At 38.3% G+C, this 144179-nt stretch overlaps 3 protein-coding genes and 1 pseudogene across 5 annotated transcripts; 2 read left to right on the plus strand and 2 right to left on the minus strand.

The window, feature by feature from the left end:
* Positions 1 to 1698: 1698 nt before the first annotated feature.
* On the minus strand, positions 1699 to 25422 carry GBP5 (guanylate binding protein 5). Its single transcript, XM_003943256.4, has 11 exons — positions 25193 to 25422; positions 12202 to 12410; positions 11569 to 11696; positions 10255 to 10364; positions 9797 to 9993; positions 9199 to 9441; positions 7877 to 8157; positions 6930 to 7142; positions 5991 to 6093; positions 5525 to 5706; positions 1699 to 4131 (listed from the first exon to the last, which is right to left on the minus strand). The coding sequence occupies exons 2-11, from the start codon at positions 12389 to 12391 to the stop codon at positions 4018 to 4020; spliced, it is 1761 nt and encodes a 586-aa protein (XP_003943305.2). The 5' UTR covers positions 12392 to 12410; positions 25193 to 25422; the 3' UTR covers positions 1699 to 4017.
* A 26986-nt stretch (positions 25423 to 52408) lies between these two features.
* Positions 52409 to 77182, minus strand: LOC101030093 (guanylate-binding protein 6-like). Of its 2 annotated transcripts, XM_074381151.1 has the most exons (12): positions 77040 to 77182; positions 74898 to 74983; positions 73015 to 73230; positions 65362 to 65489; positions 60237 to 60346; positions 59840 to 60036; positions 57266 to 57511; positions 56210 to 56490; positions 55295 to 55507; positions 54133 to 54235; positions 53596 to 53789; positions 52409 to 52665 (listed from the first exon to the last, which is right to left on the minus strand). In XM_074381151.1, the coding sequence occupies exons 3-12, from the start codon at positions 73202 to 73204 to the stop codon at positions 52429 to 52431; spliced, it is 1899 nt and encodes a 632-aa protein (XP_074237252.1). In that variant the 5' UTR covers positions 73205 to 73230; positions 74898 to 74983; positions 77040 to 77182; the 3' UTR covers positions 52409 to 52428. The 2 variants fall into 2 exon arrangements, with proteins under 2 accessions (XP_074237252.1, XP_010329418.1); XM_010331116.3 differs by lacking the exon at positions 74898 to 74983.
* Positions 77183 to 121647: 44465 nt separating this feature from the next.
* Positions 121648 to 133387, plus strand: LOC101047776 (guanylate-binding protein 6). Of its 2 annotated transcripts, XM_039474159.1 has the most exons (11): positions 121648 to 121837; positions 122632 to 122651; positions 122739 to 122759; positions 125622 to 125731; positions 125937 to 126133; positions 128181 to 128426; positions 129464 to 129744; positions 130462 to 130674; positions 131570 to 131672; positions 132039 to 132232; positions 133148 to 133387. In XM_039474159.1, exons 1-11 carry the CDS (start codon positions 121648 to 121650, stop codon positions 133385 to 133387), a joined length of 1815 nt encoding a protein of 604 aa, XP_039330093.1. The 2 variants fall into 2 exon arrangements, with proteins under 2 accessions (XP_039330093.1, XP_003943302.2); XM_003943253.3 differs by having other exon boundaries at positions 122632 to 122759.
* Positions 133388 to 140771: 7384 nt separating this feature from the next.
* On the plus strand, positions 140772 to 141400 carry LOC101029762 (calpain small subunit 1 pseudogene; annotated as a pseudogene).
* The last annotated feature ends 2779 nt before the right edge of the window (positions 141401 to 144179 follow it).

Consider the following 144179-nt stretch of genomic DNA (forward strand, 5'->3'; position numbering starts at 1 on the left):
CATGTGCAGGGGAATTGCCCTTTATAAAACCATTAGATCTCATAAGACTTATTCACTATCATGAAACAACACAGGAAAACCCACCCTTATGATTCAATTACCTCTCACCAGGTCTCTCCCACATGTGGGGATTATGGGAGCTATAACTCAAGATGAGATTTGTGTGGGGACACAGCCAAATCATATTATTAAGCAAGATAAGAAAGTACCACAAGATGATTATTGATGTGGGTCTAAATTCAAAACACCTTCTGTGGTATTGTCCTTAATGTATTTAATTTCCATGCCTTAACAATAATAATTTTAATAATGATAACACTAACATATATTGATAATATTACTTAAAATGATAATTGCCATAAAACAATACTATATGTTTAATATTTGTAGGGTTTTTATGAGCAACAGATGAATCACTACAGTGACCATAATAAAGTGACACATAATAAATTCTAAATATCTCTTAGCTGGTATAAATAACTATTCATATTGTTAATTAATAAAGACTTACATTAGTTTTCTATTGCTGCTATAACAAATTATTACCAATTTGGTGGCTTAAAATAACAGAAGCTTATTATCTTACGATCGTGGAATTCAGAAGCCTGTGAAGCTTAAATTAAGATGTTAACAAGGTTGCATTCCATCTGCAGGGTCTAGGGGAGAATCTATTGCCTTGCTTTTCATTACATTTAAAACTAAATCGGTTGATTTCACAACAGTAAGACAAAGAAAGTCAGAAAATGTAAACTATTTATTAGTAGCTTCAAGAAACCATCAACGTTTACCTTACAGTGTCTTTTCTTGTTCTTTTGCACCCAATGACACATCTCTATCCTATGAGACAAAATATCTGAGGATAAGTGGAAGCCAGGGAAGCTGGGGGGGATAGAAATGGGAACCACTAGTGAAAGCAGCATGCATGCTTCTCTGGTATTTGGTGTGGGAGATATAATAGAAAGAGTATTGGACTAAAAATCAACTACTTTGTAACATGGTCTAGGTTAACAGTAACAAGGCATGAAACTTTAGATAAATGACTTAATTTTGCTGAATCTCAGGATTTTAAAAAATTTGTTTCAGGTGTTTAATAGAGATACAAATATTTAATTTGAAGATAGAGCTATTCTTTTTACCCAAAACATTTCCTTGGTTGATAAAATGCATTTTTTCTTTATAAATTGCACAGCTTGAAAAGGTAATTATAGGGTATTGCTAGGCAAATGCTCAGTTGAATATGCTGGTACCTTCTGAACTTCAGTACAAATCTAGAAATACTGCCAAGTAATACCACATCCTACCTGATATTAAAAATTTTTCACATTAAAACTTTTCAAAGAACAGTAAAAGGGGCAGATACTAAAATTTTTCTTTTTTCTGTGTATAAGTAAATCACATTTTGATGACTAAAAAAATTCAAGCTCCTATCATATTAACTACATGGGAAATTCCTTAGATAAGTAAGTACTTTTAAGGGAGAAAAACAGAGCTTTGTGTAATGTTTGGTAATGTTTTTATAATGTCAACAAAAAAAGTTTTACTGGAGATACACAAAACAAAGTATCAAAAAGTACATAAGAAGATGTAATATAATGTGTTTTAATTCTAGTCTTAAAGCAATTCTTAATCTCCTTAAGGAAATTCAGTCTTTCTCTATATACTTTTAACTATTGAGAAAAACAAAAACAAAGGAACTAATTTATGGTTTTCCCAAAATGTTTTTAATGGTTAAAATCTGTACAAATAGATATATAAGATAGATACTTTAACAAAAATCGTCTTTCATCTTTCCTATATGATTGCAAAGAATTAAGATCATTTAATTTTAGGACTGTAAGTAAGCATTAAATTAAATGCACTCAGATTTTTGGCATATTATGTAACATTCCTTATACCACATATTTATAAGCTCTAAAGGATTATAAGCATATTATACATAATTATTAAGTCCAATATAAATTGTTTCAGGTTATAAAATGTCCTATTTATGTTCTTGGTGAGGGTGAACAAAAAAGAAAAGGCTTCTTCTTTAGCCCTTAAGTCTATGACACAATTTCCATGCTGGTAATTCCTTTCAGCTTCTGAAGGAATCTTTATTTGATGATAACATTATTGGCTTTCAGCTCGGAATTTCTCTACAGAGATTGTCTGTTGACAGTGCCAAAGAATTATCTCACTGTCCAAAGAATAGCAGCCTCCACCCAGTTGAAAGCTGCACATCACTTCCACTTTACCATTGATACTTTCCTCTGATGGCACCCAGCACATGACCATTAGCAGGAGTGATACCCAACTGCACCCAGACTTTGATCAAGTTAATAGGGTTCCCACTCCTGTGAGGATCTAATGCCACTGCTGATCTGACAGGAGGCAGGAGCTCAGGTGGTATGTAGGGCTGTGGAGACCCCACAGTGTCGTGGGGTGTCCCTTATGCTGTGCTGAGGTGCAGGATCCAAGAGGTAAAGAGACAGGACACTGAAGAACAGATGAAGAGCATCTGGACCCAAGGGGCCACACCACCTGTGAGCGAGGATCAGCGTCAGCCCCCAAATGCCCCAGAGCATCTGTATTTATTAGGTACAAGCAGGGGGCAGGGTCATGAGTGAGGTCATCATCTATAGGCTTAGTAACAGGGCATACATAATCACGTCACTTACAAGCAAGGGAACCACCCCATTATGTCACCTGGGCAGAGAGGTGGGCCATGCACAGGGGCTGTGCCGTGTGCAGTAGTAGAGGGTCGTGTACAGAAAAGGGGTCCACCCCCATTAGGTCACCAAGGCAAGGAGGGTGCTGTGTGCAACAGGTGTCATGTGCAACACTTCTTATCTGGGGGCTAGAGACTTCAAAGGATTTCTCATAGAAGAATACTGTAAGCTTAATGCAGTGAGAGCTGACAGACTTGTGTTCTTAAGATATTTATGGGAGGATTCTTTGAGCTAGCACAGAAGCGAGAAAAGACTGACAGGGTGTACAGCCCCTGTGACTGGTCACACCAGAGGGGTTCTTCTCCCTCTGTTACTTCCAGGATCTCAGGCCCGAGGCCTACTTTGCACAGGAACTGGATGCAAGGTACTACAACTCCTTTGTCAGGAGGAGAGGCTCTTGCTCCAAGCCTGCCATACAACGTATCCCTTTCAGGCAGGGATGCCACCACCTGGATCTTTGGTTCTCGTCCTGGTCTGGCTGTTTTCCCATGTACTGCTTCTGTTCTGTGACCGCTGTAGGCATTCTTCCTGCTACAAACTACTATATGGTTACATAGAAGGATTCTATAAATCAGCACTACATGTGTCAGTACAGCTCTGACTACAATACCTATATGATTATATAGAAAAATTATATAGGACTAAGTATGCTAGATATATGCAAGCAGTAAGTTACACTTCAAGCACTAATTCTATAAACTAATAAATGATTATGTATGAAGGATTATATAAAGGAAACAGCTGAACAGTAACACTATAAACTAAGATATACTTCAGGGACTAATTGTGCCTGGAGTCTGGACAGTTCTCCTTCCTCAGTGCCCATGGGAGGTGTTACCCACAGTGGCAATGCTCTGTTACCTGCTGCTCACCTCCTGCTGTGCGGCAGGGTTCCCAAAAGGCCACAGACCTATGGCCTGTCTATGGCCCGAGGGTTGGAAACTGCTGCTCTAGGGAATAAAATACCCTGAGACAAATATGAGAAATTAGACAGATGGCATTGAGATGCAAGAGAAAGCATCTCCTGCTGAAACCATCCCAATATCATGTATAAATGAATGCAGGGATTCGTTGCCTCTTATATAACTTATTATCTCTTAAAGGAAGCAATAATCATTTAAACTATGGAATTATTAAGATGTGCATTTTACCAGATATCAGCATCATAATCTTATAAGCCTATGTGAAAGTTTGAAAAAATAATTATAAAGTTTATTTAAATGTTGATTATCCCAAGTTCTGTAGTTTCTTGTTCTGTTGTGTCATCAGGGATAAAGAGTCAAAAAAGGAAGCTCCCACATTTAGCACTTTAGAGTAAGACACATGGATCGTCGTTATTAGCATTCCTCTGGACATACTGGAGCTCATGGTGAAGTCTTCTGTTTTCAGCTTCAAATGTTGCTCTGAGCTGTGCGGCTTGTTCCTAAAGTGTGATAAATAGAAAGTAAGATGAAACATCTTCTGATTGCCTAAATCACTCACTTGTCTTTACTTCTTTTCTTCTACAGTAGCAATAAACAGTTCCTGAATATCTCTCTTCCATTCAAGTACATCTAATCTATTTCTGTAATTATTCACCCCCCTTGTCTTTCTCTAGTTCCAAAACTGTCATTTCTCACCCCTGGAATATTGGTATTCCTAGGATTGCCTACCAAAGCTCCTTCTCCCTTAAACCACACAATTGCCTTGGGCAATCTTAGTCACATCTTGACTTCAATTCTCATTCACACGTAGGAGAATGTTAGACATATTTCTAAGAGAAGAGGTTGAAACAAAAACATTGTATCTAAATGACATGGAATCAGGTGGGCTTTCTAATCCTTATTTGAGATAATTTGTTCAGATCACCACAGTTTTGGCAGCAGAAGTAGGAGAAAAGAGTGAAGACACAAATAACCACGTGTTGCTCATACCGCTCTTTTGGAAGGAGCTATAATCAGAAATATTTTAGAGTAACTTCTGAAGAACTAGTACCTACAGACTGGCAAGCCAAGGAGAATTAGGATGTCCTTTGTCTCACTGGGGTGCTGACACAGGAATTTCACACTAGGTGTGCAGAAGCAAAAACATTGCACATTCTACTCATTTGGAAGGCAGTTTTGTTAATGTATGAGGCTTGTGTGATGTTGGTAGTTATTATCTCTTTGAAACCCCATTTATCCCATCAGAAAAATGAGGATGCAGTACTTCTGCATTACAGTGAGTGAATTAGATGAGATCATGCATGAAAAGTGCTATGACAATAATTGATAAATAAGAACTACTGGGGAGTGTTTGGTAACTACTGACAGCGATTGGTAAATAACTAAAGGACTAGATGAAACAAACTGGCAAATTAAAGGCCTTCAGAACAGAAATGATCCAGGCAAGAACAGGGACATAGACACTATAACATGAAATCAAATTAACAAAGCATCTATGACCAAAGCAAAAGATTGTCCAGGGCAATTAACAAGTTAACAGGAGAGACCAGTCACTGCAGCCTAGAAATGCCTTGGTTTTTATTTAACAACATAAGTGCTTACTCTGTACCAGGCACAATTTAAACACAAAGACTAACTCGTTTCATTATCAAAATAACCCTACATAGATATCATCACTGTCTCATTTTACATAAGAGGGAAATGAGACAGAGAGAGGATAGATAACTTGCCTAAACCATATACTTACTAAGAGGTGGAGCTTGGGTTCATACGCAGACATTCTGGCTCCAGACTCCTTGCTGAAAGCCACAATAGCATGCTGCCTCTCCCTCTCCCACTGCTTCATACTCTCATGATTACAGGGAGGGGAGAGATGAAACAGTTGATGAATACCTGCATTCGTTGTTCCTGTGTCCTCTTTAGCTTTGCCAACCAATTTTGTTTGTCTCTCTCCATTTGTCTCACTTGTTCCTGATGGACTCTCTCTCGCTTCTGCATCATGTGCTGGTTCTGCTTTTGAATCTCCTCCAACCTTCTTGCGTTAGCCCTTGCAGCCTCTGCTTTCACTTGTTCCTCTGAGGAGAAAAAGATAAACTTCTCTAGGATTAATGTGCCCCTTCCTTCTGCCTCCCACTTTTATTTGTGATCGTTCCAGCTTCCTGGAGAAAATTCCCAGGGGTTGTTTTTCCTTTCCAGGTAACCACAATGCAGGGTCATGCCAGTCAGATATGGCTTGAGGAGCTAAGAAGTATCTTTGCATTCTTGCACTAGTTTAAGATCCTATGAAGGCCAGGCTAAATTAATTTAAAATTTGTAGAGGTTTTTTTTCTACCTTGCATCATTTCCACTTTCTTCTCACCTTTCATCTTTTTTTCCTTCTCCGTGAGAGCCTGATCGGCTTGTAGTATTGCATCACTCACAGACTTCTTGGACTTTAAATAATTCTGTAGAACTTCTTCAGCCTAGTAACCCCCAAAACATGCAGTTAGAAGCAGGAAATGATGATCAGGAACGTTGTAAACATCTTTAAGTCTTGTTCTTTCCAGGGGCTTGTGGAACACCCTCTCCTGTCACAAGTTTGGGCATGACCCCATGGTCAGAGCATATAAGTCCACTAGACGCAAAGGACTTGTTCACAGGCGGAAAAACACTGCAAGCAGTACGAAAATTGCTGATGCATGTGTGCTTGAAAGACTGATTTACGCTGGGAAAAAGACACTCTTTTTCCCCTGAGACTGAGGGCAGTAAGGACTAGCTAATCTTGGACCTGCTGGTGTCTTTATTGTCATGTGGGGTGAGCCTGCCTGGAAATGAAGCCAATTAAGTCAGGAAAAGGAAACAAAAATGATAGAAAGAAGGAAGGAGGAAAAGAGTATTATTATTTAAACTCCTGAATGTATTTATACTTGAAACTAAACTAAAATATTTAAATATTTTGCTTTTAGTTTGTGTAAGCCAATGGTGCTTCTTAAGTTCGTTTCAAGTATTGGGATTCTGCCCAATATGAACATAAAGGCCTCTTTGCTGCAATGAATGTTGATGCTCACAAAACAAGTCTGGTGATTATGGTGATGGTTCAATTTAATCCCACTGCTACAATTAGAGTATAAATTCTGTGCTAGGAACACCAACACCAGGCACATTGTTTTTCCATGAATGCTTATTCAATAAAATGGTTACTGCTAGGGAGGGACCTCATCTGTGTGCCTGTATACATGGCATGTTTCCTGTTCTCACTGTTTTTATCTAAGAAGTCCCTCAGGAATTCTCCACAATTAATAGGTAGAACCAGGGATACCTGTATTCCTTTCCTAGGCTCCTGATAGTACTTTGTCTTCAGCTCTTCCATTTTCTGAATGAAGAGATTATGGCCCCCTGGTTTAGAATAAATTCCCTGCTTCACTGCTTCTTCTAGAGGACCAAAAATATCCTTAAGTAAAGCAGAGCAGCGATCCGAGGATGCTTCCGAGTTCTGTTTACAAATGTCATTCCGCTTTGCATCTAGTAGAGTCTTCAAAGAGATTAAAACCCATGAAAAAGACGTTAGCAATACTTCAGTATTTCTGGAAATAATTCTCAAAAAGAATCTTTATTTTTTTCTAGAAACTTAGAGCAAGACACATACAAGCAAGACTGTATCCTTCCCACTAAACCTGGAAAAATTCCAAGGATGATACTCTATAGAAAAATAACATTTACTTGTAGTTTTGAATCTCTTGTTATTTCTGCTTTAGGTGTAATCTTAATGCCACAGACCTCTAGCTTCATGCTTTAATTTTAAATTCAGCCTACAACATTTCTTTTATTATTTCAGTGTTTTACTTGGGATTTCCAATGATAAAGTAGAATAGAATAGTTGGCTGGAAGGATAACAACTTATTCTCTTAATCCTGGATGCATCATATTTTAGTGGATTCAATTGGTAATTCTGTATGCTTAATTAATAAAGGAAATTTAATACTTTATAAATGCAATTGTTTAAAGGCAGAAAATTAATTAAAATTTAGTCCATTGGTATAACATGGTAAATGTGTGCATATGTGAAAACTTCAGAATCTACAAAGACCAGAGTAGTTACATGTTCATTTGGTTTCAGAATAAAAGTGGTATCATGGCTATATATTGATTATTGTTTTCCAATCTAGTATGAATTTCTTTTCTTAACTAAGTTCTATTTTATCATTCATAGCAACACTTTGTCTTCTATTGACCATAATCCTCATGAACTAAAAACAAAAATATCACCTCCAATTCTTTCTGGAAACTTTGGTCTACATCCTTGAAAGAGTTTTTGATGAAGACTTCAATGGCCTCCCTCTCACTGTCCTTGTGCAGGTCCAGCAGCTCCTGGAGGGTTTCCGTGGGCAGCTGCACCTTCTGGCCCATCTGCTGGTCATAGTGAGCAACGGCCTTTTGCACTGCGGCTGAGTTCTCTATTTGGGCCAAGGCCAGGACTGTGTTCTCTATGCAAGGCAGATCCCCACTGCTGATGCCATTGACATAAGTCAGCACCAAGTTCTTTAGACCTCCATGGAAGAAAGAAATGTTTATATGATTTTCAAAGAAAGAAAATATGATCGATATAGTAATTTCTGAGAATGTCCATTTAATAGTTACATTGCCTGAACATTTTTAGCATCACGGACAGTAGTGAAGTTGACCAAATAAGTTTATTTGGGAAATTGTGTGATCAGAAAGCCAAGTTTTTCATTCTTTGGGAAAGAAAACTGTGTTCAAATAAGAAAATTGGAAATTTTAAGATGTTTGTGATTGTCCACATTTCATCCTTCTCTGATGGAGAAATGAGAAGATGATCATAAAAAAGTCAAGCATATTCATTTGAATACAATGCTATAGACTTCTGTCCCTTCAATATTGCCCTTTTCTTTCCTCAACTTTCTGTTCTCTTCAGAATTCCTTTTTCTATTTTACTTTAGTATAATTAAGCTAGGATGAGAGCTACCCTTCTCTGAAAAAGCGCAAAGTAAGCAATTTAAACTAGGTTTCTCTTAATGTTTGAACTTCCCTGTTTTATGTCTTTGTCATTTGCACACTTTTGTTTCCATTCAATTTCCTCCTATAATGGAGCAATTATTTACAGAGTTCTGGACATAGAGTTCTTAAGAAAAACTAGACTCAGAAGTCTGCTTAGATTTCTTTTAGGGTTCTAGACAATTTGGGCCTTTGTTTAAAGTTTATAACAATGAAGTTTCGCTTATACAGTAAACATGTATGTCTTGCTCATCTTGTGCCTATCAGAGACTGTGACACATAATAAAAATCCAATATAGTTGTTGAACAATTGCTGCCAGCCTATGTGGATTAATCCAGTTCAGTAGATCTTTACTTTTATCTTATCTTCAGGTTTTGTTCCTATTTATGTAACTTTAAAGGTATTACTACAAAAAACATGCACTAGTAATATGTGATGCCCACAGAAACTTAATAAATATGATACATTTGATTTTCACAGCAGCAATTCTTATCGACACTGCAAGTATGATCTTATTACAAGTGTCCATTATCGTTTACTTATATTCCAGGAAAATCCTAAAAATTATACTCACGAGATCCATTGACTTTGATGCCACCTGGAAGAGTTTTGGTCATAGAATGGCTGAAGATGTAGGAACAGAATTCTGCCACTTGTTGCACAAATTCAGGCTCTAGCTCATCATCAGGCAGTGTTTCAAGTTGGGCAAGCTTCTTTTGGTGAGCAGGTAAGTCAAAGATAAAGCATTTCTTTTTTGGAAAGAACTTCTGTATACACAGACGGGGCAAATTGAAGTTTTGAACTCTTTGATCACTACCTGGAGAATAAAAAATAGGATTTATTTAGCATAGAATTTACTTTCATTTTCACTAATTTACCTCACTTAAATGTCCTTTTGCCTGATGTCACCCAGATTAATATATCTTCATGAATCTTAAGAAAAAGAAAAAAGGTAACTAATCAGGGAAAGTTACAATGAAAAGAAATTTGTTCTAAGAATTGGGCAGTAATGCAAGTAATATTGAACCTATTTGTTCATTATAAATTAATAATATTCATTATTTACTCTGTAGGAGAGCTAGGGGAACATATATAGAAATCCATAAATTTAACCACCTAAACAAAAGAGATAATTTTTTAATAAATCTTTCCAAAACTGAAGTCCCTGTTACCTTGCTTTGGCCTCAGTGAATTCTCCAGATATGCATCTGCTGTGATGAGTTGCCCATCTATTTCCAGGCCTAAGCAGAAATCTCTCAGAGTCCACACTAAGTCTGGAAAGAAGCTCTCAGAGTCAGCAGCATCTTCAACCCCGTCAAGGTCAAGTGAGGTTCTTGCCTTGAGCAGATCTGTCAATTCTGTCACATTGCTGAGATGCAATTAAAGAAAAATGGCAGAAATAGGACTGTATCCAAATCCATACTTAATTCCATGTCTCCCCAAGCCTTTATTTTTCCCTATGAGTCTTAACCAAATTATCATTTTGTCAGTAAATATAAGGACTCCTTTCTTTGTACTTTCAATGTTTATCATGTTTCAATTTTTGTGATTCACAAGGTCTCACAGACACGCCTGGTAAAGAGAAGAGTTTTCTCGGACTTTGATGCCACCGTGTACCACAGAAGGATACTGCAGTAGGTCTATAGCTCCTTGATCGATTTTGTGCATGGTGTTGTACACAAAAGTGCTGCTCAGTAAGAGTGCCAGTGCAAAGATCTGGATATCATTCTTGTTGTCAGCCTAGAAGTTAGACCAAATTTAAGTCATGTCTCATGGGCTTCCCAGAAGAGCAATATTTAAAAATAGGCTCTTGGTGTATAAAGCCTTTTTTTTTTTTGGAACAAGACAAATAAAGATTGTTAGAAATATTAACTTTGAATAGTTCTCTTGTTAACATTGATAATTTTATACTGATTAATGTCTTATTAACTCACCAGTTCCTCTTATAGCTGCTGTTAAATATTTGCAAAAGGGATACTTAAAGTTAGTGGGGTGATCAGAGTACTTAAAACCGAGGTTTTCCAACACATAAAACAAAATTGGCCTATATACACAGTACATATGCCTATTTTATTGAATAACTAGTATCAATAATGCAGTTCACATGAATGATCTTATCAAATTCTAACAAAATGCTGTGAGATAGGTTTATAGTTACTATCTCCATTTTGTAGTTAAGGAAACTGAGGCTCAAATTGTGGCTTATCATCTTTGAGTCTTGACAAATCAAAAACAAAGAAAAAAAAAACACACACAAGAAAACAATGGAAGTTCAAGAGAAAGATCCAGGTGTGTGCTAGAGCCACCTCATACCAACTCATAACAGCCAGTTGTGTACATGTCTTCCCAAGTCTGAGTTTCGTGAATTCACTTTGGCAGCTTGAAATCAATTATGATGGGAGTATTCCGAAAATAGTCAAGTGCTACAGATCATGGTTGTTTTTGTTTTTTTGTCAGTGAGCTGGTTGTTAAGTACTTACCAGCATAAAACTAGGAAAGGCCCATTTTCCTACTATTTTGAAGTAATGAGTTGAATAAGAAAGACCAAAGAGAAAATAGGACATTTGGAGAGAGTTACTTCTCTTATTTAAGTCAGAAAGCTACAAGTGCTAGAGCTTTGACTGGAACACAAGGTCATTTAAGAATAGCACCCACTATTAACTGGTATAATCGCAGGATCAGGTTTGTAACAGTGATTTTATCTGCATCATCTTTCTGAATTTGAGTTAACTGTCTAGCTCAACATCAACACAGTTCTTAATCTGGCTTATAAATGTATTTTCTTACTTCAGGCTTCCAAACTCTATTAAAAATACAAAGGAAAATAATGGAGGATATACATTGGTCAAGCGGAACTACACATTTACAAAAATAAACCCAAAATCTCCCCGTGGAAAGACTGTTCCGAGATTAGGAGGTTTAAAAAGGAATCCTTCTTCCTTACCTTTTCTACATCTCCCAGGCCCTCAGTGTCAAGCAGAACTAATGTGTGATTTGGCCTGTTGGGATGAGGCACACACCATATCCAGATTCCCTTGGTGTGAGACTGCACCGTAGATGCGACAGAGAATCCTGCCAGGGAGAGTAAGAGGTTGTAATAGAGGAGAAACTGGAAATTGGGGATTCGCTTAATCATTCAGCTAGGGTTCAAGGAAAGCAAGATGAGATAGCAGAAAGTACAACCAGTATTGATTTGAATGATGATATAGAAATGGAAAAATAATAAATACCATAGGTTGGAACTTTGATATTTAAATAAAAAATATTACACTATAGAATGCTGCTAGTTTATAATTATGCATATGGAAATTATTCATTGATGTCTTACTCCTTACAAGGAGAACACATTATACATTTTACAGAAAGAAATTAAGACAAGGAAAAAAAAAAGAGGTGATTTGTCAGGAACAGAGAACTGCCCTTCATCTTTCAGAAGATAAAAAGACCAGCTGTGGCCTAAATATTGGTTTTTAATATTCATCCTCATATCTTACTTTCTCTCCTCACTTCTCTGTACTGGATGGTGACTGTGTGTACGGACAGAAGGATTTGGCAGAGCGTTTCTGGTGCCACTCACCCTTGTTCTTCCCAGACAGCTTGTTCAACAGGTAGGATTTGCCTGTGCGGTAGAGGCCCACAATCGCCACAACCACTACAGGCTGCGTAATGGCAGACAGGATCTCCAAAGCTTCCTCATTAACCTTCAGATGCTCATTAAAGTTCTCAATGAGGCACACAGGGTCTGACATGTGGATCTCTGGAGCCATGTCTAGGATGTTACTTTTCCTGCACAGAATAGATGGGATGGGCTGGAATTTCTAGTGTTTGTTTAATAAGCAAAGAAATCATTTTACTTACTGAACCTGGGAACATACTACTCCCCAGCATTGCCTACGTTTCTGAAAGAAATTGTTTAAAAATAGAGATTGCAAAGAGAGCCACAGTAACATAAGTCCTAGGCCTTTTATAGGTCTACTATGGCTACCCTACTGGTTCTTAAGTATTTCATAGGCATGCAAAAATCCATTCCTGTATCTAACCAACTAGTTTGAATCTAACTCCTATTCCACTGGTTTTTGGCTTATGTTTTTTAGTTTTTACCACCCTGGGTCCCTATGTTAATTCTTTATGACATTATTTATGTATTACACTCCTCCTTTTACTTTATGTCAACATCGTTTTTTTCTTAGGTCTATGTCCAGTCAAACTGCATTACATTAAATAATACCAAGTTATTATGCAGCATTATCTAAGAAATCACAGTTGTTTGCTTCTTAGAGATATGCTTAATTTTTTACATAGTTATTAATCTGCTTCATTAAACCAAAACTTCAATGAATTATTATTTTATGATTGATTGAACGAATAAAACAACTTCCTTTAACAATATCTAATCTGTTTTTTTTTCTAACTTCTGAGCATCAATCCCTATAACCTGAAGAATCTGGTTAAAAAAAAAATTTAAGCTATATGAGAACAAGCACATGCCATAAAAGTGTGCTTTTCTACTTTGCCTTTGCCGAGACCAGCTCTGTCACAGAGACCCCAAACTAGGTGGCGCTGAAGGAATTAAGAAACAGACACAGAGGTAGAGAGTAAAAAGGTATGGGACAGATGGGGGGCCTCAGCATTCCCAGCTGAGAGCCTCAGAACAGAGTCTGACCCACACATTTATTGACAGCAAGCAAGTGATAATCATCATTTAACCAAAAACATTCTTCGAAGGGAACAAAGCATTTTTGAGTGGCAAGAAACAGGCTCTGGCTCACTTATCTACTGCAGATGGAATTTATCGTTAAGGCACCTGTCACTCATGCTATTATTGATGGTTCAGAAGCCCCCCAGCTGTCTTCCGCCAAAGAGTGGGTCAGGTCTTTCTTCCCCCGGCTCCAGTAAACCCACACCCTCTAGCAATGTGTGGCACTGCCATCAAGAGTACGTCACAGTGCTGTACATATTCTGTTTATGGCCAGTTTCTTTAAGGCCTGTTACACCAGGCTTAAGGCCTGCTCTCAAATGCTCCCAACAGCCTTACCATAGTTTCCTTCCATTTTAAAGGTATTTATTTACTAAAGAAGCTAAAAACTTAAGCATCTCTTTGATCCATTCTTTCACCAAAATCTTACAGTGAAAAGGTCTAGATTCTCCATATCTTTACTGGCAGATTGTAAAAACTGTCATTGTTCAATTATAAGGACCCATTCTCCCTGCTTCTTCAGAGCAAATGCCCTGGAAATCATTATGTTGACACATACATTAAAACAGAGACTGCCTGGCAGCAGGTAACAGGAGATCCATTTGCAAATAGTGCAGCACTAGGACACGGGAGTCAGAAAATGCCTAGTGCTAGCCTGATCCAGAAAGAGGCAATTCTGCAATGAATTTAGACTCAAATGCCAACTCTTTTCTCATTCTGATCCACTTTCAATGCACTATTAGTAACTTATATTTGCAGAATTCTGGTTGCCTGATTTGCGTGCAGCAGTGGCCGGAATAATTTTTACACTAGAAAGATATGGGCACCTTGCAGTGATGATCTACAGCAATTAGCTAGAAAAACAGAAGCTACATAAGCCAGATCTGTAAGCAGACACTGAGAACTTACAAGATCTTATGCTTTGGGATGATGTCACTAGTGGGAAAGGGAATAAATTTGAGTGTTCAGACTTCCGTACGAATGACAATAGCACTGTATATCTATATTAATAATAGTATTTTACATGTTGTACCCTAATGTTTTCTGGATAGCATCTTTAATGCTTTTAGTAAAGCCAAATTTCCAAAACATTATTGCAGATTTAATGTGTTCAAGCCACAAACATAACTGTTGCTCTGTTATTCAGAACTCAGCCTGCAATGAGTGCTCTGGGATTCATTCTCCCTTTTGAGTCCCATAACCTTTTGCAAATAAAAACAATTCAAGAATGGTTCAGAATACATGCACAAAATGCACATTTTGCCCTTTCAGTAAGCAGGACTTGATTTCCAACCCCAGCCCTACAATTGGCTATCTGTATCTCCTAGCTTGTTTTCTAAAACAGTATAAGTAAATAAACAACTATTTATTAACATCAGTAATAACTGCTGGCTTACGAGAGAGAGAGGTAGAGCTGCAGGAGATTTTTAAAAGTGCAAAGAAGGAAACCTCCAAAAAATAATAAGAGAAAATGCTCAGAAGTGGTGGTGGATTTCTGAAAGATTTCTGAAAGGATTTCTGAAAGAAAACATCTGTTTCAACCATACAATTATAGTTTGGGTTCTGTGCCTGCATATGCACATGTAGTTGTTGTTGCTGGCTTTTGCTTATTTTGCATAGTTTTGGGTTTGAATTTGGATGAAAGGGAAAAGGCTCTTACTAAGGATATAAATGGAAATCAAACAAGTACAAAGTGCTTGAAGTATGTGTCATGGCAAAAAATTCAAAAGAGAGAATTTCAAGGAGTGAACGAAGTTGCCAGACAGTATTGAGGGGTCCAGTTGGGCAACTGTTAAGTTAGGTGATTTATAGTTGTAAAGCCAAGAGAGTAGTAGAAACAGAACCCAACACAAATGGGGTTAGTTAAGTGAGTAGATGCCAAGAAGCCAACATGAATTAAGTTGGGGCTATTTCTTTCCTCTTTTTTTCTTTTTTTTTTTTTTTTTACTAAAGTATTTTATTTTACTTATATTTATTATTATACTCCAGGTTCTGGGGTACATGTGCAGAACCAGTAGGTTTGTTATGTAAGTATACACGTGCCATGATGGTTTGCTGCATTCATCAACCTGTCATCTACATTAAGTATTTCTCCTAATGCTATCCCTCCCCAAATCCCCACCCACTGACAGGCCCTGGGTATGATGTTCCCCTCCCTGTGTCCATGTTTTCTCATTGTTCAACTCCCACTTATGAGTGAGAACATGTGGTGTTTGGTTTTCTATTTCTGTGTTAGTTTGCTGAAAATGATGATTTCCAGCTTTATCCATGTCCCTGCAAAGGACATGCACTCATTTTTTTTATGACTACATAGTATTCCATGTGGTATATGTGCCACATTTTCTTTACCCAATCTATCATTGATGGGCATTTGGGTTGGTTCCAAATCTTTGCTACTGTGAACAGTGCTGCAATAAACATAAGTGTGCTGTGTCTTCAAGGTAGAATGATTTATAATCCTTTGGATATATATCCAATAAGAGGATTGCTGGGTCAAATGATATTTCTATTTCTATTTCCTTGAGGAATAGCCACACTATCTTCTACAGTGGTTGAACTAATTTACACTCCCATCAACAGTGTAAAAGCTTTCCTATTTCTCCACATCCTTTCTGGTATCTGTGTCTCCTGACTTTTTAATGATTGCCATTCTAACTGGTGTGAGATGGCATCTCATTGTGGTTTTGATTTGCATTTCTCTAATGACTAGTGATGATGAGCATTTTTTCATGTTTGCTGGCTGCATAAATGTCTTCTTTTGAGAAGTGTCTTTTCATATCCTTTGCTTACTTTTGATGGAGATGTTTGTTTTTTTCTTGTAAATTAGTTTAAGTTCCTTGTAGATTCTGGATATTAGCCCTTTGTCAGATGGACAAATGTTGGGTACCAGCCCCACATCTGCACATGGGTGCCCTTAGTCCCTGCAGTGATGAGGGACTGAGAAAAGGAAATAAAGACAGAGACACAAGAGTATCATTTACAGCATGGGTCCAGGGGACCAATACAAGTATGGGAAATGCATTGGCCCCAAGCTCTGAGCTCCAAACACTTTCATTACATGAATAATCTCATTGATCTTATGGGTGTGAAAGGGGAGGGTGAAGGGGTATGTAAGATGCGAGGGTGGGGAGGAGAGCACTTGAGATCCTTCTAAGACATGCTAAACTAGTACTCTGAGTTTATCACCTTATCATGGTGCGGCAGCATCAGAAGTGTATTGGATGAGTAGCCACTAGGTCTGACTACATCCAATGCATCAAGGGGCTTTTATCTCCTGAGAATTAAGGACATAGAGCAATTAAAATCACTCCACATTCTGAGAACCTAGGCAGAACCTGAGGTGTTTGTGAGCTCTGCCCTGCAAGGCTTTTCTCCTCCTTGCCAGCTCGTATCTGCAAAGATCCTCCCAGATCTTATGAGTTGAGGTCGCCTCCCTTCTCAGAGATCTTTGCATACGCCCTCTTTATGAGACCCTCACGCAGTCTCCATGTTGAGAAGGTATCGTGGGACCACAGCAGTAACGCCTGCTCTGCAGCCGCCCCGAGGTGTTCCTTGGTGTTACTGCACTCTCGGATGGTCTTTACCTTAGGCCTCCTGTTGCCACTTGATTTCTAATTAACTGCACCAATAACATAGTTTAGTTTGGTGTATAAACTTCAGTGTACTCTGAGCCAAGCAAGCTTATAATTATTTAGCTAGAATTAACATAGGTCTCCTGGCCATCTTGACCCAGAGATAAATAGCAAAATTTTTCTCCCATTCTATAGGATGCCCGTTCACTCTGATAATAGTTCCTTTTGTTGTGCAGAAGCTCTTTAATCAGATCCCATTTGTCAATTTTGGCTTTTGTTGCCGTTGCTTTTGGTGTTTTAGTCATTAAGCCTTTGCCATCCCTATGTCCTGAATGATATTGCCTAGGTTTTCTTCCAGGGTTTTTTTTTTTTTTTTTTTTTTTTTTTTTTTTTGGTTTTAGGTCTTATGTTTAAGTCTTTAATTCATCTTGAGTTAATTTTGTATAAGGTGTAAGGAAGGGGTTCGGTTTTAGTTTTCTGTATATGGCTAGCTAGTTTTGTCAAAGATCAGATGGTTGTAGATGTGTGGCATTATTTCTGAGGTCTCTGTTCTGTTCCATTGGTTTATATATCTATTTTGGTATAGTACCATGCTGTTTTGGTTACTGTAGCCTTGCAGTGTAGTTTGAAGTCAGGTAGTGTGTTGTCTCCAGCTTTTTTCTTTTTTCTTAGGATTATATTGGCTATATGAGCTCCTTTTTGGTTCCATATGAAATTTAAAGTAGTTTTTTCTAATTATGTGAAAAAAATCAATGGTAGTTTGATGAGGATGCACTGAATCTATAAATTAGTTTGGGCAGTATTGCCATATTCACAATACTGATTCTTCCTATCTGTAAGCATGGAATGTTTTTCCATTTCTTTGTGTCTTCTCTGATTTCCTTGAGCAGTAGTTTGTAGTTCTCCTTGAAGAGGTCCTTCACATCCCTTGTAAGTTGTATTCTTATGTATCTTATTCTCTTGGTAGCAATTGTGAATGGGCGTTCACTCATAATTTGACTCTGTTGGTGTATAGGAATGCTTGTAATTTTTGCACATTGATTTTGTATCCTGAGACTTTGCTGCAGTTGCTTATCAGCTTAAAGAGATTTTGGGCTGAGACAATGGGGTTTTTTAAATATATAATCATGTCATCTACAAACAGACAATTTGACTTCCTCTCTTCATATTTGAATACTCTTTATTTCTTTCTCTTGCCTGATTGTCTCTCAGACAACAATGCAATCAAATTGGACCTTAGGATGAAGAAACTCACTCAAAACCACACACCTATATGGAAAATGAGCAACCTGCTCCCGAATGATCACTGGGTAAATAACAAAAGTAAGGTAGAGATAAATAAGTTCTTTGAAAGCAATAAGAACAAAGATACAATGTACCAGAATCTCTGGGACATAGCAAAAGCAGTGTTTAGAAGGGAATTTATAGCACTAAATGCCCACAGGAGAAAGCAGAAAAGATCTAAAATTGACACCCTAACATCACAATTAAAAGAACTAGAGAAGTAAGAGAAAACAAATTCAAAAGCTATCAAAAGACAAGAAATAACTAAAATCAGAGCAGAACGGAAGGAGATAAAGAGATGAAAAACCCTTCAAAAAATGAATGACTCCAGGAGGTGTTTTTTTTTTTTTTTTAAGGATTAACAAAATAGATAGACTGCTAACCAGACTAATAAAGAAAAGAGAGAAGAATCAAACAGACCCAGTAAAAAGTGATAAAGGGGATATTTGTATTTCTATAGGATCAGTGGTGACACTGATCCTATAGAAATACAAACTACCATTAGAGAATACTATAAGCACCTCTACACAAATAAACTAGAAAATCTGGAAGAAATGAATAAATTTCTGGACACATACACTCTCCCAAGACTAAACTAGGAAGAAGTTGAATTCCTGAATAGACTACTAACAAGTTCTGGAAAAAAGAGATCAGCCAGAGGAAAGGAACTAACAGAACATTCTTCCTCCCTACCTTACAGAGGGTAGTGGTCATCTACACTAAAGCAAAGGTTCCTTATCAAAGAAATAAGTTTTCCTTGACCTTTAGGTGCTTTTATGGTCATCTCAAAAACAAAATTCTGAACTCAGGACTTGGCAAATTCAACACAGAGGAGTTCCTAGGATTCCTGCCAACTTCTCCAGGAAGAAAGAAGCAACTGTCATTGGTCTTTTGTGTTTGCTTAATTATAAAGATATCATTTTGCAAGCTGAAAGCTGAGTTTCTTTTGAAATAGTCTCAGTCTGTCACCCAGCCTGGAGCGCAGCAACATGATCTTGGCTCACTGCAACCTCCACCTCCCAAGTAGCTGGGATTACAGATATGCACCACTACCCCCAGCTAATTCTTGCATTTTTAGTAGAGATGGATTTTGCCATGTGGGCCAGGCTGGTCTCTAACTCCCAGCCTTATCTTATCTGCCCTCTTAGCTTCCCAATGTGCTGAGTGAGCCACTGCACCCAGCCTATAGCAGCTCAAAATTTTCCTTGAGAAAATTTCTGTCTTTGAAAATAATTCTTATATAAGTACAAATGATTATGACAAATAATGTACAAATGGCATTCATGATGTCTCAAAGAAGCCTAAATGGAACTCAAGATTAGACTAAATGATTTTCACTAGGCATATTCAAGTTTGCATGATTTAAAAAAATTTTTTTTGAAAACTGTTTTTATTTCACATTCTTTCCTGTAGGATTTTGCTACAAATAACTTTGGGAATGAATAAAATGGAATAATAATAGACTTCCTGTCATTGTGATGTTTGGTTTCCATTCAAATATACAAAGCAAGATGTCATATCCCAAATATAGTTTCTGTTCCCCAATTACTGATAGCATGTCTGTTGGCCAGTAAAGATTATCTTAATAATCTTTAAAGAGTTTCTTTAAATTATTCTGATTATTCCACTAAGACAAATTAACATACTTAATTTTGGAAAACCAAACATCACAGATTTCTCTGTGAACTCCTAAACCTTCTTTAAAGTCAGAATAGGTATCTCAGTTACTAACAGTTTTCAGTTTTGTTTCTCCCTTGGTGGTGATATATCATTCCATGAGTGAAAAAAAATTTTCTCCTAGGGGTAAGAAAGGTATTCTGGCAATGCATTATCATCAATCCTTAAAAAGTAACAGTCTTGGCACTTATTTTATAACTACCCATCTCTTATAACCAGAAAGATTATCTTAGACTGTCCTTCATATTATACTTTACTTACTGCCTTGTAGGAATAAGAGTTGCTCACCGTGTTTACTTGATGTCTTGCATATTCTTCATTGTACCATTGGTGTATAATGTTAAAAAGAATTTCATTGAATATTATTTGAAGTATTTCAAAAGGCAGCTTGCTTTTTAATTTATGCATTTTTTTTTCAGAAGAAGTGTAATTCTTTGATGTAAAAAGGAACTGTTAAAAGAGTTGGAAACTCTGCTCTTGTGTGTATATATTTTTTTGGCAGTAAAGCAGCCAGGGCTGAGAATACACCGAATAAAAGAAAAAAGAAATTGAGGCAGTAATTAATGGCCCACCAACCAAAAAAAAGCCCAGGACCAGACGGACTCACTGCTGAATTCTACCAGAGATACAAAGAGGAGCTGGTATCATTCCTTCTGAAATTATTCCAAACAATAGAAAAAGAGGGGATCCTCCCTAACTCATTTTATCGGGCCAGCATCATCCTGATACCAAAACTTGGCAGAGACACAACAACAACGTTTCAGGCTAATATCTCCAATGAACATCGGTGAGAAAATGCTTAATAAAATACTGGCAAACTGAATCCAGCCGCACATCAGAAAGCTTATCCACCAAGATCAAGTTGGCTTCATTCCTGGGATGCATCCGTAGGATGTGTCAGTATACACAAATCAGTAAACATAACCCATCATGTAAACAGAACCAATGACAAAACCCACATGATTATCTCAATAGATGCAGAAAAGGCCTTTGACAAAATTCAACACCCCTTCAGGCTAATAAATCTCAATAAACTAGGTACTGATGGAACATATCTCAAAATAATAAGCGCTAATTATGACAAACTCATATCATACAGAATAGTCAGGCCTATTTCTTTCCTTTTTTTCTTCTCCTGCCTCAGCCTCCTGAGTAGCTGGGATTATAGGTGCCCATCACCATGCTTGGCTAATTTGTATTTTTAGTAGAGACAGGGTTTCACCATGTTAGCCAGGATGGTGTCGATCTCTTGACTTTGTGATCCACCCACCTTGGCCTCCCAAAGTGCTGGGATTACAGGTGTGAGCCACCTTGCCTGGCCCTGTTCATCTATTCTGGTGCCACTATCATACTTCATTATGGGCATAAGAATATTTGACACGTTATCTTTCTTTATTACTAAGTCTAGAGTGCAGTGGTGTGATCACAGCTCACTGCATCCTTAGCCTCCTGGGCTCAAGGAATCCTCTCACTTCAGCCTCCCAAGTAGCTAGGACCACAGGTGTGTGCCAAACGCCTGGCTAATTTTTTATTTTCAGAGATGAGGTCTCCTTATGTTGCCAGTTTTTTAAAAAATATATATTTTATTGCATTTTAGGTTCTGAGGTACATGTAAAGAACATGCAGGATTTTGCATAGGTAAACACATGGCAATGTGGTTTGCTGCCTCCATCCCCATCACCTATATCTGACATTTCTCCCCATGTTATCCCTCCCCAACTCCTTACCCCCCACTGTCCCTCTCCTAGTCCCCCACACACACCTCCATGTGTGATGCTCCCCACTGTGTCCATGTGTTTTCATTGTTCAACACCCATCAGTGAGAACATGTGTTCTGCTTGATTCTCTGTTCCTGTGTCTGTTTGCTGAGAATGATGGTTTCCAGATTCATCCATGTTCCCTACAAAGGACATGAACTCATCATTTTTTATGGCTGCATAGTATTCCATGGAGTATATGTGCCACATTTTCCCTGTCCAGTTTATCATCAATGGGCATTTGGGTTGGTTCCAAGTCTTTTAAACAGTGCTGCAATGAACATACATGTGCATGTTTCCTTATAACAGAACAACTTATAATCCTTTGGATATATACCCAGTAATGGGATTGCTGAGTCAAATGGAATTTCTATGTCTAGGTCCTTGAGGAATCACCACATTGTCTTCTGCAATGGTTGAACTAATTTACACTCCCACCAACAGTGACTTGGCTAAGCAGGCTCTCTTTTGGTTCCATATGAACTTTAAAGTGGTTTTTTCCAGTTCTGTGAAGAAGGTCGTTGGTAGTTTGATGAGGATAACATTGAATCTATAAATTACTTTGGGCAGTATGGCCATTTTCACAATATTGATTCTTCCTAACCATGAGCATGGAATGTTCTTCCATCTGTTTATGTCCTCTCTTATTTTGCTGAGCAGTGGTTTGTAGTTCTCCTTGAAGAGGTCCTTTTCAGCCTTTGTTAGTTGTATTCTTAGGTATTTTATTCTCTTTGTAGCAATTGTGAATGGCAGTTTGTTCTTGATTTGGCTCTCTTTAAGTCTTTTATTGGTTTATAGGAATGCATGTGATTTTTGTATATTGATTTTATGGTAAAGAGCATTGACACAATGAAGAAACTGCATCAACTAATGGGCAAAACAACCAGCTAGCATCAAAGTGGCAGGATCAGATTCACACATAAAAATATTAACCTTAAGTGTAAATGGGCTAAATGCCCCAGTCAAAAGACACAGACTGGCAAATTGGGTAAAATGTCAAAATCCATCAGTGTGCTGTATCCAGGAAACCCATCTCACATGGAAGGATACAACAGGCTCAAAATAAAGGGATGGAGGAAGATTTACCAAGCAAATGGAGAGCAAAAAAACAGCAGGAGTTGCAAACGTAGTCTCTGATAAAATAAACTCTAAACCAACAAAGATCAAAAGAGACAAAGCAGGGCACTACATAGTGGTAAAAGGATCAATGCAACAAGAAGAGCTAACTATCCAAAATATATACGCACCCAATACAGGAGCACCCAGATGCATAAAGCAAGTTCTTAATGACCTACAAAGAGACTTAGATTCCCACACAATAATAGTGGGAGACTTTAACACTCCACTGTCAATATTAGACAGATCAACAAGACAGAAAATTAACAGGGATATCCAGGACTTGAACTCAGACCTGGACCAAGAAAACCTAATAGACGTTTACAGAACTTTCCATCCCAAATCCACAGAATATACATTCTTATCAGCACCACATCACATCTACTCTAAAATTGACCACATAATTGGAAGCAAATCACTCCTCGGAAAATGCAATAGAATGGAAATCATAACAAACAGTCTCTCAGACCACAGTGCAATCAAATTACAACTCGGGATTAAGAAACTAACTCAGAACCACACAACTTCACGGAAACTGAACAACTGGCTCTTGAATGTTGACTGGATAAACAATGAAATGAAGGCAGAAATAAAGATGTTCTTCGAAACCAACAAGAACAAAGACATAACATACCAGAATCTCTGGGACACATTTAAAACAGTGTCTAGAGGAAAATTTATAGCAATAAATGCCCACATGAGAAGCAAGGAAATATACAAAATCAACACACTATCGTCAAAATTGAAAGAGCTGGAGGAGCAAGATAAAAAAAAAAAAAAAAAAAAAAAAAAACTCAAAAGCTAGCAGAAGACAAGAAATAACTAAGATCAGAGCAGAACTGAAGGAGATAGAGACACAAAAAAGCCTTCAAAAACTCAATAAATCCAGGAGCTGGTTTTTTGAAAATATCAACAAAATAGACAACTAGCCAGACTAATAAAAAAGAAAAGAGAGAATAATCAAATAGAAGCAATAAAAAATGATAAAGGGGATATCACCACAGATTCCACAGAAATACAAACCACTATCAGAGATTACTACAAGCAATTCTATGCATACAAACCACTAAACCTGGAGGAAATGGATAAATTCCTGGAAACTTGCACCCTCCCAAGCCTAAACCAGGAAGAAGTTGAAAACCTGTATAGACCATTAACAAGGGCTGAAGTTGAGGCAGCAATTAATAGCCCACCAACCAAAAAAAGCCAAGGTCCATACGGGTTCACAGCCGAATTCTACCAGACATACAAAGAGGAGCTGGTACCACTCCTTCTGAAACTATTCCAAACAATCCAAAAAGAGGGAATCTTCCCCAAATCATTTTATGAGACCAATATCATTCTGATATCAAATCCCAGCAGAGACTCAATAAGAAAAGAAAACTTCAGGCCAATATCTATGATGAACATAGATGCAAAAATAAAATACTGGCAAACTGATTGCAACAGCACATCAAAAACTTATCCATCATGATCAAGTAGGTTTCATCTTCGGGATGCAAGGCTGGTTCAACATACACAAGTCTATAAATGTAATTCACCACATAAACAGAACCAAAGACAAAAAACACATGATTATCTCAATAGATGTAGAGAAGGCCTTCAACAAATTCAACAGCGCTTTATGCTAAAAACTCTCAATAAACTAGGTATGGAAGGAATGTATCTCAAAATAATAAAAAGTATTATGACAAACCCACAGCCAATATCATACTGAATGGGCAAAAACTGGAATCATTCCCTTTGAAATCGGCACTAGACAAGGATGCCCTCTCTCACCACTCCTATTCAATATAGTATTGGAAGTTCTAGCCAGAGCAATCAGGCAAGAAAAAGAAATAAAGGGTATTCAATTAGGAAAGGAGGAAGTCGAATTGTCTCTACAGATGACATGATTGTATATTTAGAAGACCCTGTCGTCTCAGCCCCAAATCTCCTTAAACTGATAAGCAACCTCAGTCAGGGCTATTTCTAAAGGGAGAACAAAGTAAAAGACTATGACTAAAAATATATTGCTGTTTTCATGAAACTTCTTTCTGGGATTCAATGCTTTTTTTTTTTGTCCTTAACAACGTTAGTAAGCTATTTACATTTGCATCTTATTCATTGTTCTTTTTCATGAATATAATAACAATCATAGTTCTCAACACTTTCATGCTGCCATTCAAACCAGCTGAATCGGATTTTATGAAGGACAAAGGTAACTTAAGTGGAAATTATAATCTTCAATACGTCATAAAATTGCAAAGGAAGAATAAATATTTTTAAGGCATTTCAAACTCTTAGTTTAATCATCACTCACATTGGTGTCTAATTTAGAAGGAGGCAAGCAAAGCTGGTAATTAATTTTGCTTAGTTTTTACTGAGGTGTGATATACCACATCAGCTTAAGCTGCACCTAGCCTTTGTCGAATGTTTTTAAAACCAATCGAATGCAAATCTCTTCCACCCTTGCCCCAATCTTACCTTGACTGTAAAATTGGAAGAAGAGGTCTTTTAGAGCTAGTAAGAAAGCTGCTTCTATGAGAATTTGCTAAGAGTTCGAACTCTCGTCCTTTGCTTTAGCTTTGGTGATTTCTCATGTACTTTTTCCTCACTCAGTCCTGGGGACTTCTTTTTTTCGCCACCCCTTTTTTCCTGCTCTACAAAGCAGGTGATCTGAATACAAAATACGAACTAACAGACAGGGGGATTTTTAAAAATTCTCTACAGGAAACAGAAACCAAAAATGAAATTAAGTGACTAAGCTAGATAACAATGGGAATTTTCCAACTGTTGCCTAGTGTGGATAGGCTGGATGTATTTGACCTGACTTTCTAGAAACTGCATGTTGTTACTAAACAGAACTTTGAAATCTTTCACAATTGTTCAAAGTATGTGGTATTTCAAAGCTAGCTTGAAATATGTTGACATTAATTGCCAGTTTGGCAGTAGGTCAGGGATAAAGCTCTTAGGATTTTTGAAGTCTAATGTTGTGAAATGTTACATCCACTCACACAGGACTAAGTTTATTACTTGCACAGTAGGCTCAATACCTGAGAACTTTAACTCACAGGCAAGGACAAAGTTTTTGGCACTTAGTACACAGTGAATGATAACAAGGATATTATTTATTAGACATTTGTAATGTCCCCTGCACAGCTTTCACTACTTTGTGTGGATTCCCCTATTTTAATTTTTCCAACAAATGTTTCCTCCCAATTTTACAAGAGCTGGAGCACAGAAACATTTAGTAACTTCCCCAAAATCACAGAGCTACTAATAAATGGATCTTAAGGTTGAAACCTGAGCACTTTATTATAGACTTTTGTATTTGCTGAGTGAATAATCATAATCATAATCATAATCATTGTTCCTTTTTAATAAATAGATTCTAAGATCTGGACCCTAAATATCTCATAGTATCCTGATTTCAATCCTACAAGACAGTTTTCTCTATCTTACAATGAACAGAGTGGCTGTTTGGCTGTATTTTTGGTGGTTTAGTGCCTAGACAAGGATTTGTGAGCAAGGGATATTTATTTGGAAGGTGCTCATAAGAAGCCAGATAGGAGAGCAGGAAAGTGAAAACTGGAATGGAACAAAACCAGTGACTGGGAACATATCTAGCAGGTTTTGCTGTGAGAACAGGAGCTCAGATCTCCTCAGGTGACTCTAGGAAACAATGTAAAACCTGTCTCCAATTTCCCTCTTGGATGGCTTAGAAACCTAGGGTACATTTCTTCCAACTTCCTTTCACTTCTGAGTAGGAACTGGTCCTGAAAGCATAACTCCCTTGCACTCCTGACTTGGCCCATGTGTGGGCTGAGAGAAAATCCTTAGATGAAGGATCTCTGATGTTTGCAGTGAGATGCCATTGGAATGTGCAAGGGTGAGTGACGAGGGGAGATGGCCTTCACAGATGCTATGGGAGTCCCATCCATATTGCCTCTATTTTATGCAAAGTTCAAGCTTTCCTTAATGGCTTTTTCAGTTTTGTGGCTGGTCATTAGGTTTTTTTTTTTAATTATTTTTATTTTAATATATACACAATTGGAAAGTTTAAGCTGTGGTCCTCTCTGCTACACCTAATTTTATGATCATAATTGATATTCAAGATCTTTCCCTCTATTATCCATTCTAGGTTTGGCTTATTTGGCAGTTCTGCTTGTCTAGGTTGCCTTCTCAGTGGAGAGACACGATACTTCATTCTTGAGAAACAAGAAAACCTATTTCTGTGCTTCAATAAGGCCTTGGTTACTGTCAATACATCTTAACAGGCCATGGGAGCACCAAGAGTATCCCAGAGAATCCTTTGAGTGCCAGCCATACTCTTCCCTGCGTCCATTACATACTATTTCCTCACAGAAACCATAATCATTTAAGCTTGCCAGTAGATCAATCCTTTTCACTGACTGCCGGTTTGTCTACAAACATGAAATTCATAAAATGACCAGGTGGCAGTTGTAGTTTCAGATTTAGTAGAACTTTATTATGATCACTGGTAGAAAAACTGCTTAACATCACCCTGAAAACTGACCCTCAAGTCCAGCAGACTAGACAACGGATCACAAATTCACAAGTGATTCAATGGAGAATACTCCTACTTTAACTCAGCTTTGGCTCCCAGGCTCATATATTCTAGCTAGCATAAAATACCCTTTAGTTACACAATTACATGCTGCCTACTGAGTGGCAATCCCCAACCCCACAGTGTATCTTAGCTTCATCTCTACTGGCCATTCCAATGTCTGTTAGGCTGGCAGCTTTTCAATAATGTATAAGGACTAGTGGATTCCATGGTTACATTTGCACTGTTGTGCCTCTTTAGTATAAAGTCAAAACTTTCAAAACTTTCTCTAAGCTGATGTTTAGTAGGATTTTATGACATTTCAACAGACAGCACAAGTCCTTCAATAGATGCTGGGCAAACCACTCTAAACAAGGAATATCCATACCCAGAATTTATATCAACTTCTGTTAAAACAAACAAACAAACAAACAAAAAACGGCCTCCTCCAGGGTGCAAAAAGACTGATGTGATTACCTTGACATCTAGTGGTCTGGTTGATCTTCTTGAAGGGTGGTGACATACTGAAGGCTCAATGTCAATTTTTGTTGTCTTTGGGCCAATATAATATTTAATGTGTACTGAGACTGCCTTGGTGAAAGGGAGCCCAGGTTGATGAGTCCATGCAAAGTTTTCATTCCTGCCGCCGTATCTATTCTGTGCAAACACTGGGTAACTGAGGATAAAGGCTGGCTCAGATCTACTGGATGAGTATTTTTAGCCACCTGGTTGTTCAGTGTCTCTCTAAAACCTATATTCTCTGGTTGACATTGATTTAAGACATAAAGATCCGCACACTTTAAACACCCACGCCCAGAGATTTACCTATAAACTTCTTAATATCTGATCCTACAGTTGTGCTCCTTCTAAGCCAAGGCCAACTACATAAATCAGTCTCCACTGCTCAGGATTCTGTATATAGCCTTACTTCAGGCCACTTTTTCCTTTGCACAAATTTTCTTACCTGTTAACGATTTAAAATCTGTCCACAGAGAACATTTCACAGTGATATATTTGGGGGCCATCCCTAGCTGCAGTGGCAATATATTTCAATTTGGTTTCCATAAATAATAGACATTGGAAACTATAGAAGATAGGTGGGTAGAAGTGGGGCGAGGGTGGAAAAATTACCTATTGGGCACAATGTTCACTATATAGGTGATGGATAAAGTAAGAGCCAAGATTCCATCACTACACAATATAGGCATATAAGAAACCTGCATTTGTACTCCCTAACTCTATACAAATAGCATTTTATAAATAAAAAAAAAACTAAAATTCTAACTATTGTAAAAATTAATTAATATTAAAACTAAAAATAAAGATATTTTCAGACAAAAAAAAATAGGAAAACCCAAACACTGAAATTAGAACAGTCAGATAATTTTATGCCCGGTGTTAGGTTCTCAGGTGTATTAAAAACCTCTTGTAAAAATTTGAAAATTCCACTGGCCTCATATCTTCTTATATCCTCTGTTGATATCACCATTTCAGCAGCTTTGCACAGGCATCACTGGCTTTATATTTTTGATGCTTCTGCAATTAGCATGCCAGCAAGAACTTGTTCAACACCTTTTCACATACAACACAGAATTGTGAGAAAGTTATTATGCAAAACAGGAGCCAATGAGGAAAGGCTTTTCCTTTTTGTTTTCTGTGTGTTCCATTCTGATGTGCCTCTCATAACATGTTTTAGAAACCTGTGGTGAAATGGAATAGCAGTCACCCACAGTGGTGACCAAATCAACAGCATTATTTTGTTGGTCTGTCCTCCTTCCTTGTTTTAATTTCATGATCCTCTATCCTGTTCCTTTATATTTTCTCTTAGAATCATTTTTCTAATGAGAACTCTTTTTAGTCAGGCCTTTCTCTCAGGCTCTGAATTTGGGAGAACACAGAAAAAGAAAGGTGGTAATGGAGATCCTGGCAAGCAACTCCACACCCCTTTGTTTTCTGCTCTGGAAAGTAGACTATCTGAATACAAAATATGAACTAACAGACAGGGGGATTTTTAAAAATTCTCTATAGGAAACAGAAACTGAAAATGAAATTAAGTGACTAAGCTAGATAACAATGGAAATTTCCCAACTGTTGCCTAGTGTGGATAGGCTGGATGTATTTGACCTGACTTCCTAGAAACTGCATGTTGGCATTTTAGAGTGGATCACTAATTGGCCAAAGATCCGTAGTCTATACTGGCAGCAATAAGTGGAAAGGTGGTAACTTCCTACATGTAGGTGAACTGGAATGAGATGAAGTGGAAAATGACGCATGGGTTATGCTGTGGGACTTGAACAGCATGGGTCTTTGGTAATTATAAGGATGTTAGAGTCAGCTGACATTTGTTAATTGCCTGAAAAGCCATGGTAAAAGATAATAATAAGCTAAGAATGTTCCTTGGGGGTCCCTAATCTGCCATGTAAGAAGTCCAACTACCCTAAGACTATCATGCTGCAGAGACAAGACCAAATGTCTGCACTTTAGTTGACATTCACAAATGGGCTCAAGCCCCTAACCATTGTCAAGGCCACAGACACATAAGTGAGGCAATCCTGACCCCTCCAGATCAGTGCATCTGTTAACTAAATACCACAGTGTCTGCAGCTGGAACCATTGGGAGCTAAAGCATCACCCAGTCAAGCCTAACCCGAGTTTCTGACTGACACAGTAGTGAAATCACTGTATGCATAACACCGTATTATATAACTACAATAAAATAATTTTTGTTTCAAGCCACTAAATTTTGATGTATTTATAAGTAGCAATATGTAACCAGAGCACAGGCAAGTATAATTTACCTTGACCACAATAAGAAACTAGAGCTGATTTTAACCTTTTAGAGCACAGGGCATCGCTTGTTTTTTCAAGTGATTAAACCGCAGTAGCAGCAACCACCAGGCAACCTAACCTCTTCTGCACCTCCCCTCCTGCTCCATGTTGCGGCCTTCTTGCTATTCCTTCACAGGACAAAGATGATCTCAGTCCAAGATGTTGCACATGCTATTTGTAGTACTTACGAAGCTCTTCCTTCAGATATATACTGCTACTCACTCTCTTCTTTCAAACTTTTCCCCAAACATCAATGGTGTGTAGTATTGTGTATGAACACTCAAATTCATAAACTTCTGTCTTCCTCTGACCCAAATTTTTATTTCTTCCTTCTTCTTTCCATAGCACTTATTATCATCTGATGTATTTTACTGATTTATTTATTTATTTATGTCCTCTGCAGCTCCTTTAGAAAGTTTCATGTGATGGGTCTTTGTATCTGCTTTGTTCATTACTATTATCTCTAGTACTTCAAATGATACACAGCATAAAACAGATACTTAATAAATACTGTTTAAATGAATTAACAAGCAGGTGAGTGAACAAATAACCTATGGTCTATTCAATATTTGTAAAATACAACACAAAGTCAAGATGGAGACTTGATTCAAAAACTAACTCTAACAGATCATCTCCCTACTGACCACAGTTCACTAGTACAGTGTTGTGCACCTAAACCAAGCTGCTCAAAACTGATTAATGTTAAGAAAATTAGATCAAGAAATTCTCCTCAAAAGCATAGCAAATGAATATAGGCACACCACGCAAGAAAACACACAGAGAATAAATTCAGGAGGTGCATTATCTGCCTTATAGGAGTTCCAGATGGAGGAATAGAAGCAAAATGATTCTAAAAAGTAATTAGAGAATATCATAAGAACATTATCTTAAAAGATGAATATTTATATCTATCCTGGTGCAGTTTTCAAAGTCCAAAAATAATTAATAGTTTTTCAGTGGACTGCTATTTACTTATAGTGTAAGGAGTATCAAACTTCTCATCCCTAACACTATAGAAAAAATGTTATAGAAGTGATCTGGTGATGTAGAAAGTTATTGTATTTTATTATTATTATTTTGAGATGGAGTCTTGCTCTGTCACCCAAGCTGGAGTGTAGTGGTGCTATCTCAGCTCACCGCAGCCTCTGCCTCCCAGGTTCAAGCAATTCTCCTGCCTCAGCCTCCCTAGTAGCTGGGATTACAGGTACACACCACCATGCCTGGATAATTTTTGTATTTTTAGTAGAGACAAGGTTTTGCCATGTTGACCAGGCTGGTCTCAAACTCCCGAGCTCAGGTGATCCTCCCACTCAGCCTCCCAAAGTGCTGTAATTACAAGCATGAGCCACCACACCTGGCTGAATTTTACATTAAAAAAAAATTGCCATTTGTAGATACATGCAAAATAAAGACTTTTCCTAATAATGAAGAACTCACAAAGCTTATGATGTATGACATTTTGACAGAGAAATACAAAAACATATGATCACTATTGATGGCAGTAAATGTATGATAAAACCTAAGTAACTCCTGATAATGTATTTGGAAATATGTTACATATGCTAAAAATATTTTTTTCTTAGAAAATGTCTATTTAGTGTTTAAGTTTCCTTGTCTGCAAAAGGGGATATTGAAGTAGGTGGTCTCACTGAGAAGCCCTGTTCTGCTGATTCACTGTGTTCCCTTCCACAACTGAACTTTCTCTAGTGGGATCAGTTGGCCCCAGTCTCTTTCTCAGGCCACCATTTGTTCTCAAAGTATACTGTGACTTGTAGACAACACTTCAGCCTCTGAAGGCCAACACACTATAGTTCTGCAAGATCAACAAGTTGACTCCTACCTCATTCCTGAACTCCTATAACCCAGTGAGTAGCCACATCTTATGACTTGGCTTCCGTGTTCCCCATTTCTGAATCCATATACTGGCAAAGGCATCTCAGCTTCTCACCACATCTTTGTACTTGGCCCTAGCTTGGCTAGTTTCATGCTGGCCCACCTCCGAAGGACTGGAGCCCTGGCCCTGAATTCTTCTCTGAACACAATGTTATGATTGCTGTACCAAGTTTGGAACTTCATAGCAACTTGTTGAATGGCTTTGCTCAAAATGCTGATGGCAATATGGACAATGAAATCCAGGCTCAGGTGGTCTCAGATGGAGATGAGGAGCCTGTTGGGAACTGGAGCAAAGGTGATTCTTGTTATGTTTTAGCAAAGAGATGGGTGGTATTTTGCTCCTGCCCTAGAGATTTGTGGAACTTTGGACTTGAGAGAGAAGATTTAGGGTACCTGGTGGAAGAAATTTCTAAGCAGCAAAGTATTCAAGAGGTGACTTGGGTGCCACTAAAGACATTCAGTTTTACAGGGGATGAAGAGCATAAAAGTTCAGAAAAAAATTGCAGCCTGACAATATGATAGAAAAGAAAATCCCATATTCTGAGGAGAAATTCAGGCCAGATGCATAAATTTGCATAAATAATGTGGAGCTGAATGTTAATCCCTAAGACAGTGGGGAAAATATCTCCAGGGCATGCCAGAGGTCTTCACGGAAGCCCCTCCCATCACAGACCTTGAAGCCTAGGAGGAAAAAGTGTGTTCCTGGGCCAGGCCTGGGGTCCCCATGCTGTGTGTAGCCTAAGGACTTGGTGCCCTGAATCCCAGCTGCTCCAGCCATAGCTGAAAGGGGCCAATATGGAGCTCAGGCTGTGGCTTCAGAGGATGTAAGCCTCAAGCCTTGGCAGCTTCTGTGTACTGTTGAGCCTGTCAGTGCACAGAAGTCAAGAATTGGGTTTTGGGAACCTCTGCCTAGATTTCAGAGGATGTAAGGAAATGCCTGTATGTCCAGGCAGAAGTTTGCTGCAAGGTTGGGGCTCTCATGGAGAACCTCTGCTAGGGCAATGTGGAAGGGAAATGTGGGGTTGGAGCCCCCACACAGAGTCCCTACTAGGGTACTACCTAGTGGAGCTGTAAGAAGAGGGCCACCATCCTCCAGCCCCCAGAATGGTAGATACACTGACAGCTTGCATCATATGCCTGGAAAAGTTTCAGATACTCAATGTCAGCCCATGAAGGTAGCTGGTAGGGAGGCTGTACCCTGCAAAGCCACAGGGGTAGAGTTGCCCAAGACCATGGGAACCCACTTCTTCCATCAGCATGACCTGGATGTGAGACATGAAGTCAAAGGTTACCATTTTGGAACTTTAAGATTTGACTGCCCTGGAGAGAGATCCAAGATGGCTGATCACTAGCAGCTCAGGATTGTAGCTCCCAGAGAAAACGCAAAGAATGAGAGGACGCCACACCTTCACATGAATTCTTGTTGCTCACGCACCAGGAGATTCCCAGCGGAGGAGCCCCACGGGTTGCCAGCGCGACTCTTGTGACCGGCGAGGCGGTTTTGCCGGCGCCTCTGAGTGTCGGTTCTTGGTGCAGAGTCAGAAAAGCACCATCAATCTTAATGCCGCTGATTTAGTCGGCGCAGTGGGTTGCTCAGATTTCGGCGCTGAGAATCAATAAGTTGGACGTCCACTCAGAAACCCAATTACAAAGACGGTAATTATAAAGACCACAGATGGATAAATCTACAACGAAGGGAAGAAAACAGTCAAAAAAGACTGAGAATACCCAAGATCAAAACGCCTCTTCCTCAGCAGGGGATCCCAGTTCCTCATCAGCAACGAAACAAGGCTTGATGGAGAACGAGTGTGTTCCAATTACAGAAGCAGGCTTCAAAACGTGGATAATGAGAAACTCCTGTGAATTAAAAGAACTTGTTCTAACACAATCTAAAGAAACTAAGAACTTTGAAAAACGGTTTGACGAAATGTCAACAAGAATACAAAATTTAGAGAGGAAAATAAGTGAATTGATGGAGCTGAAAAACACAATACAAGAACTACGTGAAGTATGCACAAGTTTTAACAGCTAAATTGATCAAGCAGAAGAAAGGATATCAGAGGTCGAAGACCAACTCAATGAAATAAAACTAGAAGACAAGATTAGAGAAAAAAGGATAAAAAGGAATGAGCAAAGTCTCCAAGAAATATGGGACTATGTGAAAAGACCTGATCTACGCTTGATAGGTGTACCTGAATGTGACGAAGAGAATGAATCCAAGCTGGAAAATATGCTTCAGGATATTATTCAGGAAAATTTTCCCAACTTAGTAAGGCAGGATAATATTCAACTCCAGGTAATACAGAGAACACCACAAAGATATTCCTCAAGAAGAGCAACTCCAAGGCACATAATCGTCAGATTCACCAGGGTTGAAATGAAGGAGAAAATACTAAGGGCAGCCAGAGAGAAAGGTCGGGTTGCCCACGGGGGGAAGCCTATCAGACTTACAGCAGATCTCTCAGTGGAGACCCTGCAGGGCAGAGGAGAGTGGGGACCAATATTCAACATCCTTAAAGAAAAGAATTTTCAACCAAGAATTTCACATCCAGCCAAACTAAGCTTCATAAGTGAAGGAAAAATAAAGTTTTTTGTGAACAAGCAAGCACTCAGAGAATTCATCACCACCAGGCCTGCTTTACAAGAGCTTCTGAAAGAACCACTACACATAGAAAGGAACAAACAGTATCAGCCTTTCTAAAAAATACCAAAAAGTAATATAGCATTATTAATTCTAAATTTACATCCAGACCCATCTCACATTCAAGGATACACAAAGACTCAAAACAAGGGATGGAGAGAGACTTACCAACCAACCAGAGAGCAAAAATAAATAAATAAAAAGCAGAAGTTACAATTTTTGCCTCTGATAAAATAGTATTTAAAGCAACAAAGATCAAAAGAAGCAAAGAAGGACATTATATAATGATAAAAGAATCAATGCAACAACAAGAAGAGTTAAAGGTCCTAAATATATACGCACCCGATACAGGAATACCCAGACATACAAGACTTATAAAGAGACTTAGACTCCCACACAATAATAGTGGGAGACTTCAACATTAATATTAGACAGATCAATGAGACAGAAAATTAACAACGATGTCCAGGACTTGAACTCAGACCTGGAATAAGTGGATGTAATTAACATTTATAGAGCTCTCCACTTTACACAAAATGTACACTCATATCAGTACCACATCATATCAACTTAGAAGTTTAAACGAAATGTTAGTTGGCTCCTTGTTTGTTACTCTCTTCCCTCATTTTCTTTCATGTCTCCATTATTAAGGACAATTATAGGCATACCCATATTTAGACTGCATTCTAGCCCGGGCAACAAAGCAATACCCCCATTCTCTCTCCCTCTTCCTCTTTCTCTTTCTTCCTCTTCTTTATTCTTTTTCTTATTATTCTTTTTCTCAAAAAAAAAAAAGAAAAAAAAAAAAGATTTGACTGCCCTGCTAGATTTTGGACTTGTATGGGGCCTGTAGCCCCTTGTTTTGTCCAATTTCTCCCATTTGGTATGGTTGTATTTACCCAATGCCTGCACCCCCATGTTATCTAGGAAGTAACTAATTTGCTTTAGATTTTACAGGGTCATAGGTGGAAGGGACTTGCTTTGTCTTAGATGAGACTTTGGACTATGGGTTTTGAGTTAATGCTGAAATGAGTTAAGACTTTGTGGGGATTATTGAGGAGGCATAACTGGTGTTGAATGTGAGGACATGAAATTTGGGAGGGGCCAGAGGTGGAATTATACGGTTTGGCTGTGTCCCCCACCCAAATCTCATCTTGAATTCCCACATGTTGTGGGAGGGACCCTGGTGGGAGATAACTGAATCATAGCGGCAGGTCTTTTGCGTGCTGTTCTCATGATAGTTGAATGGGTCTCACAAGATCTGAGGGGTTTAAAAATGGGAGTTTCTTTGCACAAGCTCTCTCTTTGCCTGCTGCCATCCACATAAGATGTGGCTTGCTCCTCCTTGCCTTCTGCCATGATTGTGAGGCTTTCACAGCCTTAGTGAATAAGATGTTGCTACTGTCTTAGTCTGTTTGTGTTGCTATAGCAAAATACCTGTTTTATTAACAAACAATAGAGAGATGTTTATTTGGCTAAGGATTCTGGTGTCTGGAAAGGCCAAGATTGAAAAGATGTATCTGGTGAGAGCCTCATGTTACTTCCATTCATGGAAGAAAGAAGAAGCAGGGGTGAGTATGTGCAAAGAGATCACAGAGGGAGGGAGAAAGCAAGAGAGAAGCATCAAGGAAGCTAGACTCTTTTTAACAACCTGCATCCTTGGGAACTAATCCACTCCTTCAAGAATGAAAATCTACTGGCCCCAATGGGAGGTCACTAATCTATTTATGAAGGATCTGCCCCCACGACCTAAATACCTCCCCCTAGCCTCACTTCCAAACACTACCAAAATGGTGATCAAATTTTAACATGAGTTTTGATGGAGAGAAACCACATCCAAACCATAGCAGTCACCTACTGAAATAAAACATATTTTCTGCCTCAAGCATACCATCTCAAATTGCATACCCTCCCAAAAGAAATAAAGCAAACTGAGGATTGTTTCTCTTTATTTTCTTGTAATATTTGGGTGCTCTCAAGGGCAGGCTGAGAACACGCTGGGCCATTGCTGATCCTTGCTGTATGACTTCTGCAGTAATGATGAAGGTGACCTCATCTTATGATGGTTGGGGTAATTATTTAATCTGAGAAAGCAAGATATAGCACCGTTTGTAGCCCCACTCCCAAATAGAAGACAATCAAAAAAGCACATATGGATATGGGAAGTCATGTTTTTTCCTATCATTTCTTTGCCCATCACAATTTGAGGGAACCCTCAAGCTCTCACTATACTGAAGAATATTCTTGTTTCACCTTCCTTCCTTCACTCTCTCCTCTTCCTCATTCTATCTTCTTTCCTCCTACTCACTACTTTGCTTTTAGGAGGAAATAAACATTCTCTGACAAAGCAATCTGGCATAATTTGTTATTATGTTTATTCTAGTACTTCCATCCTTATATTCTGTCTGTCTGCTCCAATGGATATGTCATGAGATTTTACAAACATGAGCATTTCCCACTCTAAGAATGTTGGAGTCAAATGCTCAAATAATAAAACTCAGCTTTGCCTTTTATAGTATGTTATCTCAGTAGCTATTTTGCTACAGGAGAGGAGGATACTGCGTGCCAGATGTTATGACAGCTGCAAATAGTGCAGACACTGGGCTTTGGAAACTCTGCGGAAAACTGTACCACATGAGGACAGAAGCATAGGGTTTAAATTGAATAGACATTTTGAAGACTCTAAGAAAGTTCCCATCTAAGCAGCAGCTGTACATGATATAAAATTTTTCTGGACCTTGAAACACAGGTGGCCCCAGTGGAAGAATGTGATATATAAAGATCACCTAAAACAGCTCTTTTAGCAGAAGCACCTAACAGAACAGTGATTTAGTTATCCTTGCATGATTTTTTGTGGCGTGTGCTGCAAGTTTAGATTTTTTTTTAAATCATGTTTTTGTTTCTCTAGAACAGAAAAGCAATTGATTTCCTAGAACTGAGCCTAGTATGTAAGTAGTTCTTCGTTGCTTTCAGTTTCCATCTGAATCATATTCCAAGAAATGTTGTTTAAAGTCGACTTGAAATGGCCCAAGAGGCTCCATTTCTCGCTGCAAAACCTTTACATGAGGTCATTTTAAAACATTAAGTCTGAAAGCACATACAGTTTGGAGGAAATAAGGGAGAAACATCATTATTTTAGACTTCCAGCATCTCCTTGTTTGTTGTTGTTGTTGCCAGGCACTCAGCTGTTAAAAAATTATTTGTACGAACAGGTGTATCATTGTAAGAAGCTGAAGACAGGCCTTTTCCCAAGGCTGATGTAATCACTTTGTCAACATTTTTGGCAGTCTTCATGCATTCTCCATGCACTAGACTCAGGATTTAAAACACACACACATAAATTGGATTATGTCATTTTTTTGGCACAAAAGTCTAAAAATATTCCTATGGAGCTTAGGCTGAAGTCCTGTCTCCACACTGTGGCCTGCAAGATTCTATGCAATCAGGTTCCTTCCTGCCTGTCAGTCTCTAAACCCAGTCTAACTTAGCTTCACCTCATGAACCTTCACTCTGGATCAAACATGCCAAGATATTCCCCAATCAGGAATTTTGCAGAAAATTCTTCTGACTAGCACTCATTTTCCTTTCCTGACTAAACCATACTCACTAAAAACTCAACTCTGGTTTCCTCAGGGAAATATTTCTGACCTGCTTAGAATCTAAATTAGGTCACTTTTCTGCATGTACTTGTAACGCTCTGTACTATTCCTTTACAATGCTTATCAGAAATTAAAATATTATATTTGTTGACCCAACAACTTGTTAATGTCTGTCTTCTGGACTAAAAACATGTAAGAACTGTGGCTGTTTCGCTGATGACATTAATGTTCCCTAGTGTCCTGAACATGGTCGGTGGTCAATGTACATTTATTGAATGACTGAATGTGATCCATGTTTAAAAGTGCTTACTCTGTTGTCATTCAGCACATGTGAGTTTGGCTCTTTGTATCCTGGCCTTTTGATGTTATAGATGAACTATGGAAATCCCAACCCCAAAATGCTCAAAACATGATTTAGTGAATATGAGCCCATGTTACTCTCGTATTTGTCACTGTGTCATCATCATCATCATCGCCATTCTATCATGTTAGGTTTCACTTTGATGGTTCTGTGACTTGAAAGAAATCCTTGTCTCTATAAGATGAATGTGTTGTTTAAAGAGGCAGTAAGCTTAAGGGTTTCACTTGGGCTTGTTTTATAATTTTAGCGATGGTGCTGGATTTTATTCTAATATCAATTATTTACTTATTATTATTCTGAATAGAAAATAAAAATAATTACAAGAGACTTCTGATTCTGGCAGCATTTTGAACTAGATTACATTAAAATTTATAAAACAATGAAAAATTAATAAAACATCCTTGCCCATTGTTTTCCAGGGTTGCCATAAGTAAATACCAAATTCCTTCCTCAGGCCCCTCAAAGTTCATGTCCTTCTCATGTAAGAAATACATTCATCCCAACCCAACATCCTCAAAAGTATTAACCCATTCTAGCATCAACTTGAAATCCAAATCTCATGTCAATCAGGAATGGGTAAGACTATAGGTATGAATCATGTTGGAGAGATGTTCCTCTCCAGCTGTAGACCTGGGAAACCAGACAAGTTATCTCCTTCCAAGATACAGGTAAAGGACAGACATTCTCATTCCCGAAGAGAGAAATTAGAAAGAAGAAGGGGATCTTGTGTTCCAAGCTAAACAGAAACATAGCATGACAAATTCCATTAGATTTTAAAGCTTGAGAATTATCTTCTTTGGCACCATGCTCTGTTCTCTGAGCCCACTGGAGTGGCGAACTTATCCTACAGGCCCACCCAGGCAGCAGCCCCACCTCCTCAGGCCTGGGTGGTACCTCCTCTTTCTAGAGCCAAGGAGAAGAGGAGAAGATAGCTCTACCCCTTGGGCCTGTGTTCTTTGGGCCCATGTTGGCAGTGGCTGCCTAACTGGCTTCTACATTCTTGGCTCTACAAAGTTATTCTTTCTTCATTTCATCCTGTCTCTGTCTCTTTCTCTCAATTAGCCTAAAGACTAGCAGTGCTTCTACTTGGATAAAATTCTCAAAAATCTTGTTGACCTCCAGTGCAATTTACAGGGGTTTGCACCAATCTGAGAAAGTCTTCTATGGATTATTTCTGAGTAACTACATCTCTATTCCTAACTTCTATTGAGAATGGTTGATTGGATTCATGAGTCACATGCCTAATATCTTTAGCAAATGATTGTCCAGCCACCCCCTCTTCACTGTATCGACAGCATTCTACCTGGATAGGCTGAGAATCATCTAAATAATTAAGTGCTACTTTTAAAAATTTGCTTAGTTGTTTCTTCTTCCATTTATCTGTCTCCTTTCATTTTACAATAGCAAGGAGAAACTGGCTTTACCTTCAACACATTGCTTAGAAATTCCCTCCGCTAAATATCCAAGTTCATCACAAGTTCTAATTTCCACAAAGCACTAGAACACAATTTGGCCAAGTTCTCTACCACTTTTGTTTATTTATTTTTAAAAGTTTTTATTTTTATTTGAAATGGGGGGACTATGTTGCCCAGGCTGGTTTCAAACTCCTGACATCAAGCTATCCTCCCTCCTCAGCCTCCCAAAGTGCTGGGATTACAGGCATACACCCCATGATCAGCCTCTATCACTTTATAGTAAGAATTGCCTTCCCTCAAGTTTCCAAATTACAGATTTCCAACTAATTCCTGGAGATATTTCAGGTTTATCTTTTATTTTCATCAGCATAGAGAATGCTCAAAATCCTTGCCTTTTCTATGACACAGTTGCCCAAATTATTTCTATGATACAATTATCTTTGATAATTACAGTCTATTAGTCAGTGTTCTCCAGAGGCATATGTGTGTGTGCAGGCATGTGTGTATGTGTGTGTGTGAGAGTGTGTGTGAGTGAGGAGGTACAGACAGAAAAAAAAGAGAAAGAGACAGAGACAGAGTTTTGTTTTAAGGAATTGGATCAGCTGTGGGGCTGGCAAGTCTGACATCCAGAGGGCAGTCCTGCAGGCTGGACGTTCAGGTAAGAGTTGATGTTGCAGCTTTCAGTTCAAAATTCACAAAGCAGTGGGCTAAAAACTCAGGCAGGATTTTTATGTTGCAGTCTTGAAAGGAACACCTTTTTCTTTAGAAAACTTTTGTCTTTTTAAAGATCATTAACTGATGAATTGAGCCCCACTCACATTATCGAAGGTAACTTGCCTTACTCAATGTCTGCTTTGAGTTTAAATATTAATTACATCTAAAAACTACTTATATAGTGAAATCTAGATGGTGTTTTACCAAATAAATGAGTACATTAGGCTAGCCAAGTTGGCACATAAAATTAGTGTCAAGAAAGTGACACCTGTTACCACTTCCAGGGGAGGAGTCCCACTAAGTGAAAGATAGAAAAGAGTGTAACAGTGCCCACCACCAAGAGCAGAAGTCCCCAGATATCTACCCACTGCATGGTTTGCCAAGAGACACACTACTAACATAGGTATTAGATGGAACAACTCTTTACTCACATAGAAATAGAGCAAGATCAGTTTTAACAGTGCCTATGGGCAGTGGGAGATGGGGTCTGCACAGAGTCCTCTTGTGCTACAGGTAAAGCACCCCATTCTATCCCTATTGGGAATAGATGTAGCAGTGAGAGTGGCCAGGTGTTATATGGCATGTACCCTTTAAGTAGAACAAAGGAGTATCCATCAAGACCAGAATATAGAGAGACACCCCCAAACATGGTAAAATGCCCATCAAAAGACTATTAGGGCTGCTTACCACTCTATAGGGAAGTTTCCCAGGCCCAAAGCCACTCTTATGTGGTCATGCAGGGGTTGAAAGACTGTGCACATAAGACCACCTTTCTCAATAGTCCACCCCTCGCCTGACCTCTGCTGGGACACTGAAATCACAGATAAAACCTGTAAGTCTTTGCTATCATAAACAACACCACAATGAACATACGCATGCATGTGTATTTATAATAGAATGATTTATAATTCTTTGGGTATATACCCAGTAATGGGTTACAGGGACAAATGGTATTTCTATTTCTAGATCTTTGAGGAATCGCCACACTGTCTTCCACAATGGTTGAACTAATTTACACTCCCACCAACAGTGTAAAAGTGTTCCTATTTCTCCACATCCTCTCCAGCATCTGTTGTCTCCAGATTTTTTAATGATCACCATTCTAACTGGTGTGAGATGATATCTCAATGTGGTTTTGATTTGCATTTCTCTAATGACCAGTGATGAGCTTTTTTTCATATATTTGTTGACTCCATAAATGTCTTCTTTTGAAAAGTGTCTGTTCATATCCTTCGGCCACTTTTTGATGGGGTTGTTTGTTTTTTTCTTTTAAATTTGTTTAAGTTCTTTGTAGATTCTGCATATTAGCCCTTTGTCAGATGGGTAGATTGCAAAAGGATTTTCCCATTCTGCTGGTTGGTGGTGCACTCTAATGACAGTTTCTTTTGCTATGCAGGAGCTCTTCAGTTTAATTAGATCCCGTCTGTCTATTTTGGTTTTTGCTGCCATTGTTTTTGCTTGGAACCAACCCAAATGCCCATCAATGATAGAATGGATAAAGAAAATGTGGCACATATGCACCATGGAATACTATGCAGCCATAAAAAAGGATGAATTCATGTCCTTTGCAGGGACACGGATGAACCTGGAAACCATCATTCTCATCAAACTGACACAAGAACAGAAAACCAACCACCACATGTTCTCACTCATAAGCGATTGTTGAACAATGAGAACATATGGACACAGGGAGAAGAACATCAAATACCAGGGCCTGTTGGGGGGTGTGAGAACTAGGGGAGGGATACCAGGGGATGAGGGGATTAGAGAGGGATAACATTAGGAGAAATATCTAATGTAGATGACGGGATGCATGGAGCAAACCACCATGGCATGTGTATACCTATGTAACAATCCTGCACGATCTGCACATGTACCCCAGAACTTAAAGTGTGATTTAAAAAACCCATTAAATCTGACAAGACCATTGTCTGCCTCAAATTTAAAGATGGAGCTGGGTTTGAGTCCACTGTCACTCCTGAACAAACTGTAGGGATGCAGTGTGCTTTCAGATCCTCTTTGGCATTTTGAGACAGCACTTCACCAGGGTCACTGGAAGAACCAGACCCAAGAGGATAATCAGGCCTTCCTGGAAAACGGTCCCCAACCAGCAACCTAAGTGCTTGCATTAAGCCAACTAAAGAGGTTAAAAAAAAAAGAGTTTAGAGGGAGAATGCAGGTGTACAGCTAATATTCATCCCACTTGAGCAGCCCACCTTCTCCAACTCAGATTCTACATTCCCTAAATTATTAAGAGCAACAGATGTTGGCACCACTCACCTGTTTGGCCAGCACATAATTGAAGGTTATTCTGTTATCTATCACTATGGTGGCTAATGAGTTCAGTGAGACTTACTGGTCTTGAAGCATGAAGAATGTCCAAGTTGCTGTGTACAAGTCATTCTCTTACAACAAGATAGTAGGACAAGAGGATCTTCAGTCTGAGATGACAAGTTGTTAGTTTATTATTTTATTTCCTCTCTCCGTAGCTGTACTGATTCTCTTCAGAGTGTTGTTATGCCAGGCAGGGCAGAGACTTCTGCAGAAATGAGAGGAGGAAAGATTAGTGCTTCCTCACTCTCCTGTTGATCCACAAACCTTCAAAGGCTGCAGATGTTCTTATCCAATGACCCGGGTGAGGATTGCCTGGAATAGCACTCAAGCTGTCTGTCTGAGTCCTAAGTTTACAACTTCTACAAGGACATGCTGCCCTTATTGCTTCACCCAAATCTTTTGGCCTTGGTTGTCCAATTCATGAAGAGACATCACATTTTGAACACACTTGTTATATTCTATAATATCACCCACCTGTATTAAGGGGTCAGGAGTCCCAGGTGTGATCAGAGGAATGTTGGTTCCTCAACATTCTGTTGCTCCTTTCTCCATCCACATTGAGAGGCACCAGAAGGTATCATTGCCTCCAGGTTTGAATTGGGAGGCCCTATTATGGTGCCATTGTAGCCCAGATCGCAAACCACCTTTGGGGAGTATGTTCCCGTGGGGAAAAAAAGATAAAGAATGATTGGATATACTGAGACTGGGATTTTGCAGGTGCAGCCCAGTTAAGAAACTACCTGGTCCCCACTTCCTTCAAGTTCAGTATTTCCTAGAATAAATTTCAGTGCCACATTTAATGTCCAAATGGCTTCTGTTAGTGTATTAGTCTGTTCTCACGTTGCTAATATAGACATACCTGAGACTGGGTAATTTATAAAGGAAAGAAGTTTGATAAACTCACAGTTCCACATGGCTGGGGAGGCCTCAAAATCATGGCAAAGGCAAAGGAGAAGCAAAGACACATCTTATATGGTGGCAGGCAAGGGAGCATGTGCAGAGGAACTCTCCTTTATAAAACCAAGTCTTATGAGATGTATTTGCTATCACAAGAACAGAATAGGAAAAACCTGCCCACATAATTAAATTATCTCCCACCAGGTTCCTCCAACAACACCTGGGGATTATTATCATTCAAGGTGAGATTGGAGTGGGGTCACAGAACCAAACCATATCAGCTAGACAGAAGTGCTATCCTGCAGTCCTTCCTGATGATCTTTGTCTAGTTACTGCTTGGGTCACTCATTTTATCATTTTATTACCCCACTTCCTGGGTGAAATAGGGAAAATGCAAGGCTCATCTTATGCTATGGGAACATGTCCATTGCTCTATACCTTGAGCAGTAAATACAGTGCTTTCGTCAGATTGAAATTTTGCTGAAAATATGCAAAGGTGTTTTTATAAAGCTACCGCAGTGGTTCTCTTGCATACATGCCGCACTGGAATGGTGGGTCCATATTCAGAACGTGTGTCAATGATGGTGAAACACCACCAGAATCAGTGACTGGAAATTAGTGGTTTGATATGGTCAATTTGCCATATTCATGTGGGTCCTAAGCCTTGGTTAATGCAGGATAGTTTACCACATTGTGCAGCCTGGGCTTACTGACAGAAATCACATTGCTGTGTTGTATCTTTGGCTTCTATTTTTTTCCTAGGGCAAGTCCTTATGATCTGGCCCATTCTGGCATCTGAACTGGGCTTCTGGGCCACATGCTATGGTGAACCCAGTGAGCAATGGTGGCAATTTACTGAGCTCATGCTGGGTCTGCTCAAGAGTGCCATACATGTTCCCTTTAGAATGGTCCTTTGTCATAGGCGTGAACACAGTGATGAATAGGTATCTCTTCCAGTCCACAAGCTGCTGCTATGTTCCCAGTCTCCACTGAGAAGCATTTAATGATCCAATCATTAATCTGTCAGTTACTGGACCACATGTTAATATGTAGGAGGGAGTTGCTGTTGGATTCCCTACACAGCTATTATTACCATGTAGAGCTTGGCCCATCAGGTCATGTATTGTTTTCTGATCTGTCAAAACATGGCCATCCTTGGGGTATATGGCCACAGTGGCTCAGTGGACCCCACCAGTTTTGAGTTTTATGGATCTATCCATTAATTAAGCCATATTATCAGTGGGAACATCTTCAAACTGAGGACCACATTTAGCTAAGGGAAAGAAAAGAGCATCCCATACAGGCCATTCAGCCCCTTCTCTAGCAAACCAGCTACTTATTTACTATCATTTGTAAAATTATTCTTCTATAACTTTTAGAAGCATTTCCTATAAGCTTATTTTAATGTTTTTCAGAATAATGCAAAATTGTTTTTTCCTTCTGTATTCTAAACAGTTGTTTACATTTCACTTTAAATTAATGAATCTAGCCAACATTTATTCTATCTCTTGTTTGCCAGGTACAGACATCCCATATTAGATGCTCTTTCTATTTTCATATCGAAATTTTACTGAAGGACAGAAAAATGCATACACACATAAAAACAAGTCAGAACAAAAAGTTGTATCAAAAATGTTTTTAATTGCAATTATTCTTCAAAGAAAATCAATTTAAATAGTAACAACATACATTTTATAATATAACAAATTGTAGGATAAAGACATTACAAGGAGGGAGACCAAGATGGCCAAAAGGGAGCCTCGACAGGGTTCAGCTCGCAGGAAGTGAGACACAGAACCAGAGCGATATCTGCTTCTCTGAACGAGGTACTGGGTTCATTCCAAAGGGACTGGTTGAACAGTGGGATTAACCCAAAAAAAAAGGCAGTGAAAGCAGCCCAAAGGGAGTCAGCCAAGGCAAGGCAGGGCACTGCCCCACCTGGGAAGTGTATCTGGCATAGAGGATTGGCGGGCTGGGGGGGACTTCACCTCCTTGGTACTCTGATTCAGACACAGTGCTTCACTCCATGACTTTGGCAGCACACAGCCCAGGAAAACACCACCTGGCTGAGTACCTCCCCTAGTTGCAGACCCAGGCAACAGCCCAGGCCAGCAGCCCCAGCCAGACTGGGGCCTTGTCAGCACAGAGCAGGGTGGAGACTTGGACTAACATGGAGAAGGAACTTGTGAGAAGGAACTGTCCATTCCACAAAAGAAGGGAGAGCTGAAAAGTGGGGAGGGGGATACAGCCAGAAATGTCCTACCCCCCAACAAGATCCAGTAAGCAGAATCCCTCTCCCGGGAGAGTTTTGCAGTTAACACATCAGATGGAGCTCCATCTGGGAGCAGTGGGCTCTGCAAAGGGAAAGAAGTCTGCCATTGGGAAGGCAGAGCTAATCCCACCGGCATAAGAGGAAACCAGGTGAAGAATAAACAGCAGCCTGGCTGAGAAGACTGAGGCAGCCCAGCAGTACCTCCACAGGCAGACAACAGACAGACTGTCTCAAGTGGCATACTGACACCTGCATTAAAAAAAAAAAAAAAGCTTCATACAGGAGAAATAACCCCAACATAAACAGAAAGGACCTCCACTCAGAGATTCCACCCGGAATTACCAACTTCAAAGATCAAAGATAGATAAATCCACAAAGAGAGGAAGAAACCAGCACAAAAAGGATGAAAACACCAAAGTCCAGAATGCCTCTCCTCCCCAGAGAGATCACAACACCTCACCAGCAAGGGAACAAAACAGGTGAGAGAATGATTTTGACAAGCTGACAGAAGCAGGCTTCAGAAGATAGGTAATAACAAACTACTCTGAGCTCAAAGAACATGTTCTGATCCAATGGAAAGAAACAAAGAACCTTGAAAAAAGATTAGAGGAAATGTTAACTAGAATAGCCAGCCTAGAGAAGAACATAAATGACTTGATGGAGCTGAAAAACTCAACACAAGAACTTTGTAAAGCATACACAAGTTTCAATAGCCGAATTGATCAAACAGAAGAAAGGATATCAGAGATTGAAGATCAACTCAATGAAATAAAAGAAGGCAAGGAAAGAGAAAAAAATGAAAAGAAATGAACAAAGCCTCCAAAAAATATGGGATTATGTGAAAAGACCTAATCTATGCTTGATTTGATATACCTGAAGAGGACAGGGAAAATGAATTCAAGCTGGAAACACTCTTCAGGTTATTATCCAGGAGAACTTCCCCAACATAGCAAAGCAGGCCTACATTCAAGTACATAAAAAAAAAAAAAAAAAAAAAAATCCATAGAGATATTCCTCAAGAAGAGCAACCCCAAGGAACATAATCATCAGATTCACAGGGTTGAAATGAAGGAATAAACGCTAGGGGCAACTTTTCTCTCCTGCTGTCATGTGAGGAAGGATGTGTTGTTTCCCCTTCTGCCAAGATTATGAGTCTCCTGAGGCTTCTCCAGCCATGTGGATCTATGAGTCAATTGAATCTCTTTTCTTTATAAATTACCCAGTCACGGGCAGCTCTTTATAGCAGTGTGAGAATGGACTACTAAAGTAAACTGGTACTGCAGAGAGTGGAGTGTTGCTGGAAAGACGCCTGAAAATATGGAGGTGACATTGTAACTGGGTAACAGGCAGAGACTGAAACAGTTTGGAGGGCTCAGAAGAAGACAGGAAGATGTGGGAAAGGTTGTAACTTTCTGGAGACTTGCAGGACTCAGAAGACAACAAGATAAGGGAAAGGTTGGAACTTCCTAGAGATTCACTGAGTGGAGTTGACCAAAATGTTGATAGTGATATCAGTAATGAAGTCCAGGATGGGTGGTCTCAGATGGTGATATAGGTTGGCTCTTTCCCTGCCCAAATCTTATCTTGAATTGTGGCTCCCATAATTCCTATGTGTCGTGGGAGGGACCCAGTCAAAGATAATTGAATCATGGGGCTGATTTCCCCCATACTGTTCTCATAATAGTAAATAAGTCTCATGAGATCTGATGGTTTTATAAGGGCAAGCTCCTTTCACTTGCCTCTCACTTCTTTCTTGTCTGCCACCATGTAAGATGTGCCTTTTGCCTTCCACTGTGATTGTGAGTCCTCCCCAGCCACATGGAACTGTGAATTCATTAAACTTCTTTTTATTTATAAATTACCCAGTCTCAGGTATGAATTTATCAGCAACATGAAAATGGACTAATATAGATAGAGATGAGAAATTTGGGAACTGGAATAATGGTGATTTTTGCTATGGTTTAGCAAAGAGACTAATGACATTTTGCCTCTGCCCTAGAAATTTGTGGAACTTTGAACTTGAGAGCGATTATTTAAGATATCTAGTGGAAGAAATTTCTAAGTGGCAAAACATTCAAGAGGAATCAGAGCATAAAAGTTTAGAAAGTTTACAGCCTGGTGATGTGATAGAAAAGAAAAACCTATTTTCTGGGGAGAAATTCAAGCTGGCTATAAAAATATGTATAAGTAATGAGAAGTCAAATGTTAATCACCAATACAATGGGGAAAATGTCTTCAGGGCATGTCAGGGACCTTCACAGCAGCCCTCTCATCACAGGTCCAGAGGCTTAGGAGGGAAATATGGTTTCATGTGCTGGGCCCAGGCACCCCCTGCTCTGTGCGACCTTGGGACATGGTGCCCTGAGTCTCAGCTGCTTCAGCTTCAGCCATAGTTAAAAGGGAGCCAAGGTACAGCTCAGGCTATTATTTCACAAGGTACAAACCCCAAGCCTTGGTGGGGCTTACATGAAGTGTTGAGCCTGGGGGCACAAAAAAGTCAAGAATTGAAGTTTGGGAACCTCTGTCTAGATTTCAAAGAATATATGGAAATAGCTGGATGGCGAGGCAGAAGTTTGCTGCAGGTATTGAGTCCTCATAAAGAACCTCTGCTAGGGCAGTGAGGAAGGGAGATACAGGATTGGAGTCCCCACACAGAGTCCCTCCTGGGGCACTGCCTAGTGGAGCTGAGAAAGGATGGTCACTGACCTTCAGACCCCAGAATGTAGATCTACCAACAGCTTGCACTATGTACCTGGAAAGGCTGCAGACACTCAATGCCAGGTTATAAAAGCAGCCAAGAGGGTGGTTGCATCCTGCAAAGCCACAGAGACGGAGCTGCCAAAGGCTGTAGGTGCCCACCTCTTGCATCAGCATGACCTGAATGTAATACATGGTGTCAAAGGACATCATTTTGAGACTTTAAGGTTTGGCAACTGCCCCGTTGGATTTCAGACTTGTGTAGGTCCTCTAGCCCCTTCATTTTGGCCAATTTCTCTCTTTTGGAATGGGTGTATTTTCCCAATACTTGTATCCCCATTGTATCTGAGAGGTAACTAACTTGCTTTTGATTTTGTAGGTTCATAGATGGAAAGGACTTACAATGTCTCAGATGATACCTTAGACTTGGACTTTTGGGTTAATGACGGAATGAGTTAAGACTTTGGAGGACTGTTAGAAAGGCATGACTGTGTTCTGAAATGTGAGTACATTATATTTTGGAGGAATCGGGTGAAATGACATTTTGTCTGTGTCCCCACTCAAATCTCACCTTGAATTGTAGTTACTATCGTCTCCATGTGTCATGGGAGGGGCCCATGACACATGGCGGTGAGTTCTCATAAGATCTGATGGTTTTATAAGGGACTTTTTCCACTTTGCTCGGCACTTCTCTCTCCCGCTGCCATGTGAGGAAGAACATGCTTGCTTCCCCTTCAGCCATGATTGTAAGTTTCTGGATGCTTCCCGAGTCACACAGAACTGTGAGTCAATTACATCTCTTTCCTACGTAAATTACCCAGTCCCTTACAGTTCTTTATAGCAGCATGAGAACAGACTAATACACTGTTTGTAAATTAATTTTATCCTTTAAAACAAATACAATATTCCAGTAGGTTGCACCTGGGCCACAACTGTATATATTACTTGTATGCCTTTTCTATTTTAACATGTACTTTATGATGACCTTCAGTACCATGAGTAATTTGGATTCCAAGAGTCCTTAAACATTTTAGGCATTCTTGTTTCCCTAGTACACAGGTAGCTAATAAATGGACACAGAGATTTCCTAGGAGTAGAACTGAGGAAAAATTATCACTTGTTCATGTCCTGGAATTGCAGTATTCTTTTCCTGTGGCCCTGCCCTCCATTCCAGCTGATAAGTTCAGGGTCTGAAATTAGCTCAGATCAAGGCTATGGATGTGATTTGTTATGAGGGCTACCTCTTAACCTCTTGTTAAACAGCACTGATTTCACTTGTTTTCTCTCAATTTCATTTGACCCTATGGATGCCCCATCCTACTAACCATCTTCAGAATTCTCTCTGGTCAGGCCTAGTGATCTGCCACTGCTTACTATAACTGAATCTACTTAGATTCTAATGATTAAGGGCCAACATCAGTTCTCTATGTGTCTGAGTCTATCATCCCCTATCAGAGTGTTGAGTTCTGGAAAGGCACATTGTCCATTTTATCTGAGCCTACCACAAAGATACCACCATTGAATGTACAAGGATGGCACAATCCCTCTCACCAGTGCTTAAACTTAATGTTTGGTAATTTGTGCTTCTAACACCTTATAACTGTAATTCAGAGATAGGCAGTAGAAGCTATTCTTGTTGAGATTTTAAAGAGCACAGAAATGTGCATGCATTTGTCTCAAAACAAATTTAAGGGATTGAAAAATAAGGCCAAAATGAAAGAAAGCATAGGATGTAAATTTTATGCATTCTAGTACTCAGGTCTTAGACTCCTCATTGAGCTGGATGATGTAGTTCCTAGAATCAATGAGCAATTTGATTAACTGACTGCCAAATTCATATTCCTTTAATTATTATCACTATTAATATTCTACCTTATATTTTCTTTTTCATTTCTGAATAGATAAAATAAGCTTTCTTCACCTAGAAGAGATTAGTCTCTAATCTCATCCGGGTCACTGCAAATGCTGTTGGTTCATTCCTTTTTATGGCTGACTAATATTCCACTGTATATTTTTATATATGTATATATATATATATATATATATATATATATATATATATACCACAGTTTCTTTATCTACTCATTGATTGATGGGCATTTGGATTGGCTCCACAATTTTGCAATTGTGAATTGTGCTGCTATAAACATCCATGTACAAGTATATTTTTCGAATAATGGCTTCTTTTCCTCTGGGTAGATATCCAGTAGTGGGATTGCTGGATTAAATGGTAGTTCTGCTTTTTGTTCTTTAAGGAATCTCCGCACTGTTTTCCATAGTGGCTGTAATAGTTTTACATTCCCACCAGCAGTGTAGAAGTGTTCCCTGATCACCACATCCACACCAACATCTATTGTTTTTGATTTTTTGATTATGGCCATTCTTGCAGGAGTAAGGTTTCGATTTGCATTTCCCTGATCTTTAGTGATGTTGAGCATTATTTCATATGATTGTTGGTTATTTGTATATCTTCTTTTGAGAACTGTCTATTCATATCCTTAGCCCACTTTTGGATAGGATTGTTATTTTAAGTGAAGTAATTCAGGAATGGAAACCAAACATTGCATGTTCTCACTGATATGTGGGAGCTAAGCTATGAAGATGCAAAGGCATAAGAATGATATAATGGACTTTGGGAACTTGGGGGAAAGAGTGAGAGGAGGGCAATGGATAAAAGACTACAAATACGGTGCAGTGTATGCTTCTCAGATAATGGGTGTACCAATATCTCACAAATCACCACTAAAAAACTTACTCATGTAACCAAATACCACCTGAACCCCAATAACTTATGGAAAAATAAAATAAAATAATAAATATGCATTTATTTTTTTAAATTTTCTTATTTTACAAGATAATGTTGTGCAGGTAAAATATTATTGAAAAATGAGCTTGCCTTACAAAATTCAAAAGATAGAATATACAATGAAAAGTATGTGTCCCTTCAATCCCTAATTCCATCTGATTTGTCCCAGAAGGAGCCAATAATAGCAGATTTTCCGTAATCCCTCTAGAGATATTTTATGTGTATATTTGCATGTTTGCACATAATAATTGCATTTTACCTTGGTGATAAGATAATCCACACTGCTTTGCATCTTGCTTCCTTTTTCACTTTATAATTTATCTTCAAGACTATTCTTTAGTAGTCAAAATAGAACTCCACTGACAATTTTTGTACTGGTTATATAATATTTCAGTATTTGTACAAACTAAAATTTGTATTACCAATCTTACATGAAGGACATTCACATACTTCCCAATATTTTACCATTAAAAGCAATGCCTTAGTGGACCCACTATTTGTAAATGGTTTTGCAAATTTATATTTCCTAAAAGTGAACATGGTTATTCAGTGTGCATGCATCCCTTCTATCTCATGTGGGCCAGGCACTAATATCCTTCAGTAAGTACTTTTTATATTTAAAATGTTGCTGAATAAAAATGGAAAACATACAGACCAAAAATATGTCAAAGTATGTATCCACAATCTACAATATTTTATTTAGAATTCTTTTTAAATAGTGAACTTATGCCTTTGACAATCTGATCAAGTAATTTACCATCCTCAGAAAATACTGAAGAAACTATTGCATTGCCAAGTCTATCCAAGGCTTGTACAATCCAGGGTCTATTACCACTTTTTGTAGTATCAATCTTATTTTTTAATTGATTTATCTCTGCATTCATCTCCTCAGATTTCTTCTTAAATCCTTCTTCAAGCAAATCCTTTTGGGCCTAAAAACATGCAAGGAGCAAAGTAAAATTTTTAAAATCCCTATTCTTTTAGGAATTGCATTTTGTATTTAAAAATTTTGTTGAACAGTCTTAATTTTACTCCTAAAAACTATTTCTCAACTATCAGAGGAGAATTTGGACCTAGACATTGTGAGGAAGCATAGTTTACAACTTTATTAATACCTATCTACTATTATGATTTTGTTAAGGTCCTAACCCAGGTATGAGGACAAATGCTATATATTCCTGCCCTAAGAATGCCATTTGAGAGGTAATCATTGGTCTGATTGCATAAATTCACAGTCTTACTTGGGTGGCATGGTCACCCATATCAAAAATAACAGGAATTTATAAGCTGATCTAAAATCTCTTATGAGGGAACGTTCAGATGGACAATGCAAGAATTTCCCCTACACTGTGTGCTAACATGAGCAAGTTATCTATACAGGAAAACAACTGCAGCATGTTTAGAGATTGTTCCTTCTTTGTCTATATAAGTCTGGAAATTTCAGAGTTGTATATCAGAATGGATCTACCTCAGGGTGTTTGAGGGGTAGTAGAGCTGATAATTTGTGTTACTGATAAAGCAAACCCGTTCCTGCTCATATCGAATACACGTGAGTGGATTATCTGTTTAACTAGGCCTCCTGAGATTATTTTTAAAATCTCCCAAAATGGCAACTTGAACTCTATTTATATTCTCCAAGGACTTGTAGGGGCCATAGTCAACCTGCATTCTTCAGGATCTAAGTATAGAGCAGAAATCAAAGACATCTTAAAAAAATTTAAAAGGATTCAGGGCTTTTAATAACTCCCAAGCAGCAAATGGTGATGCGCCTCCTTCCACAACGCGGCTGTAACCTTCACCAGCCCTTCCTGAGGTACCTGGGCAAGGACTATCTGGCCTGCTGAGGGCATGGACAGACTTACCTGCAGTTTATGCTCCAACATCATATTCTGCTCTCTCAGTATGTTTTCTCTTTCCTTCTCCAGCTTCTCTTTCAGTTGGGCTATGTTTTCCTTAAGAGTCTTCTCTTGAGCCTCCATCTGTTGCTGCTGCTCTTGTAATTTCTGTTTTAAAAGCTCCTGTTCCTTCTCAGCTGCCTCCTTCTTGGCCCGCTCCACTACCCCATGAAGGTTTCAGAAAGAGAAGAAAATAATAGATGAAGACTCATCTCTACCCTTCTGAGCTCAGAGATCAAACCAACTTTGAAAGTAGTGGGGACAGGAAATCACAGAATTCACTCGGGTTCACATTATCAAGAACACATGTCAGAATGTGACGGGAAAGGCCCTGCCTGGCTGGCTGATGTACAACCATAACCACAGCTACCCTGGAAGATTAAGCAGAGTGTGTGTTCCACAGAAGAAGAAACTCCTTGTTTTGGGAAAGTCTTCTTGCTGGATCTGTCAGAAAGCATTGCAGGAATCTACTTATCTTGCTATAAGCTGAGACCTGCCCCATACCTGCTGCTTCCTTTTCCCGATCAGTAAGGGCTTTATCTGCCTGCAGGATGGATTTCTCTATTGCCGCCTGAGACTGCAAAAATATCTGGAAGACCTCTCTTGCCTGTGGAACAAAGAAAAAGTCGAAAACTTAGATTTCTTTAAAAGACTAAGTTCTTGAAAATCTAGGTTCTGAAGATTAATGTTACATAAACAAGTATGTCCATATAATTTTTTCTTTATGTTTCAAATTCTACAGTGGCTCCCTATAAAGTATGCAAGCTCCTTAGTGTGACCAGAGGCCCTCCTCATCTGCTTCCTGTCTCCCTCCAGTTCCTCTTCCAGTGCTACCTCCCTGTAGCTGTTCTTGGTTACAGCCACTCATAACTAGGTACAGTTCTACAATCCCACAATCTTTAATGCTTTTATATATTTGCCTTCCAGTGTGAAATGCTGCTGATATGTGCTGTTACTTTTTCCTGTTACTTGCTAACTGGAACTTTAGGCAAGTTATTTAATTGTCTTTGGGCACTAAGTTCCAACCTATAAAATTTCCAAATTAACGATGCTTTTAAAGTCATTTGGAAGATTACATTAAAATGTCTAAGAAAATAGTTTAACAGTATGCCTGAGGTTACAACCGTTGAATATAAGTTAACTGTATTATTACTAATACTATGCTTATTACCACCACCTATGCATTCCATTTTCACAGGTCCATAAGCGTTATTGCTCTCTATGCAATTGTCTATTTCTTTCAACAGATGAATATGTTAATGGTATTATTACTACTATTATGTTTATTACAACCACGTATGTATCCCATTTTCATAGGTCTATAAGTGTTATTACTGTGTATGCAATTGTCTATTTCACTCTCTTATTTTGATCAGATTGGAGCACAAACACTCTAATTTAACCTTGTAAATAGCCAGCCCTTTCCACACGAATAATTTTTGTTCTATCTCTCCCAGATTTCTAAGAATGTTATTCTTTCTTTGGGAATAAACATTTCTTTTATATATATATAATGGGAACAAACATTTCTATTCTAGTAAATGATAAAGAGTGGACATCAAAAACTAAGATGTTACGCTATCCCACTGCTCTCTCATTATGGCTAGTGCTGAAGCCTCCATTTACTCCATCGTATAAGCTTCCCCATGCTTTCCGTATTCCTCACCTTTACTCCTTTCCTGGGCACTTGCCAATAGTCCTGTTCAATCTTTTCCTTTTTGTCCATGTAGAGCTTGTACCCTCCAGGAACAGAGAAACTTCCTGCTGAAATACTTTCCATTAGGGCCTTTGAGAGCTCATTGAGTTTAGCCTGGCAGTACTGAAGAGATGACTCTTCATTCTGCTTCAAGAAATCTTCCTTCTTACTCACTATGATTTTCTGCAAGGGAAATGTAGAGATGTCACCAGGAAAAATAAAAAGAGGAAAAAAAATTTCTACAAAATCCTGTAGAGATGGCAATCTAACTGAAGTCTATATGAGAAAAACATTCTAGTGGAGTAGATGTGGACTGAATCAGAAAAACAAAACTTGAAATATTCACCACCATGAAAACTCTCTGTAAGTTTATGGGTTCTTCTCAGTTTCTCATCTGTGACATGATGGGATTGAATTCTACAATCTCTGCTTTTTTACAGCTGTAGCATCTTGTGCTCCTTGTCATTAGTAATACAATGATATAATAAGGAGAACTATAATTTGAACAACGCCCTAGAATGAGGGTCTGGTAAGATAAGTGTTGGTTCCTGGGAAAAGTAGACTGTGTTTAGAAAAAGTGCATCACTCAGAGGTGACTTGTGGGTCACCTCTAGGGCAGCTCTAGAATCCTTAGAAGTGTTCACTTAAGGAGGATCTTAGGAGTTTGTCCTGATTTTACCTCAGTTATCAGAAATTTTTTTGATAAGTGCCCAAGTCTTGAGGAGATAAAAGAGGGATATGTAGTCTTTTGAAACTCTATTCTTCATGAGAATCCAAGGTAAGTTATTTCTCAGTAAGAGATGAGCCTTGAGATCAATAAAGGCAACTAGAAGTGACATTCTTCAAAGGGAAAGATCATGAACAGCCATAACTGAGACAAATTACCACGAGCATCTTCTGGAATTCCTGGTTTTCATCCTTGAAGGAGTGCTCCATGAAGATTGCAATGGCTTCCCTCTCACAGGCCGTGTGCACGTCCAGCAGCTCCTGGAGCGTGTCTGTGGGGAACCTTACTCGCTGGGCCATCTGCTGGCTGTAATGGTCAGCTGCCCTCTGCACAGCTGCTGAGTTCTCCCGCTGGGCCAGAGTTGTCACTGCATTCTCCAGACAAGGCACTGCTCCGCTGTTGATGGTGTCTACATAGGTCACCACCAAAATCCCTAGCCCTGAATAAACCAGGAAATTCAGAGGATAAATATGGAGTTGAAGCTCAATGGGATCCAAGACTCTGACATTACATTTCTAAGCATGCACGCACACACACACACACACACACGTGCACATGTCCTACCTCTTACCCCATACACATACACACACACTCCTACCTGCTTCTGCTATTATCACTTTCAGTTTCTTATTGGTTTTTCATTATTATAGTTCTTCAGACCACAGTGCTAAAAAATTTAAATATCTACTTTCATCTAACATACTAGAGGACATAGGAAATATAATTTCTCATTTAGAAAATATAAGGAAGATTTTTACACAGGTAAATAATAAGGCAGGGTAAATCTTATTATATTTATTACTAATTCTGAAGCTACCAATGGATTTTCATGGACATATGGACTAATATTTATTCCCAGACTTTTTTAAACTTCCAAAATATCTTTTGTATTCTCTTTTCAAAGAATACTAAACACACAGGACTTCCCCAAAGAAAAAAAGGATATATCTGTTTTATACCCAGTTAGTTATTTTCTTATCAGTGGAGGAATATTTTAGATATGTGGAATCCACAGATATCAGTAACAAAATTTACAATGTCAGAGAGGGGTTTGTAAATTACAATAAGTCAGATAAAATATATATGTTTCTTCACGAAATATGAATACCTGTATACACATAGTCCTATATAGAATCTAACAAAAATGCTGAAAAACACGTTATGCAACATATTCAACACATTAGGCCCTACTAAAATGTAAAAAGGAGACTCACGATTCCCAGTGATCGTGATTCCCTCTTTGAGGGTCTTGGTCCTTGCATGCATGAAGATGTAAGAACAGAAAATGTTTGCTTGCGCCTGGAATTTAGGATCCAGTTGCTTTTCTGACACCTTCTCAATATTGGCTAGAAGGTCTTTATCATTTGTTGGCCGGTCAAAGACAAAACACTTCCGTCTTGGAAAGAAATGCCTGATGCATTCTCTGGGCAAATTGGACATTTGGACTCTGGGATTCCTACCTTAGGGATAAGAAAAACAGAGAATATAGTGAAAACAGTCTTGGTATAAGAGACCTAAAGATGTTTTTTACAGAGTTTGTTGTATCTTTATAGTCTTCTACATTTATAGAACTCCTTTAACATAAATGTTCAATACTTCTTTGCACATCAAACTTGTAACATTGCTATGACTTTGGTAAGAAAATTCGGAAGACTTCAAATTATACTGCTTTGGTTACAAGGCTACAGTAAGCAAAACACCGTGGTACTAGTACAAAAATAGACACAGTGGCCAACAAAATAGGTGAGAAAACCCAGAAATAAAGCCACACAATTACAACTATCTGATCTTTGGCAAAGTCTGCCACAAGCAAGCAATGAGGAAAGGAATCCCCTGTTCAACAAATGGTGCTGGGATAAATGGCTAGCCATATGCAGAAAAGTGAAACTGGATCCCTATCTTATACCATATCCAAAAATTAAGTCAAGATATATTAAAGGCTTAAATGTACAACCTAAAACTATAGCAATCCTTAAATACCATTTCGGAAATTCTGGACATAGGCCCTACAAAGATTTTACAATGAAGATGATCAAGAGGAATTGCAACAAAAACAAAAATTGACAAATGGAATGTAATTAAACTAAAGAGCTTCTGCAGAGCAAAAGAACTACCACAGAGTAAACTGACAAGTCACAGAATGGAAGATAATATTTGTAAAGTATACATCTGCCAAAGATCTAATATCCAGAATTTATAAGGATCTTAAATGAATTAACAAGCAAAAAATGAAGAATCCCATTTAAAAGTGGGCAAAGGACATAAACAGACACTTTACCAAAAAAGACATACATGCACCCCACAAGCATACAAAAAAAAAATGCTGAACATCACTTATCATTAGAAAAATGCAGATCAAAACCACAATGAGATACCATCTCACACCAGTCTGAATAGCTATTCATAAGAAGTTAAAAACAAAAAACAAACAAACAAAAAAAAAACGTTGCTGGCAAGGTTGCACTGAAAAGGGAATACTTATACACTGCTGGTAAGAATGTAAATTATTTAAGCCACTGTGGAAAGCAAGTTGGCAATTTTTCAAAGAACTTAAAACAGAACTAACATTTGACCAAGCAATCCCATTATTGGGTGTATAAACTAAGGAACAGAAATCATTCCACTGTAAAGACACATGCACGTGTAGGTCCATAGCAGCACTATTCACAATAGCAAACACATGAAATCCACCTAAATGTCCATCAATAGTGGACCGGATAAAGGAAATTTGGTACATATACACCATGTAATACTACATAGCCATAAAAAATGAATGAAATCATGTCCTTCACTTCAACATAGATGAAGCTGGAGGCAATTCTTCTCAGAGAATTAATAAAGAAACAGAAAACCAAACACAGCATGTTCTCACTTATAAAGTGTGAGGTAAACATTGAGTGTACCTGGTCACAAAGAGAGGAACAAAAGACACTGGGGACAATGTGAGGGTGGAGGGTAGGAGAAGGGTAAGGATTGAAAAACTACCTATCAGGTTCTCTGCTCATTACTTGTGTGATGAAATAATCTATACACCATACTCCACAACATGCAATTTACTCAGGTAATAACTTGTACATATAGTCTCTGAATATAAAATACAATTGGTAAAAGAAAAAAAAGAGAGAGAGAGAAGAGTCTGAGACCTAATCTCTGTCTGTCTGTCTGTCTCTCTCTCTCTCTCTCTCTTGCTCCCTCTCTTGTCATGTGACATTCCTGGAACCGTTTCTCCTTCCACCATGTGTAAAAGCTTCCTGAGGTCCTGACCAGAAGCAGATGCTGGTGCCATGCTTGTACAGCCTGCAGAACTGTAAGTCAAATGAACATCTTTGCTTTAAAAACACCTAGTCTCAGGTATTCCTTTACAGCATTGTAAAACGAACTAACATACACATACATGTTTATTTGCAGGCATTTCATTGTAATTTCATGGCTAACAATCATTCAGTCAATTGTTTTCTTATACACAGAAAAGCAGAGGGCAAAATAAGGATGACAAGTAACTGTTCCTTAGAAAGTCTTAGCACCCACTGTGGAACATTTATAATTTGAATGCTAAAGAACAAATTATATAAAGAACACATTTGTCTTGAATAATTTCTCTCTACTTTAGGCTCTACTTTTCTTAACTAAACTCATCTCTAGTCCCAAGAGCTTTTCAACATACCTCTCACTGCCCACATTTACAGACCTCAATCTAAAACACAAAGGCAACCCTAGAGATGACTAACAGTGTTTAGCAGAGCCCATACCCAACTGGACCACCCACAAACCAGATCAAGTGCTGATACCTTGAATCAGCTTTAAGGCATTCTCCAGGTACTGATCTGCTGTGATAGGGCAACCATTCAACTTTAGTTCCAGGGTGAAATCCCGTACAGTCCAAATAAAGTCCGGAAAGAAACTCACAAACTCTGTGGAATCTTCTGCTTCATCTGAACTTGGGGATGACTTCGACTTAATTAGTTCTGTGAGCTCTGTCACATAACTAGGACTTGGTTAAGGAAAAGAAACCCCCTGTCCACAATTGCCACATTTCCTTTATAAAAATGTTATAAACACTTTCTTTTCTTCTGTACCTCCTATGATGCACCAATGGTAACTAAATGAAAGGAAAGGAGGAAATGACTTGATCTTTATTCCCATAAAGTCAAACAAAACATGGTGGTTCATTTCCTGGAAGGATACTGCAGCTGCTCCAGGGCCTGGTGATTGATGGTGCTCATGCTGTTATACACAAAAGTGCTGCACAGGAGAATGGCCAGAGCAAAAATCCAGGAGTCATTCTTAGGGTCACCCTAAAAAGCACATTAAAGGACTTAGGAGTACAGTCTTTAGAAATTCATGGAGACATTTAGTTTATGAGTCTGTCTTTTATGATTTCAGCTAACGTACATGCTGTACAAATAAGATAGACATAAATGCAAATAATAGCTTTGATAATTACAATATGTATTCTCATCACAATTTCTTTATATGTAAAAGGGTTCTAATAATTAAAGAGTTTTCTTTTTCCTCAATTGCATGAAATTGTACGTACAGAAAAATGAGTACTGCATCTGCTTCTAACTTGGGTATTCACGATGGGTATCAGCACTTCTTCAGGCTACACATATTTGTGGGCTATGAGCCATACAAAATATACCACAGTAGACATAGCTGGGATTCTAATTATATCTAATTAAATTCAACAAATATTTATAGGCACTGCAAACGTTTCCTACTGTTCCTATGTTTAGAAAAACAAATTTAATAATCACACTTGTTACTCTCAAGATGGCTGTTTCAAAGCAATGACAAACATTCAAAACAATAAATTCAATAAAAATAACAATATTTATAAAAAGATTACATCTTAGTAATGTATATGAGTGGAATATATAGCTATAATATTAAATTTAAAAATATGTCTATCAAGGAAGATTAGTGCAATTAAAGTTGGAAAAAGTGTGTGTGATATTATGAAAGTTTCCTGGAAGTCATGAGCTGATTATGAATTGGTAGAATGTGGATTTGAAGAAATGAAAGTGATTCTGCATGTAGAAAGACTCAGAGAAACAAAACTAGAAATTATAGACTGCAGGGGTCTTTGCAATAAGCATAGAGTTTGAGCAAAGGATAAGTACTCAAGATTGGATAGTGAGCTCAGGTACAGAGTTGATGAAGGGCAGGGCAAGGTTAACTTGTTTATATAAATTATAGTGTTCTAAATTATAGAATAATCCAGAAGTTATTTCTACTCCAAACGGTGTATATAGCTGGTTCCTAGAGCAAATGTAAAAACTGCGATGTAGAAATTTTTACATGGTTCCAGAAGATTCTATGGGAGTCTAGAGGTAGAAAATACTATTCATTTCCTTTTTCTTCCAAACCCTAATTTTTAAAAAGTAATCAGAATTCTTCTTGGATGTGGAACTCAAGACAAACAATAAACTATTTAGACAGAAGTATATCACTGATATATGGCTTTACAGTAATTATAAAAATTACAATGATATATTATTTATTTATTTGTTTGTTTATAGAAATAGGGCTTCACTATGTTGCCCAAGTTAGTCTTGAACTTCTGGCCTCAAGTGATCTCCCTGCCTCAAATTCCCAAAGTGCTAGGACTACAGGCATAAACCACCATGTCCAGGCCCCAGTGACATTCTTCTTTTTTTTTTTTTTTACCTTTTTTTCTTTATTGCATTTTAGGTTTTGGGGTACATGTGAAGAACATGCAAGATTGTTGCATAGGTACACATATATGACATTCTTTAAGAAATATAAAAGGGCCGGGCACGGTGGCTCATGTCTGTAATCCCAGCACTTTGGGAGGCCGAGGCAGGTGGGTCACAAGGTCAAAAGATCGAGACCATCCTGGTCAACATGGTGAAACCCCGTCTCTATTAAAAATACAAAAAATTAGCTGGGCATGGTGGTGCATGCCTGTAATCCCAGCTACTCAGGAGGCTGAGGCAGGAGAATTGCCTGAACCCAGGAGGCGGAGGTTGTGGTGAGCCAAAATTGCGCCATTGCACTCCAGCCTGGGTAACAAGAGCAAAACTCTGTCTCAAAAAAAAAAAAAAAAAAAAAAAAAAAAAATATATATATATATATATATATATATATATATATATATACACACACACACACACATACATATAAAGCAATTCTAAAATTAACATGGAACCATAAAATACCCCGAGTAATCAAAGCAATCTTGAAAAAGGTATCACACTTCCTGATTTCAAAACATGTTGCAAAGCTACAGTTACCAAAATAGTATGGTGCTTGGATAAAAACAGGTATACAGACCAATGGAGAACCCAGAAATAAACCTCTGCATTAATAGTCAGTTCACCTTTGATAAGGGTACCAAGGACACAGAATGGGAAAAGACTGTCTCTTCAACAAATGGTACTGGGAACACTGGGTATCTACATGCATGCAGAAGAGTGAAATTTGATCCTATTGCACATCATATATAAAAACAACTGAAAATGGATTAGCGACTTGAATGTAAAACCAGAAACTGGATCCAGAAATCCCAATACTGTGTATCTATCCAAGGAAAATGAAATGAGGATGTTGAGACATCTACACTTCTGTATTTATTGCAGTGTTACTCACAATAGCTAAGGCATGGAGTCAACTTAAGTTTCCATCAACACATGAATGAATTTTTTTAAATGTGGCATCTAAACATAACAAAATGATTTAGTCTTTAAAAAGAAGGAAAGCCTATCATTTGCAATAACTTGGATGAACTTGGAGGACATTAAGCTAAGTGAAATAAGCCAGATACTGAAAGACAAATACTACATGACCTCACTTATATGTGGAATCTGAAAAACTGAGCTCATAGTAGTAGAAAGTTGAATGGTTGTTACCAGGGAATAGTGGGGAGAGGAAAGAGAAGGCTGGGAGATGCTGGTCAAATATATAAAATTTTAGTTAGATAGTAGTTGGGGAAAAGATATAAAACCATAAAACTACCAAGAAAATATAGAGAAAAAGCTTCTTGGCATTGGTTTGGGGAATGATGTTTTTGGATATGACATCAAAAGCACAGGGAAAAAAAGCAAAATTTAGGGAAGCAGGACTTCATCAAACTAAAAAGTTTCAGCACAGCAAAGGAAAATCATCAATTTAGTGAAAATGCTAACTACAGAATGGGAGGAAAATATTTGTAAACAATAAATTTGATAAAGGGTTAATAGCCAAACTATATAAAGAACTCATGCCAACTCAATAACAAAAAATAAATAATCTCATTGAAAATTAGCAAAGACCTGAATATACATTTCTTAGCAAAAAACCTACAAATGAAAAGCAGATATGTAAAAAGATGCACAAATCATGAATCAGAGAGTAGAACAGTGTGATTGCCAGGGCCTGGAGGTGGAAGAAATGTAGAGATGTTGGTTAAAGAGCACAAAAATTCAGTTATGCAAGGTAAACTCTTGAGATCTACTGTATAGCAGAGTGACTATAATTAACAATATTATACTAATTTTGCTAAGAGTATATATCTTAAGTGTTCTCACCCTCACCTCCAAAAAAAAAGAGAATGGAAAAAACAAAAACCGTACCTATGTGAGGTGTTGACTATATTATTGGCTTAATTTTGGTGATCATTTCACAACGTATACACATATTAAAACATCAAGCTGCACACATTAAATATATACAATTTTACTTGTCAATTTTACCTCACTAAAGCTGAAAAATAAACAGAACTCCTGTTTGGACACAAACAAAGACTAGAGAAATTTAGAAACTATTTTCAAATAAGTTTCAAACTAAGAAAAGTTACAAATTGTTCATTTTATATATTAATAGAAAGCTAAATACCAAATATTCATCTTAAAATGTTTGCTGTGGGGAAAACACATACTTTCATAGAACTAGTACAGTTGGAATTGTCTCAAAGCCTTCCAGAATGCTATGTGGGTAGTTGATTAGTTTCACCATATAAAATATATAAACCTAACTCTCTTAATTTTGACCCTCAAATGCATCCTTCCTCATCACCTGGGATTGGGTCAATACTTCTCCTCTTTCCTATCAAGGCATTCTTACAAGCAACTGCACATGGTGAAAGCTGTGATGTGCTGCCTGAATCACAGGTGTCAGCTCCCTTAATGGGAAAGCCTTACAGGTGAGACTTCCAATGAGTAATCAGCATGAGGGATGAAGGTCTGACACCTTTGTTCCAAAACAGGAAAACTCAAAGAAGCCATTCCAGCTACAGACCTCCTTGTGGAATTGACAGAGGGCAGGGATTGCATTGCAGTTCAAACTCCTCCGTCTCGAAAACTTGCTTCTTTCCCAGTCACACAACATCAAATTTGAGTGCATGTATCTGGTCTCCTCTATGATACTGAGGGCCTTTACTTTCTTTACCAATATCTATGCTACTTAGCCCAGCAGCCTGGAACTGAGCTGCTTAACAAGTTTTTATCAAATTGAATCAAATCATTCACCACAGTGCCAAGAAATAAAAGAATGTTTTACCTAATATACTGAGGCAGAAATTAAAGAAAATAAAATCATATAAAGGAGAGAGATAGGCTCTCTGTGTTGGATTAGAGACAGTCAACTGCCTCAGGCTCTGGGAGGAACCTTGATAAAGTATCTTAGAAGCCAGAGCTCAAGAGAATGTGCTCTGAGAACTTTCCCAACACTCCCTCACTGTCTGGAGGAAAACATAAATTTTCTCCCTAATCCTTGCCCTTGTAATATGAGTAAACCTAAGAATTTATAGATATCTGTTTCCCATGTATTGTTTGACTGTTTTGTATCTAAATAACACAGTGAAGGCCATGAGAAATGTCCAAACAGGATAGAGCTGCAAACATCAAAGAAGGAGGTTAGTGCAGAGCCCTGCAGGACTGGTCTGCACCAGCCTGGATTTGAGATAAGGCCACCGGGCCCACATACCAAGAGTCCTGAGTAAGCCTGTCCCTGAATTGACTGCTTTTTTTCTTGCTTCTGTAAACTGGCTTCTTTTTGCGCCCTGAGATGCATAAAAAGCCCTCACTTAGTTTATCCAGGGCTCAGTCCTTTGGATGTGAATCCACTGAGCTGTTGTACACCTTAAATAAATCCTCCTGTAACCTCATCCAGTTTCCTGATTTCCCGCAACAATACCATGATATCTAATCTTATAGAAAAGTCTATTTAAACAGGCCAAAGTTTGCCTCACTCACTATAGTTGGACTTCTAGATTTCAGAAATAGATCACAGCAGTTAAACTACAAGGTTCATGAAGAGTTCAGGAGAAAATCCAGAAAGAAAAGAATGTGTCTGTGACTATTTGCCTTACCTTTTCCACATCACCCAGACCCTCCGTGTCCAGAAGGACCAGGGTGTGGTTTCGCTTGAAGGGGTGGGGCACACACCACATCCAGATGCCCTTGGTTTCAGACTGCACCGTGGATCCCAAAGGGAAGCCTGCAGGGAAGAGGAGGAAGCTAAGCACAGAGACAGCAGAGCAGCTAAGTAGCCCTGGGGCCACAGCGTCAGACTGGTGGATTGTAACTATCCCAGCATACAAAATGGTACTTCCTGTATTTCCTAGAGAATGGCTCTTTCTGTGAGTCATCTATTTCATAAAGCAAGAGACATTAAATGGGATAATGATGCCAAGCAAGGGCTCAAAATGGAGATGAAGAATCCATGAATCAGACAAAATTGAGGTCACTGAAAGCAAAAACATCTTAAAAAGTGGTGAGGTATGGATATGGTTTGGAAGCGGATTCAAGATGGCCAAATAGGAACAGCTCTGGAGTGCAGTTCCCAGTGAGAACAACACAGAGGATGAGTGAACACTGCCTTTCCAAATGAGTTATTACTGCCCACAGACCAGGAGATTCCTGGGCTGAAAAGTGACACGAGTTTTCAGCACAGCTGTTTCAGCCAGCACAGCAGGTCTCCACACAAAAACTCACACAAATCTGGGCGGCCGTTTCAACTGGCACCTGGAACACCTGAGAAACATAGCTGCCCATTCAACTGAAAAACAGGGAGCCAAGTGATCTGGCTTGATGTGTCCCACCCCAACAAAGACCAGCAATCTGAATCACTCTGGACTGAGAGCTTCACAGCAAGTGCAGCTGGACCCGGGACGTTCCAGCTCTGTTAGGGGAAGGGCATCTGCCATTACCAAGGCAGTCTGCCATTACCAACACAGTCCACCATTACTGAGGCAGTTCTAACTATACCTCTATAAACAAAACCACAAGGAAGTTCACACAGCAGCTGGGCAGAGCCCACGACAGCTCAGCAACACCTCTGCGGGCAGCCTGTGACTAGGGTACCTCCTTGCTAGGCAGGGCAGTTCTGAAAAAAGGCAGCAGCATTTCAGGAACTTATAAATAAAACCCCACCTTCCCAGGATGGAGCACCTGGGGAAAAAGGCGGTTATGAGTTCTGCTGCCACAGACTTAAATGTACCTGCCGAGCAGCTCTGAACAGAACATTGGAGCTCACAGCTCAGCACTTGAGCTCTCATAAGGAACAGACTGACTCCTCAAGCAGCTCCCCAACCACCGTATATCCAGAGTCAACTCATAAAGGAGAGCTCAGGCTGACATCTGGTGGGTATCCTTTTGGGATGAAGATAACTAAAAAAGAAACTGGTAGCAACCCTTACTGTTCTGCAGCTGCAGCAGGTGACCCCCAGGCCAGCAGGGTCTAGAGTGGACTGCCAGCAGTCCTACAGCAGAGGGTCTGACTGCTAGAAGGAAAACTAAAAAACAGAAAGAAAGAACTTCATCATCAACAACAAGGACATCCACTCAGGGACCCCATCTGAAAGTCAAGAACTACAAAGACCACAGGTATATAAATCCACAAAGATGGGAAGAAACCAGTGCAAAAGGGATGAAAACACCCAAAACCAGAATGCCTCTCCTCCTCCAAGGGATCACAACTCATCACCAGCAAAGGAACAAAGCTGGATGGAGAATGAGTCTGATGAATTGACAGAAACAGGCTTCAGAAGGTGAACAAACTTCTAACAAATTTCTCTGACATAAAAGAACATGTTCTTCCCCAATGTTAAGAAACTAAGACTCTTGAAAAGGGGTTTGATGAAATGCTAATGAGAATAAACAGCTTAGAAAGGAATATAAATGAATTGATGTAGCTGAAAAACACAACATGAGAACTCTGCGAAGCACACACAAGTTTCAATAGCCGAATTGACCAAGCAGAAGAAAGGGTATCAGAGATTGAAGATCAACTCAATAAAATAAAATATGAAAGCAAGAATAGAGAAAAAAGAGTGAAAGGAAATGAACAAAGTCTCCAGGAAACATGTGATTATGTGAAAAGACCTAATCTATGTTTGATAGCTGTACCTGAATGTGATGGAGAGAATGAATCCAAGCTGGAAAACATTCTTCAGGATATCAAGGAGAATTTCCCCAACCTAGCAAGGCGGGCCAATATTCAAGTCTAGGAAATACAGAGAACCCCATGTGATGGAGAGAATGAATCCAAGCTGGAAAACACACGTCAGGACATTATCCAGGAGAAATTCCCCAAACTAGCAAGGCAGGCCAATATTCAAGTCCAGGAAATACAGAGAACTCCACAAAGATATTCCTCAAGAAGAGCAACCCCAAGGCACATACTCATCAGATTCACCAGGTTTGAAATGAAGGAAAAAGTGCTAAGGGGAGCCAGAGAGAAAGGTCAGGTTACCGACAAAGGGAAGCCCATCATACTCACAGCAGATCTCTTGGCAGTAACCCTACAAGCCAGAAGTGAGTGGGGGCCAATATTCAACATCCTTAAAGAAAAGAACTTTCAACCTAGAATTTCATATCCAGCCAAACTAACCTTCATACAAACAAGCAATTGCTAAGAGATTCGTCACCACCAGGCCTGCCTTACAAGAGCTCCTGAAAGAAACACTAAACATGGAAAGGAATAACCAGTACCAGTCACTCCAAAAATGTACCAAATGATAAAAAGCATCAACACAATGGAGAAACTGGGTCAACAAATTGGCAAAACAACCAGCTAGCATCAGAACGGCAGGATCAAATTCACACATAACAATATTAACCTTAAATGTAAATGGGCTAAATGTCCCAATCCAAAGACACAGACCGGCAATTGGATCAAAAGTAAAAACCCATCAGTGTGCTGTATCCAGGAAACCCATTCCATGTGAAAGGATACATATAGGCTCAAAATAAAGGGATGGAGGAAGATTTACCAAACAAAAGGAGAGCAAATGCTGGGCACGGTGGCTCATGCCTGTAATCCCAGCACTTTGGGAGGCCGAGGTGGGTGGATCACAAGGTCAAGAGATTGAGACCATCTTGGCCAATATGGTGAAACCCCGTCTCTACTAAAAATACAAAAAATTAGCTGGGCATGGTGGCACGTGCCTGTAATCCCAGCTACTCAGGAGGCTGAAGCAGGAGAATTGCCTGAACCCAGGAGGCGGAGGTTGCGGTGAGCCAAGATCGCGCCATTCCACTCCAGCCTGGGTAACAAGAGCGAAACTTGGTCTCAAAAAAAAAAAAAAAAAAAAAAAAAAAAAAAAAAAAAGCAGGAGTTGCAATCCTAGTCTCTGATAAAATAGACTTTAAACCAACAAAGATCAAAAGAGACAGTGAAGGGCACTACATAATGGTAAAAGGATCAATGCAACAAGAAGAGCTAACTATCCTAAATATATACGCATCCAATACCAGAGCACCCAGATACATAAAGCAAGTTCTTAACGACCTACAAAGAAACTTAGACTCCCACATAATAATAATGGGAGACTTTAACACTCCACTGTCAATATTAGCAATGAGACAGAAATTTAACAAAGATATCCAGGATTCGAACTCAGATCTGGACCAAGCAACCTAATACACATGTACAGAACCATCCACCCCAAATTCACAGAATATACATTCTTCTCAGCACCACATCATATCTATTCTAAAACTGACCACATAATTGGAAGTAAATCACTCCTCAGCAAATGCAAAATAACAGAAATCATAACAAACAGTCTCTCAGACCACAGTGCAATCAAATTAGAACTTGGGATTAAGAAACTAACTCAGAACCACACAACTTCATGGAAACTGAACAACTGGCTCTTGAATGTTGACTGGATAAACAATGAAATAAAGGCAGAAATAAAGATGTTCTTTGAAACCAATGAGAATGAAGACACAATGTACCAGAATCTTTGGGAGACATTTAAAGCAGTGACTAGAGGGAAATTTATAGCAATAAATGCCCATATGAGAATCAAGGAAAGATCTAAAATCAACACCCTATTGTCAAAATTGAAAGAGCTGGAGGAGCAAGATCGAAAAAACTCAAAAGCCAGCCTAAGACAAGAAATAACTAAGATCAGAGCAGAACTGAAGGCGATAGAGACACAAAAAAGCCTTCAAAAAAATCAATAAATCCAGGAGCTGGTTTTTCGAAAAGATCAACAAAATAGACAGGCCACTAGCCAGATTAATAAAAAAAAAAAAGAGAGGAGAAGAATCAAATAGATGCATTAAAAATGATAAAGGGGATCACCACCGATTCCACAGATATACAAACTGCCATCAGAGATTACTACAAACAACTCTATGCACATGAACCACTAAACCTGGAAGAAATGTATAAATTCCTGGAAACTTGCACCTTCCCAAGCCTAAACCAGGAAGAAGTCAAAACCCTGAATAACCAATAACAAGGGCTGAAGTTGAGGCAGCAATTAATAGTCAACCAACCAAAAAAAGCCCAGGTCCAGATGGGTTCACAGACGAATTCTACCAGACATGCAAAGAGGAGCTGGTACCACTCCTGCTGAAACTATTCCAAACAATCCAAAAAGTGGGAATCCTTCCCAAATCATTTTATGAGACCAACATCATCCTGATACCAAAATCTGGCAGAGACTCAACAAAAAAGAAAACTTCAGGCCAATATCCATGATGAAAATAAATGCAAAAATCTTGAATAAAATACTGGCAAACCGATTGCAACAGGACATCAAAAAGAGTATCCATCATGATCAAGTAGGCTTCACCAGGGGATGCAAGGCTGGTTCAACATACACAAGTCTATAAATGTAATCCACCACATAAACAGAACCAAAGAAAAAAACTACATCATTATCTCAATAGATGCGGAGAAGGCCTTCAACAAAATTCAACAGCTCTTTATGCTAAAAACTCTCAATAAACTAGGTATCAACAGAATGTATCTCAAATTAATAAAAGCTATTCACGACAAACCCACAGCCAATGTCATACTGAATGGGCAAAAACTGGAAGCTTTCCCTTTGAAATCTGGCACTAGACAAGGATGCCCTTTCTCACCACTCCTATTCAATATAGTACTGGAAGTTCTGGCCAGAGCAATCAGGCAAGAAAAAGAAATAAAGGGTATTCAATTAAAAAAAGGAGGGAGTCAAATTGCCTCTATTTGCAGATGGCATGATTGTACATTTACAAGACCCTATCATCTCAGCCCAAAATCTCCTTAAACTGATAAGCAACTTCAGCAAAGTCTCATGATACAAAATCAATGTGCAGAAATAGCAAGTATTCCTACATAGCAATAACAGACAAACAGAGAACCAAATCAAGAGTGAACTCCCATTCACAACTGCTACAAAGAGAATAAAATACCTAGGAATACAACTAACAAAGGACATGAAGGACCTCTTCAAGGAGAACTCCAAACCACTGCTCAAGGAAATAAGAGAGGACAGAAACAGATGGAAAAACAGTTCATGCTCATGGTTACGAAGACTGAATTTTGTGAAAATGGCCATACTGCCCAAAGTAATTTATATATTCAATGCTATCCCCATCAAGCTACCTATGACCCTCTTCACCGAACTGGAAAAAACCACCTTAAATTTCATATGGAACCAAAAGAGAGCCCACATAGCCAAGACAATTCTAAGCCAAAGGAACAAAGCTGGAGGTATCACACTACCTGACTTCAAACTATACTACGAGGTAACAGTAATCAAAACAGCATGGTACTGGTACCAAAACAAAGATATAGACCAAGGGAACAGAACAGAGGCCTCAGAGGCAATGCCACACATCTACAACCATCTGATCTTTGACAAACCTGACAAAAACAAGCAATGGGGAAAGGAGTGCCTGTTTAATAAATGGTGTTGGGATAACTGGCTAACCATGTGCAGAAAGCTGAAGCTGGACCCTTTCCTTACACCTTACACTAAAATTAACTCCAGATAGATTAAAGACTTAAACATAAGACCTAACACCATAAAAACCCTAGAAGAAAACCTAGGCAAAACCATTCAGGACATAGGCATAGGCAAGGACTTCATGACTAAAACACCAAAAGCAATGGCAGCAAAAGGCAAAATAGACAAATTGAATCTCATAAAACTCCAGATCTTCTGTACAGCAAAAGAAACAATTGTTAGAGTGAACCGGCAACCAACAGAATGGGAAAAAATGTTTGCAATCTATTCATCGGACAAAGGGCTAATATCCAGAATCTACAAAGAACTAAAACAGATTTACAAGAAAAAAAAATGAACAAACCCATTCAAAAGTGGGAAAGGACATGTACAGACACTTTTCAAAAGAAGACATTTATGAGGCCAACAAACAATGAAAACATGCTCATCATCACTGGTCATTAGAGAAATGCAAATCAAAACCACATTGAGATACCATCTCATGCCAGTTAGAATGATGATCATTAAAAAATCTGGAGACAACAGATGCTGCAAAGGATGTAGAGAAATAGGAACACTTTTACAATGCTGGTGGGATTATAAATTAGTTCAACCATTGTGGAAGACAGTGTGGCAATTCCTCAAGGACCTAGAAATAGAAATTTCATTTGACCCAGCAATCTCATTACTGGGTATATATCCAAAGGATAAGAAATCATTCTATTATAAAGACACATGCACACATACGTTCACTACAGCACTGCTTACAATAGCAAAGACCTGGAACCAACCCAAATCCCCATCGATGATAGACTGGATAAGAAAAATGTGGCACATATACACCATGGAATACTATGCAGCCATAAAAAACAATGAGTTTGTGTCCTTTGTAGAGACATAGATGAATCTGGAAACCATCATTCTCAGCAAACTGACACAAGAACAGAAAAGCTAACACTACATGTTCTCACTCATAGGCAGGTGTTGAACAATGAGAACTCATGGACACAGGGAGGGGAGCATGACACTCTGGGGTCTGTTTTAGAGGGGGAATAGGGGATGGACAGAGGAAAGTAATGAGGTTGGGGAGGGATAACAGGAGGTGAAATGCCAGATATAGGTGAGGTGGGGGATGGAGACAGCAAACCACATTGCCATGTATGCACCTATGCAACAATCCTGCATGTTTTGCACATGTACCTCGGAACCTAAAGTGCAAAAAAAAAAAAAAAAAAAAAAAAAAGCAGTTGGGTTCAAAGTCAGAGAGGAGTGAGTTGAAGAAAGACGCGAGAAGGAAAACACTCAAAAAAGGAGATTGAGAGAATGTTTTTGCACTGAGAAGTGATTAAAGACAAAAATTAAACACACACACACACACACACACACACACACACACACACACACACACACAAACAGGAGTTGCTGGCCACAATGGGATATGAAATTCAGGAAGGGTTTGGTTTTTAAGATGACACAGGTTCAAACATCTTTGTATGTTGATGGGAACATTACATAAAGAAAGCAAATGTTATAAGAAAAAGGCAACACAATTACAGGAGCCCAGGACTTGATTACACAAGACATGGTAGGATTCTGAGTACTAGTAGAGGATATTTTCCTTAAAGTAAAGAATATGGGGACAGGTTACAGTAAGGTAGTGACTTGGCGGTGAGAATTAGAATGAGAAGTTTCGTTTATTGAAAGGAATTGGGTTTCCCCTTTACATGCCTAGGTTAGAGCATTAAAATGCTGGAATCAAGCAATTGACCTGTGTCCCAGGATACCACTCACCATGATTCTGTCCTGCCAAACGATTCATCAAGTAGGATTTGCCTGTACGGTACAGTCCAACAATGGCCACCACCACCACTGGCTGAGAAATCTGGTCAAGAATCTGTATAGCTTGCTGGTTCACTGACAGCTGTTCATTGTTGTTTTCCACCAGGCAAATGGGAGCCAACATGTTGGGTCCAGATTCCATGGCAACTGCCAACCTAGAAGAGCCTCCTAACAGAAATAAGGTTACATTCTCTGCCTCAGTTATCCAAGCACCCATAAATTTAGGATTGATGAGACTTTTGCGTTTCTATGAGACAACATGTAACCTAGCAGTAGTGAACTACAAAAGGCTTCCTCCATCATTCCCCCAAATCCGTAATGGTGTTAGTGATGAAGCATAGTATCTTATCATCTCCATCATTTTTCTTCAATAGTAAAAATAAAATTCAAGAAATTGTTATCATAATAGGGGGCTGACAGTATTCCAAGACCTGTGATACCTGCCTTAAATATCTGATCTCACTGACGCTTATAAGAACCTGCAAGTTAGAGATTATAGTACCCATATATATGTAAATGAGATAAATCAGTCTCACAAAGGCTGAGTGCATAAATCATAGAGCCAGGATTACAAATCTAGACAATTGCGCAAAATGGCACACTATGAAGTTCTAAGTCCTTCTCTCTTAGGAGACATTTAAAAATGGAAAAACTGGCTAAAATTATCTTATAGAAGCTCTAGAAAATAGTCAAAGGTCTACAGCAACCAAGCAAACATCCAGTAGAAAAAAAATAAGGCACATTCAAAATGGTAAGAGATTCCATAGTGTTTTGCTTGTCCTTTCCCTACCCATTTGCCTCAAAAACATGGTCTTGGTCTGGAGGAGGTGGCAGTTCAGTTTCCACTTCCCTTCCCTGAATTGGAGGGAGTAGAACAGACTTTATTTATGACCCGATATTCTGACCAGGGGCTATCTTTTCTGGTATATGTTCTGCCTAACTTGGATTTCCAGTATCAATGATTTCTTGTGTGTGATATCAAAACCACAGAAAACTGAAAAAAATAGATACACCACACTTAATCAAAAGTAAAAACTTTTGTGCATCAAGGAGCACAGTCAACATAGTAAAAAGGAAATCCACAGAATGGGAGAAAATATTTGCAAATCACATATCTGAGAGACTACATAAAGAACTCCTACAACTCAACAGTGACAAAGTTTCAATTGAAAATGCCCTGGGATGAATATTTCTCCAAAGAGGACCTATAAATGACCATAATATGCATCTGAAAACATGTGCAACATCAGTTATCACTGGGGAAATGTAAAGCAAAACTACAGTGAGGTAGTACTCCACACCCACCCATTAAGATAACTATTATTTTCAAAAAATAAATAAAGCAGAAAACAAGTATTAGCTGGGATGTGGAAAAACTGGGACCTTTGTGTATTGCTAGTAGAAATATGAATGATACTGCCACTGTGAATAAAAGTATGGTGGTTCCTAAAAAAAAGAAACATAGAATTAACATCAAAATATTTCATTTCTGTGTATATACACCAAAAAAAAAAAAAAACAAAAAAAAAAACTGAAAGCAGGGACTCAAACACCGATGTTTATGGAAGCATTATAATAGCCAAAAGATGAAACAACCCTTATGTCCATCAAGAGATGGTATCAACAAAATGTAGTAAATACCTACAATGGAATATTATTCAATCATGAAAGTGTCTGAAATTATGACACATGCTACAACACAGACCAATCTTGAAGACATTATGCCAAGTGAAATAAGCCAGACACAAAAGAACAAATGTTAAATGATTCCACTTGTATGACGTACTAGAATAGTCAAATACATTGAGATGGAAAGTAGAAGCATAATTACTTACCATGGGCTGAGGGAAGAGGGAAGGAAGAATCATTGTTTAAAGGTAAAGAGGTTCAGTTTATAATATTGGATAGATTCTGGAGATGGCTGCACAACAATGCAAACATATTAGTGTCACTGAAGTATACTCTTAAAATTGTTAAAATAATAAATTTCATTATGCATATTTCACCACAAAACAAAAATGTAAATATGAAAGCTTTGATAAACTGACAAAGACAGTGGTTATCCTACAAGTTCTTTGATAAGTAACCTGCAGTAGTAACTTTTTAATGATGATCATACACTAAAACATGTTCTTTATCAATGTGACTTTATGTGCTCATTTTTTATCTACAGGTTTAGAAAAGTGATGGAAATTGGAGGGAGAAGGGGAAGAATCCATGTGGGATGAGAAAATTTTAGAGAATACAGCCTATCTTTTTCAAAAGGGAAGTAGGAGAATGTCTAGAATCTAAAGAATTAAAGTACAGGCTTAAAGACTTAGCCTAGAAGGGTCAGGTTCTCGGCGAGAGTTACTCCCACAAATGAGAATTTTTAAAAAATTAGAACAACAATACATATAACACTGCATATTATATAGAGATAAATTAGAGATATATCAAGAGAGAGATTTATCTCTCTAGACTACATATAGATAAGTTAGATTTCCTTTTGAGAGATAATGTCACTGTCACTGTTGGGTGAATCAAGGTGAAAGGCATATGGGATTTTATTGTAATTTTTTTTTAAGGTGAAGTTTAATTCCATAAATTTAGTATTGAAAGTACAATTGTTCTATGGATCTCCTGGTGTACCTTTTATTGTCATAAAATTAAAATTGTTTTCTATGATATTTATTTTTTTATAATCAGAATATGTAAACATAATATTGTCTTCAAATGTCTCAAATACTCACTTTTGTATTTATATGTCAAATTTCAAGATGCATCTGATGCCATAAAAAATACCAGTTCTATCATTCACTACGTATGTGGCCTCAACCAAGGCCTATCACTTAGCTGAGCCTGTTAATTAAAGGGGTCTGTGAGTTAAATTATACATCCAACCCGGAGGGTGTTTCGATAATAAAATGAGACATTACAAGCTTATATCTTAACATGGCATGCAGCACAAAATAGCATTTCAGGAAAAGTTGAGTTAGATGGAGGTTAAGCTATATAATAATAATTGGTCCATTAGATTATATAGCTCAACAAAATATGCAAACTGTAAATTACTAAGAAACAAAAACTACAAATAAATTTTTCACCAGAGTGAAACAGTAAAGGTCAAGCACACTGTTGCTGTACAACCTGCTCTTGTCTGATTCTTCACGGAGGGGAGTGAGGAAAACGGAGATCAAGCCCGAGGCCCTGACTTCTACAAGGAAATGCATCGGAATGTGATGTGTGATGTGTTCGTCACGTTGCAGTGACTGCAACTGTACAGTCCCTTCTTGGAAGTGAACAATAAAGGAAGCTGTAGGAAGATGTGGCTGTAAACAACTTTATATAAACCAGCTCTATGATTTCTTAGCTGTGAGGAAACCAGAGAACTTTTAAATTCTATTAAATGAAATACAGCTGTTCAATTCTATTCAGGACTGGTTTTCAAACTCTGACATACGTTAAGAATCACCTGAAGGGATTGTTCGAACCCAGATTTCCAGGCCTAAGTATCTATCTGTTTAGCAAGAGCTACAAGTGACTCTGATTTTTCTATGATGAACAAACAGTACGCGTGCATGCGCGCACGCACACACACACACACACACACACACACACAAGCACATACACGAGTTTGGACTATGTAATTATTTTTAAGTAATAAAGACCAGCAATGTAGGGACTAAATTCTATTTCTACATAGTTATAGAGCTCTTACTCTGAACCTTTCCTAAGTGTGACCATTAGAAAGGTAGAAAAGAAAGAAAAGAAACTCTCCCTTCAGATTATAATTGCCTGGAAGCTCCTTGTTTTCTGCATTTCGGAGTCTGCCACAGGGCCCGATAGAGGTAGCCAGGCAGGCGCCCACCAGGGCTCTTTCCAGGCCATTCACTGCTGTCCTGAGTTGATGTTCAGGGAGCAGTACATCCAGGGCGATGCAGCGTGCCCGGATGCTTGAGTTGGACTAAGTTGCATGCAAAGGAAAGCAAACATACCTGCTCTACAGCACCACAGGTCCAAGTTTTCCGTTTTCAGTTGCCTTTCACAATCTCCTGGCACTCTTTCTTCCTTCTACTTTCTTTTGTGTCCCTCCTTTATAAAGGGGAAAAGGAGCTGAGGAAGCTAGTCATTTCCATAAATGGGATGGGGCAGTAAAACTGAAATTGAAAGTAAAAGCAATTCATGCAGCTGTTAGGAATCAGCAGAGGCCTGTCTCAATCATCTGACCTGAATTTGAAGATGGGTGTTGAGGGGCAGGGGTGAGAAGAGGTCAGAAAAAGCCACAGATGCTGCACACTCACACCTTTGCAAGCACCGTCCTGCCAGCTTTCTTTTGTCCTCCTCATTCTGGAAGGCTCCGTGGACTTTCCTGATACCTGTCCCAGTTAGCTCTCGTTTCCTTGGCACACAAGAAAAGTAGAAAACTCACATTAGAAATGTAAACAAAGCTTTAGGAACCAAGAATATTTTAAGCACTTTTTTCTTAGTGGGGATTCTTGGGTTCTTTTGTTAATGAATAGCTTTTGATATTTTAAATAAGTTCACACACACACACACACACTCACACAGGTATACTTCAAAGATATTGCAGATTTGGTTCCAGACATCTGCAATAAATTAAATGTTGCAATAAAGTAAGTCACACAAAGTTTTGGTTTCCTAATACGTGTAGAACTTACGCTTACACTATTCTGTAGTGTAAGTCTAGTAAGTGTGCAATAGCATTATGTCTAAAAGTAAAATTACATGCCTTAATTTAAAAATATTTTATTGCTGAATAATGCTAATGATCATCTGAGCCTTCGGCAAGTTGTAATCTTTGTGCTGGTGTAGAGTTTTGCCTCAATGTTGATAGCTGCTGACTGATCATATTGATAGTCACTGAAGTTAAGGTGGCTGTTGGCAATTTCTTAACATAAGATGATGGTGAAGTTTGATGCATTGATTGACTCTTCCTTTCACAGAAGATTCATCTGCACCATGAGATGCTATTTGATCTCATTCTACCAAGTTCTTTCAAAATTGGAGTTAGTCCTCTCAAATCCTATCACTGCTTTATCAATTAAGTTGATAAATATTCTAAATTATTTGTTGTCATGTCAACAATGTTCACAACATCTTCACCAGGAATAGATTCCATCTCAAGGAACCATTTTTTTGCTCATCCCTGTGAAGCAACTCCTCATCCATTCAACTTGTTTCACAAGATAACAGCAATTCAATCCCATCTTCAGGCTCCGCTTCCAATTTTAGTTATCTTACTATTGCCACCACATCTCCTCTGTTGATGTCTTGAGTCCCTTAAAGTCATCTATGGGGGCTGGAATCAACTTTTTCCCCAATTCCAGTTAACATTGACATTTTGACATCCTCCCATGAATCATGAATGTTCTTAATGACATTTAGAATAGTAATTTTTTTTCAGAAGATTTTCAATTAACTTTGCCGAGATCTGTCAGATGAATCATTATCTATGGCAATTATAGCCTTACAAAATGTATCTCTTAAATAATAATAATTGTAAGTTGAAATTATTCCTTCATCTATGGGCTACAGAATGGGTGTTGCGTTAGCATATATGAAAACAATGTTAATCACATTGTATATGTCCCTCGGAACTCAAGAATTATCAGGTGTATCTATGCAGCCATAAAAAAAGGATGACATGTCCTTTGCAGGGGCATGGATGAATCTGGAAACCATCATTCTCAGCAAGCTGGCACAAGAACAGAAAACCAAACACTGCATGTTCTCACTCATAAGTGGTAGTTGAACAATGAGAACACATGGACACAGGAAGAAGAACATCACACATCGGAAACTGTTGGGAGATTGGGGGCTAGGGGAGGGACAGCAGGGGGTGGGGGTATTGGGGAGGGATAGCATTAGGAGAAATGCCTAATGTAGATGATGGGGTGATGGATGCAGCAAATCACATGGCACGTGTGTACCTATGTAACAAACCTGCACGTTGTGCACATGTACCCCAGAACTTAAAGTATAATAAATAAATTTTAAAAAAAGAAAGTAAAAGAAATATAGATTGGAAATAAATTAAATGTATTACTATTTTCAAAAAAAAGAACAGTGATATTTTAAAAGTGTTTTTCTGAATAGTAGGTCTTAGTAGTAGGCTTATACTATTCATTAACCCATGCTATACACAAATGTGCTGTCATCTGGGCTTTGTTGTTTCGTTTACAGAGCACAAACAGAGTATGCTTACATATTTTTTAAGGGCACTAGGTTTTCAAAATAGTAAGTGAACATTCCATTCAACTTAAAGTTACAAACTACATTAGCGCCTAACAAGAGAGCCAGTTTGACCTTAGAAACTTTGAAGTCAGACATTGACTTCTCTTCCCTAGCTATGGAAGCCCCGGATGGCATCTTCTTCCAATAAAAGGCTATTTGTGTTATCTGCATTGAAAGTCTGTTGTTTAGGGTAGCCATCTTCATTAATTATCTTAGGCAGATCTTCTGGATAACTTGCTGCAGCTTCTGCATTAGCACTTGCTGCTCACCTTGTACTTTTATGTTATTGGAGACCGCTTCTTTTCTTAAACCTCGTGAACCAAACTCTGCTAGTTTCCAGCTTTTCTTCTGCATCTTTGTCACCTCTCTCAGCCTTCATAGAATTGAAGAAAGCTATGATCTTGCTCTGGATTAGAGTTTGGCTTAAGAGAATGTTGTGGCTGATTTGATCTGGTTTTACTCATCCAGGCCACTAACATGCTCTCCCTATTAGCAGTTACACTATTTCACTTTCTCATTATTCCTGTGATCATTGAAGTTGTGCTTTTAATTTCCTTCAAGAATTTTTCTTTTGCATTCATAACTTGGTTAAGTGGCACATGAGGCATATGTCAGCTTTCAGTATGCCTTCCTCAGTAAGTGTAATCATTTGTAGATTTTGGTTTAAAGTAAGAGATTTATGACCTTTCCTTTCACTTGAACACAAGGTAATTGTAGGATTACTAATTGTGCTAATTTCAATATTTTTATACCTAAGGGACTATAGAGGCCTAAGGAGAGGGAGAACCAGTGGGAAAAACAGTCAGAATGCACACATTTTTTAAGTTTGCGCTCTTATAGAGATGCATTTCATATAAGGTACAGTATTAAGATATAGTATTTGCAAAGTGCAATAAAGCGAAGTGTAATAAAATGAGGAATGTATGCATGTATTCTTATGTACATATACATGCATGTAGATGTACGTTCACATATATGTGTATATATAAATCTGGGGTATAATTCATTTTTGAAGATTTTATTTGAGGATGAAAAAATTCATGAATTGGGAAGCACCGGACCAAAAGAGGTTTAGTGTAACTATGACAAAGTGTCATTTTGTCACTTTTGTATTTGTAGGGCAATTATGGAAGCAAAATAAGAAATTAGCACTTACAAAATTGTGTTTTTTGGTTTATCTTGTTGGGAATTCCCTACAGGCATATTTTAGGTTGCTGCTTATGATTGAGTAGGGGCAGAAAACCTCCATGTCTATTCTCTTAGATTCCAGCTCAGTGCAAGAATTAAATTAATATAAGATAGAGTAACAGGAGAAAAGCATTATATGAGTTTTATATGACATGAGAGTCCTCATAAAGAAAGCAAGACTCAAAGAAGCCCCTATAGTTAGTTACTTATACAGTGGATTGGGCAAAACAGCTGTGAAGAAGTAGCTAGCTTATTAATATTTGGGAGGCTTAAAAGATGAAAGCTATTTTGACAAGTTCTGTACGGAATTCTCTTTGTTTCAACTTCTCAACCATGAGGCTATAGATGTTGCCTTTCCTTCTAGTACACAGAGAATGTCCTTCACTTGGGAGTTTCATCTTCTGCTTTTAACAAACAGCATGAAGATCAAAACCAGCTGTTTTTAAAGTATCTTTGACTTAAACATTCAGTGTGCCAGAAGAGCATGTTGTATTGCCTTCAATTGGCTGAGCTTAAGCTTTGTTTCTAACATAAGCATTAACAGAAATTACCTGTTATTTTTTTACTTATGTTTCTAGTAGAAGCAAGGTTAAGGTTAATTGTAAGACCCAAGTGGTTTTGTTTGCTCAGGGATTTTACAGGCTCTATTCTAATTTTACAGTCTCTATTCTAATATTATGTACATTTTAGAAAATAAAAACAAGTAAAGATAAAAATGATTGGGCCGGGCGCGGTGGCTCAAGCCTGTAATCCCAGCACTTTGGGAGGCCGAGGCGGGTGGATCGTGAGGTCGAGGGATCGAGACCATCCTGGTCAACATGGTGAAACCCCGTCTCTACTAAAAATACAAAAAATTAGCTGGGCATGGTGGCACGTGCCTGTAATCCCAGCTACTCAGGAGCCTGAGGCAGGAGAATTGCCTGAACCCAGGAGGCGGTTGTTGCGGTGAGCCAAGATCGCGCCATTGCACTCCAGCCTGGGTAACAAGAGCGAAACTCCATCTAAAAAAAAAAAAAAAAAAAGATAAAAATGATTAATCTTTAATTGCAGTATCTAAATATGCTCATCATTAACATTTTGCTCAAACTCTTGCACATCCCTAGATCACAGACAGTCTTTTAACATAGATATCTCCCTTCTATAGAAATCAGCAAACTGGCCCAGTTTCAAAGGAATTTACTTAGTCAGATACTAAAGTGATTACACGTACCTGTTTGTGGAGGAAAGAAACTAATAAGGTGTGTAATAGAAAAATAATAAGCAAAGTAGGGAAATGTATGAGGAAGCTGGACTTTGAGGGAGTTCTTCTTCCTTCCATTCTCCACTTGCCTGCCATAGTCCTTATCTATGCAAACCTTTTTCATAAAAGGCAAAATAAGCCAGGAGTGTTGAGTGCACATCTGTGGTTGCAGCGACTCCTAAGGGTGAGGCAGGAGGATCCTTTGAGGCCTGGAAATTGAAGCTACAGTATGCTATAATTGCACCCGTGGTTAGTCACTGTACTCCAGCATGAACAATGTAGTGAGACTTTATCTTAAAAAAAAAATCAAATAGTATTTTAAGATTTGGATGCCATAGGTTTCTGTCATAACTAGAGCATTCATAGACAATATGTAACAAATGAATATGGTTGCATTTTGAATAAAACTTTATTTACTAAAGTAGCAATTGGGAACAATTTGGCCTATGGACCATAGTTTGCTGACCTCTGGATTAGGTAAATATAATGCAACATGAAAGGAATTATCACCATTCCAAGTACCATTGTCTTACAAGTTGGTGGATCAGTTTCAGATTCCTCATATGAGTATCTACTTCTAAGGTGATTTATAGAAGAAAAGATGTAAAAATCCTCACTAGAGCAGAGATACCAAAAAAGACTGTGTTTACTACATCTATCTGAGTATCAGAGAAGTCAATTTCTATCTGGGTTCCTGGGCAATGCATTGACATGTCTGCTCAACTAATTATCTATCTCCCAAAACATAGCACTACCCATAGCTCCTCCTAGACAAGCCAGAGAGAAAAAAGTGGTGGTGATGTAACATAATCAGTGGTAATGAGGAAGAACCTGGTTTGGCTAGGGGGACACCTGCCCATATCTGCAGGCCACTTTGAGTGAACGAGGAAGCCTAACATGTAAATGTATGTCATGACGACTAAAGCTAGTGGGTGGGCAATGATGAAGGTTATAAATGCAGACTTTGCAGGGATATTTCTGCTTGCATTTTCTAGACTTGGTCTGTTCTTCCCAAGCATAGAATAAGGAACAGCACAAATATCATGGGTATATCACACGTGTACACCGAAAAGATAAGAGCTTACAGGCACTGCCATCCTGTGGTAAGATTTGGTAATTTATTTGGTAGTATGTGAATGATTTTATTTTTCCTGTGCGAAGTGGCTTGTGGATATCAATGTAGAATTTATAGAAATGTATTGATGTTAATATAGAGTTTATAGAAATTCATAATAATTTGTTATAATAAAATACACGCATTGTCCAATGTAAACAGTGGCTTTGATGGAGGTTCTTTAAAGGTTTGATTGAAATGATGGGAGAAATGGCAAGGTCTTAAGTTTTCATGGGGATAATGTATTTCTATTTGGTTTCTCCCTCCAAGGAAAAGAGTCTTGGATGTATATAGTTTATTTGGGAAATAATGACAGGAAACTAGAGAAAGGGAGAGTAAGACAGGAATGATGAAAAAGCCAAAGGGGTGAATTAATGAGTTGGTCACCCCTGTGGGCAACTGGAGATAAATCCCAAGGTGGATATTCTGAAGAGTTATATAGAGCGCATTTCCAATTGTCTCTTTGAGAGGCAATGCGGAGTATTTACTCAGCAGCCCATAGTTTCCATTGGTTGAGAATAGCCCCAGGGACTTTGGCTTTTTTAAATTTACTGTGCTTGGGCAAAACAGGCAGTCTTTTGCAGCTGGGAGTGAAAATCTGAACAGGAAAAGGAGAAAGACCCTTGACAGAGAACATAGCAGCACGCTGGGACTGTGTGCAGTGCCTGTACTGTAAGAACAGAGTGAGAGGCAGAAAGCAGAGACAGGAGTCTTGTCAGTAACTTGGGCTGAGTATTTGGGGAATGTGTTAGACTACTCTGAATACTCTAGTCAAAGAAAGACGTGATGAACACAATTTAAAATTCTGAAGAAATGTTTAATATTTTTTAAGCAATATTAAAAAATTCTGATTTGTAACCAATAATCTTAAGGGGCAAATTCCCAAACAAGGAGGGAGCCCAAAGAGTTAAGTGAAGTATTAAAGCTGCTTTTTTCTAAAAGCACTCGCCAAACAAGGGAATGCAACATTCATTTAGGAAGGCGTTTATGAAGTAAGGGGACAGAGGTCAAAGATCAGAGCTTGCCTAGAATCCAGTAGAAGACCTCCTTTAGATGTTAGAAGGCTAAATCAGTGATTCTTAATACTTACTACACATAAATATCAATTGGGGTGCTCTTTAAAAATCCTCATACTTGAGCTCTGATCCATGACCAGAGACTCTGATTTAGTAAGTCTAGAGTTGAAACTGAGGATGAATGTTTTTTAAAGCCTCTTCTCACCTCCAAGTGGTACTACTTGCAGTCACAGATGCAAAGAACTAGAGTGAACAATGCAGAGCAAGTGTGAACTAGAACTAGCAGGACAAGCAGGTTCAGCTTTGGCTAGTTTGAGTAATTTCAGTGGGCCCTAGGGCAGAAGAATTGTTCTTACTTTCTGGTTCCTGGTCTAGTGGTGTTTAAGGCAGGTGGAAGGTGGCCTATGTGGGCTCTAAATTGGTTGGCTTGCATTTTACTTGCAGAAGGATCTCTTGGTATCTCTAAGAACTGGCTAGCCCTGGGAGGGTCAGTCTCTCCAGGGTCAGCAAAGCCCACAGATGTCAAAGCTTTAAATACAGAAACTAAAAAATGTGGTTATCGCGGGGTTGCATCTCATGAATGCTCCACAAACTCAAGCCAAGAGCTTAGCGCAAAACACTGAAAATAGTCAAGGTAATCTGAGAAAGAAGAACAAAGATGGAGGCATCATGCTTCATGATTTCAAAATATTTATTACAAATCTGCAGTAATTAAAGCAGTGTGGAATTAGCATAAAATATACATATAGACAAAATAAACAGCATAGACAGTCTAAAAACAAACTCACAAATTTGCAGACAATTGATCTTTCACACAGGTGTCAAGAATACACTATAGAAAAAGCATAGATTCTTCAACAAATGATGCTGGAAAAAAAGGTGGACATCTACATGCAAAAGAAGGAAATTGGACCTGTATCTTACACCATAAAGAGAAATCAATTTGAAATGAATTAAAGGCTTAAATGTAAGACCTAAAACTACAGAGCTTCTAAAAAAGAAACCATAGGGTAAAACCTTCCTGACATTGGTCTTGGTAATTAGTTTTGAATATGACAATAAAAGCACAAGAAACAAAAGCAAAATACAGAATTGAAACTAGATCAAACTGAATAGCTTCTGCCCAGCAAAATAATAATAATAATTATAAACAAAACGAAAAGGAAATCTGGAATTGTACAAATATTTGCAGACCATATATTAGATAACAGGCTAATATACAAAATATATAAGAAATTCCTACAACCCAATAGCAAAAAACAAAAAGAAACCTAATTTTTTAAAAGTGCGTAAATTCATTTCTCCAGAAAAACCATACTAAAGGCTTACAGGTATATATCACATTTTTGGTTTGATGTAATTCCAGTTGTCTATATCCAATTTTTCCAACACCATTTGTGAAGAGATAGACTTTTTTCCAATTCCATATTTTTTATATCCTTTTAGAAGATCAGATGACTGTGTATGACCAAATCTATTTCTGTGCTCTCTATTCTGCTCCATTGTCTATAGGTTTGTCCTTACACCAGTATCAAACTATTTTAATTACTGTGACTTTTTAATATTTTGAAAATATACTGAAACATGCTAAACATCACCAACAATCAAAGAAATACAAAACCACAATGGCATAACACCTGACTCCTGTTATTTTTAAAGGTAATAAACGTGATAGGAATGTGGAGAAATTAGAATCCTGTACACTGTTGATGAGAATGTAAAATGGTGTGGCTGCTAGAAAACAGTATGGAGATTACTCAAAAATTAAAAATATAACTACCATGTAATCCAGCAATACCACTTCTATTACCTTGATTGTGGTGATTATTTCATGGGTGAATGTATATGCTGAAATCCATCAAATTGTATGCAATAAAAATGTGCAGTTTTCAACATGTCAGTTACACCTCAAAAAAGTTGTTTTTAAAACAAACATATGTATAATTTGGTTGGCAGCTGGTCAAGTTGGGGAAATTAATAGTTGAAATAAAAACCACAACTTGACTTCCACCAATATGGCTGAACAGGAACAGGTCCAGAGCGCAGATCCCAGTGAGAGAGATGCAGAAAAGGAGTGACCACCACATTTCCAACTGAGATACCAGGTTCATTTCAATGGGACTGCTTGGACAGTGGGTGTAGCCCAGGAGGGCGCTGTCCTACCTGGGAAGTGCAACCGACCACAGGATCAGGGACTTTACCCCTCAGCACTCTGGTTCAGATACTGCAGTTCCCCCATGCCCTTTGCAACCCACAGTATGGGAGAATGCTGCCGGGCTGAGAAGCCCCTGGAGTTGTCAGCGCAGATCTCAGCAACAACTCTGGTTGGTCCAGCACCACAAGTTGTCAGCACAGAACTGGGTGGAGGTTTTGGCTAGCACCGAGAGAGTGCCTGCAGGGGAAGTAGGGGAGGGACAGCAGGGGGTGGGGAGTTGGGGAGGGATAACATGGCAAGAAATGCTAGATATAGGTAATGGGGAGGAAGGCAGCAAAGCACATTGCCATGTATGTACCTATGCAACTGCAACAATCTTGAATGTTCTAAATGCAATTTTATATATATATATATATATATATATATATATATATATATATATATATACACACACACACACATACATGAATTGGAAGTAAATCACTCCTCAGCAAATGCAAAAGAATGGAAATCATAACAAACAGTCTCTCAGACCACAGTGCAATCAAATTAGAACTCAGGATTGAGAAACTCCCTCAGAACTGCACAACTATATGGAAATTGAACAACCAGCATCTGAATGACAACTGGATAAACAATGAAGTGAAGGCAGAAATAAAGATGGTCTTCAAAACCAATGAGAATGAAGACACAATATACCAGAATCTCTGGGACACATTTAATGCAGTGTCTAGAGGGGAATTTATACCAATAAACGCCCACATGAAAAGTGAGGAAAGATCTAAAATTGACATCCTATCATCAAAATTGAAAGAGCTAGAGGAGCAAGATCAAAAAAATTCAAAAGCTAACAGACGACAAGAAGTAACTAGGATCAGAGCAGAACTGAAGGAGCTAGAGATACAAAAAAAAAAAACCTTCAAAAAATCAATAAATCCAGGAGCTGGTTTTTTTGAAAAGATCAACAAAATAGGCAGACCACTAGCCAGACGAATAAAAAAGAAAAGAGAGAAGAATCGAATAGATGCAATAAAAAAACGATAAAGGGGATATCACCACTGATTCCACAGAAATACAAACTACCGTTAGAGATTACTACAAACAACTCTAGGCACATAAAGCAGTAAATCTGAAAGGAATGGATAAATTCCTGGACACTTGCACCCTCCCAAGCCTAAACCAGGAAGAAGTTGAAACCCAGAATAGACCAATAACAAAGGTTGAAGTAGAGGCAGCAATTAAGCCTAACAACCAAAAAAAGTCCAGGTCAAGATGGGTTCACAGCTGAATTCTACCAGACATACAAAGAGGACCTGGTACCGTTTCTTCTGAAACTATTCCAAACAATACAAAAAGAGGGAATCCTCACTAACTCATTTTATGAGAACAACATCATCCTGATACCAAAACCCAGCAGAGACCGAGATGTATATACGTATAGAGGATGACAGAATGCAAACTTTTTTTTTTTTGTAACAGAGTCTTGCTGTATCACCCAGACTAGAATGCAGTGTCTGGATCTCAGCTCACTGCAACTTTTGCTTCCCGATTCTTATGTCTCGGCCTCACCACAGTATGACAGTGTGTTGAGATTCACAGGTGACTTTTATTGTCTTTCTTTCACTATCTGCTTTTCCTAAATTATGTACAAATAAACATCTGTTACTTTGATAACTTTAAAAATAGTTTATGCCCAGCCCTGGAGAAAATTGAAGCAGCAGCAGAAAGAGCCCACAGAAACCCTCTGGTGCCCAGAATGAAGGTCAATCGGAACACTAGAGAAGGACCATCGTATCCCACCCAGAAACAATCCAACAGGGGCAGCCTTTCTCATTCCAAAGAAAGACCTCAACTCTCAGTGAAGAAATTGCTTTTGCTTTCTCCCTTGACACCAAATCTTAGTACTAAGACAAGACAATAAGGAAAGACTACTCCTATACAAACAGCACCAGGAAATGAGCTGAGTCTATCAAAATTACCAAAGACCTGGCAAAGCTGTGACTTTGAGTCAAAGTTCTGGCTGCAGCCTGAGATGGAGGCAACTCACAAGGAGCCCATTGGTGGTAACCAGGTGATAATTTCACCAATACCTTGTTAACCATTTGGCCATCAGATTTGAGGAGCATCCAGCTTCTCAGTAGATGTCCACATGAAGGCAGTAGAGGGATTTTAAAAGAATTGATCCTTACAGAACTGACAAACACAGGCTAAGAGAGAAACAGAGATTAAGAGGGAGACAGAGACAGAGGGGGTGAGGAGGAGGAAGACAAAGAGAGGGTATTAATAAAGTTATGTTTACATACTTCTCTTTTGTGGAACAAAACTGGATTTCCAAGGAACAACACCCTGTGCTTCCAGAGGTAAAATTTCTTGCCTGGAGAAAAACATTTATAAGGTGAAAATGTGTAGGAAGAAATTTAGGGAAGATAAGCCAAAGGTGGTAGAAGAAAGAGGTAAGGAAATCTGAATCCACCAAAACCTGCATACTAAGTAAAAGATGCCAATTTGAGAAGGCTGGGTATATGTGATTTCAACTATATGACATCGTGGAAAGGGCAAAACCATGGAGACACTAAAAGAATAATGATTTCCAGGAGGACAGCATGAATAGGTGGAGTACAGAGGATTATTAGGGCAGTGAGACTATTCCGTATGAGACTATAATGGTGAACACCTGACATTATGCATTTGCCCCCAGAGAATGCACAACACCAAGAATGGCCCCCTGTAAACTGTGCACTTTGTGTGATAATGACGTGTCAATGGAGGTCCATAAATTGTTACACAACTTCCACTCTAGAGCAGGATGTCAATAGTTGGAAAGGTCGTACTTGCATGAGAGCAGTGGGTAAACTGGAAATCTCTGTACCTTCTGCTTAGTGTTGCTTTAAACCTAAATAACTGTTTTCAAATACACTGTTCTATAAATACAGTGTATTTAAAAATAAAATAAAACAATTACCCAGTCTCGGATAATCCTTTATAACATGGTGAAATGGACTAACACAACATATATATCTTTATTTGTAGGGTTTTCGTTGTAATTTCATAGCTATCGATCATCTGGTCAACTGTTTTCCTAAACAGAGAAAAGCAGAGGGCAAAACAGGGATGACAAACATCTCATCCTTAGGAAGTCTTAGCACATATTGTAATATGAAATCATCTATTCAAATTTTCCCCATTTTAACCTGGATTATTAGATGTTTTCCCATAGAGCTGCTTATGCTCCTCATTCTGGCTATTAATCCCTTGTCAGATAGGTAGTTTGCAAATACTTCCCCCAGTTCTTTGGGTTGTCTCTTCATCTTGTTGATTGCTTACTGTGCTGTGTAGACCCTTTTTAACTTGATATGATTCCATTTGTCCATTTTTGCTTCAGTTGCCTGTGCTTCCGGGTTAATACTCAAGAAACTTTTGCCAAGACCAATGTCCTAGAGATATTCCCCAAAGTTTTCTTTTAGATTTAAGTCTTTAAACCATTTTTATTTGATCTTTGTATGTCACAAGAGATAGGACTCTAGTTTCATTCTTCTGCATATGGATGTCCAGTTTTCCCAGTTCCAATTATTGAAGAGACTGTCTTTTTCCCAGTGTGTGTTCCTGATAGCTTTGCTGAAAATGAGTTCACTGTAGATGTGTGGATTTTTTTTTTCTGGGTTCTCTATTCTGTTCCCTTGGTCTATGTGTCTGTTTTGTATAGAAATACCATGTTATTTTGGTTACTATACCTTTGTAGCATAATTTGAAGTCAGGTAATGTGATTCCTCCAGTTTTGTTGTTTTTGCTCAGGATAGCTTTGGCTATTCTGGGTCTTTTATGGTTTCACAAGAATTTTAGAATTGTTTTTTGTCTATCTGTGAGGAATGTTATAGGTATTTTGATAGAAATGCATTGAATCTGTAGATTGCTTTGGGCGGTATGGACATTTTAACAATACCGATTCTTCCAGCCTATGATTATGGAATAGCTTTCCTTTTTGTGTGGGACCTCTTCATTTTCTTCCATTGGTATTGAATAGTTTTGATTGTACAGAGTTTTCACTTATTTGGTTAATTCATATGTATTTAATTTTATGTGTGGCTATTGTATATGGGATTTTATAATTTCTTTCTCAGATTGTTAACTGTTGTCATGTAGAAATGCTACAAATATTTGTATGTTGATTTTGTATTCTGCAACTTTACTGAATTTGTTTAGCAGTTTTAATAGTTTTATTGGTTCAGTGGTTAGGATTTCCCAACTATAAGATCATGTCATCTGCAAATAAGAATAATTTGAATTTTTCCTTTCCAATTGGATGTCCTTTATTTCTTTCTCTTTCCTAATTCCTCCAGCTAGGACTTCCAGTACTATGTTGAATAACAGTGGTGAACATGGGCATCCTTGTTGTGTTCCAGTTCCTAGAGGAAAGGCTCTCACATTTTTTTCATTCAGTATGATACTAGCTGTGAGTCTGTCATATGTGGATTTTATTATGTTTGTATATTTTACTTCTATATTTAGTTGTTTTAAGGTATTATTGAATTTGGTTTGCTAGTATGTTGTTGAAGAATTTTGCATCAATATTTATCAGAGATATTAGCCTATACTTTTTGTTGTTGTTGTTGTTGTTGTTTTGGTGTGTCTTTGGTTTTATTATCTGGTAACACTGGCCTCAGAATGAATTTGGAAGTACTCTCTCATCCTCTATATTTTGGAACAGTCTGAGTAGAATTGTATTACTTCATCTTTAAAGGTTTTGTAGAATTTAGCAGTGTAGCCATTGAGTCCTGGACTTTCCTTACCTGGGAGACATTTTATTATGGCTTTGGTGTTGTTGTTATTGGTCTGTTCAGATATTGGATTGCTTCATGGTTCAATCTTGGTAGGTTGAATGTGTCCTGGAGTTTATCCATTTCCTATAGATTTTTTCCAATTTATTGGTATATGTTTGTCACAGTAGCTACTTATGATCTTTTGAGTTTCTGAGGTATCAGTTGTAATGTCTTCTTTTTTATCTCTGATTTTATTCATTTGGCTCTTCTTTTTTTTCGTAATCTGACTAAAAGGTTGTCAATTTTTCTTATCTTTTCAAAAAACAATTTTTGTTTATTTTATATTTTGTATTTTTTTCTTCATTTCAAATACATGTATTTCTTCTCTGATTTTTATTATTTCTTTTATTCTATTAAATTTGGGTTTGGTTTGCTTTACTTGTTAAGATGCATCATTGTTAGATTATTTATTTGAAGCTCTTCTTTCTTGATATAGGCATTTATAGCTATAAATTTTCCTCTTAGTACTGCTTTCATTGTATTACATGGGTTATGGCATGTAGTATTTCCACTATAATTTGTTTCAAGAAATTATTCAATTTTCTTTGTAATTTCTGCATTGACTGACACATTTTTCAGGAGTGCATTGTTTAATTTTCATGTGTTTATAGATTTTCAAAAATTTCTCTTGGTGTTGATTTCTAGTTTTATTTTCATCAGATAAGATTCTTGATATTATTTCAAATTTTTGAATGTTTTAAGTCCTGTTTTTTCATCTAACATGTGGTCTATCCCTCAGAGTGATCCAAGCGCTGAGGAAAAGAGTGTGTATTCTTCTTCCTTTGGATGAAATGTCTTGTAAGTATTTATTAGGTCCAATTTGTTTTGTAGTGCACATCAAATTCAATCGTTCTCTTGGAGATTCTGTCATTGGAAGACACTGTGTTTTTTTCCAATGAGCTTAAGTCTGCACAACCTTCAAGACTGAGGAGGCCCACAGAATAATCAGATGATGAAGCTACTCCCTGTACTAGTATACTGCCGTTATTACATTATTTAACAAACATTAACTAAGCATTATTTATTCTGTGTGAGGCATTGTGCTACATGTTAGGGAGTCAAACAAGAAATACATTATGTCAGGAATGCTGGGAAGATGGCCACCTAAGAACAGCTCAGGACTTCAGCTCCCAGTGAAAGTGCAGAGGGTGAGTGGACGCCGCATTTCCAGACGAACTCTTATTGCCCACAGACCAGGAGATACCCAGGCAGAGGGGTCGCCAGCTTCGCAGTCCCAGCTGGTCCGGCTGTTTTGGCCCCCATGGGGCTGATTCCGCCCGCGTGGCTGCTGTGACCACGCCCTGTTGCTGCGGTTCTCCGTACAAAAGCCACTGGTCTGGGAGCCCTCTTAGCTGGCGAGTAGAGCCCTGAGACGGCAGAGTTGCCCATTCATCTGAAATAGCGAGACAGGCCAGGAGATTCCTAGGCAAAAAATCCGCCAGGAGCCGGCGCCGCAGTTCGAGCCGACTCCGTGAGTCGCAGCACGGGAGATCCCGGCGCCTTTTCAACAAGCGACCGGAACGCGGGGTCGTTCAACTTAAAAGAAAAGACTCTGAGTCAGGGAGCCAGGTGATCAGGCTCGGTTGGTCCCACCCCTCCACCCCCAACAACAACGAAAACAAAAACAGTAATTGGAAACCCTCTGGATCGAGCCCTTCAAACCAAGCACAGCTGAACCGGGACGGTCGGGCTCCGTGGGTGAGGGGCTTCTGCCATTACTGAGACTCTCCACCACTACGGAGGCAGGCTGCCGTTGCCGAGGCAACCTGCCACAACAGAGAGAATCCGCCATAACAGAGGCGGGGCCACCATTGCCAAGACAGTTCTAACTACGCCCATATAAAAAGGACTACAGGGAAGAGCTCAGGGCAGCTGGGCAGAGCCCACAGCAGCTCAGCAAAGCCCCTGCTGGCAGGCAGTGGCTAGGCCTGCTGCTAGCTGGGCGGGTCAGACCTGAAAGAAAAATCAAAAAAGGCAGTAGTGCAATGGAAACTCATAAAGCTCCAACTCCCTGGGACAGAGACAGACAACAGGTGGATAAACCCACAAAAATGGGAAGAAACCAGTGCAAAAAGGATGAAAACTCCCGAAACCAGAACACCTCTCCTCCTAAAAGGGATCACAACTCCTCACCAGCAAGAGAACCAGACCGGATGGAGAAGGAGGGTGATGAAATGACAGAATCAGACTTCAGAAGGTGGGTAGTAAGAAACTACAATGAGCTAAAAGAACATGTTCTAACCCAACGCAAAGAAAATAGGAACCTTGAAAAAAGATTGGATGAACTGCTGACGAGAATAGACAGCATAGAGAGGAGTATAAGTGAATTGATGGAGCTGAAAAACGCAACACGAGAACTTCGTGAAGCATGCACAAGCTTCAACAGCCGAATTGACCAAGCAGAAGAAAGGATATCAGAGGTCGAAGATCAACTAAATGAAATAAAAAGAGAAGGCAAGAACAGAGAAAAAAGCACAAAAAGGAATGAACAAAATCTTCAAGAAATGTGGGACTATGTGAAAAGACCTAATCTACATCTGATAGGTGTAACTGAATGTGATGAAGAGAATGAATCCAAGCTGGAAAATACTCTTCAGGATATTATCCAGGAAAACTTCCCCAACCTAGCAAGGCAGACCAATATTCAAATCCAGGAAATACAGAGAACACCACAAAGATATTCCTCAAGAAGAGCAACCCCAAGGCACATAATCGTCAGATTCACCAGGGTTGAAATGAAAGAGAAAATGCTAAGGGCAGCCAGAGAGAAAGGTCGGGTTACCCACAAAGGGAAGCCCATTAGACTCACAGCAGATCTCTCAGCAGAAACCCTACAAGCCAGAAGAGATTGGGGGCCAATATTAAACATCCTTAAAGAAAAGAACTTTCAACCCAGAATCTCCTATCCAGCCAAACTAAGCTTCATAAGTGAAGGAAAAATAAAATCCTTTGTGAACAAGCAAGCACTCAGAGATTTCATCACCACCAAACCTGCTCTACAAGAACTCCTGAAAGAGGCTCTACACATATAAAGGAACAACCAGTACCAGCCACTCCAAAAACATACCAAATGGTAAAAGAGCATCAACACAATCAAGAATCTGCATCAACTAACCAACAAAACAGCCAGGTAGCATCAAAATGACAGTATCAAATTCACACATAACAATACTATCCCTAAATGTCAATGGACTAAATGCCCCAATCAAAAGACACAGACTGGCAAACTGGATAAAAAGCCAAAATCCATCAGTGTGCTGTATCCAGGAAACCCATCTTACATGCAAGGATACACAAAGGCTCAAAATAAAGGGATGGAGGAAGATCTACCAAGCAAATGGAGAGCAAAAAAAAGCAGGAGTTGCAATTCTCATCTCTGATAAAATAGACTTTAAAGCAACAAAGATCAAAAGAGACAAAGAAGAACATTACATAATGGTAAAAGGATCACTGCAACAAGAAGAGCTAACGATCCTAAATATATACGCACCCAATACAGGAGCACCCAGATACATAAGGCAAGTTCTTAATGACTTACAAAGAGACTTAGACTCCCACACAATAATAGTGGGAGACTTTAACACCCCATTGTCAATATTAGACAGATCAACCAGACAGAAAATCAACAAGGATATCCAGGACCTGAATACAGACCTGGAACAAGCAAACCTAATAGACATTTACAGAACTCTCCACCACAAATCCACAGAATATACATTCTTCTCAGCACCACATCACACCTACTCTAAAATTGACCACATAATTGGCAATAAATCACCCCTCAGCAAATGCAAAATAACAGAAATCATAACAAACAATCTCTCAGACCACAGTGCAATCGAGTTAGAACTCAGAATGCAGAAACTAACTCAGAACTGCACAGCTTCATGGAAACTGAACAACTTGCTCTTGAATGTTGACTGGATAAACAATGAAATGAAGGCAGAAATAAAGATGTTCTTCGAAACCAATGAGAACGAAGACATAACATACCAGAATCTCTGGGACACATTTAAAGCAGTCTCTAGAGGAAAATATATAGCAATGAGTGCCCACATGAGAAGAAAGGAGAGATCTAAAATTGACATCCTATCATTAAAATTGAAAGAGCTAGAGGAGCAAGATCAAAAAAACTCAAAACCTAGCAGAAGACAGGAAATAACTAAGATTAGAGCAGAACTGAAGGAAATAGAGACACAAAAAACTCTTCGAAAAATCAATAAATCCAGGAGGTGGTTTTTTGAAAAGATCAACAAAATAGACAGACCACTAGCCAAATTAATAAAAAAGAAAAGAGAGAATAACCAAATTGATGCAATAAAAAACGATAAAGGGGATATCACCACAGATTCCACAGAAATCCAAACCATCATCAGAGATTATTACAAACAACTCTATGCACATAAACTAGTAAACCTGGAAGAAATGGATAAATTCCTGGACACCTGCATCCTCCCAAGCCTAAACCTGGAAGAAGCCAAAACCCTGAATAGACCAATAACATGGTCTGAAGTCGAGGCAGCAATAAAGAGCCTACCACCCAAAAAAAGCCCAGGTCCAGATAGGTTCACAGCTGAATTCTACCAGACATACAAAGAGGAGCTGATACCATTCCTTCTGAAACTATTCCAGACAATCCAAAAAGAGGGAATCCTTCCCAAATCATTTTACGAGACAAACATCATCCTGATACCAAAACCCGGCAGAGACTCAACAAGAAAAGAAAATTTCAGGCCAATATCCATGATGAACATAGATGCAAAAATCTTCAATAAAATACTGGCAAACCGATTGCAACAGCATATCAAAAAGCTCATCCACCATGATCAAGTAGGATTCATCCCAGGGATGCAAGGCTGGTTCAACATACGCAAGTCCATAAACGTAATTCACCACATAAACAGAACAAAAGACAAAAACCACATGATTATCTCGATTGATGCAGAGAAGGCTTTTGACAAAATTCAACAACCCTTTATGCTAAAAACCCTCAATAAACTAGGTATTGATGGAACGTATCTCAAAACAATAAAAGCTATTTACGACAAACCAACAGCCAATATCATACTGAATGGGCAAAAACTGGAAGCATTCCCTTTGAAATCTGGCACTAGACAAGGATGCCCTCTCTCACCACTCCTATTCAATATAGTACTGGAAGTTCTAGCCAGAGCAATCAGGCAAGAAAAAGAAATAAAGGGTATCCAAATTGGAAAGGAGGAAATCAAATTGTCTCTATTTGCAGATGACATGATTGTATGTCTGGAAGACCCCATCATCTCAGCCCAAAATCTCCTGAAACTGATAAACAACTTCAGCAAAGTCTCAGGATACAAAATCAACATGCAAAAATCACAAGCATTGCTATACACCAGTAACAGAATTAAAGAGAGCCAAATGAAGAATGAACTGCCATTCACAATTGCTACAAAGAGAATAAAATACCTAGGAATACAACTAACAAGGAACGTAAAGGACCTCTTCAAGGAGAACTACAAGCCATTGCTCAACGAAACAAGAGAGGATACAAACAGATGGAGAAACATTCCATGTTCTTGGTTAGGAAGAATCAACATAGTGAAAATGGCCATACTGCCCAAAGTAATTTACAGATTCAACGCTATTCCCATCAAGCTACCAATGACCTTCTTCACAGAACTAGAAAAAAGCACCTTAAACTTCATATGGAACCAAAAGAGAGCCCACATAGCCAAGTCAATTCTAAGCAAAAAGAACAAAGCAGGAGGTATCACACTACCAGACTTCAAACTATACTATAAGGCTACCGTAATCAAAACAGCATGGTACTGGTACCAAAACAGAGATATAGACCAATGGAACAGAACAGAGGCCTCAGAGGAAATACAACATACCCACAACCATCTGATCTTCGACAAACCTGATAAAAACAAGCAATGGGGAAAGGACTCCCTGCTTAATAAATGGTGTTGGGAAAACTGGCTAGCCATGTGCAGAAAGCAGAAACAGGACCCCTTCCTGACACCTTACACCAAAATTAACTCCAGATGGATTAAAGACTTAAACATCAGACCTAACACCATAAAAACCCTAGAAGAAAATCTAGGCAAAACCATTCAGGACATAGGTATAGGCAAGGACTTCATGACCAAAACGCCAAAAGCAATGGCAACAAAAGCCAAAATAGACAAATGGGACCTAATCAAACTCCACAGCTTCTGCACGGCAAAAGAAACTGTCAGTAGAGTGAATCGGCAACCAACAGAATGGGAAAAAATTTTTGCAGCCTACCCATCTGACAAGGGGCTGATATCCAGAATTTACAAAGAACTAAAGCAGATCTACAAGAAAAAAAACAAACAAGCCCATTCAAAAATGGGCGAAGGATATGAACAGATACTTTACAAAAGAAGACATACAGGAGGCCAACAAACATGAAAAAATGCTCATCATCACTGGTCATCAGAGAAATGCAAATCAAAACCACATTGAGATACCATCTCACACCAGTTAGAATGGCGATTATTAAAAGATCAGGAAACAACAAATGCTGGAGAGGATGTGGAGAAATAGGAACACTTTTACACTGTTGGTGGGAATGTAAATTAATTCAACCATTGTGGAAGACAGTGTGGCGATTCCTCAAGGACCTAAAAATAGAAATTCCATTTGACCCAGCAATCCCATTACTGGGTATATATCCAAAGGATTATAAATCATTCTACTACAAGGACATGTGCACACGAATGTTCATTGGAGCACTGTTTACAATAGCAAAGACCTGGAACCAACCCAAATGCCCAACGATGATAGACTGGATAGGGAAAATGTGGTACATATACACCATGGAATATTACGCAGCCATCAAAAACGATGAGTTCACGTCCTTTGTAGGGACATGGATGAACCTGGAAACCATCATTCTCAGCAAACTGACACAAGAGCAGAAAATCAAACACCGTATATTCTCACTCATAGGCGGGTGTTGAACAATGTGAACACATGGACACAGGGAGGGGAGCACTACACACTGGGGTCCGTTGGGGGGAAATGGGGGAGGGTCGGGGGGTGGGAAGGTGGGAAGAGATAGCATGGGGAGAAATGACAGATACAGGTGAGGGGATGGAAGGCAGCAAACCACACTGCTATGTGTGTACCTATGCAACAATCTTGCATGTTCATCACATGTACCCCCAAACCTAAAAGGCAAAAAAAAAAAAAAATTAAAAAAAAAAAAAGAAATACATTATGTCTACCTTTAGAAATATTTTGGAAAACTAGGAAGGAACAGAGTCAAAGTTTGTAAAGTCCACAAATAACTTTCTGGGTCTTTTGCCATAAGCAAGCAGTGTGTGTCTAATATCTGCTGCAAAGTATGATCATTTACCTCTTGATCCATGGTTGACACATGCGTTCGTGTCACCATTAAAACATTTTCAAAATAGCTGAGTTTTTCCCCAAGATAAACTTTTACAGTTTTGTTAATCATTTTGCCCCAATGATTCTGTGTGCATCGTGGGACAGCAAGGTTTGGTAAAGCATGCCCCAAATCCTGAGCTGAAATTAGCATGACCTTTGCTTCATTTCTTCCATCAGCTCTTTCCAACTCAAATATGTAATTTGGAAGCTCAGTCTACACTTGGCAGAAACTATGTGCTGACTGTTGGCCTAATATTTTTTTTTTTTCAAATCTTAAGTTGAATCACCAGGAGTAAAGTTCAAGCAAAACAACAATCACATTCTTTAGAGTTGAGCTGCTATAGTAAGTAACCAAGTGACACGACTTCTATATTTACTGATTTAGCTGGAATGAGACTTTTCTACTTTTCAGAAAGGCAAAATAAGATCACATAGGAGAGCATCTTTATTATTTTGGGGTGGAAGAGATATTTCTACTAAGACTCAAAAAAAAAGCACACGTGATAGAAAATTTGTTGAAATAATAAATTTATTTTCATCAAGGGACCTTCCACCCAGTCTGTAAAATATGGGTGATTTGACAAAGCTAGTTACAGCACCTAAATTGACACAATGTCTACAGCTGGATATATCTACAAAATCTACACACACACACACACACACACACACACACACGATAATGTTCACAAAAAGATGACAGAGTTGGACAGGAAATTTTAAATGTCTTAACCCAACAAGAAATAATATCTAGAACATTCAGGGGACACCAACAAATTGACAAACAATGACAACGAAAATCAGGTTAAACCAATAACTAAGTGTCAACAAAAAAAGATGCTTAATATTTTTTCTTCTGGTAGAAGAAGAGGCAGTATAGTCTTTCTAGAGAGCAATTTGACAATACTTACCTCATAACTCCAAATACATTCCCAGTACTGGATATATATCCCAGAGCAACCCTTCCCTAGTTCTCTATGAGGACATGCAAATGCAGGGTGCATTGAAACACCCTAGAGGCCCCTCACTTCAGAGTGGAAAACTAACATGCTGGATGGACACATCTTGAGCAATACAATAAAAAGTGGGAAAAAAACAAGAAGCCTTAAATGTATTATACAACCTATTTAATTAAAAATACATACATGTGTAAAATAATGCTGTATATTTTTAAATAATATGTTTATATCTAAAGATACATAGGAAATACACTAGAAAGGATTTATTGAGAATGCAGTGGAAGAGATAGGATGAGAACTGGCAGGGAAGAAGTAAGAATATTAAAATTAAATTAGCATTAAACAAAACTGAAGCCTTGGAAAGACTAATACTGAGAAGCACAATGAACTTATGTCTATGCAGTCAAGACTCTATTTTTAAAATAAAAGGTGGAGGGGACATGCCAGAGGTTACACACTGAATTAGAAGCAAGACCCAAGCTTTAGTGGGTATTAATAGACTCGTTTACTGAGAACTTGATCTGTCCTAGTTATTGCAATAATAGCTTCATATATGTTATCTCCTTTAATCCTCACACACAATCACACAAACACATACACACATACACACACACAATCACACACACACATACACACACACACACACACACACACACACACATAACCCACATTATTATTCCCATTTTACAAGTGAGGAACAGAGACTCGGAGAGGTTGTATTATTTGCCTAAGGTCAACCAGCTAGTAAGTGATATAGCTGGGATTTGATTCCAAGTCTATATGACACTGAATCTCATAGAGCATATTTCCTGCTATCTGTTTGCATATTGAAGAAATAAGTGAAGTTACTGAAAATGGGTTCATTGTTTCTGACCCCATTCTCCAGTCCTCTATCATTGACCACTTTGGTTACTGTGGTAGGTTGAATAATGGCTGCCAGATATGTTCACATTCTAATCTCTAAAACTTCTGAATGTTTTCTTGAATGGCAAAAGAAACTTTGCATGTGTGACTCAATCAAAGATCTTGAGATGACTCTCTGGTATTATCCAGGTGGGCCCAATGTAATCACATTGGTATTTATGTGAAGGACATAGGAGAAGTCAGGGAGGAGTAGGAGCTGCGATGATGAGAGCAACAGGTGGGAGTGACACCATGAAGGTGCCACGAGCTAAAGAGTGCGAGGGGCCTCTAACAGCTGAAAACAGTGAGGTAGTGAATTTTTCCCTAAAGTATCCAGACACCTTGATTTGCAGCCCCATAAGACCCATTCTGGACTTCTGACCTACCTCCAGAACTGTAAGAGATTACATTTGTGTTCTATTAAGCCACTAAGTCTGTGGTAATATTTTACAGCACAGATAGGAAACTAATACAATTAGAAATAATTCCAACTCACTTCAAGATATTTCAAGCTGTCACTGGAGTAGTAGTTATGCTTTCAACATGATCCAACAGTTAGGTAATGTGCCAAATCTGAAACTAGAATCTGGATCTCTTGACTGCCTCAGTGCTAGGCTCTTTCTACTATCTCTTGCAGTTAACACCTGTAATTCTCTGAAGTAATAGCTAAAGGGAATTTAAAATCAAGTAACCGGTAGACAAGTAAAATTGCATAACCTGTTTCCAAGGGAACACAGGCTGGAACACCAGGCAAAGAGAACAAGTAATTCCTATGGTTCTCTTACTGAGAGTAGTCCAAGATATAAAAAGAAACCTTTCTGTATCTAAACACTCCTATACCTGGTTATTTATGATGTAGGACAATTCAGGTGTGACTCAATTGCTCCAGCAATGCTATCAACTTATACTAAGGTGCTTTTAATACTAATCACTTCTACAGGGCAAGGACAGGTAAAAAAAAATGCTATTATTGAGAGTACTGAAATATTGTGCAAAAGGTACTAGATTTGAAAACAGAATTGAGTTCAGCTCCCAACCCTGCCATTTGCTCTGTCACCTGAGAAAGTCAATTCCCCACTCTGAGTCAAATTCCTCATCCATGGAACGACCTGCATAGGTTACCACAGCTCTCTTGTGCTAAACTAAATGAGCTTGTACCTGCCTAAGAAAATAGTACAGTCCTATCTCAGACACTGGGCTGAAGCCAGAAGGAGGAACCTTGACATTCACCAAGTGCCTCCTGTGAGCCCTGCTCCACACTTCACCTCTGTCACTTTTGTTCTATATTCAGAATAGGCAAGGTTGCATTATAATACATATTTTACAACTGAGGAGACAGATACCCAGAGAGTTCAAGTAACAAACTCAAATTCATGCAGCATATATTTGTTAAAAGTTCTGTCTGACTTGAAATGGGGTCTATGACACATTTCAAATGTGATGGCAGCGTTTGAAATGCTGTGATGACCTACCTAAAAGTTGAATAATAGTGACTGATACTCTGACAACACTTTTCAGGTTACAGACACTTCCACACTCATTAGTTAATTTAAACCTATCAAATCCTGTGTCAAGGCCAAGGCACATAAGAAACAGGCTTAGTTATATTTCAAAAACCTGTACCCTTTCCACTATGCTGCAGCTACCTACTCTACCACCACTAAAGAAACCTTGGACAAATCTTTTAACATCTTCAAGCTCACTCCCTCTACTAGAAGCTCTTAATTATAGTACTTGCCTCTGAAGTCATCCTGAGGATTAGAGAAGCCTTAGAAAGTGTTTCACAAGTGTTTATAAACATACAAATGACGGGGATGTTTCAGCTTCTCTTGAGCAATGACCATCTGTGTCATCCAATTTAGCTCCTTTCTTAAAAGTTTAGATAGAACTATAAAAAACAAACTGGGGACTAAATACTTCTACTAAATACAGTTTTACAAAGCCTGGCACAGGATTAGGGCTCAATAAACATGTGCTTTCTATTGTTGGTAAGAAAAGAGGCTTTAATCAGTAGCTGTTCAGAAAGATGACCTTAGCAAGTTCTGATCATGGATAATGGCATCTAGAACAATAGACAATCCATCATTTGGTCTGAAACCACAATACCACAATACCATATTCCTGCATTTCTGTGCTAGGGAAGAATCCTTTCGTCCTGAATGATGTTCAGGGTGATATTAAACCTACTGTGTGAAGGATAAGCCCAGACCAAATAAACAGAAACATTGTTGTGTTAGGCCAGGTCATACAAAACAGTTTCCCTTGTGATACTGGTGAATAAAGATATGTGATTAGTGGACATATCCTCCGCCACAAAGGAGGAGCAGTGTGTCAATACCAGTGATACCAGTAAGTTCCCACTACCTGAATGTACCCATTATGTGGAGTCATATGAAATATAACTTGCTTTTTTAATGCGACTGACTTGGTTTTTGTAAATCATTACATTTTCCTTCATAGCAATTGGATTACCTTTTTTTTATATAAGTAAAACGTCAAGTTATTTTGCTTTGTCTGGAGTAATGTCTGTGTAGCATGTAGAAGGAGAATAAGAGGGGAGAAAAAGATAAGCAGGAGAGGAAGAAGATAAGCAGGATAAATAAAGGGAGGTAGTCATTTCCCAATAATAAATGTTTTAATTCAAGCAAAAGACAAAATTTTTCTAACTTCTACATATATAATAACAGAACATCAAAATATATTCTCAACAAATTTCACCAGGCTGAAATCATATAGACTATGCCTTTCGCCACAGTAAATTAAGCTACAAATAGGTAACGAAATACTTTGAGGGATATATTAGAATACAAATGGATATGTTCTTCTTTAATTTACGCAACAATCTCTAGATTTATTTTTTATTCTCTAAAATACAGGATATACTGCTGCTCAATTGAAAGAATCCAGCATGGCACTTTCACAATGAGTGCAGTTCTCTGCTTTGTAGAAACACATTCTGAGACTCAGTCGAAGCTCCATTGGCTTGACATTAATAACCTCCTACTGTGATTCAAGTTACTTCTTGTTGGCTACAAGCCAGGTTTATATTTTAGAATAATAGTGGAAGAAATCTTTGTACTGTGCTTATCAATAGTAGAAGTGGAAAAAAATTCTTTTAATGTGATTTTCCACATGCCAACATAAAAGCTTATGAGTAAAACTAATGCTGTAGTCAAAATAGTTTCTCTACCTGATACATTACTGTGTCAGCTTCCTAGAATTTAAATAATTTTATTTTCAAGATCTTATTAATAACCAGTCAAAAGAGTAAGTTTTTAAATCTTTTTTTATGATAGACTTATCTCTTGGTAATTTTTAAAACTAGTATGGCAGTTTGCTTTGATTATAAATTAATAATCTATGTATTTAAATAAACCATGATCAATCATAAAAAGTTGCTGAAGAATCACAGATGGTGCATTTTGGCAAAATAAAGACATCGCCAAAATGTTTTAGTTAAAAATTTTGAAATATGTAGGATCATTTCAAATTATTCAGGGAAATAGGAATAATTTTAATTCCTTTAATTTAAATCCAAAGTTGATTTTTCTATCCAGCCTTTATTATGCATTGATGGTAGAGTTGGACAACATGAGTTTGAGTCCTAGCTTTTAGCCAAGCAGTAGCTATATACTTAAACTCTGAGCACGCTCCATTACTACTCATATGGGCATAAAAAAGATACCTCGATGATTCATTTCTATCAAATTCTGTCATGACTAGGAAAATGCTTTATGAATAGTAATAAATAACAAAACAGATTTGTTTGCTCAAATTGTAATAGAACTTATTGGCCTTAGACGACAAAGAGAATATTCGCATTGTTTTCCCCTGTTCTGTTACCATATTGAGAAAGCAAAGAATATTTAAAATACTTAGTAAAGGAAAGGCATGATTTCACCTGAGATAACTGAATCTGTGAAATAAAAAGGTGCTTTAAAAATTGTCTCCAGATTATTTCTCACTGTAACTCTAGAAGGAATATGTTAGTACAATGATGAATACCCTGCAACATGGAGTTTATAGTGCTGTGTGTTAGACTAGAAAGATGAGTAAAGTAAAATATCTGCTTTCCAGAAAAGAATAATAAATGTCCTAGTTATTTGTTATCAGTTGAGGTAGTTGGTTGCAAAATTATTTAGCCACTCTCTCTCTCTCTCATTCTTTCTCTTTCTCTCTCTCTCCTTCAGTCTGTCTTGCTAGGTATACATTTAAATTTATGCATTTGTACTTAGGCAATTGAGTGTATGTTTATAGATGTAGTTGTTTCAGAAATGTAATAAGAAAGGAAAACTTAGATTTGTAATCTGTAATGCGAAAATGACAGAAAACTCTTCTATATATATTGATACTAATCAGATAAAAGTTAAAACATCAGATTCCACAACACAACACATATTAAGAGGATGAACCAATTCCTTTGCAGGAGTGAAGGGATTCACTGAAGAGATATTTTGCAAATCCAGATACATAATCAGTACCTGATACAGTCAAAGCTGAGCATCAGTTGCTACAAAGGCCTGTCCATTTCTGGTATTGCCTTCCCTCTTTTGTGGGGCCCTTTGGGATTCTAACAAAAGGCCTCTGAGCTATTAGGACCCTCAACCCTTGGCAGATCCTGAACCCCAATTTTGTCCTATTAACCACAAAATCTGTTTATGTCTTGCTCAGACTCTCAGTTTCTCACTTGTCTCTCTTGCAATTGGCAACTGTCTCAAGGGAAAAGCAGCCCCAGGTTCCTGATTAAACTCTCTGGGTTTCTCGCAGTATTGTGCCACCTAATATTTCTCTACCTTCTTAGTGCTTTGATGCCATGACACTTACATGTGCATATTTTCCACCTTTTCAAAGTAATTCTCTTTGTCTGCCATTGTGAGAAGGCAAGTGTGCTTTAGTCTTTTACTGAATGTCTGAAATATGCTATATTCTGTATAAAGCAAGCATTCCATTTTTAGCTAAGCATGTAATTCTGATTTTGAATAAGGGAAGATGATTGAACAAATTAATGAAGTTTGAGGGATTTGCATTTTATTTCTCTGGAAAATGTTATATTTACTTAACTGAAGGCCTCTGCTATGCTTATAACACTCTTTAAATAAATGTATTTTAGCTTTACAGATATGTTCGAATTTTTCTTGTTATATTTGCGGTTCAAGACTTGACACAAATATTATTTACTTCATAAACTTTTTTTATATCTCCAGGCAAAATAGTTGTTCATTCTTTAGGATCTCCATATTAATTTTATGGAAGTAAAATTACTATTATTTATATATAATCTGTTATCTATATATTTTTAGTTTCTACTATACAATCTAAGCTTTTGGAAAGAAGTGTGTCTTATCAAAATGTACACAATCCAAAATATATAACATAATCTTTTGCATATAGTAGGAGCTTAATATATATTTGGAAAATAAATGGATGAATGAATAAATAAAGATGCTGGGGTACAGCGAAAGGAATGTTGATTGGAATAAGAAGAGGTAGATTTATTGTCATCTATGTCTTCGGGAAAGTGTTTTAAATATTTTGTCAGTGCCTCTATTTTTAAAACTGGAATAAGTGACTACCTCAAGGAGTTTTGAGACTGGCATAGTTGATCTTAATGCTCATTGTACAACAATATACAAATATAAAGTAGCCATTTATGTAAAAAAAAAACTTTGGTGTTGAGAATGAGGAATATATGCCTGTAAAAGCATAAAATATCTTGAAAAGGATACACAAGAAACTATAGGCAGAGAAACTGGGTGGTGGGGAGACAGCTTAGAAATATGACTTTTACATTATGCCCATTTAAATTTTGAACCACATGTGCATATTAACATCTAAAAATAAAACAAATTAGATCTAAGAAAAATATAGTGTAGTCATATTTTATTTGTGTTAGAGATCTTGTTTCAGCAAAATTTAAAACTAATTTTACAAAGATTTATGCAGTTTGTGAATTAACTACTTAGCTTTTCTTTATTTTTTAGAAAGGTCTTTACTTTTAACACTTGTTCTCCATCTCAGAGCCTAGAGAATATATTGATTATTTCATAAATTCATTGTATTGTTTAGGTTTGTTATAATCTAACAAAACATAATCTATCAACCCTGTAATCTAACAAACCTAAACATAACTATATCTGGAAGGGTCAAAAAGCTAGAGATTTTTGGAATGTGAGAATTCTTGTCACTTAATAAAATCTCAAAATATTTTCTGAATACCCTGTTACAAACAGATTTTTCTTAGGGCAAGAAAGTGTGGACAACTGCAATTACTCATATATACTTGGGGAGGAAAATGTCCTCACTGGTTGCCCTTGCAGCATTGACAAGAATACATGTGACTTAATGAGAGAAGATGGGACCCTCATACACCCTAATCAACTATCACGTCTGAGGATAAATGGAGTCCCATGAGACAGACAGATGGCTTTTATATCCTGAATTTCTACACAGGTTTTTTTGAATAAACTTTTAGTGCCTTTAAAAGATCTCTTAATATTTAGGACTCTTCTTAGACTTTGGCTTTGTCTATATTCTGGCCATTTCCAATTTCACAATTTCACCAAATGACCGTGGAAGGGAGGTTGGAATCTGGAATTTAGCCAGGGAGGAAATACTGCTCACTTAAGTAGCCATTGTTGAACTTTAGTGGAGGAGAAAGTAAACACAAATGCCCAGTATGAGGAGAGAGGTCAGCTCTAGAGTTCATTTATTCATCTCTTCCCCAAGTTGGCAGGAATAAAAAAGAAATAACCTCATTCTGTCTCCAGCTATTGTAAAAGAATTTCTGATTTTTGTTTGGCTTTTCTTATTATCCTCAAACTCTCTAAATTTATTTATGATGTTTTAAACTAAACTGAAAATTTGAGATGAATCATTTTCTATTTATAATTTGTTTAGATATCCCAGTTTCTTAATCATATCTCCCAAAATACTCAGGATTTTTATTGTAACACTTTAAAATCTGTTATATTACCCTTAAGGGATAAATGGGATGTTTGCCCAGAACCCTGCATTTATAAATTTAAACAGCAAAAACAAATCACTACTGGCATTAAATTAATAAAAGATTTATAGTCACCACTAAGCTGCAAGCAATAAGAGGTTGCTATTTAGCTTCAGCTTGATTTAAAAAATGAACAAGTCATTATATATTATTGGCTTTGCTTCTGCAGCTCAGTGTGAAATATAGTATGAGCCCATTTTCTAGGTGTTTCAGTTACCTATAGCTTATGGTTTTTGGTGCTTTATTACATAGCAATAGGTAACTGAAAAAAAACAGGAAACAATAACTGGAAGACTACTCATTTTCTAACGATTCTGCAATTTGGGTGGAGTTCAGGTGGGATGGCTTTTCTTTGCTCTTGTGGTATTGGCTGGGGTGGTTCGACTGGAAATGGAAAAGCGACACACTTCACTTACATGTCTGGTGCTTCTTCTGAGGTGACTGGATCATCTGAAAATTAGCCATGCTTCCCTCTTTTCTTTCAGAGTCTCTCTTCTAATGCAGGACTTCTCTTTATACACTTGGTATCTGTCTGTGTCCCTCGCTTTCTCTCTGTCTTAATCCATCCATCCATCCATCCATCCATCCATCCATCCATCCATCCATCCATGTGGCTGCTCTTTCTAATGTGGTAATTGAACTTCTTAGTATGGATGCTGCCTTCCAAGAGAGCAAAAACAAGAACTTCCGTGTTTCTTAAGACAGGGGCCTGAATGGTCGCAGTCATTTCTGACACATATTCATTGCCAAAGCAAGTCACAAGGACGATCCAGATGCAAAGGGAGAAGAAATGAATTCCGTCTCTTCAGGAAGAAATGGCATGGATATCCAGAGATGAGAAGATGGCCCCCATCTTTGGAAACAATTTGCTATATTAAGACAGCAAGACAGCAAGATGAGCCCATGAAAATATCTCTTTAATGAATCCCCTCACTCCTACAAAGGAATTGGTTCATCCTCTCACAATGTGTTGTGTTGTGTAATCTGACCTTTTAACTTTTATCTGATTAGCATCAATATACATGTAAGGTTTTTTGTAATTTTCACATTACAGATTAGAAGTCTAAGTTTGCCTTTCTTATGACATTTCTGAAACAACTACATATACTTTCATAAGCACCACACATGCAGAGACACAAACATTTAATCCTAAACTGTATCACATACTTGTTGTGTGGCTTTGGGCAAGCTTCTGAATCCCTGTGATTCTGCTTCCTCATCTGCAATTACATTGATAGAAATATCTATTTTATAGCATTGTTCCAAAGCCTAAATGATATGGGCAGTATAAGATACATTAGTCTTTATTTATTAGGAACTATTATTATATCTTCCCTGATAATTTCAAGTGCATGTATAAAATAATGGTTATTTTAACCTTTACTTTCCCAGGCTACCCATAGTTTGAGTGACCAGGTTGATGGTGATGCGTAAGAAGAATGACATGGAAGTATGTAGTTTTGTAAGTAAGAAATTATTCTAGAGGCTATTAAGGGTATATGAACATATACTCAATTGTCCATGTACACATGCATAGACTTAAATGTATACAGACACGTAGCAAGACTCCTACTTCTTTCTGTTTCCAATTCTTTGATTTACACCTGTTGTTTCAGGTTCCTATAAAAGAAAGATCTCCCATACTATTCGTTCCATCTTTTCTAAGCTGCTCAGACACTGGGCTCTTACAGTGATCCCTACTCACATATCAAGTTTGCTTTCTCTACTGGATTATTAATGAGCCAACATACTTGAGTCTTAAAACTCTCCCTGGCCACCACATCTTATGAGTGCCACCCCATTTTTTTTAACCTCTCTTTGATGCAAAAGTAGATTGTCTCAACATTCTTTTGTCATTTCTTCCCTTCCCACCTCCCTTTTCAGTCAATTCCTCTCTGGTTTTAAACCTCAGCATTCCACTGAACTGCTTTTGTTAAATTTACCGGTAAGCTCTATTTTATCAGATTCACTGGATGGTTCTTTGTAACTGTCTTGGTCTGCTGCTGGGTATCATTTCTCATGGTTGACTTATCCCTGCTCCTCTAAATACTATCCTCCTTTGTTTTCTGTGGCACAACCCTCTTGCAGGTTTCTTCCTCTGTATCTAGTTCCCTTTAATCTCTTCACCAGCCTCCAGTTTTTCTTCCAGTTATCTAAATGGTGGGTCCTCCAGACCTTGGTCCTGAGATCTTTTCTTTCCTCTCTATATACTCTCTCCTAAAGTAATCTTATCCAATCCCAGGTCTTTAAGTGCTGCCCTTATTCTGATACTTCTCAAATTAATATTTCCTTCTTCAGTTATTCTTCTGAAATTCGGACTCATAAATAGATCACATCATTGCTCCTTTTTGCAAGTTGTCACCTTTAAATTATCAGGTTCACATTAGAAGTCTTGATCAATCCCATCTTCTAAACTCAAATGAAAACAATCAAAACAAACCAAAAATAAACAGATACTCTGCTTTCTCACTTCTTTTCTACTATATATCCCACCAGCCTCATAGTATCAAGCTCCAAACCTTACATCCTTCACTTACTCTTCCACACATAATCCATGCATCAGTCCTCTTACTCTATTTAAAAAATTATTTTATTTTTAAATATATGATAATTCAAATATTTGAACAATAACTTTGATTTATATATAATTTATATTGTTATAACAAAATTTATGATCAATTTCTGCAAACTCTATATTAACATCAATAATTCTAAAAATTCTACATCGATATCAATAAATCACTTTCTGCAGGAAACTTCATTCATATATCGCCAAATAAATTACCAAATATTACCACATGATGGCAGTGCCTGCAAACTCTTATCTTTTCGGTATACACTTTTGATGCACCCATGATAATGGTGCTGTTCCTTAATCTGCGCTAGGGGTGAATAGGCCATGTCTAGCAAATGCAAGCAGAAATATCCCTGCAAAGTCTGTATTTATAAACTTCACCACTGCCTGCCCCACTCAGGCGAGCTTTACTCATGACATACAACCTAGGCTTTCTTACTCACAGGGGCCTGCAGACCTAAGCAGGTGTCCCCCTAGTCAAACCAGTCTCTTCCTCATTACCACTGATTATGTTCCATCACCACTTCTTTCTCTATGGCTTATCTAGCAGGAGCTTTGGAGAGTGCTACGCTGTTGGGAGATAGACAATTAGTTGAACAGACGTGTCAATGCATTGCCCGGGAACCCAGGCAGAAGTTCACTTGGCTGATACTCAGATAAATGGAGTAAACACACTCTTTGTTGGTATCTCTGCTCCATTGAGGATTTTTACTTGCTATTTGACCCAAATACCTTAAAAGTAGACAATCGGATTAGGATTCGGGAATTGTTTCATAACTTGCATCATAATGATACTTGGGCTGGTGATAATCCCTTATATGTTGTTGCATTACATTTACCTAATCCAGGGTCAGCAAACTACATCCTACAGGCCAAATTTGTCCCACTACTTACTCTTGTAAATAAAGTTTCATTGGAACACAGCCACACCCATTTGTTGCACATTGTCTATGGATCCCCTAGAATAGTGGTAACAGAAACTTACAATATGCAAATTCTAAATTATTACTGTAGACTTTTTTTTTTTCAGAGACAGGGTCACGCTATGTTGCCCAGGCTGGAGTGTAGTGGCCATTCACAAATGAATTCAGACTGTATTATAGCCGTGAACTCCTGGCCTCAAGTGTGACTCCTGCCTCAGCCTCTAGAGTAGGTAGGACTACCTGTAAACACACCAAGCCTGGCTTATTTAGCCTTTTGTGAAAAAAGCTGGCATAGATAAGAACAATGATAAGGTAAGTGCAAAATAGGAGAACTCTGTCTTCACAAGGCCTTGCTTTCTCAGGCATTTCCCTACTTCACGTATCATTTTCCTATTATACACTTCATTTCTTTACTCCACAAACAAATGTGTATGCAATCACTTTATTATTTAACTGAATAAATTCCTTTGAAACTGGGCCAATTGGCTAAATTTCTGTAGAAGGAGGATGTCTATGTTACGAGAGTGTCTGTGTGCTGGAGAAGTGCAAGAATTTGAACAAAATGTTAATAATGTGCATCTGTAGACAATATAATTAAGGATTAGTCATTCTTTACTTATCTTTATTTTCTGATCATCCTATTGTAAAAATGATCACTTGTTTAACTAGATATATATGAATATATACATGCATGTGTGTGTATATATATATGTGTGTGTGTGTGTACGCATGTGTAAATATATATATAGTTTCCATACACACACACATGCATAATATTAAAATGGAGACTGGGCCTGACAAATCCCTGAGCAAACAAAACCAACTGAGTCTTAAAAATAGCCTTAACTTTGCTTAAACTACAAACATGAGCAAAAATTAACTTGGGCTATTTCTGGTAAATGTTATGTTATAAACAAAGCTTACACTCAGCCAACTGAAAGAGTTAAAATAGCTATTCTGGCATATTAAATGTTTAAGCTAAAAGCACTAGAAAAACAGCAAGGTTTGAACATAATGCTGTTTCTTAAAAGCAGAGTATGAAATGCCCATGTAAAAGACACACTCTACACTAGAAGGAAAGGCCACATCCTTCTTTGTAGGATGAGAAGTTGAAATGAAAAGAATTCTGTACAGACCTTGTGAAAATAGTTTTATCTTTCAAGCCCCCTCAAATAATTTAGCTACTTCTTCACAGTCAATTATTTTTTATAATCCACTCTATAAGTAACTAATTCTAACCGCTTCTTTGAGTCTTCATTTCTTTACATGGCTCTCATGCCATGTGAAACATCTTATGTGTCTCTCCTATTTACCTTTCTTATGACGATTTTTGTACCCAACGAGGACTCTAGGAGAATGGAGGTAAAGGTTTTTCTGACTCAGTCATAAGCAGTGAAATGAAGTATGATTATATGACTAGAGACTTTCCAACAAGATAAACTAAAAAAGGCAATATTGTAACTGCTAATTTATTTATTTCACTTCCATAATGGCCTTATAAATACTTGCCTCTGACGTTTTGTCATCCTAATGCTAAACCTCCTTGGGTTTGGTGATTCCCACTTTATGAATTTTTTTCTTCCTCAAATAAACTCCAAACATTCATTGTGCCACAAATTTATATGTAAATATATATGTGTATGTGCTTGCGTGTATGTGTGTGTACATGTATATATGAGTACATACGTAGAGGTAGACCTCACTTTATTGCACTTTACAGACAGTGTGTGTTTACAGAGTGAAGGTTCGTGGCAACACTGTGTTGAGCAATCTATCAGTTTCGTCTTTCCAAAAGCATGTGCCCACTTCAAGTCTCTGTGCCACACTTTGGTAATCATCACAATATTTCAAACTTTTGATTACTATTTTATCTGTTATGGTGATCTGCAACCAGTAATCTCTGGTGTTACTATTGGAATTGTTTTCATACATCATGAACTGGTTTCATATAAGACAGAAACTTTAAAAAAATGTGTGTTCTGAGTGCTCTAAAACCAACTCGTCCCCTGCTTTTCTCCCTCTCCTTGGGCCTCCCTATTCCTGAGACACAACAATATTGAAACTAGGACAGTTAATAAGCCTACAATAGCCTGTAAGTATTGAAGTAAAAGAAAAGTCACGAATCCCTTGTTTTAAATCAAAAGCTAAAAATTATTAACTTAGTGAGAATGGCATGTAGAAAGCTGAGAGAGGCCTCAAGTGGCTGTTCACCAAGTTGTGAATGAAAAAGAAAAGTTATTGAAGGAAATGAGAAGGGCTACTCCAGTGAACGCAAGAATGATGAGAAAGTGAGACAGCCTGATTGCTAAGAGCAAGAAAGTTTTAGCTGTCTTTTATTACTAACATTTCAGTGGAGACAGCTTTAGTAACAGTGGAAAGTTTAGTGATAGATCAAAGCAGCCACAACATTCCCTGAAGCCCAACTGTAATCCAGAGCAAGCCCATAGCTTTCTTCAATTCTATGAAGGCTGAGAGAGGTGAGGAAGCTGCAGAATTTGGTTTATGAGGTTTAAGGAAAGAAGCTGTCTTCATAAGATAAAAGTGCAAGATGAAGCAGCAAGTGCTGATACAGAAGCTGCAGCAAGTTATCCAGAAGATCTAACTAAGATAATTGATGCAAAATATTTTCATTGTATATGAAACAGCCTTGTGTTGGAGAAAGATGCCATCTAGGACTTTCACAGGTTTGAGAGGAGAAGTCGATGCCTGGCTTCAAAGCTTCAAAGGACAGGCTGCCTCTCTTGTTAGGAGTTAATGCAGTTGGTAAATTTAGTTGGATCCAATGTTCATTTAGTATTTTGAAAATCCCAGGACCCCTCAAAATTATGTTAAACACATTCTATGTGTGCTCTGTAAGTGGAGTACTATAAATGACAGCATATCTGTGTAGAGTATGGTTTAGTGAATATTTGAAACCCACTGTCAAGATCTACTATTCAGAAAGAAAATACCTTTCAAAATATTACTGCACATTGACAATATACTTGGTCACCCAAGATCTCTGATGGAGACATACAAGTAGATTAATATTTTCATGTCTATTAACACAACACCCATCCTGTAGCTCATGGATCTGGAAATAATTTCAACTTTTAATTCTCATTAATTAACAAATATATTTTGTAAGTCTATAGCTGATAGACATAGACAGTGATTCCCCTGACAGATCTGGGAAAACAAAATTGAAAACCTTCTGAAAAAAATTTACCATTCTAGATGCCGTTAAGAACATTCATGACTCATGGGAGAAAGTCAAAATATCAATGTTAACTGTAGCTTAGAAGAAGTTGATTTCAGCCTCCATAAATGACTTTGAGGGATTCAAGACATAAGTGGAAGAAGTAACTGGAGATGTGCGGTAGAAATAGCAATAGAACTAGAATTATAAGTGGAGCCTGAAGAAGTGACTGAAATGCTGCAATCTTAGAGAATTTGAATGGATGAGGGGTTGGTTCTTATAGATGAGCAAAAACAGTGGTTCCTTAAGATGGAATCTACTCCTGGTGAAGAAGCTGTAAACATTGCGGCAATGACAACAAAAGGATTTATAATGCTGCATCGACTTAGTTGATAAGGCTCGGCAGGTTTTAAAATGATTGACACCAGTTTTGAAAGAACTGGGTAAAATGCTATCAAACAGCATCTCAGCATCTCATGGTACAGATAAGTCTTTTGTAGAAGGAAGAGTCATCAATAAATCAAACTTCACTGTCATCTTATTTTAAGAAATTGCCACCCTAACCTTCAGCAACCACCACCCTGATGAGTCAGCAGCCATCAACATTGAGGCAAGACTCTCCACCAGCAAAAAAATTACAACATGCCAAAGGCTCAGATGACTTAGCATTTGCTAGCAATAAAGTATTTCTAAATTAAGGTATGCAATTTGGTTTTCAGACTTAATGCTATTGCACACTTAGTAGACTACAGTATTGTATGAACATAAGTTTTATGTGCACTGGGAAACTAAAAGGTTGTATGACTTGCTTTATTGCACTATTGCAGGGGTCTGGAATCTAACCTGCAATACCTTTTTTTTAATAGTAAAGTCTGGGTTTTTATTGCATCCCTCACCCCAATAATGTACATTGTACCCAGTAAGTAATTTTTCATCATCCACCCAGCCCCCCACTCTTCCACTTTTCCAAGTCTCCAACGCCTATCATTCCACCTTCTATATCCATGTGTACACATTACTTAGCTCCCACTTATGAGTGAGAATGTGGTATTTGACTTTCTGAGTCGTTTCACTTAAGATAATGACCTACAGTTCCATCCATGTTGCTGTAAAAGACATGGTGCATTCTTTCTTTTAAACCTGTAATAGCTTTAGATATGCCTCTCACTCTCACTCTCTCTCTTTCTCACCTATCCCTGTGTGTGTGTGTGTGTGTGTGTGTGTGTGTGTGTGTGCGCACATGCATGTGTGAACATATTTAAAATACTAAAAGCTCTTTTCTAACAAAAGACCCCAGAACTCAGGAATTCCCACCAGAGAAAATGCTTAAAGCATTCTCAGTTTCTAAAGGTTTGCTTACGTGACTACAGTAGATTTCTGTTTTTCTGCTGTGCCAAGGAAACTAAAGTCAACTGGGAGCAGTATCAAGAAGAAATCCCATAAACCCTTCCAAGATAGGAAAGACAAAAGAAAGCTGGCAGGACTGTGCTTGCTAAGGTGTGACTGTGCAGTATCTGTGAGTTTTTCTGACCTCCTCTGAACCCCTGCACCCAACAACTCCCTCAAACTCACATTAAATAATTGACATGCCTCTGCTAACACTTTAATAATAGTATGGATTAATTTTACATTCAAGTTTTGTTTTACTGCACCATCCCATTTGTGGAAACGACTAGCTTACTCAGCTTTTTTTTCTTTTATAAAGGAGGGAAAGAACAGAAAAGTAGAAGGAGGAAAGAGAGTAAGAGGTGAGTGAGAAGCAACTGAAAACTGTTCTTGGACCAGCTGCGGGGCTGTAGTGCAGGTATGTTCACTTTCTTTTACATGCAACTTAGTCTTCACTCGAGACTTGGTTTCTGATTCAGAATGGCAGCTGAGGAATGGACAGGGAGGGCAGGGTGCCTGCTCTTGGCCTGCAAGATTCTGGGGTTGGCTTTAGTTCTGGGAAAGCTCAGCTTGTCCACTTGAACCAGTGACAGGCAAGAGGTGACAGCCAGGCACGCTGCATCCCCTGATGCGCTGCTTCCCAAACATCAACTCAGAGCAGCAGTGAGTGGCCTGGAAAAAGCCCTCGTGGGCGCCTGCCTGGCTACCTCTATCAGGCTCTGCAGGCCTCAGAACGCAGAGAACAAGGAGTCTAGGCAATTATAACCTGAAGGGAGAGTTTCTTTTCTATCTTTCTAGTAGTCACACTTAGGAAGCTTGAGAGTAAGAGCTCTGTGTGTGTGTGTGTGTGTGTGTGTGTGTGTGTGTGTGTGTGTGTGTGTTATTAGTTTCCCATAGGAACATCAGAGTCACTTGTAGCTCTTGCTAAGCAGATACTTAGGCCTGGGAATATGGGTTTGAACAATTCTCTCAGGTGATTTTTTCTTTTAAGGTGAAGAATAGAAACTATGTTTAACATCAAAAAAAGATTTTTTTAAAAGCACCATGTCTCATGGTGGTTTGCTGCACTTATCAACCTGTCATCTAAATTTTAAGCCCTGCATGCATTAGGTATTTGTTCTAATGCTCTTCCTCCCCTTTCCCACTACCCCCCAACAGGCTCCAGTGTGTGATGTTCCCCTCCCAGGGTCCATGAGTTCTCGTTGTTCAGCTCCCACTTATGAGTGAGAACATGTGATGTTTGGTTATCTGTTCCTAAGTTAGCTTGCTGAGAATAGGATCTAATTAAACTAAAGAGCTTCTGCACAGCTCAAGAAAGGATCATCAAAGTGATCAGGTGATTCTTATGTATGCCAGAGTTTGAGAACCAGTCCTGAATAGGCTTGAGCAGCTGTATTTCATTTAGTAGAAGTTAAAAGGTCTGTGGTTTCCGCACAGCTAAGAAAGCGGAGGCCTGGTTTACATAAAGTTGTTTGCAATAGCAGGCACGTCTTCCTAGAGCTTCCTTTATTGTTCGCTTTAAGAAGGGACTGTACAGTTGCAGTCACTGCAACGTGATGAACACATCACGCATCACATTCCGATGCATTTCCTTGCAGAAGTCAGGGCCTCGGGCTTGATCTCCATTTTCCTCACTCCCCTCCATGAAAAATCAGACAAGAGCAGGTTGTACAGCAACAGCATGCTTGAACTGTAAAGTTTTTCTCTGGAGAAAAATTTATTTGTGGTTTTTGTTTCTTAGTAATTTACAGTTTGCATATTTTATTGAAATATATAATCTAATGGACCAATTATTATTGTAATTATTGTAGTTTAACCTCCATTTAATTCAACATTTATCAAAGTCCTGTTTTGTGCTCCATGCTATCCTATTTTGTGCTCCAATAAAACGAGACATTATAAGCTTATGATATGCTAAGAAATAAGCTTATAATGTCTCATTTTATTATCAAAACACCCTCCTGGTTGTATGTCTCATTTAACTTACAGACCTCGATAATTAACAAGCTCAGCTAGATGAAGCTTGTTAATTAAGGCCACATACATAGTGAATGATAGAGCTGGTATTTTTTATGACATTAGATGCATCTTGAATGTTTGACATATAAATACAAAAGTGAGTATTTGAGACATTTGAAGACAATATTATGTTTACATATTCTGATTATAAGGAAATGCAGATATCATAGAAAACCATTTTAATATAATGGGAATAAAATGCGTGTCAGGAGATCTACAGAATAATTGTACTTTCAATACTAAATTTATGGAATTAAACTTCACCTCTAAAAAAATTACAATGAAATCTCATATGCCTTTCACCTCAATTCACCCAACGGTGACACTGACTTTATCTCTCAAAAAGAAATCTAAAGAAATCTCTCTGACTTATCTATTAATATATGTAGATAATTTCTCTATCTCTCTAGATATCTATAATTTATCTCTCTACATAATATGCAATGTTATATGTATTCTTATTATTATTTTTCTTATTCTCATCTGTTGGAGTAAATTGCAGAGAACCTGACACTTTTAGGCTAAGTACTTCAGCCTATACTTGAATTCTTTAGATTCTAGAATACCTTTTGGAAAGGTACCCTGCATTCTCTAGAGGTTTCTCATCCCACAGTGGATCTTTTCCCTTCTCCCTTCTATTCCCATCACTCTTCTATACCTGCAGATAATAGATGAACATATAAGGTCACACTGATGCATTAGAGAACAATTTTCAGTATATGATGATCATTAAAAAGTTACTGCAGGTTGTTGATCAAAAACCTTATAGCATAACCACTGTCTTTGAGGAAGAGTATTCTGACAGATAAGTGGTTGCTGTAGCATAGCACAGAGTAATAGGTTGCCAGATTATCCAGGCTTTTGTCTTTTACTCTCTTTTTCATTGGTAAAATGTACATAAAATTATTATTTTAATAATTTTTAAGAATATACTTCAGTGACATTAGTATATTCACATTGTTGTGCAACCATCTCCAGAACGTCATCATTGTAAACTGAGTCTCTCTACCTTTAAACAATGATTCTGCATTCCCTCCTCCCCCAGCCCATGGTAGTTACACTTCTAATTTCTGTCTTAATGTATTGGATTATTCTAGTACCTCATACAATATTTGTTCTTTTGTGTCTGGCATATTTCACTCGGCATGTCTTCTAAGTGATCCATGCTATAGCATGTGTCATAATTTTATATATTTTTATGGCTGAATAATATCTTGTAGTTATATACAATGTTTTATTCATCTATTCATCTGTTGATAGTCATTTGAGTTGTTTTTATCTTTTGGCTATTGTGCATAATGATTCCATAAACACTGGTGTACAAATATCTGTGTGAGTTCGTGGCTTCAATTTTTTGGAGTCTACATATATAAGTAGAATTTCTTCATCATATGTCTATTCTATGTTTGGTTTTCCAAGGAACTACCATACTGTTTTCCATAGTGACAGTACCAGTTTACATTCCCATGGACAGTGCACACAGGTTCCAAATTCTCTACATCCTAGCTAACACCTGTTTGGGGTTTGGGGTTTTATTTTAAACAAATAATAGTCATCCTAACAGGTGGGTCTAACATATTACCTCATCGTAGTTTTGATTTTCATTCACCTAGGGATTAATGATGTTGAGTATATTTTCACGTGCTTATTGGCTATTTGTTTTCGTGTGCTTATTGGCCATTTCTTCTTTGGAGAAACATCTAGTCTACTCTGCCCACTTTTTTAAATTTAAGTTCTGGGGTACATGTGCAGATCTTGCAGGATTGTTACATAGGTATACACATGCCATGGTGGTTTGCTGCCTCCATCCCCCCCGTCACCTACATTAAATATTTCTCCTAATGTTATTCCTCTTCACCCTCCCCATTACTTGCTATTCCTCCCCTAGCCCCCCAACCCCCAACAGCTCCCATTGTGTGATGTTCCCCTCCCTGTGTCCTTGTGTTCTCATTGTTCAACACCCACTTATGAGTGAGAACGTGTGGTGTTTGCTTTTCTGTTCTTGTGTCAGTTTGCTGAGAATGATGTTTTCCAGATTCATCTATGTCCCTGCAAAGGATATGAACTCATACTTTTTTATGGCTGCATAATATTCCATGGTGTAAATGTGCCACATTTTCTTTATCCAGTCTGTCTTTGATGGGTATTTGGATTGGTTCCAAGTCTTTGTTATTGTAAACAGTGCCTCAGTGAATATACATGTATATGTGTCTTTATAATAGATCGATTTATAATCTTTTGGGTATGTAACAAGTAATGGGATTGCTGGGTCAAATGGTATTTCTAGTTCTAGATCCTTGAGGAATTGCCACACTGTCTTCTACAATGGTTGAACTAATTTACACTCCCACCAATAGTGTAAAAGCATTCATATTTCTCCACGTCCTCTCCAGCATCTGTTTTCTCCAGATTTTTTAATGATTGTCATTCTAACTGGCATGAGATGTTATCTCAATGTGGTTTTCATTTGCATTTCTCTAATGACTAGTGATGATGAGCATTTTTTCGTATGTTTGTTGGCCACATAAATGACTTCTTTTGAAAAATGTCTGTTCATATCTTTCACCCACATTTTGATGGGGTTGTTTTTTTCTTGTATATTTGTTTTAGTTCTTTGTAGATTCTGGATATAAGCTCTTTGTCAGATGAGTAGATTGCAAAAATTTTTTCCCATTCTGTTGGTTGGCAGTTCACTCTAATGATAGTTTCTTTTGCTGTGCAGAAGCTCTGGAGTTTAATTAGATCCCATTTGTCTTTTTTGGCTTTTGTTGCCAATGCTTTTGGTGTTTTAGTCATGAAGTCCTTGCCTATCCTATGTCCTAAATAGTATTGCCTAGTTTTTTTTCTAGAGTTTTTATGGTGTTACATCTTATGTTTAAACCTTTAATCCATCTGGAGTTACTTTTTGTATAAGGTGTAAGGAAGGGGTCCAGTTTCAGCTTTCTGCACATGGCTAGCCAGTTTTTCCAATACCATTTATTAAACAGGGAATCCTTTCCCCATTGCTTGTTTTTGTCAGGTCTGTCAAAGATCAGATGGTTGTAGATGTGTTGTGTTACTTCCAAGGCCCTGTTCTGTTCCCTTGGTCTATATCTCTGTTTTGGTACCAGTACCATGCTGTTTTGATTACTGTAGTCTTGTAGTATAGTTAGAAGTCAGGTAGCATGATGCCTTTAGCTCTGTTCTTTTTGCTTAGAATTACCTTGGCTATGTGGGCTCTTTTTTGGTTTCATATGAAGCTTAAGGTGGTTTTTTCCAGTTCTGTGAAGAAGGTCAATGGTAGCTTGATGGAGATAGCATTGGATCTATAAATTACTTTGGGCAGTATTGCCATTTTTACGATATTGATTCCTTCTAACCATTAGCATGGAATTTTTTTCCATCTGTTTATGTCCTCTCTTATTTCTTAATTTTTTTTCTGCTGTTGTTGTTATTGAATTTTAGGAGTTCTTTATGTGTTCTATGAGAAACATGATTTGCAAATATTTTCTCCCTTTCCACAGGGGTTGCATTTTTATGCAGTTGATAGTGTTATTTGATGCACAGAAGTCTTTAATTGTGATGAAGTGTGGTGTATCTAATTTTTTTTTCACTTGCTTCCTCTGGTTTTGGTATCATACACGAGAAATTATTGTGTATGATACCAGAAATCATTGTGAGTGACATACCAGAAATCCAAGGTAGGCAGAACAGAGCCAGAAAATGTTGCTCCCAGTCAAATTAGTGTGTTACAAATAAGATCTTCTTTGCTTCCTCCACTTTAAGGGAGGAAACTGGGAACTAGACACATACCTCCTCCAAACTAAGTCCATGTCACTGAGTGGAGTGGGTAGAATTAGCAAACAAAATGCCATGGAATCTCCTACAATTTCGAATGTGCCTTTTAAAAGTATTGGACATTTGCCTGGTTGCTGTAGACTTTTGACTGTTTTCCAGAGCTCCTATAAGATTATTTTAGTCATTTTTTAAGTTATTTTGAGATGTCTCCAAGGAAAAAAGGGCTTAGAACTTCCTAGCCTGCTATTTTACTCAATTGTTAAGTTTGTAATCCTGGGTTTATGATTTCTACATGTACCCTTTGTAAGACTTATGATATCATTTGCATATTTGTTGGTATAATAATCTCTAAGTTGCAGGTTTTCCTGTCAGTGAGGTCAGATACTTAAGGCATGCATCACAGGGCTTGGAGTATTAGTGGGCCCTCTATTATGGTAACAGTTACTTGGACGTTAATATTACTACTGAAGTAAAACTTTAAAGAAGATAACACTCCATATTTCATCACTTATGTCATTACAGGTTTAGGAAAGTGATAAAAGAAGCCTTCTCCCATCTGCTAATGCTAGATTACATGTTGTCCAATAGAAACACAGAAGTCTTATCAGTCCTATGTTGATGGGTGCTTGGGAAACAGTGAGACAAAGAATGATATTGTACCTTATTTCTGCTAGGTGGCTTTTCTAAGTTGGCAGTTGCCATGGAATCTGTACCCAAAATGTTGGCTCCCATTTGCCTGGTGGAAAACAACCAAGAGAAGCTATCGGTGAACCAGCAAGCTATAAAGATTCTTGACCAGATTTCTCAGCCAGTGGTGGTGGTGGCCATTGTAGGACTGTACCGTACAGGCAAATCCTACTTGATGAACCAACTGGCAGGACAGAATCATGGTGAGGGTGAGTGGTATCCTGGGACACAGACCAGTTGCTTGATCCCAGCTATATCTCAGCTTCTTAATTCTCTACCCCAGGCACATGAAGCGAGACTCCAATTCCTTTCAATAAACCAACCTTCTCATTCTAATTCTTACCTCCAAATCACTTACAATAATCCATTCCCATATTTTTGCCTTCATTCCCATTGAGGAATCTTTCCATTATTACCCAGAATCCTACCTTCCCTTGTGTATTCAAGTCCTGGGCTCCTGTAATTGTGTCTCCTTTCTCTTATAACATATTTTTCTTTATTCATGTAATATTCCCATCAACATATGAAGTTGTTTTAATCTGTATAACCTTAAAAACCCTTCCCGAGTTTCACATCCTATCATGGCCACCAACTTCTGTTTTGTTTTTGTGTTTGTTTTAGTTTTTAATCACTTTTCAATGCAAAAAAAATCTCAATTTCCCTGTTTGAATTTTTTTCTGTCTTGCATCTTTCTTCAACACACTCATCTCTAACTTTGAACCCCACCACTTTTTAAGATGCTCCTGTTTTCAGTGATCTCCATTTTGTCTGATTCATGGATTCCTCTTTGTCTCCATTTTGAGCCCTTGCTTGGCATCATTATCACATTTAAAGTCTCTTGCTTTCTGAAATAGACGACTTACAGAGAGAGCCATTCTTGAGGAAATACAGAAAGAATCATCTTGTATGCTTGTATCCAACCAGTCTGACGCTGCGGCCCCAGGGCTGCTTGGCTGCTCTGCTGTCCCTGTGCTTAGCTTCCTCCTTCTTCCCGCAGGCTTCCCTCTGGGCTCCACAGTGCAGTCTGAAACGAAGGGCATCTGGATGTGGTGTGTGCCCCACCCCTTCAAGCCAAACCACACCCTGGTTCTTCTGGACACCGAGGGTCTGGGCGATGTGGAAAAGGTAAGACAGAGAGTCACAGACAGATTCTTTTATTCCAGACATGATCCTTGTAGTTTAACTGCTGTTATCTGTTTGTGAAAACTAGAAATCCAACTATAGTGAATAAGGCAAACTTCCGCCTGTTTGAATCACACTTCTAGACAAGATTAGTTATCATGGTATATTAGGTAAAACATTCTTTTATTTCTTGGCACAGTGGTAAATGATTTGATTCAATTTGATAAAAGCTTGTTAAGCAGTTGAGTTCCAGGCCTCCGGGCTGAGTAGCATAGACATTGGTCAACAAAGTAAAGGTCCTATCCACAAAGATCTCTAGGTATCATAGATACCAAACGTATCTTAATGTCCTCTGGGTTCATACAGGTTATTGCCAATGACACAATTTCCTTTTTGAAGGTTTAATAGTGTTTCATCATGTAAAGATTTTATATTTTTAAAAATTCATTCATCTGTGATGGAAACAGGTTGACTCCATGCCTTGGCTATTGTGAATAGTTATCACAATAAATATAAAATTGCAGATACCTCTTTGACATAATCATTTCATTTTCCTTGGATAGATACACAGTAGAGGAATTTCTGGATCCAGTTTCTAGTTTTCCATTTAAGTCTGTAATCCATTTTGAATTGTTTTTGTCTATGGTGTATAATAGGATCAAATATTGCTCTTCTGCATGCATGTGGATATCTAGCTTTCCCAGGACCATTTATTGAAGAGACCATCCTTTCTGCAATGTGTGTTCTCAACACATTTGTCAAAACTGAGTTCACTGTGGATGTATACATTTATTTCTGCATTGTATATTCTGTTCCATTGATCTATATGTCTGTTTCTACAGCAGTACTGTACTATTTTGACTACTGTGGCTTTGCAATATATATTGAAATCAAGAACTGTGATGCCTCCAGCTTTGTTCTTCTTGCTCACGATTACTTTGATTATTCAAGAAATTTTGTGATTCTGTGTTAATTTTCAGATTGTTTTTTATATTATTTAAGAATATTATTGGGGCTGGTTGTTGCCAGTGACATGATTTCCTTTTTAAAGGCATAATAGTATTTCATTGTGCATAGATTTCACGCTTTTAAAAATTCATTCATCTGTGAAGGAAATCTCCATGCCTTGGCTATTGTGAATAGTACAGCAAAAAAATATAAAATTGTGGAGATGGCTTGAGGCTAGGAGTTAAAAACCACCATAGGCATAAAAAGATAATAATAATAAACAAAATGCCTTTGGGATTTTTATAGGTACTTTAAAGTTATCTATCAAACAATGATATACTCCTGTCTAAATAGTTTATTGTTTCTCACAGGTCCCACTTTAAGAAAAATTCTCATTGATTACTTTTATAAAAATTAGGGATTGAGGGACATAAAGTAATGAATAGGCTATTCTTCTTACCTCCAAAATCCCATATAGAATCTCTTAGAATCATGTAGAAATCTCTAGATCTCAGTTTTTATATTTGGTCTAGGAATGAGTTACATATGCTGTTTAGGGTAGAAATAATTCCTGGACTATTCTATAATTTAGACATGCCCTAATTTATAAAAACAAATTAGCCTAACCTTTAGCTAAGTCCTAGCTATGTGGTGGAGCTTACAGAACTAATCAACCCCTTAAGTCCTAGTTATATGACAGAGTTCACAGCCCTTAATCAACCAAGTGCTGGACCTCCCTATTCAGTCTTATCTTCGGCACTTCTCCTCTGCCCAGTCAAACCAATAAATATTCTTGTTGCAGTAACTCCTGAAATCTACAATATCTAATTTTGTTTCTGTGGGTCTTTCTATTTGCAGAATCACCTTCATTTCTTCAAATCTACATTCCACCAATTCTTTAACATTCAGCTCATGACTTCCCAGAAGCATTCACATCACATACACTTTCTTCAATTTTCATAGCTCTTATCTTCCTGGATAGACTTGTAATTTTTAATTTAACATTGCTATGGGTTCCACTGCTTATGTACATTACTAAGATTTTATCTCTTTACAAATATTGTCATTTTTATTGAATTCATCATTATGTTTGTCACAGCTTTGAAATAGTCACCTTGAGAGTAAATTTATTAAATTTGCTTTTCTAAACATAAGAACAGTGAGAAATATTCTTCAGTTTCTTATAAGTGTTTGCTGAATTTAACTAAATATAATAAAACTCCCCAGTTATGTATACTATGGTATGGTTTTTTTACATGATGCATGGCCAATAAATAGGTGTAGACTGAAGGAGTGTCAACAGCTATCATGAATATCCAACGGAGAACCAGACACGTGCTAGTTTTCTATACACGCATCTTATTTTACCCCATTGAGGAAAACGAAACCCCTTTTAAGATTAGAATCCTTAGCCGGGCGCGGTGGCTCAAGCCTGTAATCCCAGCACTTTGGGAGGCTGAGGCGGGTGGATCACGAGGTCAAGAGATCGAGACCATCTCGATCAACATGGTAAAACCCCATCTCTACTAAAAATACAAAAAATTAGCTGGGCATGGTGGCGCATGCCTGTAATCCCAGCTACTCAGGAGGCTGAGGCAGGAGAGTTGCCTGAACCCAGGAGGCGGAGGTTGCGGTGAGCCGAGATCGCGCCATTGCACTCCAGCCTGGGTAACAAGAGCGAAACTCCATCTCAAAAAAAAAAAAAAAAAAAAAAAAGATTAGAATCCTTTTACATGTAAAGAAGTTGTGATTAGAAGGCTTATTGTAACTGTCAAACTGTTGTTTACATTCATGTCTATCTTCTTTGTACAGCAAATATACTAGCTGAAATCATAAACGAAAGACTAACAAAATAAATGTCTCAGTGAATTTCTAATGGCTGCACTCCTAAGTCCTTTGCTCTCTTGTGCTTTTTAGGGTGACCCTAAGAATGACTCCTGGATCTTTGCCCTGGCCGTGCTCCTGTGCAGCTGCTTTGTCTATAACAGCATGAGCACCATCAACCACCAGGCCCTGGAGCAGCTGCAGTATCCTTCCAGGAACAGAACAGAACCACCAAATTTCATTGACTTTATAGGAATGGAGAGCGAGTCATTTCCTCCTTCCCTTTTATGTAATTACCTTTGGTGCAGCATAGGGAACCCAAGACAAAAGAGAATGTTTATAATGTTTTTAATAAGAGAAATGTGTGAGTTGTGGGCAGACAGTTGCTTTTCCTTAGCTAAGTCCTAGCTATGTGACGGAGCTCACAGAACTAATTAAGGCAAAGTCCTCTCCAAGGCCTGATGGAGTAGAAGATTCCACCGAGTTTGTGAGTTTCTTTCCAGACTTTATTTGGACTGTACGAGATTTCACTCTGGAGCTGAAGTTGAACGGTCATCTTATCACAGAAGATGAGTACCTGGAGAATGCCTTGAAGCTATCTCAAGGTATCAGAGTGTGGCCTGGGCTGTGGGCGGTCCAATGGGTGTGTGATCTGCTAAACACTGCCTGTCATCTCTGGGGTTTCATTTGTATTTGAGACTAGATTGAGGTCTGTAGAAATGGGGGTTGGGAGATATGTTGAAGAGCTCTAGGAATGGAGTTTAGTTCACTTAGGAAGAGTAGAGCCTAAAGTGCATACAGATTATTCAAGACAGATTTGTTCTTTGTACAGTTAGTACCTTAGCATTCAGATTACGGTGGGTGCTAAGACTTTCTAAAACCAAGATGCTCGTGATCCCTGTTTTGCCCTCTGCTTTTCCGTGTTTAGAATATGATTGACAAGATAATTGTTAGACATGAAATTACAATGAAAAGCCTATCTAATAAAAATATATGTGTGTGTTTGCATTGTTATAAAGGAATACCTGAGCCCGGGTAATTTATTTTAAAAAGTTTATATGGCTCACCAGTTCTGCAGGCTGTACAAGCATGGCACCAGCATCTTCTTCCAGTCAAGACCCCAGGAAGCTTTTACTAATGGTGGAAGGTTAAGGGTGAGCTGGTGTGTCACATGGTGAGAAAGGGAACAACAAAGTGGGGAAGGTCCCAGTCTTTTTAATAACCAGATCTTGTGTGAACTCATTGCCACAAGGGTGGTACCAAGGCATTCATGAGAAATCTGCCCCTGTGACCCAAACACCTCCCACTAGGCCCACCTCCAATATTGGGAGGTCACATTTCAACATGAGATTTGGAGGAGACACACATCCAAACTATATCAACATGTTACACAGATATTATTCTTCTCATGGAGGGATATAACTTTTCGGTACCCGTAGAGTTATATCATCTACAAAAATGATTTTGTGTGCTAAAGTAACCTCAAGAAACACACGTCTTTACAGTCTGTGCCTTTTCAAAATTTCTGATAATTGTCAGAATATTCATTTTACTTTCTATGTTATGGTTTTTCTCTTAAATTCAACATATGTATCCATGTTATAATTTCATAATAATTGTTTTAATGGGTTACATTTATGTGTGTGTGTATCTGATAAAACCTTATGAAAAATATCAATTCCAGTGCACTCATTTTTGCTTTCATTTTTCTATTTATGAAAAATAAAACATTTATTTCTTAAAACATTTATTAAAAATTCATAGGCAGAAGAACAATACTGTCAGATAGAATACAGTCTTTTACTCCTAAAAGTTTATAGAGAAGTGATGATTATCTTAAAATTACATTCTTGGCTGGGTATGGTGACTCAAGCCTACAGTGTCGGCACTTTGGAAGGCAGACGTGGAAAGATTACTTGAGTTCAGAAGTTTGAGACCAGCCTGGGTAACATAGTGAGACCCTGCCTCTATAAAAACTAGAACAAATCAGCTAGGTGTCATGGTGCACACTTGTAGGCCCAACTACTAAAGAGGCTAAGGCGGAAGGATCACTTGAGCCTGGGAAATCGAGGATACAGTAAGCTGTAACTGTGCCACTGCACTCTAGTCTGGGCAATGGAGCAAGACCTCATCTGGAAAAAAAAAAAAAAATTACATTCTTGTTACATTTAGTCTTCAGATGATTTTGCTACAAAATAGCTAACACTATACAAATTCTTTTAGCATCAATGTAGTTTCCTTAAATAATCATGGTATCTTTTTTACTATCCCAATTTCTGACTCTTTTTTTTTTTTGGTCCCACAGCTCAGTTTCTACATGAAATGAAGTGGACCAGAAATTTACATTTGATATTTCATTAATTCAGCCATTCATTTAGTAAATATCTCATAAACAATACTTTATACCTGGCACTATGTTCAGGTCTACAGATACCAGCCATGGCTTTTGTTTGTACTTGGGTCAGATGTCTCCTAAAGTTTCCTGCCAGCATTTTGTCACTGGTACAACTTTCGTGTGCACAGAAGTATTGAATGTTTATGCTATAAGCGTAGAAGACAGCAAAAAAAGACAATAAACCCTGTCAAAAATAACTTTAGCTCCCTTATACCAAGACTTTTTTCAATATATTCTCTGTTTTCTTTATCCCCCAGGCAAGAATCCCAAAATTCAAACATCCAATTTGCCCAGAGAATGCATCAGGCATTTCTTTCCAAGACGGAAATGTTTTGTCTTTGACCGGCCAACAAATGATAAAGACCTTCTAGCCAATATTGAGAAGGTGTCAGAAAAGCAACTGGATCCCAAATTCCAGGAACAAACAAACATTTTCTGTTCTTACATCTTCACGCATGCAAGGACAAAGACCCTCAGAGAGGGAATCATGGTCACTGGGAATCGTGAGTCTACTTTTCACATTTCTGTGGGGCCTCATGTGTTGCATATATTGTATAATGTGTTTCTCAGAATTTTTGTTAGATTCCATATAGAACTATGTATATATAGGTATTCACACTCAATGATGAAATGTGTGTAATTATCTCTTATTGCAGCTTACAAATTCCTCTCCAATATTGCAAACTGTCACTGATATCTGTAGCTTCCACATATCTGAAAAATAATCCTTCACTGATAAAATATCTAACTTAAAACAGACTTATACGATTTTCTTAGAGGAAGTCCTATGTGTTCAGTATTCTTTACAAAGTGAATACAAAAGATATGTTGGAAGTTTAAAAGGCTCTAGGAGGCTGTGAGCAGTGGCTCACACCTGTAATCCCAGCACATTTGGAGGCAGAGGCAGGCAGATTGCTTGAGCTCAGGAGTTTGAGACCAGCCTGGACAACATGGTGAAACCCCATCTCTACAAAAAAATACAAAAATTAGCAGGGCATGGTGGCATGCACCTGCAGTCTCAATTACTTAGGAGGCGGAGACAGGATAATTGCTTGTGCCCGGGAGGCGGAGGTTGCAGTGAGCCAAGATCACACCACTGCACTTCAGCCTGAGTGACAGAGCAAGACCCTGTCTCAAAAAGAAAAAAAAAAGTCTATAAATAAATATTATCCGTAAGTCCCTGAAAATCCATTGGTAGATTCAGATTAAGGAATAAATGTGATATGATTTACCCTGCCTCATCATTTTACCTATGTAAGCTACTTTCCTTGCAAATTGTTTAAATGAGAAATAGTATTTTCCATCTACCCTCTAGTGTGTTAAGTAAAAGTAGATACTAAAATTTTTGGCACTGGTGACTGAAGATTCATAAACATGAAGAGTCAGTATGAAAATGAAAGTGGTAATAGCAGAAGGAGGTAGGGGTGTGGGTGTATGTGTTTGCATGTGTGCATGTGCGCGTGGGTGTGCTCAGAAATGTAGCTTAGGATCCCACTGATCTTTAATTTCATATTACCCCCACATCTCCTGGTTCATTTAGGTCTGGGAACTCTGGCAGTGACTTATGTAGATGCCATCAACAGTGGGGCAGTGCCTTGTCTGGAGAATGCAGTGATAACTCTGGCCCAGCGTGAGAACTCAGTGGCCATGCAGAAGGCAGCTGACTACTACAGCCAGCAGATGGCCCAGCGAGTGAAGTTCCCCACAGACACGCTCCAGGAGCTGCTGGATGTGCACACGGCCTGTGAGAGGGAAGCCATTGCCATCTTCATGGAGCACTCCTTCAAGGATGAAAACCAGGAATTCCAGAAGAAGCTCGTGGTAATTTGTCTTAGTCATTACTGTTCATGATCCTTCCCCTTGAAGAATGAAGCCTAGAGTTGCCTTTATTGACACCAGTGCTTATCTGTCACTGAGGAATAACTTATTGTGGATTATCATGATGGATAGAGTTTCAAACGACTACATATCTCTTTCATCTCCCCAAACCTTAAGCATTCAACTGGAAAACATTCTGATAACTGAGGTAAAATCAATACAGATCACTTAAGATCTTCCTTAAGTGAATAATTCTAAGGATTCCAGGCCTGCTCTGAACACCCACAAGTCATTCCTGAGCAGTGAAACTTTTCCTGTGCAGAGTCCACCTTTCCCAGGAAACAAAGATTCTCTTACCAGATCTTCATTCCAGACCATTGTTCAGCTTGCACTGCTCTTTCTTGAATCCTTGTGCCATTGAGGACAGGCACACAGGATGCTGCAGTTGCAACAAACCATAGAGATTATGGAATGTAGTCCCATCATGTCACAGATGAGGAACCTGAAGCTCAGGAAGGTTAATGAACTTTTCCATAGTCTTGAAGAGAATTTTTAGCATTGTGAATATATCAAGTTTTGTGTGTCTGATTCCACATCTACTCTACTAGAAGGTTATTCTCATGAGGACCACAGTTAGATTGACCCTTCTACCAGATTCTTTAGAATTTCCTCTCCTCCATTTGTTTCTTTTGGTGACATCTCTCTACATTTCCCTTGCAGGAAATCACAATGAATAAGAAGGGGGATTTCGTGCTGCAGAATGAAGAGTCATCTGTTCAGTACTGCCAGGCTAAACTCAATGACCTCTCAAAGGCCCTAATGGAAAGTATTTCAGCAGGAAGTTTCTCTGTTCCTGGAGGGCACAAGCTCTACATGGAAACAAAGGAAAGGGTTGAACAGGACTATTGGCAAGTGCCCAGGAAAGGAGTAAAGGTGAGGAATAAGGGGAACATGGGCAAGTGTATAGGATGGAGTGAATGGAGGCTTCAGCTCCAGCCGTGACTAGTAAGAGAGCAGAGGGATAGCATAACACCTTAGCTTTCAGTGTCAACTACTTATCATTTATTTCTGAGAATAAAAATTTTTATCCCTAGACCAAGAGTATGGTATTCAGAAATCCAGGAGAAATAGAATAAGAATTAATCATGTGCCAAGAGCTGGTGATTTGCATGATAAAAGCATAATCTTTGTATTCAAAGCTGATCAAAATGACAATTACATACAGAGTAATGACACTTACGGACCTCTGAAAATAAGCTACTTAAGTGATGGTAAGAAACATAATAGAAGTAATAATACAGCTAACTCACAATGAGCTGTTATTACCTACAGTATATTGTTAAAGTCTTTCCCCGAACCTTTTAATTTAATCCTCCTAATGACTTTAAGAAGCACCCTTATTTTGGAAGTTTTACAGAACTGAACTTAGTACCCAAGAAAGATTACACAACTTAGCTAAAGTTCTAGGCAGCAGGTGGCAGAAGAAAGCAACAGCATAGATTAGAGGCAGCATTGCACACTGGAAGACAAACATGTCAAAGCATCAGAGACTGGGAGTCTGTACACCTGTACACATAGTTCTGCCTGGCCAGAACCCAGAGCAGGTACAGGGAGATATTATAGCAGTGGGAGAGGCACTGGAGGGAGACGGGAAGCAGGAGATGAGGAGGGGCTCTGGTCACGCTAAGGAGCCTGCTCACTTCATAGGGGGCCACCTGGTAATTTTAGGCATAAAGCAAAAGTTACAAGACCATATTTGTTTTTGCAACACTAATACCTGGAATATCAATTTTCAAAGAAATCTAAGTGTTTTTTCTTGCTTCCACAGGCAAAAGAGGTCTTCCAGAGATTCCTGGAGTCACAGGTGGTGATAGAGAAATCCATCTTACAGTCAGATAAAGCCCTCACTAATAAAGAGAAGGCAGTAGCAGGTATGTGGCAGGGCTCAGCTGGCAGCAGGATGGGTAGGTTTCTACAATGTCATCTGACAGATTTAACACGAAAACCTTCAGAAAATGAGGAATTGCCTCCTCTGTGGAACATACACTCTGCTAAATCTGAAAATCACAAGGAGGGCTGTGATGGTACATCAGCCAGACAGACAGAGCCTTTCCCATCACATTCTCAAATGTGCTCTTAATGTGTGCACCTTAATGTGCGCCTAATGGTGTGGACCTCAGTAAATTCTGTGATTTCTCACCCTGCCTTTCAGATTTGGTTTAGCCTCTCAGCACAGAAGGGTAGAGATGAGTCTTCATCTGTTATTTTCTTCTCTTTCTAAAACCTTCATGGAGCAGTGGATCGGGCCAAGAAGGAGGCAGCTGAGAAGGAACAGGAGCTTTTAAAACAGAAACTACAGGAGCAACAGCAACAGATGGAGGCTCAAGAGAAGAGTCTCAAGGAGAACATAGCCCAGCTGAAAGAGAAGCTGCAGATGGAAAGAGAACACATACTGAGAGAGCAGAATATGATGTTGGAGCACAAGCTGAAGGTAAGTCAGCCCATGGCCTCAGCAAGCCAGGCGGTCCATGCCCAGGCACCTCAGGAAGGGCTGGTGAAGGTTACAGCAGCATCATGGAAGGAAGCGCAACACCATTTGCTACTTGGAAGTCACTAAAAGCCCTGAATCTTTTTTTTTTTTAAATATTGTTTTAGTAAGCCTTGGAATTCTTCTCTATACTTAGATTCTGGAGAGCTCAGATTGACTATGATCCCTAAAACTCCTTGGGGAATATAAGTAGAGTTGGAGCTGCTGTTTTGGGAGATTTTAGAGGTAATCTCAAGAGGTTAAATAGATATTCCACACGGTGTATTTGATATGAGCAGCAACTGTTTGCTTTACCAAGACCACATATTACTAGGAGCTTTACTACCACCCAAACACCCTGAGGTACCTCCATGCTGACATACAACGATGAGAAATTTCCAGACTTAAAGGGACAGTTTCTAAACTTGCTGCAGTTGTTTCTCTCTGTGTGAATAGCCTGCCCAAATTGGCACACAGTGTAGGGAGAATTATTGCATTGCCCATCTGAAAGTTCTCTTCTAAGGGATTTCTACATCAGCTTATAAGTTCCTGTTATTTCTATAACAGGAATTGGTACTGAGAATTTATGCAGTCAGACCAATGGCTATCTCCCAACTGGCATTTTTTGGGGCAGAAACATGTAGAATTTGTCCTCATGCTTGGGTTAGCACTACAGCAAAACCATAATAGTGGGTGAATATTATTAAAGTTGTAAACTATGCTTCCTCACAATGTCCAGGCCCAATTTCTCCTCTAATAATTGAGAGAATGTTTTTAGGAGTAAAATTTTAAAAGTTCCACACAGGTCTTAAATACAAAATGTAAGTCTTAATAGAATGGGGATTTTTAAAAATTTACTTTTCTTCCTACATTTTTTAGGTCCAAAAAGATTTGCTTGATGAAGGATTTAGGAAGAAATCTGAGGAGATGAATGCAGAGATAAGCCAATTGAAACATATGATCGATACTACAAAAAATGATGATACTCCTTGGATTGCACGAACCCTGGACAAACTTGGGGATGAGCTAACTTCAATATTGTCTGCTCCTGCTAAATTAATTGGTCAGGTTGTCAAAGGTGTGAGCTCATTATTTAAAAAACATAAGCTCCTCTTTTAAGGACATTATAAAGTTTCTCACTCTGCCTTTCAGATTTGGTTTAGTCTCTCAGCACAGAAGGGTAGAGATAATCTTCACCTATTATTTTCTTCTCTTTCTAAAACCTTCATGGAACAGTGGATCAGGCCAAGAAGGAGGCAGCTTACTACATATATGTTTTGGCCAATTTTTGATCTGTGTGTTTTTTATTTTCATTCAGCAAAGTTTGTTTTTTGTTTTTGAGACAAAGTCTCACTCTGTCACCCAGGCTGGAGTGCAGTGATGCAATCTCAGCTCACTGCAACCTCCACCTCCTGGGTTCAAGAGATTCTCCTGCCTCAGCCTCCCTAGTAGCTGGGATTATAGGTGCATTTCACCACACCTGGCTAATTTTTGCATTTTTAATAGAGATGGGGTTTTACCATATTAGCCAGGCTGGTCTCAAACTCCTGACTTCAAATGATCCACCATCCTCGGCCTTCCAAATTGCTGGGATTACAGGCATGAGCCACTGTGCCTGGCCCTCATTCAGCAAAATTTTAAACATAAAAAATGCTTATTAGAGGATATTATTGCCTGGCCCACATTAGATAGAACAGGTGCGTACACCCTTTGAAAACCATGTTTACTTTTAGGAAATATAATTTTGAAAAATCATTTACATAGAATAGGTCCACTGAGGCATTGCTTTTAATGGCAAAATATCAGAATGTACTTGAATGTACTCCACGTAAGATTTGTAAGATAAATTTTAGTATGTGTATGAACTGGAATATTCTACAGCCAGTAAACAAATTGACAGTGAACCTCTATTTGTACTAGTAAAGAATGGTCTTGAAGAGATACTGTAAAATGAAAAAAAAAAAAGGTCGTGAAGCAATGTAGAATATCTTATCCCCAAGAAAAAATGCAATTATTATATATAAGCATGCAAATACATCTCTGGAAAGATTAATGAAAGTCTACTATGATTGGCTCCTTCTGGGAAGAACCAGGTGAATGTAGGGGTTGAAGGAACACATACTCTTCATTTTATAGTCTATCTTTTGAATTTTGTAAAGAAATCTTATTTTATCTATTCAGAAATAAGAAAATGTAAGAGACAATGCTAATAATGAAAAAATACAAAATAGTGAAATTGACTATCAGATGGTGAAATTGCTTGTTGCTTCTAGGAATTACATCAGCCAGCTAAACGAGGGGTCTAAGACTAAAATCTGAATACTAGAATGCATAAAATTTGCATCCTATTCTTGTTTTCATTTTGGCCTGGTTTTTCAATCCCTTCTATTTGTTTTGGACTAAGACATACACTTTTTTGTGGCCTTTGAAATCTCAGCTGCTGTAGCCTCTATTTCCTATCTCTGAATTTTTAAGTTTTAAGGTGTTAGAAGCACAAATGTACCAAACATGAAGATTAAGCACTGATAAGAGGGATTCTGCCAACCTTGTAAAGTCAGTAGTGGTCTCTTTGTGGTAGGCTCATTTGGAAAGGATAGTGTGCCTTTCCAGAACTGAACCCTTTGGTGGGGGATGATAGATCCAGACACACAGAGGCCTGGTGTTGACCCTTAATTGTTGAATCCAAGTAGATTCAGTTATAGTAATGAGTGGCAGACAGCTAGGCCTGACTGAGAGAATTCTGAAGATTGTCACTACAGTGGAACAGCCATAGGGTTAAATGGGATGTGGGGAAAATAATCAAGTGAAATAATACCTCTCAACCAGGAAGTTGAGAGGTAGCCCTGATAAAGTGTCACATCCATAGCCTTGATCTGAGATAATTTCAGACCCTGAACTGAGCTGAGTGGAGGACAGTATCCCAGGAAATGGACACTGTAACTCCAGGACACAAATACATGATGATAATTTCCCCCATTCTCCTCTAGGACGCCTCTGGGGCCATTTACTAGATATTCATATACTAGGGAAATACGAACACCCAAACATTTCGAGAACTCTTGGAATCAGGATTCAAGTTGCCCATGGTACCCAGATCATGGAAAGTCATCATAAACTACCTGTTAAAATAGGGAGATAGGGCATCCAGGAAATAAATATAGTCTTGGCCCAAGTGAAACTTTCTGCAATATAGTATTTGTTTCAAAGTAAAAGTAAAGTTTGTTTGACGACAAATAACTTACTTATTTTTCTGTACATCCCCTCAGGAGTATGTTAAGGCATAGGATGTGTTAAATAAGCTTCTCTTATAAACATAAAACAATAGGAAGGGGCTGGGCGCTGTGGCTCACGCCTGTAACCTCAGGACTTTGGGAAACCGAGACAGGCAGATCACAAGGTCAGGAGATTAAGACCATCTTGGCTAACACAGTGAAATCCCATCTCTACTAAAAATACAAAAATCAGCCAGGTATGGTGGCACATGCCTGTAGTCCCAACTACTCAGGAGGCTGAGGCAGGAGAATCGCTTGAACCCAGAAGGCAGAGGTTGTAGTGAGCTGAGATTGCGCCACTGCAGTCCAACCTGGATGACAGAGTAAGACTCCATCTCAAAAAAAATCAAATAAAATAAAAAAGGGTAATGTATGAATGTTAATGTTTTCAATTGGTAGAATCTCATGAAATTTCCAGAGACCTGTGATAATAGGTAGTTTGAATTTTTGACACCAGCTTAAAGTCTCTGAGGTGGTTTAAAGGCTATAAGGCCAGGCGCAGTGGCTCAAGCCTATATTCTCAGCACTTTGGGAGGATGAGGCAGGCAGATCACTTGAGGTCAGGAGTTCGAGACCAACCTGGCCAATATGACAAAACCCTGTCTCTACTAAAAATACAAAAATTAGCTGAGTGTGGTGGCACATGCTTGTAATCCCAGCTACTCAGGAGGCTGAGGCAGGAGAATCACTTGAACCCGGGAGGCAGAGGTTGCAATGAGTCAATATCATGTGACTGCACTCCAGCCTGGGTGACAGATCCTGGGTGACAGAGCAAGGCTCTGTCTAAAAAAAATTTTTTAAATAAAATAAAATAAAGGCTATGAGAAGAAAAGAAACCTGCTACAATGTCCTTCTCTAGACCTCATGTCTTACAATCTCTGTAAAACTGAGTCAAAGACAGAATTTGTTTCTGTGTTTTATATGGTGACTGAGACAAATCTATGACCTCACACAAATCTGTAACTTCATGTATCACAGTCTCTATAAAAATGTATCAAAGAAAAAATTTTTCTCTGTGCTTTCCAGAGAGGCTCACCCAGATCTGTAAAGAAATTAGAATAATTTTAGACCTTTCAATACCTGTATTTTATATCTGGTCATATCGGATACTTTCAAAACTGGATAGATCTATTTCAGATATCTTTGATGGTTTTAACAAGAATCTCATTCAATGTTATCTAAAGACTATAGTTCAAGAAAACTAAGACACTTCAGTTGGGGCACAATAAGACCACCTTATAATCACTACTTATCCTTCCTTTACTCATCATGCTTTTGCCATGTTTCAGTGGTTCAGAGACATTCTAGTGAATGCCATTTTGACAGCAATGTGGGATCAAGAGACCCCAACACCATCCTCAGACTCAATGACTCTTCAGGAGACATGGAACTCAGAAACATTTTATGCTCACAGTTACATCTTACTACATTAAACAGCTACAGATTGAAACCAAGAAAAGCAAAAGGGACATGGACCAGAGTCTGAGACCAAGCATAGGCTTGCACTTGTGTTCTCCCTTGGGAGTTGCACAGACATTACCTAATTCTCCCACTAACAGTGTGTGACACATGTCAGCCAGGGATGGTCACACAAACTTTAGTGCCTGGTGTTTTTATTAGCGGGCAGTCACATAGGAAAGGAGTGCTTATGTGGCTGATCTTATTTACTCAGACTCCTGACCCTTCAGAGGTCAAACTGGTAAGGCATATCCTAAGACTTTCACCATAAATCACATTTTTAGCAGAAAGTATCTGGTATAGTCCAAACCCTCGACATGTCCAAAACATTCTTATAAGGCAGCTTGTTCTAAGGGCTTATTGGTTATATCCCAGGAATCAGTTGTGGGCCAGACCTTTCTTACAAAATTAACCTTTTATTAGACAGTGTGAAAGAATGAAGAAGGTGACAACATGACAAAGACAAAATAAAGATTTTTATTGTCTTACTGGAAGAATATGTCTATTTTTTTCTTGACTTTTTCAAGTATAAAATTCTATCTCTGAAAGATGTAACTAGCCTCTAGCAAAATATGCTGGAAATATATGTTTTTAAAAGTAGTTTATTTTATTTCATTGTTATTCTGTGCTTAGAAACTTCCAATCTGATTACAGTGACCTTTGAACAATGTGGGTCTGAACTTTGAGTTCACTTAACATGGATTTTTTTCAACTAAACACAGTATGAAAATACATTATTCGAGGAATGTGAGACCCCTATATATAGAGGGCCATCTTTTGGTATACATGAATTCTGCTGGACTTGGGTATGCAAGGAGTTTGCATGGATTACCCACAGGGTTCCTAGAACCAAGTCTCTATGTATACTGAGGGATGACTGTAATTATTTTTCTTTATATAGGACAGAAAATGTATTTAATAAGGAATATATATATGGGACCCTTAGAAAGTTATAGCACTGATTGTAACCTGGATATGGTACAAATTTCATGGTACTAATTGACCTAAAATCACTTGATCCAACATTGGGCCTAAATTTCCTTAATGTGTTCAAAGTCAAGCTGCTGGAGTTTTTCAAGGAATAAAATAATGAAAATAAATTATCAATCACCTTTTAACAACCAAAAATCACCACTGAAACAGGCTTTGATCAAGTCTTAAATAAAAATTGACATCAAATTTCTAGGTTGATTCCCACCTCCTACTGAATCTTCTACCACCAATATCATGCTTTGTCACCTCAAATCAGTTTTAAGACATCCCTCAGGGACTCATCTTTGGTAATGAGACATTCAACTATCTTCAGTTATAGCCTGAAATCCCACACAATTTAAACTAAGCTAAAAAGAAGTTCATACGCTCAGTGGAGTTCTCTACTTCCCCAGGTCTAAGTGAGGATAGTACCCTGGTTAGCTTTGTTAGTTCAACCACATAGATAGATCTTATCTAAGGAAAGACAAGCACCATATCTCACAATTTCCAAATATCACTTAGAAACAAGTTTTGTGAACATTCTCTTTGGCCTTGTATCCTCTTATCTCCAATCTTGATTTTGAGTTATAAAAAAGAGGAACAGCCTTAGCTGCCACTCCTGTAAAATCAATAAATCATGGTGGTTCAGGTCCTAGAAAAATGCCCCAGCTTCTTCCAGGCCTGGTGATTGATGGTGCTCATGGTGTTGTGATGAAGTGGCCACTCAAACGCACTATCGGTGCAAACATCCACAAGTCATTCTTTCAATCAACCTAGAAAGTATATGGCAGCAAGAGATTAGGCATCTGCTCTTCATTCATTCATTTGTTCACTCACTATTTCAGCTAGGCTATATATAGCTAGATAGTAGGGCAAAAAAAACCTACATTTTGAAAACAGTCTTAAGTTCAAACTTCAGAGGTGGACAAGCATTTCTTTAGCAATTTTTTTTATCAGTTATGGGCTGTATTGAGGATAGAAATACTATAAATTAAACCCACTAAGTGTTTATTGTTTATTCACTAAATGCCAGGCACTGCATTCTGTTTTATGCACAGTTCAATATAGTAGTCTCTGCCCTTATAAAGATGACTTTCTGGTGAGGGAGATAAACATATAAAAATATAAATGTGACCAGGGTGATAATGTTTGCCAGAAATGGTATCAAAAGCTACAATGTAAAAGAAAATGTGGTAATTCCAATAAATGGGAACAAGTACTCTGAGTTCAGAGCAAGAAGAGAATATGTCTGACCTTTAAAAATAGCCCTAAGCTTAAAATAGCCAGTCTTTTAAAAATTTAGACAGGGTTTACTTGTAGAGATGAAGGAACCACGCAAGTGGAAAGACCAGCATAAGCCAAGTCAGGCATGTTAGAAAGTGTAGGTATTACGAAAGTTACTGTAGAATTATTCCATCCGACTGAAGCACTAAACAGGTGTGACAAAATGAAAGATGAGACTGGAAATGAGATTAGCGCATGAGAAGAAGGGATTCAAAGATCAGAAAAATAAAATTAGACATCTCAAACTATGTCAGAATTCTAGATCTGGCTTGTAGTTCTATTGCCATCAAGAGTTTATAATTTAGTATCATATTTTTGATCAAATTCTTAACATATTCTATCTGAAAAATTGGAAATAATTTATATTTTTGGGAAGAATCATATCCCCAAATTCCTTTATATTATTCCTAAAGTACTCAATTTAAATTAAAAAAAAAAACAGATAAAAAGGACTTAGTCCAACAAAATCTATTTATTTTAACATCAGGAATTCATATGGGTGTTTTCTGAGATTATTATTGAAAATTCAAACTGGGTAAATCCATTTAAAAAAGCATAAAAAGCCAAAGATCTATTTATGGACTAATTTCAATTTGTATTTAGAATAATGTACAATCAAGAGAAATTATTCATTGCATATAATACTGTAAAATTATCCCATGTATAATTTTTTTCAATGAGTCAATTTTATAATTTATAAAAGTCAGTGAATACCAGACAAACAAAAATTGAAGGATTTTATCAATAACAGACCTGTCTTATAAGAAATGCTAAAGGAATTCCTTCAATCTGAAAGAAAAGAACATTAATGAGCAATCAAAAAATCATCTGAAGGTACGAAACTCACTGGTGGAAGGAAGGACACAGGGAAAAAATATTATAGCACCATAATTGTGATGTAAAAGCTCCTCATATCTAAGTAGAAAGACTAACAGATGAACCTATCTAAAATAACAACTATAACAACTTTTCAAGACATAGGCAATATAATAAGATATAAATAGAAACAACAAAAATTTGAAAAGCAGGGAGATGAAATTAAAGCATACATTTTTATTAATTTCTCTTTGCTTGTTTATTACTTGTTTATGTAATCAGTGTTCTCAACAGTTTAAAATAAGGGTTAAAAGTATTATTTACAAACCTCATTTTAACCTCAAATCAAAAAACATACAACAGAAACACAAAGCATAAAAAGCAAGAAATTAAAACATATCACCAGAGAAAATCACCTTTACTAAAAGGAAGACAGAAAAGAAAGGAAGACCACAAAACAACTAGAAAACACATGAAATAGCAAGATTCAGTCCTTACTTATCAATGACTACATTGAATGTGAATAGACAAAACTCTCTAATCAAAAGCCATAGAGTCCCCAGCCCCAGTGATCAGGCCTCCAAGCACATTCCCCAGGCCCCTATCCAGGTCGTCTTCTCTCCCGTTGCTGCCACTGCCACTTCCCACCTCACATCCAGAGGTCCAGCAGTCAGTTCTTCAGCAGAGGCAGCAGAGCCGCCATGTTCTTCCTAGGTGGAGTCATTAGCTGCATCAGGGAGGTGGTTACACAGCACAACCCGGAACCCCTGTGTCCACACACACATTGCTCCAACACTGAGGCCAACAAGAGTGAGGAGGTCCATCAGTTCCAGAGACTCTTTGCCCAGTTGGCTGGGAATGAAATTGAGGTCAGGGTTGCAGAACTCATGAATGTTCTCAATAAGTCTGTGATCAATACGACTGAATTGAAGACTCATGGCTTTAGCATTGATACATGGCACAGCACGGTGGCTACGATGGATAGTGACACCACAGGCAAGCTGGGCTTTGAGGAATTAGAGTACCTGTGGAACAACATCAATAGGTAACAGGCAATATACAAGCAGTTTGATGTTGACTGATCAGGAACCATTTGCAGTAGTGAACTCACAGGGCCTTTGAGGCAGCAGGGTTTCACCTGAATGAGCAACTCTGCGACACAATCATCTGACACTCCTTGGGTGAAGGAGGGAACATAGATTTCAACTTTACCAGCTGCTTAGTCAGGCTGGATACCTTGTTTCATGACTTGAAATTTCTTGACAAAGATGACACTAGACCAATCCAAGTGAATATCCAAGAATGGCTGCAGCTGACAATGTATTTCTAAATGGGAAAACCAGCACTGCCCCTTCACTTGCTTAAAATAGCTCCTTCACTTGCTGTAGGAGTCACCTTGGAGCCTCAGTCCTTTCCAGTGCTGATCCCATTTGCAGTCACATCTTCATGCATCCTGCTGACCCATGGACCTTTGGTTTCTCCAGTCCTTGACGCCCAGCTTCTCAGCTAACATCTGGGGTCAAATATGTCCCAACATGCCATGCTCTGAGTTGTCCCTGGCTATAAGACATGCTAACATACTCTGACAACAGTCACCCCACCCCACCATATCCATGTCACTCCCACTCCATAACCTCACTCTTGTACCTGTGCCAATATCAACACTCGTATTGTTCCCATGCCCCAAGGGCCCTCTCTCAGTTCTGGGAGGATGACTCCACTCCTTACACACCCTGGTCCACCCATTCACAGTTACTACCCACGTAACCCAACATCAGGCTATTCCAGTCCCACATGTTCCAATGGTTTTGTCTGTATTCTGCTCCTAGCCTGCCAGGCTCAGGAGGAAGAAAATACATTCCAGTTGCAAGAAAGGGAAGAAAGGAAAGAAAGAAAGAAAGAAAGAAAGAAAGAAAGAAAGAAAGAAAGAAAGAAAGAAAGAAAGAAAGAAAGAAAGAAAGAAGGAAAGAAAGAAAGAAAGGAAGGAAGAAAGAAAGAAAGAAAGGGAGGAAGGAAGGAAGGAGAGAAGAAGGAAGGAAAGAAGGAAAGAAAGAAGAAAGGAAGAAAAGAAGGAAGAAGCAAGGAAGGAAGGAAAGAACAGAAGGAGGGAGTGAGGCTGAATGGATTTTTGAAAACCAAACCACAATAATCTGTTGTCTGCAAGAAACACACTTTACCAATAAAAGTACACATCAAATTAAAATAAATGGTTAGAAAAAGATATTTCATGCCAATGGAAAACAACAAAAAGTAAGAGTAGCTATACTTAGATAAAACTGATTTCAAGACAAAAACTATAAGAAGAGACAGAGATGGTAATTATATAATGATAATGGAGTCAATTCAGCAAAAGAATAGCACAACTGTAAATATGTATGCACCCAACACTGGCAGCTACTCATGTATTGGGGTCTCTCTCTTTGGCTCTAAAGAGATAATAGCTGGAGACTTCAATACCCCACTTTCAGCATTGGACAGCTCTAGACAAAAAAATCAATAACAACAAAAAAATCAGACTTAATCTTCACTAGAAAACAAATGCACTATAGACCAAACATTTCATCCAATGGCTGTACAATGCACATTCTTCTCTTTAGCACATGGATCATTCTCAAGAATAGGCCATATGTTGGGCCACAAAACAGTCTAAAAATTGAAATTATAACTAGAAATGAATGATAAGACAATCATTGAAAACCAAACCTATATCAAAAAAGCAGAAAAATGACAAACAACCTAATAATGCATCTTTAAAAACTAGAAAAGCAAAAGCAAATCAAATACAAAATGAGTAGACGTAAAGATATAAGAAAGATCAGAGCAAATATAAATGAAGTGACAAAAAAAATACAAAAAAATCAACAAAAGAAAGTTGATTTCTTGAAGGATAAACAAAACTGACAAACCATTAGCCTAATAAAAACAGAGAGAATGTGCAAATAAATGAAATCAGACATGAAAAAAGAACATGACAATAGACACCACAGAAATTTAAAAGATCATAAAAGACTACAATGAGGAGCTATATGCCAATAATTCGGAAAGCCTAGAACAAATGGATAAATTCCTAGGCAAATACAACCTACCAAGATTGAACCATGAAGAAATCCAAAACCCAAATAAACCAATAACAAGTAAGGAGATTGAAGCCATAATAAAGAGTCTCCCAGCAAATAAAGCCTGGCATTCAATAGCTTCGCTGCTTAATTTTACCAAACATTAGAAGAAACGCTAATACCAACCCTACTCAAACAATTCCAAAAAGAGAAGAAATGGAAACACTTAAAATACATTCTACAAGGCTGGTATTACAACATATCATGATACCAGATGAAAGACATCAAAAATAGAAAGAGAAAGATACATCAAAAAATAGAAAGCTACAGGCCAATATCCCTGACAAATACATATTTTTAATTTTAATTTTTAATTTTTTTTTTTTTGAGACTGAGCCTTGCTCTGCCGCCCAGGCTGGAGTGCAGTGGCACAATCTCAGCTCACTGTAACCTCCGCCTCCCGGGTTCAAGCAATTCTTCTGCCTCAGCCTCCTAAGTAGCTGGGACTACAGGCGTGTGCCACCAGACACCAGACCTGGCTAATTTTTGTATTTTAGTAGAGATGGGGTTTCACCATGTTAGCCAGGATGGTTTTGATCTCCTGACCTCATGATCCACCTGCCATGGCCTCCCAAAGTGCTTGGATTACAGGGGTGAGCCACTTCATCCAGCCTATATTTTTAATGTTTATTTTTCATTTTTGTGGATACTAAGTAGGTGTATATATTTATGGGAAATATGAGATGCTTTAATACAGGCATGCAATGAGTAAATTTACATCATGGTAAATGCAGTATCCATCCCCTCAAGCATTTGTCCTTTTTCTTACAAACAATCCGATTACATTATTTTAGTTATTTTTAAATGTACAATTAAATTATTGTTGACTGTAGTATCCCTCTTGTGCTATAAAAAATTAGGTCTTATTCATCTTTTCTAACTACATTTCCTACCCATTAATCATCCCCACTTCCCTTCACAGCCTCTGGTAACCATCTATTTACTCTCTATTTCCATAAGGTCAACGGTTTTAACTGTTGGCTCCTACATGTA

The sequence above is a fragment of the Saimiri boliviensis genome, chromosome 11, assembly GCF_048565385.1.
Source record: "Saimiri boliviensis isolate mSaiBol1 chromosome 11, mSaiBol1.pri, whole genome shotgun sequence".
Classification (NCBI taxonomy): Eukaryota; Metazoa; Chordata; class Mammalia; order Primates; family Cebidae; genus Saimiri; species Saimiri boliviensis.

What these genes read in the sequence shown, in the direction of transcription:
- GBP5 (XM_003943256.4), bottom strand. Translation starts at nt 12,391, where the DNA reads ATGGCTCCAGAGATCCACATGTCAGACCCTGTGTGCCTCATTGAGAAC. An exon ending in AGCCTAGGAAAGGAATACAG is followed by an intron (nt 6,094 to 6,929) that starts GTATCCCTGGTT and finishes GGGGGTTACTAG; the next exon opens with GCTGAAGAAGTTCTACAGAA. An exon ending in CACAGGAACAACGAATGCAG is followed by an intron (nt 4,132 to 5,524) that starts GTATTCATCAAC and finishes ATCACACTTTAG; the next exon opens with GAACAAGCCGCACAGCTCAG.
- LOC101030093 (XM_010331116.3), bottom strand. Translation starts at nt 73,204, where the DNA reads ATGGAATCTGGACCCAACATGTTGGCTCCCATTTGCCTGGTGGAAAAC. An exon ending in TTTGGCAGGACAGAATCATG is followed by an intron (nt 65,490 to 73,014) that starts GTGAGTGGTATC and finishes TCTTCCCTGCAG; the next exon opens with GCTTCCCTTTGGGATCCACG. An exon ending in GTCTGGGTGATGTGGAAAAG is followed by an intron (nt 60,347 to 65,361) that starts GTAAGGCAAATA and finishes TGTGCTTTTTAG; the next exon opens with GGTGACCCTAAGAATGACTC.
- LOC101047776 (XM_003943253.3), top strand. Translation starts at nt 121,648, where the DNA reads ATGGAATCTGTACCCAAAATGTTGGCTCCCATTTGCCTGGTGGAAAAC. An exon ending in AATCATGGTCACTGGGAATC is followed by an intron (nt 128,427 to 129,463) that starts GTGAGTCTACTT and finishes TGGTTCATTTAG; the next exon opens with GTCTGGGAACTCTGGCAGTG. An exon ending in TGCCCAGGAAAGGAGTAAAG is followed by an intron (nt 130,675 to 131,569) that starts GTGAGGAATAAG and finishes TTGCTTCCACAG; the next exon opens with GCAAAAGAGGTCTTCCAGAG.